Source organism: Macaca thibetana, chromosome 5 (assembly GCF_024542745.1).
Source record: "Macaca thibetana thibetana isolate TM-01 chromosome 5, ASM2454274v1, whole genome shotgun sequence".
Taxonomy (NCBI): Eukaryota; Metazoa; Chordata; class Mammalia; order Primates; family Cercopithecidae; genus Macaca; species Macaca thibetana.
This window is the reverse complement of record NC_065582.1, coordinates 116,093,942-116,238,120: the sequence shown is the minus strand read 5'-3', so window position 1 is coordinate 116,238,120 and position 144,179 is coordinate 116,093,942.

Sequence of the window (144,179 nt, the reverse complement as noted above, 5' to 3'; positions counted from 1 at the left end):
ATCCAGGCCATCACCAATCATTCTATACGACAAATGTTTCTTCTAACAACCCCACAATATCACCACTTACCGCAAGGTCTCCCTTCAGCTTAATCTCTCCCACTCTAGGTTCCCACAACACCCTTAATCCCGCTCGAAGCAGCCCTGAGAAACATCGCTCATTCTCTCTCCATACCAGCCCCCCAAAATTTTCCCCGCCCCAACACTTCAACACTATTTTGTTTTATTTCCTTATTAATGTAAGAAGGCAGGAATGTCAGGCCTCTGAGCCCAAGCCAAGCCATCGCATCCCCTGTGAATTGCACATCTACATCCCCTGTAACTTGCATGTATACGTCCAGATGGCCTGAAGTAACTGCGAATCACTAAAGAAGTGAAAATGCCCTGCCCCATCTTAACTGATGACATTCCACCACAAAAGAAGTGAAAATGGCCTGTCCTTGCCTTAAGTGATGACATTACCTTGTGAAAGTCCTTTTCCTGGCTCACCTTGGCTCAAAAAGTTCCCCCACTGAGCACCTTGTGACCCCCACTCCTGCCCACCAGAGAAAAACTCCCCTTTGACTGTAATTTTCCTTTACCTACCCAAATCCTATAAAATGGCCCTACCCTTATCTCCCTTCACTGACTCTCTTTTCGGCCTCAGCCCGCCTGCACCCAGGTGATTAAAAAGCTTTATTGCTCACACAAGGCCTGTTTGGTGGTCTCTTCACACAGACGCGCATGACACTGAAGACACAAAAAATCAAACGTAGGATGTCAGATGGGAAATGGCAAATGTGAGCTGTACAGACAGACAAATAAATTGGTTCATTATAAGTTACGTAAAAGAGTTTTTACTTTATCCTAGAGTCGATGAAAGCCCATAGAGTATTTCAAGCAAGTCAATGACCAATTAGATGCAACAAGGAGCAAAGAAAATCTGGAGTCAAGAACTCCCACCAAGATGTGCCTACAGTAATCTGGGTAGAGGAGGGTAACACTGCATCAGAGCACTGTCTTTGATAATTAGGAAAAATGGATAGATGCATTTCATATATGCTTAGGAAACAAACACAAGATTCTCATTTGAATGTGAAAGATGAAAAATGACAAAGGAATTGAGTAAGAAATTTCTGTTTTGAAATGCAAGTAGAGACATTGCCCTATATATTGTTGTCTCAGCAACCAGGTATGCATAATCAGAAAAATTACCCAGCTTATCTGACCATCAGTGAACTTATCAATGGGATAAAATAGAAACTATGATCTTCCATTTTTATAAATTTCTATGCTTTTTCCGTGCAATGAATGTGTATATTTATTATTCATTTTATCCAGACACTGCGATAAGTACTACTGGGAAGCAGATGAACATAACAAAAGCCTTACCTTTCAAAAGTTGTCATGTAAGTAACTAAATGTAAGACTTAGAATGAATTGCTGCACCAATCCAAACAATTTAACATGGGAGCACAGGAGAATAAATTTTCTCTAGTGTGAAATTTTTGGAAGGATTCCAAGAAGCAGTAGCATTAAAGATATATTATGAGTGAAAACTTGGGTTGAAAGGCAGCTTTTCCTCCTTAGGTGTATGTCCTTGAAAATTAGAATCTCAAAATTGTATTAGTACATATATCAAATAATTTTTCACTTTAATACAGTGATTCAAACTGTGGACGATTTTGCACTGATCTCCCTCACTCAATGCCTTCAGGGAACATTTGACAAGGTACAGGGGATACGCTCTTTGGCACATAAATAATTATCCGGTCTAAATGTTAAAAGTGCTGAGGTTAAAAAAACACTGCTGTAAAGTTACTGTAATGATGCTAAAATAAAATTTCAAATTTAGTAAAACAGCAGCACTCGGTTCATTCTACTCTCTCACTTTATCAAGTTCTTCCTATACAGTGCTGCAAATATTTTCTTCCAGCACTTTCATAATTGTTTTACTTTCTTTACTTTAGTAGACTAACAAATTAGTTCTGATATTTTAGCCTAACAGTTAAAACCTTTCAAACATAATATAATAACATTCATTTTCTCTTCCAATGTTTATAATTGCCCATATGGATTGATAGACAGCAAATAAGTAAACAGAGAGATAAGTTTGGTAAGTGGTTTTTGTTTGGTTAATATTCTCTGTGCTACTTCACACACATTGAAACATCATTTTAAATATCGCAGTTTTATACTCTATCTATATATAGTTTATTGAATCCAACAATTTACATTGTTCAATTATATATGATACTGAATATTTCTGGTAATCAAAGTGCTACTAGTGAAAAGTAAATAACATGTATGTTAAAAATTTAAAACTCCAGTTAGTTGACTTCATAATGAAATTATTTATTTATATGTTTTGCTCTCTTCATACTTACTGAATCCAGTTATTTTCCACTTAAATTGTTGTGTTTTTATTAACAATTTACCAGCTATGCTTATTGACAATATTTTTTATTAATTGTCCTTCAGGGAACTCATTTACTTCTGAAAGAACAGATGTTGCTCCATTAATAAAAGCCACTCTGAGCCTCACAGAAAATTAATGATGTTATGAGCCTTAAGAAATGAATTAGGTGAATGTATTTATGTTACTAGATCATTGTTTGTCAAAAAAATCCAAATTTATTTTATTTTGAAAAATAACTAACAAACTTTGATAGACTATGTTTAAATCACAAGCTTAAAATAAAAGTGGACAATTTAAGTCAAAATCATATATTTATATTTTCTTTCAATATATAGTTTTATCATTTTCAAACATTTTTATACCCTCACCTTTATGTGACTAACATAGATATTTTGCATTACCAGGAATGAGACTACATATTTATTTCTTTGTTTTATTCATTAATTCAAGCAACTACCAAGTTTGATTGGACCCCTTTAGTAAGGATCTATTTATTTTTAGTGTTCAAACACAAGAAATTTAATGTAACTTCTCCCAAATCTATAGACAAATATCGACTGTTTCATGAAATATACATTCTTAGGATTAGACAGCAAATAAACAAAATAAATGAGTATCTATCATAATATATTAGTGTATCAGTCAAAATAGGACAGGCCATATTGACACTGCTAGCCAAATTCCAAATGCCAGTGGCTTAATGCAACACCAGTTTGTTTCTGGTCATAGGTAGACATTCAGCTTGGCTCTTCTGAGGGGCGCTGCTCATTCTAGCCACTTACATAATCATTAGGAAATCATTTAGTATTTGCTTCCTCAATCACCACATCAAGGGGAAGACAGTGTTGAGAATTCTGCTTAGCTATTTAATATTAAAGTTTCTATGTAGGAGTGATATATATTAATTTAGTTCATATTTTGTTGATTTATGCTAGTATGTATAAGTTTAAATTCGATCAAAATGTAAAATCTTTTTCTGGGAAAATAATAGAATCACATTTTTAATAATTATAATGGCTATTGTAATCTGCCACTCTAGTCATCAAATATTTAATTAACTATTCTTTTCTGATACAAAATACACATATGATATTTTCAGAGAGACAACTCAAAGTCCTGTCCATTTTGGACACTGAGCCTTTAATCTGTGGTTCAGGATCTGTACATGAATCACATTTGTTTGCTTTTCTACTAGTCTTTAACCAGTGATAATACACAATACATTATTTCAAACTGTGGTTACCTTGGTTATATAGATCTATGGACTTAAAATACGAGTTGTCATAATGAAATAGTCAGTATTAATAAACATGGGCAAAATAACTGCAAAGAAAACTCTATTTCAGAAGAACAAAGAATAGAAGATACAAAACAAACATAGATTTCTAGTAATGGTAAAATTCGGTTTAATATATATTTTGAGGTCTCCTATCCTAGGAGTGGGGAATATTCTTTGGCACTGGTACTGCCTCTTGCTTATTGTACAGCATCACTCCTAGTTCTACCTTCAGAGTTGCTATCATTTTCCATTTGGTAACATCTGAAGTAGGGATTTGGGGATTTTCCAACTTGGGATACATGTACATTGCTTATCACAGTTTCTACATTAAAATCCAGCAAGCCCAAACTTATCTGTCTCAAAGAGTCATGAATGACTTTAATTCAGACAAGTGGTTGCAGTGGCAATGGAACTTCCTTAAAGTCTTAACAAATTTTTGTTTACTTGTTACCATTTACTTTCATAAGCTGTGTTTTTTTTGTTTGTTTTGCTTTTCTTTGTCAGTATCTTGTATTTTATCCTTAACTATTTCTTGGCACCTTGATATTATCAATTAGAAAGGTAATAAAGAAGAATATGATTTGCTGATTTGGGAAGTGGGTACGTTGTTATTTTAAGAGTCATTGTTCAGAAAAGGTCTCACTATTTGAAACACTATGTGAAGGAATAATTCTGTCAATATGAATAGCCAATTCAAGGGCATCGACCCAGGCAAGTGTTCAAGAATGAGAAAGAAGCCAGTTCAGTTAAGAGGTGCGAGCAAGAAGAAACTAGTCAGAGGTGAGTCAAATGAAAATAGGGGCCAGATTGTGCAGGGTTTTGTCAGTGATTATAAGAACTTTTAATTTTATTTAGAGTAAAATTAAAAATTAATACAGGTTTTGAACAGAGAGTATCTGGACCTAACTTTTGTTTGTTTATTTATTTATTTATTTATTTTCCCCCAGCTTTATTGAGGTATATTTAACCAAAAAAAGACGAATAAAAATATATATATATTTAATGTGTACAACATTATTTTTTATACATGTATGCATTTTGAACCGGTTACTACAGTCAAACTAATCGACATGTCTACCACCTCACACGGTTACCTTTTTCTGTGTGTGTGGTAAGAACATTTAAGGTCTACTCTTAGTAAATTTCGAGTGTATAATTCACTGTTATTAACTATAGCCACTATGCTCTACATTAGAATTTTGGGATTTATTCATCATGCTTAAGTAAAGCTTTATATTAAAACATCTCTTTGTTGAAATTGAGAACTTTATTGGGGAAAAGATGAGAAGTCACATATAGATTTTTGAAAGCAATTCCAACAATCTCTGTGACAGATGGTGATGATGGTTATGAGTGCTCATAGGTTGAAGATATTTTAAGATAAATTTAACAAGATTGGGTTGGATATAGAAAAGTCAAAATTAGGTAGGTTGAAGACAAATGCAACTTTTCTGTTTCTGTTGTTCTTGCTGCTTTTCTTTTTTTTTATTTGCTTGCTTTTTGTTTGTTACAAAAAAAAAAAAAAAAAATGGACTTTCAATTTACTGAAAATCAAAAGACAACAGCCAGAGAAAGTTTGGGAGGAAATATGAGAAGTTAATATATGGCTATATTATATTATTTGCTTATTAAAATATCAGGAGGAGTTGCTGTTTAAGCAATTGAATACATAATAATGGAGACTGGGTGATATCTGAGCAGGAGATATGACCTTGGGAGGCAAGAACTAAAGGTGTATTTAAACTTGTGAAACTGAACGAGACCTCCTCGGTAGTAATTTTAAACAGATTAGTCCAATTACCAAGTCCTGGGTCAGGCAGATTCTAACACACCTGGGAAAAAAAGAACATTTAGCTAAAGAGATTAAGGAGGATAATATAGTTATTGAAAAAGGAAGAAAAATATATTAAAGTCCTAAGATCCAAACGAACATTATTTATCAAAGAAGGAATCATCATGTATGCTAACAAAAAGCCATTGATTGTGGCTTGATTACTATTTTGGTTAAAGACTGAGGTATGATTATGAAATTTAGCATGCTAAAGGTTATTATTAAATATTCTTATTCCAAATTTTCCACTTGTTAACCTGATACCTCTGTAATAGTTAACAAATTATTTTTGATCATCTCAGTAGATGCAGAAAGAAGCATTTGATAAAAATTAATCATTCTGTCATGATACAACTTTCAAGCAAATTAGCTATAGAAATTTCACTTTGACACAATAAAGATCATCTGTAACAAGCTCAAAGTTGACTTCGTACTCAATAGTAAAAAGTTGAAAGCTTTTCCTCTAAGATAAATAACAAGACAATTATGCCCAATCTTGTCACTTCCATTAAATGTAGTACTGGAAGTTAGAAACGAAGAAATGAGGCAAGAAAAAGAATACAGAAAGTATCCAAAAAAGGAAAGGAAGAAGTAAAATTGTTTAATGATGTGATCTTACACATAGAAAACACTAAGCAATTCCATCAAAAATAAATTACTAGAACTGACAAATGAATTCTGTAAAGTTGCAGGACACAAAATCAATATATTAAAATCAGGAGAGATACATTAACAATAAACAATTTGAAAATAAATCATTTACAATAGCATATAAAAATAAAGTAGTTAGGAGTAAATTCAACCAAGGAAGTGAAAGACATATACTGAAACTATAAAACAATGATGAGAATAGGAACAGCTCCAGTCTCCAGCTCCCAGCACAAGCGACACAGAAGACAGGTGATTTCTGCATTATCAACTGAGGTACTGGGTTCATCTCACTGGGGAGTGCCGGACAATTGGTGCTGGTCAGCTACTGCAGCCCGACCAGCAAGAGCTGAAGCAGGGCGAGGCATCGCCTCACCTGGGAAGTGCAAGGGGGAAGGGAATCCCTTTTCCTAGCCAGGGGAACTGAGACACACAACACCTGGAAAATCGGGTAACTCCCACCCCAATACTGCGCTTTAAGCAAACGGGCACACCAGGAGATTATATCCCACACCGGCCGGGAGGGTCCCACGCCCACAGAGCCTTCCTCATTGCTAGCACAGTAGTCTGCAATCTAACCACAAGGCAGCAGTCAGGCTGGGGGAGGGGCGCCCCCCATTGCTGAGGCTTAAGTAGGTAAACAAAGCTTTGGGAAGATCGAACTGGGTGGAGCTCACAGCAGTTCAAGGAGACCTGCCAATCTCTGTAGACTCCACCTCTGGAGACAGGGTGCAGCTAAACAACAACAACAACAACAAAAAGTAGCAGAAACCTCTGCAGATGCAAGTGACTCTGTCTGACAGCTTTGAAGAGAGCGGTGGATCTCCCAACACGGAGGTTGAGATCTGAGAACGGACAGACTGCCTGCTCAAGTGGGTCCCTGACCCCTGAGTAGCCTGACTGGGAGACATCCTCCACTAGGGGCAGACTGACACCCCACACCTCACACGGTGGAGTACACCCCTGAGAGGAAGCTCCCAAAGCAAGAATCAGACAGGTACACTCGCTGATCAGCAGTATTCTATCTTCTGCAGCCTCTGCTGCTGACACCCAGGCAAACAGGGTCTGGAGTGGACCTCAAGCAACCTCCAACAGACCTACAGCTGAGGGTCCTGACTGTTAGAAGGAAAACTATCAAACAGGAAGGACACCCACATCAAAACCCCATCAGTACGTCACCATCATCAAAGACCAGAGGCAGATAAAACCACAAAGATGGGGAAAAAGCAGGGCAGAAAAGCTGGAAATTCAAAAAATAAGAGCGCATCTCCCCCGGCAAAGGAGCACAGCTCATCAGCAGCAACGGATCAAAGCTGGACAGAGAATGACTTTGACGAGATGAGAGAAGAAGGCTTCAGTCCATCAAACTTCTCAGAGCTAAAGGAGGAATTCCGTACCCAGCTCAAAGAAACTAAAAAGCTTGAAAAAAGAGTGGAAGAATTGATAACCAGAATAATTAATGCAGAGAAGGCCATAAACAAACGGGCAGGGATGAAAACCATGACACGAGAAATACGTGACAAATGCACAAGCTTCAGTAACCGAATCGATCAACTGGAAGAAAGAGTATCAGCGATTGAGCATCAAATGAATGAAATGAAGGGAGAAGGGAAACCTAAAGAAAAAAGAAGAAAAAGAAATGAACAAAGCCTGCAAGAAGTATGGGATTATGTAAAAAGACGTCTGATTGGGGTACCTGAAAGTGAGGGGGAAAATGGAACCAAGTTGGAAAACACTCTTCAGGATATCATCCAGGAGAACTTCCCCAACCTAGTAGGGCAGGCCAACATTTAAATTCAGGAAATACAGAGAACGCCACAAAGATACTCCTCGAGAAGAGCAACTCCAAGACACATAATTGCCAGATTCACCAAAGTTGAAATGAAGGAAAAAATCTTAAGGGTAGCCAGAGAGAAAGGTCGGGTTACCCACAAAGGGAAGCCCATCAGACTAACAGCAGATCTCTCAGCAGAAACTCTACAAGCCAGAAGAGAGTGGGGGCCAATATTCAACATTCTTAAAGAAAAGAATTTTACACCCAGAATTTCATATCCAGCCAAACTAAGTTTCATAAGTGAAGAAGAAATAAAATCCTTTACAGACAAGCAAATGCTTAGAGATTTTGTCACCACCAGGCCTGCCTTACAAGAGGCCCTGAGGGAAGCACTAAACATGGAAAGGAACAACCAGTACCAGCCATTGCAAAAACATGCCAAAAGGTAAAGACCATCGAGGCTAGGAAGAAACTGCATCAACTAACGAGCAAAATAACCAGTTAATATCATAATGGCAGGATCAAGTTCACACATAACAATATTAACCTTAAATGTAAATGGACTAAATGCTCCAATAAAAGACACAGACTGGCAAACTGGATAAAGAGTCAAGACCCATCATTCTGCTGTATTCAGGAGACCCATCTCACATGCAGAGACATACATAGGCTCAAAATAAAGGGATGGAAGAAGGTCTACCAAGCAAATGGAGAACATAAAAAAGCAGGGGTTGCAATACTAGTCTCTGATAAAACAGACTTTAAACCATCAAAGATCAAAAGAGATAAAGAAGGCCATTACATAATGGTAAAGGGATCAATTCAACAGGAAGAGCTAACTATCCTAAATATATATGCACCCAATACAGGAGCACCCAGATTCATAAAGCAAGTCCTTAGAGACTTACAAAGAGACTTAGACTCCCATACAATAATAATGGGAGACTTTAACGCCCCACTGTCAACATTAGACAGATCAACGAGACAGAAAGTTAACAAGGATATACAGGAATTGAACTCAGCTCTGCACCAAGTGGACCTAATAGACATCTACAGAACTCTCCACCCCAAATCAATAGAATATACATTCTTCTCAGCACCACATCACACTTATTCCAAAATTGATCACATAGATGGAAGTAAAGCACTCCTCAGCAAATGTAAAAGAACAGAAATTATAACAAACTGTCTCTCAGACCACAGTGCAATCAAACTAGAACTCAGAATTAAGAAACTCACTCAGAACCACTCAACTACATGGACACAGAACAACCTGCTCCTGAATGAATACTGGGTACATAATGAAGTGAAGGCCGAAATAAAGATGTTCTTTGAAACCAAAGAGAACAAAGAAACAACATAGCAGAATCTCTGGGACACATTTAAAGCAGTGTGTAGAGGGAAATTTATAGCACTAAATGCCCACAAGAGAAATTAGGAAAGATCTAAAACTGACACTCTAAAATCACAATTAAAAGAACTAGAGAAGCAAGAGCCAACACATTCAAAAGGTATCAGAAGGCAAGAAATACCTAAGATCAGAGCATAACTGAAGCAGATAGAAATACAAAAAACCCTCCAAAAAATCAATGAATCCAGGAGCTGGTTTTTTGAAAAGATCAACAAAATTGATAGAACTCTAGAAAGACTAATAAAGAAAAAAAAAAGAGAAGAATCAAATAGACACAATAAAAATTATAAAGGGGCTATCACCACCAATCCTAAAGAAATACAAACTACCATCAGAGAATACTATAAACACCTCTATGCAAATAAACTAGAAAATCTAGAAGAAATGGATAAATTCCTGGACACATACACCTTCCCAAGACTAAACAAGTAAGTAGTTGAATCCTTGAATAGATCAATAACAGGCTCTGAAATTGAGGCAATAATTAATAGCCTACCACCCCAAAAAAGTCTAGGACCAGATGGATTCACAACAAAATTCTACCAGAGGTACAAGGAGGAACTGGTACCATTCCTTCTGAAACGATTCCAATCAATAGAAAAAGAGGGAATCCTCCCTAACTCATTTTATAAGGCCAGCATCTTCCTGATACCAAAGCTGGGCAGAGATACAATTAAAAAAGGGAATCTCAGACCAATATCCCTGATAAATATTGATGCAAAAATCTGCAATAAAATACTGGCAAACCGAATCCAGCAGCACATCAAAAAGCTTATCCACCATGAACAAGTGGGCTTCATCCCTGGGATGCAAGACTGGTTCAACATACACAAATCAATACACGTAATCCAGCATATAAACAGAACCAAAGACAAAAACCACATGATTATCTCAATAGATGCAGAAAAGGCCTTTGACAATATTCAACAGCACTTCATGCTAAAAACTCTCAATAAATTACGTATTGATGGGACGTATCTCAAAATAAGAAGAGCTATTTATGACAAACCCACAGTCAATATCATACTAAATGGCAAAAACTGGAAGCATTTCCTTTGAAAACTGGCACAAGACAGGGATGCCCGCTCTCACCACTCTTATTCAACATAGTGTTGGAAGTTCTCGCCAGGGCAATCAGGCAGGAGAAAGAAACAAAAGGTATTCAATTAGGAAAAGAGGAGGACAAATTGTCCCTGTTTGCAGCTGACATTATTGTATATTTAGAAGACCCTAACGTCTCAGCCCAAAATCTCCTTAAACTGATAAGCAACTTCAGCAAAGTCTCAGGATACAAAATCAATGTGCAAAAATCACAAGCATTCTTATACACTAATAACAGACTAACAGAGAGCCAAATCATGAATGAACTCGCATTCACAATTGCTTCAAAGAGAATAAAATACCTAGAAATCCAACTTACAAGAGATGTAAAGGACCTCTTCAAGGAGAAGTATAAACCACTGCTCAACGAAATAAAAGAGGACACAAGCAAATGGAAGAACATTCCATGCTCATGGATAGGAAGAACCAATATCATGAAAAAGCCATACTGCTCAAGGTAATTTATAGATTCAATGCCATCCCCATCAAGCTACCAATGACTTTCTTCAAATAACTGGAAAAAAAGACTTTAAAGTTCATATGAAACCAAAAAAGAGCCCACATTGCCAAGACAATCCTAAGCCAAAAGAACAAACCTGGAGTCATCATGCTACCTGACTTCAAACTATACTACAAGGCTACAGTAACCAAAACAGCATGGTACTAGTACCAAAACAGAGATATAGACCAATGGAACAAAACAGAGCCCTCAGAAATAATACCACACATCTACAACTGTCTGATCTTTGATAAACCTGACAAAAAAAAGAAATGGGGAAAGGATTCCTTATTTAATAAATCATGCTGGGAAAATTGGCTAGCCATTGGTAGAAAGCTGAAACTGGATCCCTTCCTTACACCTTATACTAAAATTAATTCAAGATGGATTAAAAAACTTAAATGTTAGACCTAAAACCATAAAAACCCTAGAAGAAAACTTAGGCAATACCATTCAGGACATAGGCATGGGCAAGGACTTCATGTTTAAAACACTAAAAGCAATGGCAACAAAAGCCAAAATTGACAAATGGGATCTAAGTAAACTAAAGAGCTTCTGCACAGCAAAAGAAACTACCATGAGAGTGAACAGGCAACCTACAGAATGGGAGAAAGTTTTTGCAATCTACTCATCTTACAAAGGGATAATATCCAGAATCTACAAAGAACTTAAACAAATTTACCAGAAAAAATCAACCCCATCAAAAAGTGGGTCAAGGATATGAACAGACTCTTCTCAAAAGAAGACATTTATGCAACAAACAGAAACGTGAAAAAATGCTCATCATCACTGGCCATCAGAGAAATGCAAATCAAAACCACAGTAAGATACCATCTCACAGCAGTTAGAATAGCAATCATTAAAAAGTCAGGAAACAACAGGTGCTGGAGAGGATGTGGAGAAATAGGAACACTTTTACACTGTTGGTGGGATTATAAAGTAGTTCAACCATTATGGAAAACAGTATGGTGATTCCTCAAGGATCTAGAACTAGAAATACCATTTGACCCAGCCATCCCATTACTGGGTATATACCCAAAGGATTATAAATCATGCTGCTATAAAGACACATGCATACGTATGTTCATTGCAGCACTATTCACAATAGCAAAGACTTGGAATCAACCCAAATGTCCATCAGTGACAGACTGGATTAAGAAAATGTGGCACACATACACCATGGAATACTATGCAGCCATAAAAAAGGATGAGTTTGTGTCCTTTATAGGGACATGGATGCAGCTGGAAACCATCATTCTCAGCAAACTATCGCAAGAACAGAAAACCAAACACCACATGTTCTCACTCACAGGTGGGAACTGAACAATGAGATCACTTGGACTCGGGAAGGGGAACATCACACACCGGGGCCTGTCATGGGGAGGGGGGAGGGGGGAGGGATTGCATTGGGAGTTATACCTGATGTAAATGATGAGTTGATGGGTGCTGACGAGTTGATGGGTGCAGCACAGCAACATGGCACAAGTATACATATGTAACAAACCTGCACGTTATGCACATGTACCCTAGAATTTAAAGTATAATTTTTTTTAAAAAAGTGAGGAAAAAAAATGATGAAATAAAATGAATAAGTCACAAATACAAAGATATCCTGTGTTCATGGATTGGAAGAATTAATATTGTTAAAATGTCTGTATTGTCCAAAGCATTCTACAGATGCAATGCAATTTTTATGAAAATTCCAAAATATTTTCCACAGTAATAGATTAAAACAATTCAAAAATGTGTAAAATCACAAAAATTTCTGAATGGTCAAAGCAATCTTGACCAGAAAGAACAAAGCTGAAGGCATAATTCTCCCTAACTTACAAATATATTATTACAAAGCTGTTGTAGTCAAAGTAACATGGCACTGGCAAAAAAGCGGACACCATAACCAAGGAAACAGACTAGAAAGCCATGAAATAAACCCACACATTTACAATAAATCGATTTTCTACAAAGGTACCAAGAACATGCAATGAGTAAAATTTACAAAATTGTAACTTATTGTAATTGGTTCCAAAATTGGAATCCAAAATTTGGATCCAATTACAATACATTGTAAAGGATCCAAACTTACACCATGTATCAAACTTACACCATTTGGATCCTAACTTACACCATGTACAAAAATCAATTCAAAATTGATTCAAGATAGACTTCAGACCTCAAACTGTAAAACTGCAAGGAGAAAGCATGGGAAAACTCCACAACAGTGGTCTGAGCAATGATTTCTTGGATAGGACCCCAAAAGAAAACAAAAATAGACACACTGGATATTGCATCAAACCAACTTCTGCAAAGTAAGGAAATGTTTAACAGAGTAAAAAAACACTCATAGATTAGGAGAAAATATTTCTATACCATATAACTGATAAGAAGCAAGTGTCCAAAATACAGAAGGAACACAAACAACTAAATGGCAAGGAAACTAATAGCCTGGTTAAAAAATGGGCAAAAATCTAAACAGACATGTCTCAAAAGAAGCAATACAATTGGAGAACAGATATACGAAAAAAATCAACATCTTTAATCCTTAGGGAAATGCCGATTAAAACCTCAATAATATGTCATATCTGTTAGAATGGCAATGTATCAAATAAGACAGACGAGTATAAATGAGAATGTGGCGAAAAAGGAACACTGGTGCTCTGTCGGTGGATATATATATATACAACAGCCTTTAAAAGGATGAAAATTCAGTCATTTGTGACAACATGGATGAACCTGGAAGACATCGTGCTAAGTGAAATAAGCTAGGCACAGAAAGACAAATACTACACTATCTCATTTATATGAGGAATCTAAAAAAGTTGAACTCACAGGAGAGAGTAAAATGGTGGTTACCAGAGGCTGTGGGTCTGGGCATGGAGAATGAGGAGTTGCTGGCCAAAAGCTACAAAGTTTTAGTTAGGTAGAAAGAATAGGTTTTAGTGATCTATTGCATAGCATGTTTACCATAGTTAATAATAATGCATTGTATATTACAAAACTGCTAAAGGAGGCCACTTTAAATGGCGAAGTGCCATATATATTAATTATCTTGATTTAATCTTTCTACAGTGTATACATATACAAAACATTACATTGTACCCCATAAACATATAAAATTAATTAAAAATAAATAATAGGTAAATAAAATAACTCCTATAATTCCCTAACTCTTTGAATCATCATTTTTCTCTTTCATGTACCTTCCCTACATTCACACACTGTAAAATTTCTAACAAGTTAATAAGACTAATGATTGTCTCCACACCACTTTCCCATCACCATCCGTTTTGAGTAATTTTAAGCGAAACACAACTAAAGTTAATTTTCTTTTCACTCATGCCTTTTTCACTCTTCCTATTGTGTCCGAGGCCTTCTCCAAAATGTTGGCTTCCAAATACACTGAAATTGTTATCAACATCAATTATTGAATTCTTAAAAAGCAGCTCAAAATTAAGTGCTGAATCTCATGATGGACATAAGTATTAAAGCAAAATATTCAAATGGTATTCATGACACCTAACAGAAATTTATTTTTTTCTATTTTTTCATTTTAGTCTGTAATAATGTTTCATTTAAATAAAATTATCTATACACCATACAACATAAAGACCAGTAAAATCATATTTGTAAATACATCATAGAAATGCTTTCAATATGCATTTATATATACATATATGTGTGTGTATATCCATGTATATATAGTCATCATAACATTTAGTTTTCTCAATAATAAAATGTTTTCTTAGATATAAAACAAATTGATAATTAAAATATTATATATTGATATGTTACATGTATGTTTGATTGTTTGTTTAATGAATGATTCTTCCTATTCTAGAATGTAAGTGTTATGAGAGCAGGATATATCCCCTAGCTTATAAGAGTATCTGGTGTATACTACAAATTAATAAAATATCTTTGGAATAAATAATACATTTCAAATTTATTGAGTTATGCTTTGCAATACACTTGCTTTATATAATAATTATTTTTATTTCTTTGCAGGTTAGGTTTGATAACTACATGGTTAAGACTTTCTGCCTATCTGTTCATCAATCAATTTTATTTTCTTTTAAAATACATTAAATATATTAAAAAGTCAACCTAAATTGGCAACAACAAAACACAAAGTAACTGCGTAAATTATCTTGAGGACACACGTCTTATAAGACATTATATGAGAAAAAATGGTTCATAAAATTAGATGTGAAGTTTATACATACAGACACACATATATGTATATAAATACATACGCACAGACATACATACACACACATATATTCAATTTCTAAATAATGTCATAAAACAGTATATGAAAAGAGAAAAATAAATATAGGTTAATATATTTAATTTATACTATAAAGAGAATATTTAAAAGATTAACCATAACAAATCTTTAAAAATGTGTATGTTTTCAAAAGTGATAATAGAGTGTAATTCTCATAAATATCCTAATGAAAATCTTAATTTTCCTCTAAATTCCAAACTTGAGTTTATTTAATAATATTTGTGCTTTTCTTTTTTCTTCTAGTTATTCTTTCTTAATTGCTAACCTTCAGAACATTCTATCTGCATTTGCAATAACACACCATTGGCATCATGGCAAATATTACAAAGTAATGCTTTGCAATAAGATGAGTTAATTGTTTTATCAATTGATCTTCAAATACTGTTGTATTTAAACAGGACCTATTTAGCACTCCTTCCTTTGTACTAAGATTTTATACAGAGCTCTATGTGGTCTTGGATGCTGCCATAGCCCTCCTCTACTCATCTCTACCTGTGACTGATCCTAAATATTTCATAATAACTGATGGACAGTGTTTTATAAGAAGACATCACAAAAAATCACATTATATAGTTAATTTGTTTACTTTATATGTAAACATATATTTTATATGTATACCTTTCTTTATCACCCATATCATTTTCCTTTTATGTCTATACATCTAATTTGATATCATTATGTATTGTTGCCATAGTTTAGAATTTGTCATCCACATAGTTTCCTATTCTATCTACCTTTATCTGAATGCTCCTGTTGCTTTCATGCAGTCACTTGAACCCAATTTCTAATAATGATACTCCCTATAGAGCTCAATTAAATGTTAGTTTTGTTATTTCTCTGATTACCACATGCTTTCTGTAGTTCCAAAAGTAAAATACACATTTTAATATTTAATATTTAACTAGCTGGCACTTGTAGAACATTGTTCTTCATCCCCTGTAAGTATATGGCTTCTTTGAAATACAAACCATCACATTATATAACCAACTATATCCTACTTTAATTATATTCTAAACACTCATCATGCCTCCTGATTCACTAAATATTTTAGTATCTAGATCACTGATATTTTTCTTCTAAATCCATGTCATAAATATTATAGTGTCCAGGTCCACATAGTTAATTCACACAACATTGAGATTGTTTCACTTTCAATAATATTTTGGTATATTTACTCTTTGAATCTATATTGGTAGCAAAGAGCAATCAGACTGGATATTACTTGATAAGCTTCATTACTTGTACTAGCTAGATATCAGTTCTTCTCAAGGTCCTATTCTAGTTCTTGACATTGCTAGTAATTACATAATTTTCAAAATTGGGATGGCAAGCACCCCAAGGTGAGGACCAAATCCTGATTTTAAAGTTTACCTATTTTAATCTCTTAGTCCTAAATATTTGCAACCATAGCAGGACAAACTGCTCATTGCTTCTACTGCTCACTGCTTATCTTTAATATTCTAACTTGAATTATTTCAAGGGTTCAAGTTTCCAGCATTGTAGTAATTTCCCTGAAATAACCTCAATTCCTATAACACTTATCCTTTAATCATACTTGTTTGTGAAGACTCAAATTTTGCTGAAATATAACTTACTGCACTCAAATTAGATGAGTTAAAAGCAAAAAATGAAGTAAGATAAAACTAGCAAATGGAAGGCATTATGACTGCTTGAGGGGCTATAACATTTCATTTGATTAAGGAGCGACATTTGAAAATTACAAAGTGGTTAATTAACTTAGGAATCATAAATTCTTAAATATCCTAATAAAGAAGTTCAAGTTACATGAAACAAATCTGAAAAAAAAAAAGTAAGTAACTTCCATAGTATGGTTGGGGATTTCAACACTTCCCTCAGTTACTGAGAGAACAGGTAAAAAAAAAAAAAAAAAAGAAAAAAGAAAAAAAATGAGAACACAGAAGGCTTACACAATATTAGCAATGAGGTTAACATAATTAACATTTAGAAATACTATATCCAAAACCTTTGTTTATGTTTGAAATGCATATGGAATGTTGACCAAAATATGTCATATGTTAGGCCATAAATGCATCTACATTAATTTTAAATAACATAAATCATTCTAACTTATCTGACAAAGATGTAATTAAATTAGAAATCAATGACAGAAACTTATATGTAAAGTCCCCAGAACTGAATCTTAACAAACCACTATCAATAAGATATAAGCGCAAAGAAAAAAATTCACAAGAAAAAAAAGTTCTAAATAGCATGAAAATGAGAACCCAGCATAAGAAAACGTGGAAGATATAATCCCACGTTTAAGGCTTAGAGAAAATTTTATGTTTAAATGCATAGAAATGAAAAGTTGAAATCGAAGTTGAAAGCAACTATTCTATCTTAAATAGCTCGGAAAAATTTAAAAAAGGAGAGCATATTAAATCCAAAGTAAAAGAAGAAAGATGATGATAAAGGCAAGAGCAGAAATCAGTGAAATTCATACCAGATACATAACAGGAACAAATAAATCAACTTCCCACTATTTTATAAAATAGATCAAGAAATTAATAAATATCCAGAGAGATTTTATGTACAATCATTTTAAGAGTACAACATTTTGGCCTGGTGCTGTGGCTCACACCTGTAATCCCAGCACTTTGGGAGGCTGAGGTGGGCAGGTCACATTATGCCAGGAGTTTGTAAGCAACCTGACCAACATGGTGAAACCCCATCTCTACCAAAAATATAAAAATTACCTGGGCCTGGTGGCAGGTGCCTGTAATCCCAGCTACTCAGGAGGCTGGGGCAGGAGGATCACCTGAACCTAGAATGTAGTGGTTGCAGTGAGCAGTGATCACACCACTGCACTCCAGCCTGGGGGACAGAGCAAGACTCCGTCTCAGAAAAAAAAAAAAAAAAAAAAAAAAAAAAAAAAAAATTGAGTGTGCAACATCTTATGAGAGAAATTATACAACCATGCAGACAAAAATGGAAAAAAAAAGAAGGTTGTAAATTAAGAAAAAAACAGTCAGAAATTATTTAAACATTAACACTTAAGGGATTGGGGAAATTATAAGATAGACACAATTGATAGAAAAGCAGATACAGATATCAACTTTGCAAGCTAATGGGGACATTTGTTCTGAGCAGCAGTGGTTTAATGTTGGAAAGGAACATGATGCTTTTTTAATTTAAATTTTTATTCAACCAGGAAAAGAATGAGGCAGTTAAAACCCTCATTAGCTATTATTTAATGAGGTAGGCTGTGATGAAGAAAGATGTTATTATTTATAGCTATAGAAAATATAGTTACCAGGAAATATGCAGAAACTACCAGTCAAGGATAATTAGCAGTTAAAATTAATATATCTTTGAAATGTGTTGTTATTTCAAATCTCTGAAATACAAAGTTAAAGAAACATCAATAAAATTGAAAGAAACTAATTATAAAAGACACACATTTCTGGTACAGGGATGGAGGGATTTAAAAGGGCAGAAGGAAACTTCTGGTTGTGATGAACATATATCCCTATGTTCACTATCTGGATCATGATGATGGCTTCATGAGTGAATAAATATGTCAACACCTATTAAGTTGTACATAAAAAAAGAAACGCAAAGGATGACAACAATATAGTTTCTACATAGACCAAAGAAAAATTAAATATGTATAAAAATTTCACACCAATAAATTTGATAGACAAAATGGAAAAATTATTTTGAAAGTAAAGATTACCAAAGATGTCTAATAAATGAATGAAACATTTGATAACCCTATATCTTTTAAAAACAGGAAATATGTGATGACAAACAAAATTATTCACACAAAGAAAACTTCTTTGCATTATATAAAAGATAACTTTACTGGTGAATTCTAAGAAATATTGATAAAAAATAGCATTTCTATGAATAAGTCTCTTAGAAAGCATTTTATAAGATCACCTTTAACCAAGAAAATACATTAAAAAGTTTAAAAGGCTAAAAGCAATATTTTATGCATGAGCATAGACATAAAACATATTTATGAAAATATCTGAATGTATTGAATCAAGAAGCATATAAAACAAATATGCATTCTGATCAAAGGGGGGGTTATCTCAAGAGTTTAAAGTTGTTTAAAGTTTAAAAATAAAACAAATCTAGACATAGACTTTAAGCACTTCACAAAAATTAACTCAAAAGTCACCATAAACCTAAATGTTAAATTGAAAACAGTAAAACTCATAGCACACAGCATAGGAGTAAATGTAGGTGACTTTGGTTATGACAATGACTTCTTAGTTACATCATCAATGGCACAATTCATAAAAGCAAAAATCGATATGCTGAATTTCCTTAAAATTATAATTATTATTATTTTTTTTTTTGAGAAGGAGTTTCACTCTTGTTGCCTAGGCTGAAGTGCAATGGCACAATCTTGGCTCATTGCAACCTCCACCTCCTGGGTTCAAGCAATTCTCCTACTTCAGCCTCTCAAGTATCTGGGATTACACGCATAGGCCACCACGCCTGACTAATTTGATTTTCTTTTTCTTTTTTTTTTGTACTTAGTAGAGACCGGGTTTCACCATGTTAGTTAGGCTGGTCTCGAACTCCTGACCTCATGTGATTCACCCACCTCGGCCTCCCAAATTGCTGGGATTACAGGCGTGAGCCACTGCGCCCGGCCTAAAATTAAAAACTTTTGCTCCGCAAAAGATACTGTCAAGGAAATAAAAAGCAAAGCCACAGACAGTGAAAAATATATTTACCAAAGGCATCTACTAAAGGACTGTTATCCAAAATATACAAAGAGTACTTAAAACTCATCAATAAGAAAATGAACAAGTTAATTAATTTGGAAAAAAAGTTCTTCACAGACACCTTACCAAAGAAGATATACAGATAGAAAATAGGCGTATAAAAATATGTCTTTAGGGAAGTACAAATTAAAATAACAATGAGGTACCACTATGCACCTATTGGAATGGCCAGAATCCAAAGTACAGAAATCACTAAATGCTGCTGAGAAGGTAGAGCAACAGGCACTCTCATTCATGGATGAAAATAATGCAAAATATTAAGCAATTTTGAAAGACAGTTTGTTAATTTCTTGCAAAGTTAAACATCCTCTTACCATATAATCCAGCAATCATGTTTCTTAGCATTTAATCAAATGAGTTGAAAACTTACTTTCACATAAAAACCTGCATGTGAATATGTATAGCAGCTTTAATCATAAATACCCAAACATAATGCAACCAAGATATTCTCCAGAAAATGAATGGATAAATAAAATGCGATACATCTAGACAATGAAATATTACCCCACATTAAAAGGAAATGAGCTATCAAGCCATGAAAAGATGTGGAGGGAGCCGGGTGCGGTGGTTGTTCACGCCTGTAATCCCAGCACTTTCTGAGGCCGAGGCGGGCGGATCACGAGGTGAGGAGATTGAGACCATCCTGGCTAACACGGTGAAACTCCGTCTCCACTACAAAAACAAAAATTAGCCGGGCATAGTGGTGGGCACCTGTAGTCCAAGCTACTCACAAGGCTGAGCCTGAACCCGGGAGGCGGAGCTTGCAGTGAGCCGAGATCGCGCCACTGCACTCCAGCCTGGGCGACAGAGCGACACCCCGTCACAAAAATAAATAAATAAATAAATAAATAAATAAATAAATAAATAAATAAAGATGTGAAGGAACCTTAAATGTGTATTACCAAGTGAAAGAAGTTAATCTGAAAAGGCTACATACTATTAGATTTCAACTGTATGACATTCTGGAAAAAGGAAAACCTTGGAGATAGAAAAAAAAATTCAGGGGTTATTGGAGAGGGAGGAATAAATAGAGCACAGATAATTACAGAGCAGTGAAACTATTCTGTACAATACTCTAATGTGTCATACAGAATGGTGAATACACGCCATTATACACTTGTCAAACCCCATAAAATGTACACCATCAAGAATGAACTCTACTGTGAACTATGGACTTCACATAACAATGATATATTAATGTAGGTTTATCAATTCTAATAAATGTCTAATATGGGATGTTGATAGTGGGCAGGACGGCACGTGTGTAGGGACAGAAGGTATGTCAAAAATCCTTGCACTTTCTGCTCAAATTTTTTTGTGACTGTAAAACTGTCTAATAAAGAAAGTCGGCTGGGCACAATGATCCACTCCTGTAATCTCAGCATTTTGGGAAGACAAAGGGAGAGGATTAAATGAGCCCAGGAGTTTAAGACCTGCCTAGGCAACATAGTGAGACCCCCATCTCTACAAAAAACTAGAAAAATTAGCTAGGTATAATGGTGCATGCCTGTGGTCCCAGCTACTCAGAAGGTTGAGGCAGGAGGATTGCTTAAGCATAGGAATTTGAGTTAACAGTGAACTACGATAGTACCACTACACTCCAGCCAGGACGACAGAGCAAGATTCCATCTCTAAAATAAATAAATAAATAAATAAATAAATAAATAAATAAATAAATAAATATAAGTTATTATGTTAACAGTATCAACAAGAAAACCATGTCATTATCATAATGGATGCAGAAAATATTTAAATAAATTAAAGCCCTTAAAAGATTAAAATTTTTTACACACCATTAGTTGTAGGAAATATTTTTATTCTCATTAAGCTCTTTTCCAAAAAAAAAAAAGCCTACAGTTAGTAGAGAACTTAGGATTTAGATATTGAATTGTATAAATGTTCAGCATAGAAAATCACAAAGATGACCACTTTTATCATCTCTATTTAACTCATAGTGGAAACAAGAGTTGCTGGTTTGGGGAGACGGGCAAATGGGAATAAGAAAGTAAAAACTTATTCATTAGAACAGGAAATCAAAACTCTTCATATTAATAGAGGACTAAGATCTAAGAATTTGAGCTTGTTTTCCGAAAAAAAGTAATAAAACAGATCACTAGTTAGATTAACAAAGAAGAGAAGATTCAAATAAACACAATCAGATATGAAAAGGAAGATGTTACTACTGACCCCACAAAAATACTAACAACCGTCAGAGAACAGCATAAACACCTCTATCTACATAATCCAGAAAATCTAGAATAAATGGAAAAATTCCTGCACATATACTCCCTCCCAAGTTTAAATCAGGAAGAAATTTAATTGCTAAACAAACCAATAACAAGTTCTGAAATTCGGGCAGTAATATATGGCCTACAAACCCCAAAAAGTCCAGGACCAGATAGATTAACAGCTTAATTCTACCAGATGCATATGGAAGAGCTGGTAGCATTCCTACTGAAAGTAATCCAAAAAAATTGAGGAGGAATGCCCCACTAACTCATTACATGAGGTCAGCATCATCCTGATACCAGAACCTTGCAGTGACACAAGATAAAAATGTTGGCAAATCAAATCCAGCAGCACATCAAAAAGCTTATCCACCAGGATCAAGTAGGCTTCACCTCTGGGATGCAGGGTTTGTTCAACATATGCAAATCAATACATGCGATTCATCACATAAACAGAACTAAAGACAAAAAACATGATAATCTCAATAGATGCACAAAAGGCTTTTGATAAAATTCAACATTCCTTTATGTTAAAAACTCTCAATGAATTTGGGAATTCAGAAAAATACCTCAGAAAAATAAGTTCCATGTATGACAAACCCACTGCCAACATCATACTGAATGAGCAAAACTTAGAAGATTTCCCCTTCAAAACTGGCACAAGACAAAGATGCTCTCTCTCACTGCTCCTATTCAACATAGTATTGTAAGTCCTGACCAGGGCAATCAGGAACAAGAAAGAAAGAAAGGGCCTCCAATTAGGAAGAGAGGAAGTCAAACTATTTATTTATTTTCAGAAAACATTATTTTACATCTAGAAAACCCCATAATCTCAGTCCAAAAGGTTTTTTTAGCTGACAACTTCGGCAAAGTCTCAGGGTACGAAATTAATGTGCAAAAATCACTAGCATTTTTACACACTAACAACAGTCAAGCTGAGAGTGAAATCAGGAACATACTCCCATTCACAACTGCCACAAAAAGAACAAAATACCCAGGAATGCAGCTAACCAGGGAGGTGGAAGATCTCTACAAGGAGAACTACAAAACCCTGCTCAAAAAAATCAGAGATGACACACATAAAAATGGAAAAACTTTCCATGCTCATGGGTAGGAAGAATCAATATTGTTAAAATGGCTGTACTGCCAAAACAATTTATAGATTCAATGCTATTCTTGTTAAACTACCATTGACATTCTTAATAAAACTAGAAAAAATATTTTAAAATTCACTTGGAACCAAAATAGAGCCTGAATAGTCCAAGGTAATCCTAAGCAAAAAGAGCAAAGCTGGAGGCATTGTGCTACCCAGGTTCAATCTATACTATAGGGCTACAGTAACCAACACAACATGGTACTGGTATAAAAACAGATGTGTTGACCAATGGAACAGAATATAGAACCAAGAAATAAGGCTGAACACTACAACTATCTGTTCTTTCACAAATCTGACAAAACAAAGTAATGGGGAAAGAATCCTCTATTTAATGCATGTTGCTCAAATAAATGGCTAGCCATATGCAAAAGATTAGAACTGGACTCCTTCCTTGCGCTATATACAAAAATTAACTCAAGATGCATCAGATACTTAAATTGAAAACTAAAAACTATAAAAACCCTGGAAGACAGTCTAGGCAATACCATTCAAGACATAGGCACAGGCTCAGATTTTATCATGCAGATGCCAAAAACAATTGCAACAAAACCAAAAATTGACAATGGGATCTAACTAAACTTAAGAATTTCTGCACAGGAAAAGAAACTATCAACAGAGTAAGCAAAAATTCCACAGAATGTGGGAGAATTTGTGCAAGCTATGAGTCTGACCAAGGTCTAATATTCAGCATTTATTAGGAACTTACACAAATCTACAAGAAAAACAAACAGCCCATTTAAAAAATTTGCAGAGGACATGAACAGACACTTTTCAAGACATACATGCAGCAAAAACTCATGTGAAAAAAAAGTCAGTAGAAAAAACACCAATCATTAGAGAAATGCAAATCAAAACACAGTGACATACTACCTCAAACCAGTCAGAATGGCTATTAATAAAAAGTCAAAAAATAGCAGATGCTGGCAAGGTTGTGCAGAAAAGGGAATCCTTCTACACTGTTGGTTAGAGTGTAAATTAGTTCAATCATTGTGGAAGACAGTGATTGATTTGATTTCCTCAAAGACCTAAAGACAGAAATACCATTCGACCCAACAATCCCATCATTGGATACATATTCCCCAAAATATAAATAATTCTACCAAAAAGATACATCCATGAATATGTTCATTGCAGCACTATTCACAATAACAAATCCATGGTATCAGCCTAAATGCCCATCAATGATATACTAGACAAAGAAAATGTGGTACATATATACCATGAAATTCTATGCAGCCTTAAAAAATAATGATATCATGTCCTTTGCAGGGGCCTGTATAGAGCTGGACACCATTATCCTTAGCAAACTAATGTAAGATCAGAAAACCAAATACCACATATTCTCACTTATAAGTAGGAGCTAAATAATGAGAACACATGGACACATAGAGGGGAACAACACACACTGGGGCCTATCAGAGTGTGGAACATGGGAGGAGAAAGACAATCAGGAAAAATAACTAATAGACACTAGTTCTAATACCTGGGTGATGAAATAACCTGTACAACAAACTCCCATGAAACACATTTACCTATGTTACAAACTTTCACCCCTGAACTCAAAATAAAAGTTAAAGAAAAGTATAATCATGCCAGGATATGCTATTTGTCTAAGGAACAAAGTAAGGAATGTATACATATACCTTTAAATTTATGGAGAATATTTTGATAGATACACTAGTGCAATTCATTACGCAGTTTTTTTTTTTTTTTTAAATACATGATATTGAAAAGCCTGTGTGTCCATTTAGGAAAACATAAACTTAATCTTTACCTCACACTGAATGCAAAAATTAACTCAAAATGGATCTTAGACATAATACAAAAAGTTAAAACTATAAATCTTTTGAAATTATAGGAAAATATCTTTATGACATTGAGTAGACAAATATACACTTTATTGAACAAAATAAGCACAGATAATAAAAGAAAATAATGATAAATTGGACTTTACCAAAATTAAGGCATTCCTGCTCTTTGAAAACCCTATTCAAAAAATGAAAAGACAACCCACAGTTTAAACAAATAGGTTTAGAATGCATCTATGTGAAAAACGATTTTAGACTATGTAATAAGTATAGTCTTCTAATCAAAATATATTAGCAACAAATGAACATTTACAAAAATACACAAATATGCAATAAACATAATATTTTTATATGACTAACCTTCAGTAAAATTAAAAATAAAACTACAATTAGTGCTATTGCACATACACTAGAATGGCTGAAACGACTAAGACTGAAAGCTTTCACTATTAACTGGATATAACTCATCTGGAGCGCTCATACATTGTAAATGGAACTGTAAAACATTACAACCATCTTGGAAAATATTCTGTCAGTTCCTTATGAAGTTAAGCATATGTATCTATCATGTATTTTAGAAACTGCACTTTTAGAATTTTTGTAAGATAAATGTAAATGTAAGTCTATATAAATGTTGTATATAAATGTATATAACAACTTTATTAATAAGCCTCATATCTTGAAGCAACATGTATAGCCATTAAGATATGAATAGGGTAACAAATTGTGGTATAGTTGTATGATCAAATACTACTTTTTATTAAATAAAACCATCTACTTGAACATGTAACAAATTGGATAAATACCAAAAATATCACCCTTCGCAAAGGAAACCAGACACAAATGATACTTACATATAACACTGATGTAAACATATATATATATGTGTGTGTGTGTATATATATATATACCTGTTCTTTAGTTACAAACGGCAAATTGATGGTTCCCTGGATTACATTATGGAAGGTATGATTGACATGGAGAAATTTTTAAGATGATACAACTTATCTTAATCTTAAATGTATATCTTATATATATCTATATATATATCTTAAATATACAGGTATTTATACAGGTGAATTTCTATCATTACATTTATCTGGAAATAAAATTAAAATATTTCACGTTACTTATTTATTTATTTTAAATTATAGCTCAGTGTTTCAACATAGTATATTTTAAATAGAAAAAAAGTTTCAAAGAATGAACATTACAAAAGCTGCATTCCCACTATTTCACAGGAGCCACCTCAGCTAATAACATCTATATTCCTGGTGGAGAAGTCAATACCAAAATTTGATTTTATTAATTAAAAAAGAAGATAGACAAATTGAAAACCAGAGAAATTCCAAATAGTTACTTAGCAGTTACAGCATTTCATGCAATATTTTTAGAGGATATATACTAAAACTTTACCATTTTGTATTTTTAATAAGATTTTGTCCTCAAACAAAAATGTTATCTTTAATTTTGTGAGTTGTAATGAATTATAAATAAACATAGACGTTTCATTTTGCTCTTTTAGTCTAACAAACACACTAAGAAAGGGCTGAAATGTGTCCTTGGACTGTTTTCACTGTATTTCTTTTCCCAAGATATTACTCCCTACTTGTTAGTAAAAAAACACAAATTTTTGTAAAAGTGTTTCGAAGGTCATAGGAGGAAACAGGAAAATAATATCTATCTAAAAACTCATTTGGTCATTTTTATTTTGAAATATTTTATTTTTGAGATTTCCCTAAAGGTGTTGTTGTACCCTAAGTCTCCAGGTTTAGCAGCAAAGAATGAACAACAACAAATGAACAACAAATAGCCATTTATATTATTTACAATATTACTGTTATGGCTTTTATTTTGGTGATCTAATATTAGAGGAGCCCTGATATTTATTTTTTATGTTCCTATTCTTGGAAAGCATTTTAGTGGCATGGAAGATTGAGAGAAAACTCTAGGTAAGAAAAACCCATAGGGCACTATTTGCACAGTATTTCAACAACTGCACTGCATGGCCCTAGAGTCACTTGGAAGAGTTACAAAAGATATTAGAACCAAATGAATTGCAAAGACATGGATAGGGACAATTTACGGAAATATTGTTAACCTCAAGTGTAGAGACCTGACAGGCATATGATCAGAACATGTTGATATGTACAAATACAGACATAATCAGAAACCCACCAAATCCTGATGTTGGCACCACATTCCATGCCTTGATGAGAAAAAGAGGCTAAGAATACTGAACTTAGTTAAAGTCTGAACTTGCTAAATTGAAAACAAACAAAAAACACACAGAAATATTTGGATGCATATTTTTTACTAAGAACTGACTTATCATTTGTTTTCACCAATAGGATTGTAGACTTGTGTTTAAAATAATTTGTTATAGAAAATTTGCTACAGAAAATTTCTTATATACCAATGTTTTACATTCCAAGCATCTTACCCTCTACATTATTACTTAATAATGTTATATATTAAACAATATTATAATTGTTTCATTATTATAGTGATATTATTAGTGACATACACTTCAGTTAGCTAAGTAGTCCTAAAGGATGATTTGATCATGATGTTCTCCTGATTGCCAAACTCGAATCAATGGCTTTCATGTCTAATAGAAAAACACAAGTGGCCACTCAGCACACTCTAATTTTGCACCCTAAGACCTTCTTGCATGCACGTTTACCACTAACCTAACTTAGTGTTTTGGTTTTTTTTTGCTAAACCTGGAGTGGTCTGTACCATATATCTACTTATTCAAATTATCTCTGTTACTGAAGAACCATGCTAATGTTAATTTGTATCACCATGTGTTTATCACCCTGACCATACATGATTTGTAAAATTATAACCCATTTATGATTAATAATCATTCTAAATGTTTACCTCTCCTATGAACATTTGCAAATTCTACTCCATGCTTGTTATAATACAGAGGCCAATTACATAAACATTGTATTTATTTTAAAAAACAAAGAGAGATGCATATATAGTTGCATAATTTTATGTGTATACATCTGATAAACACATACATATACACATTTTGTACATATATATTTATATATGCATACATTAACATGGTGGTGTTTTCAACATAATATATTCCTAATAAACATTTATGAAACTAAATTTATATTACTTCTATTTTCTTTTATTTAAGGTAAACTCTGGACCATATCATATTGGCTTGAAGATAAGGTAAAGGAAGAACTTCATTTCTTATTACCATAGTATTTCTACTCATGAAAATGCATAGTTAGTTGTAATATTTATCACAACTTATAAATGCTTGAATATATTTATAAATAACATGGTGTAGGTTATATGCAAATATTTACTAAACTAAAAATAAGCAAATGAATAAAAAAAGAAATACACGCTGTAAAGTCTCTACACTCATTTTCTTCATGACAAATTAAGTAAGTAACCAATATTTCTGCAAACTAATAATTTAAAAACTTGTATGAACAACCACTAACATTCTCAAATTCAATTTCTTAAACACTGTGCATCATTTAGTAAATTAAATCTCTGCTGCATATAACTTCGTATTATAAAGAATACACCAATGAAAACACATACTAAGACAAATAAACTAACATGATGCATATCAGAATTTCAAATCAAGTAAAATCGAAATGCCTAATTCAATTAAGTAGCACTGAATAGAAAAAGGTATAACAAATTTTAAAGAGGCTAAGTACTTTGCTCTTCTTATGTGCATGTTCTATAACATTATTCTACAGGAAATGAAATTAAATAAAACATGGATTCATTACATAATAAGTTTGCTGTTAACTAAACCTAATAGTTAGAAATTTGATATTTTACAGCATTCTCTACGTATATTTATAACTTAGAAATCCCTCAAGGTAGCTCAAGAGCCAATGAAAAGCTTACAAATCACTATGAACATATTTTTTTCATTTTTAGTAAATTTCCCCAAGGGTATAAATGCTGCTTTGAAATTTGGGATTTTTAATCCTACGTTCACCTGGGGAGATATATATATATATCTTCTGAGTGTTGTGTGTGCATATCTATTCAGGAATTTGGATTTGGCAGGGGAAACTAATATTATAGGAAGTTGTTACTTCTTCCTTTTTTTTTTTTTTTTTCTGTGACATTATATTGTCAAGGTTTTGTTCAATCTTTTATCTTCAGTTTTTTTCAACCTTTAACTAAAGACAATTCCATGTATGTAAAATTCAACTTAATATTTTAGGAATCAATACCTTTGGAGCAATTAAGGTTATAGCCTTAGGCAACTACTTCTATGCCCCAAACAGAAAATGACCCATATGTTATCTACTTGAAAAGCAGCGGTGAAATTATCATTATTATCTGCTACCAAAATTTATTTTATCAAAATTTATGTACTATAAAAACAAGAGTAGAAGAACAGAACAAAAGTTAGATGCCAATTTGCTTAGTTATTGGAAACAGGTCCACCCAAATTTGGCCATAAACTGGCCCCAAAACTGGCTATAAACAAAATCTCTGCAGCACTGTGACATGATCGTGATGACCATGACTCCCACGCTGGAAGGTGTGGGTTTACCGGAAAGACAGCAAGGAATACCTGGCCCACCCAGGGCGGAAAACCACTTAAAGCCATTCTTCAACCACAAACAATACCACCAGCGATCTGTACCGTAAGGACATTCTCCTGCGGCAGATAACTAGCCAGAGCCCATCCCTTTATTTTGGCCCATCACTTTATTGCCCATAAGGAATACTTTGAGTTAATCTATAATCTATAGAAACAATGCTTATCACTGGTTTGCTGTCATTGAATACGTGGGTAAAACTCTGTTCAAGGATCTCAGCTCTGAAGGCTGTGAGACTCCTGATTTCCCACTCCACACCTCTATATTTCTGTGTGTGTGTTTTTAATTCCTCTAGCACAGCTGGGTTAGGGTCTCCCTGACTGAGCTGGTCTCAGCACTTAGCGTTTACTATTCTTTAAAAGTTTAACTGAGCAGCATTTAGAGACATATCATTTACTATTCTGACTATATATATGAAGCTAATAAACTATTACCAACCTTTAGGAATTATAAGAGATGCTTTTAGTAATTTAGGAGAGTCTCCAGGGTAGACAAGTAAATCCAGCAATAAATAAGAAAGTGTAAGATAAGTTCTGCAAATCCTATAAAACCCCTGAGCATAGTCACTGCAGGCTAAACATTCATCTAAAATAATTCATCCAACTGCCTGCTCAAATAGAGATGTGCTTCAGCTAGAGTGTCAAAATTCCATACATGTTATGAAATAAAGCAGTTTTTAAGCATCATATTTTTAAAAGTTCAATTAAGTTTAGAAATACAAATTTGTCTTATATCAATGAATTAGAATATGTTTTTCCACACAACTTGCAGGTAATATGCTAGATATTATATAGATCTATGTATTTATATATACTTATAATCATAGGTATATGTCCAGCAGTTGTAAATTAGTACAAGTTGCAATACAGAACAGTGTGGAGAGTCTTTTCAATATATTATGGTAAAATAACTTAATAGAAATATGAAAAAATAAATTGACTTTACCTGTATGCTGAATTGTAAATCAAAACCCTACTTCATTTGGGTTGGACACCTATATTAAAAAGGCAAAACTGTATGATTTCTAGTAAAAATTATAGAATATTTTTAAGATTATGTGAGGTGGAATGAAAAATTGTCAATAGAATACAAATATAATAAGCACAACAGAATCTATTTTACAACACAAAAATTAGGAATCATGTTTATCTCAAGACCTTCTTATGAAAGTGAGCACACAAGCCACAAAATTGCAGGAGGTATTTTTAATAATCATAACTGACAAAGGGATTGGATACATATATATATATGTACACAAACACACACTAATTATATTTAATATATATTAAATATAATGAGAAATATACTAAGACAAATAAACTATCATGCTGTGTACCAGAATTTCAAGTCAAGTAAAAATTAAATATCTAATCCAATTAACTACCACCGCATAGACAAAGGTACAACACATTTTAAAGAATGCAAGTAATTTGAGCTTCTTATGTGCATGTTGTATAACATTATTCTACAGGAAATAAAATTAAATAGAACATATATATATCCTATATCTAAATATGTAAATAAAAGAGTTAACTATGAAGTCTGGCATAAGTTCTTTGTGAAAGAAGAAAGGAAGAAGGCAATGATTAGGGAGGGGGTGGGTGGGTGCCATCTTAGATAGTTGGTATGGTCCTTTCCTTATTTGGATGGGGCTTACATGAAAGAACCTTTTGTGAAAATGAATTGGGCTTTGTACTTTTGTTTTGCAAAGTTTTCTGTATGTGTGCCATATTTCAAAACAAAAATCATTTAAAAATTTAAATTAACAATAACCAGCTATTCTTAAAAAATGCATTTGCCCACATAAGCGTTCTCATTAAATGTAATTTACTTACAATTTTCAAATGGGTATATATTTTTACATGTTAATAGTATTGCAACATAATGACCATATAAATAAAGCAGAAGTATCTTATGGAAACACCTCTGTCCCCATGCCATCCGCCACAACCCCCAAAACCATGAGGGATACCTCTCGTTCTTCCCCAAACAGTAATTACTGTTAATATATTGGTAAATATTTTGTGTTTATATAGCTATTTATGTCTTGTGTATGTGTTTGTATAAATGGCATAACACTATATACATTGTTTTGAATATTTCTTTTTAAAAATGAAGTGAATTAGATGCAGTGGCATTGGAAATGTGCTGCTAGAAAATCCTTTATGTCTACATGCTGTGGGAAGTATAGTTGACAGACAGCCTGTAGCTGCCGTCCCTTTAGTATCCTCTGCCTTAATCAGGAGAAAGCCATCTTCTATCTGGAATACTCTCAGCCAATGACAATCACAGCAGGGGTACAAGAACTGGACCATATCTGCCCAACATGGGTTAGATCTTAGAGGACACGTTTGTTCTAGTTCTGTCCTCAGCCTAGTTGAGATTTTTCCAAAACTGCACTATTGTTTGAGGTTCTTATTACCCAAACTTTCCCTTTTTCCTTCCACAATTGTCAGATCTGAATCAAAATTTGCAGACTCCTTCTGCCTAGTCCTGTTCCCTCCCATTTACCCTTTGTGGGCTCTTATTCAATAAAATTTTTGCATGTCTAATGCTCTCTTGGTATCTGCCTATTGAAAAACACAAACTTAATTATTTTAAAACTGATTATAGTAATATATAATATAAATATAATGCAGTTTTTATTGCTATTTTCCTATTAATTTTTATTTTAATCTTTAAATAGTCATTTTTATGAACAATGCTGCAAGGAAAAATTTTGCTCATGCCTAGTCTGTAGACAAGTGCATGCCTTTTTCTAAATGAACATAGAGAAGTAAAATTTCTAGGTCAAGAGTGCATACATTTTTAACTTTAATATATTTCTCCAAAAAGAAATCAATCATCATACCACAAATTAGGAGTACCTATTTCTTTATATACTACATCATCTCAATATTGAATATCTATCTATCTGTCTATCTCTAATACAGCTGTGGTTAAGACCTTGACCATTAATATAACCTCCAAAGGGGAAGTGTACAAAAAAACCTACGAAGAATTCTGAAAACAACCATGTTCAAAAAGATGAAGAAGTTCAAAAGAAGAAGAAAGAAAATCTATACAATTCATTAAATGCCAAAAGTAAAGAACTGAACAGGCCGGGCGCGGTGGCTCACGCCTGTAATCCCAGCACTTTGGGAGGCCGAGGCGGGCGGATCACAAGGTCAGGAGATGGAGACCACGGTGAAACCCCGTCTCTACTAAAAATACAAAAAATTAGCCGGGCGCAGTGGCGGGCGCCTGTAGTCCCAGCTACTCAGGAGGCTGAGGCAGGAGAATGGCGTAAACCCAGGAGGCGGAGCTTGCAGTGAGCCGAGATCGCGCCACTGCACTCCAGCCTGGGCGACAGAGCAAGACTCCGTCTCAAAAAAAAAAAAAAAAAAAAAAAAAAAAAAAAAAAAAAAAGAATCTACTCCAGAAAACAAAAAAAAAAAAAAAACAAAACAAAACAAAACAAAAAAAAGAACTGAACAAAAGTGTTAAATATTCTCAAATCTATTAAAATCTCATAATAAATGAAATAGAAGCACTGTTAGAAGAATTAAATTATTGTTGACTTTTGTGACAATTTCTAGTAGAGCAGCATCAGAATGTAGACTCTTTAGAATTCATTTTGTACAATCTTCCAGTCGTATCATCCATCTCTGCCACCACAACTGTGTGCCTTTTTGAGAGGACTGGTATAGTCAACAACACAGATGACTGGGATCATCTGGCTACATCATCATGTCTGTTTTATTAAATGTCTCTCACGGTGTCTTCTCTATGGTGTGGGACAAGGTGCCACAAAAAAAATCTTCACACTTTCTGTTGCCAATAGTAGGATTGTGGGGAAAAGAAAGAGAGCAGCCTGCTATTGTGTCTATATAGAAAGAAGTAGACATAAGAGACTCCATTTTGTTCTGTATTTGAGATGCTGTTAATCTGTGACCCTACCCCCAACCTTGTCCTTGCAAGAGACATGTGCTGTGGTAACTCAAGGTTTAATGGATTTTGGGCGTGCAGGGTGTGTCTTTGTTCCTAGAAAAGCTAGGTATTGTCCAAGGTTTATCCTCATGTGATAGGATGAAACAATGTTGCTAAAAGGTTTATCTCAAGGCACAGGATTTTCCTTTAAACTTACTCATGTCACAGAGATCCTTGTTCTTATGTCTTACTGCTAATTTCCTCCCTAAAAACGATCCTATTGTCCTGCCACTCCCTTATCTTTAAGATGGTAAAGATAATTATCTATAAATACTAAGGGAACTCAGAGGCCGGTGCCAGCGTGGGTCCTCTGTAAGCTGAGCACCGGTTCCCTGGGCCCCCGCTTTTCTTTCTCTACACTTTGTGTCTTATTTCTTTTCTCAAGTCTCTCGTTCCACCTAACGAGAAACACCCGCAGGTGTGGAGGGGCAGGCCACCCCTTCATAGGATGAGTCATTTATCTCCTCATTATCTTAAATCTTTCAATCTGTACTTTTTCAGATCTCTAGCCAGCCTGATTAGTCATTCGCTCCTGTCATGGATAGCTTTAATTCAGATAATTCCCTTTTCCACAAAATCTTAATGTCTATTTTCATGTCCATGACTCTGATAACAGGAAGAATTTCTTGTCTGGAATATTTTGTCTTCTGTAAGCAATTCAGAAGAAACCCTCTATGAGACCAGAGGTGTGAGTTGACTTTAAAGCATGAGTGCAACAATAGTAGGTGACATTGGGTTCAGTGCCACATTCTCATGTAAGACAAGCATTAAGGTACACATGATTTATTGAGAGTGTATCCCTAAGGGAAATTTCTTAAGGGATCAAACAATGATGTAGAAAAAGTGAGAGGGAAAAAAAAAAAAAAAAAAAAAAAAACAGAATGTTTTTCCAAACATCTAGCCATAGGGAGACAAAGAGGATGTCATGGACATGAAAATGTTGTAGATCATTTTTGAGATGCTGGATAAATTCCCTGATTACCAGACTGAATCCAATTGAGGCCAATTTTATGAAAGGGCACAGCTGTGAGCTCTTAATCACCAGTAATCGTAACAATTGGTAATAGATGTGGAAGCCTGGTTAAGGAAATCTGAGCAATTCTGCCATTTCTGGTAGAGCAGCATCAGAATGTAAAATGTTTAGAACCTCATTTTTATAATATTTGAGTTGTAGTATTCGTCTCTGCCACCATGACTGTGTGCCTTTTTGAGAGCATTGATTTATTCAGCAACATAGATGACTAGTTTTCATCTGGCTGAATCATCGTGTCTATTTTATTAAGTGCATTGGCCATAATGACCCCTGCACACTTATGGTTTTAGTATTTATAAAAGGTTCATGACCATATCATGCCACTTCTCTGAATTCACAATTTATATATGCACTTATATATAATTATAAGTGCCTACCTCATATCTCTTTACAGATACATCAATGACACCTCAAACCCATCATAATCAATATTGTGCTCTCAACTTCTCTTGATAGATGGTTTGGTGTTTTTTTTTTTTTTTTTTTTTTTTTTTTTTTTTAGCAAAAGGCACCTATATCTATCCAGCCATTCAAATTACAAATCTTGAAGCCAGGATTCAAATTACAAATCTTGAAGCCAGGTTTGATATCTCCCTCTCCCACCACATCTGTATCCAGGCCACAGTTGTATTAGATATTGTTGCATACCTGTCCATTGAACCATGGTTCTTACCATTCTTGTTCCTCTCTCAACCACCTACTGAAAGTGCTTGTGACTTTTCTTTGAGGTATTTCCCTAGTGCGCTCAGCTGACATAATAGGCATGTTGGAACTAATAGGAAATGAATAATTTTAAAGCAACATCAGTCAATAGTGGTTGGAATATGGAAGATTAATTTCCAAGCATCCTTAACTCTTGCATGGGACATTCATGAAAAATTCTCTTCATGGTCTTCTGAAGACCTCCAACAAAAATGAGATCCTAAGGCCCGCACTGGAAAACTTTTCATTAGTACACTGAAGACCTGGTTCCCATTTCTTTCATATATTGCTTTCTACCTCACTGACTAGTGCTTCCTTCAGCTACATCCAGAAAAGTACTTGAACTTACATCTGTGACTAAGAATCTACTCCAGAGGTTAGGCCGGGCGTGGTGGCTCAAGCCTGTAATCCCAGCACTTTGGGAGGCCGAGACGGGCGGATCACGAGGTCAGGAGATCGAGACCATCCTGGCTGACACGGTGAAACACTGTCTCTACTAAAAAATACAAAAAACTAGCCAGGCGAGGTGGCGGGCGCCTGTAGTCCCAGCTACTCGGGAGGCTGAGGCAGGAGAATGGCGTGAACCCGGGAGGCGGAGCTTGCAGTGAGCTGAGATCTGGCCACTGCACTCCAGCCCGGGCGACAGAGCGAGACTCCGTCTCAAAAAAAAAAAAAAAAAAAAAAAAAAAAAAAAAAAAAGAATCTACTCCAGAGGAAACCAAACTAATAAATTTAAAAGTCTTAAAATTGTATTCCCTCAATGCTTAATTTTTTTGTGGTTAATTTTATCTGCATGGCCATACCATAAGCCCAGTTTACCACTATTTCTCAGCTTGATCAACACTGCAGTAGCTTCCAAACTATTTTTTTCATCCTTCATTCTACATCTCTTTAAGCATCTTTCTTACTGTAAAGCCTGAGATTTCCAAAATGCAAATCGGTTTATATATTAAAATTATTTAATAAATTGCATGGCCAACATATTTTACATAGCATTCCTGTATATTGTTATTTAGCAGCTATTCTCACCCACATTCATGCACCACTCTGAATTGCAATGAATGATTCTAAACACTACATTTTCACGATTCATTAGCAATCGGGCATAACATATAAATTATATTCGGCCAGTGAGATGTGTTTTCATAAATCTCAAAGGAGATTTTAAGGTAAAATATGTTAATACAGCCGAATGTATAATGTTGACACACAAGTATGAAAGACAGTGTTTGTGGTGGCTGGACTAAGCGTTTTATATTTACACATGTGTTTAAGTTGAGGTGATGATACCAGCAGCAGAGGCAATAGCAAACTTCTGATCTTTGGAAAGCTGTTGTCAAGGTGATCTGTACAGCCATGTAGCAGTATATCTAACTCACACTCCTGTTGTGATTCCAAGAACACTGAAAGCTCTTAATTTACTGTGTTAACTGTCTTCCTGTTTGAGATACTTAGGATAGTTTTGTCTCAAACACTAAAATGTGATGATAAAAATAAGTCAGCATTTAGTTGGTTTGAATATAGTTTCTCAACTCCAATATCAACAAATCTCTTTATTTTTCCGGATTCTAGTCATCCTGAACTTATTATTATTGTTTGTCTTATCTGTTACGCCTCCTACAGATATAGTGTTACTTCTTTCTTGGACATCCACTTTGTCCTGAAACCATTTCAACAATGACTATTCTCCATTGTCATCAGAGAAAATCGGTTCTTCAGGGAAGCCTCTCTGCAGTCCTACTTCATTAAATCATTTATTAAATTATCTCATAAAACAAAGAATTTTTATAGAAATATATTTGATAATGTTCATTTTCAGTGTGATTATTTGAAGAATATATTACTCATTAAACCAAGTAATATGTTTCGTAGCTAAGAGTAACTCTACTGACTCTCACATTCCTTGTCCCTAGCCCACTGCCTAGTCAAGTGTAGAAATTCAAGAGTTTCTGATGAAGTCTCACTGTTGATGAGAGATTTAGAAAAGAGAGAAATCACAATAAATGAAATGAGATTTATGAAGAAGAGCCTAGAAATGAGATCCAAACCTTGAGCTGGCATTTTATGTTAAAGCACCTGTCCGTTAAAATAGAACACAAAAAGGAAAGGTAAACACAAACTTTTAAAATTGATTAACAGTATGTCAGAAATTAAAACACTCATATTCTCCATGAAGTAGAAGGCTAAGGAGTCTGTTGGCCTAACTGGAGTTGTAATTGGGAAGTGATTCAAATGGATGGAAACATACTGGAAACAGCTACATTCTTAATGGGAAAGAAAGTTGACCAGGGAAATGAAAGACCTAGGGGAATTTTAAAGACCTATTTCAGAACAGAAACAAAATATCTGTAGAAACACCATTCCACACATTTGAATGAACAAACAGTCACCTAGTTGCAATGAATAGGAACAATTTAATTGATCCAGGATCTAGATGTTAAAGTATGTCTGTGGTAGAATAATAATAGATCTCGAGATACATGAACATAAAATCAGAGTATAAAAAATTGAAGCTAAAATTTCAAAGTTTCTTAGAGTAAAAGAGACTTCACATTTTTTAATAGTTTCCCTTAAGCCTCAGTTACTTTGGCATGAATTGGGTCACTTGCTTTACACCGATCCATCTATTGTGACTGATTCATTCTAGACTCAGGGCCACTCCTGCTTAATTGAGGATAGGTTGTGATCCCATCACAAAAAGAAGATATTTTCTCACACAAATACCAGAGTTTATAGTATCAGATGAGAGGAAATTGAAAGCTGGTTGGTCTTTAGATATAATAAACCATGTTTTAAATTGATTTTACCTACATACTCTCAGGAACATAGCATAGACTCTGTCCTTGAATATAGCACTGAACAAAAAGGTAATGTGAAGTCAGAAGTTGAAAATCAGCAGGAGGTGATTACTTTTCGGAATACATAAAATAAGGTTAGTATTTGAGGCCAGGAGTGGTGGCTCACACCTATAATCCCAGCACTGTGGGAGACCGAGGCGGGTGGATCACTTGAGGCCAGGAGTTCAAACTCAGCCTGGCCAACATGACAAAACCCTGTCTCTACTAAAAATACAAATATCAGCCGAGCATGGTGGTGCATGCCTGTAATCCCAGATACTTGAACTTGAACAAATCACTTGAACCAGGGAAGTAGAGGTTGCAGTGAGCTGAGATTGCACCACTGCACTCCAGCCTGGATGACAGAGCGAGATGCTGTCTCAAATAAATAAATAAATAAATAAATAAATAAATAAATAGATAGATAGATAGATAAAGTTTAGGATTTGATTTATTCAATAAGTTTTTACTCCTCACCTATTGTGCTCCAGGAACTCTACATGGAATGAATTGAAGTATATGACAGATAAATATTTTCTGGTCACATGGGAATTAAATTTTAGTATGAGATTAAAAAATGACAAATAACATAATAAACAGGTAGATTTTATAGTAGTTTATAATGGTATGGTTGCTGTAGAAAAACAGTGATGGTTTATAAGGAATGGAGACTGCTTGTCCAGTGCCAAGTGGCATAGTACATTTTTAAGTAAGGTGCTCAGAGTATGCTTTATTGAAAAGAGACTCCTACTAATGGAAGGAGGTAGGGGAGGTCGCAATGTGAATGTCTGGGAGAAACCTCATTCTACTTAAAGAAGACAGCCAGTGAAAAGGTTCTGAGTTTGACTCTGTGCAGTGTTTTCACTAAATAGTAAACGATATGGTGTTTGTGACTGGAGCAGAGTGTTCAAGAAAGAATTGTGGATTAAAAAATATCAGTGAGTTAATGATACCAGGTCACTAGGACTTTATAAAGCAAGAAAGGACTTTGTTTTTACTCTGAGTAAAATAAAGAGACTTACAAGGTTTTGAAATTAGGAGTAATTTGATCTGACTGTGTTTTGAAATGATTCTTTAGCTGATGTTTTGAGAATAGATTATTAACAGGCTTACGAGTGACTTGGAATATGGTGACATTCATTTGTTTTAGTTCAAGAAAATAGTGTCATACCAGCCTTACCTGTTTCAATGAGTTGAGTTTCAGAAAACTTTCCAAGAGCAACTCTTGCTGTCATCAAAAGGCAGTGTCTAAGCCCATTGACTTTCTTCAGAAAAGTCCATCATTTTACAGGTACCTTTACAGTTACCTTGCTTACAATGACACTAGGGATACACTTGCCCCAAGAAATAAATGATTTATTGCTAAAGTGTCTTGTTACTATAAAAAGATTCAGTGCTTTTTTCTGATAAGATGTGTCTGGTTCCAGCTACACAGTGGGAGTCAAAAGCAGCTATCCATCTAAAGGCCCAGTTGATGGAGGGATCTTATCTACCAAGAGCTTATCTACCAAGGCAAATAAGCCTGCTTCATAGAAAGAAGGTCTTAGATGAGTAGATGATGTAGGACATTTAATCCTGTACCACCTGCAGCAAGTATAAAAATCCAGTGTTCTCTCATACGCAATGGCATAATAAGATGGAAATGGGTTTAGAGAGACAAAAGTTTTGTGGCTTGTTTCTTTTTTGTGTTTTAGCTTCAGTTTCTAATAATAAAAACAATGTAAAAAAAAAAAAAAGAAAATTGTTCTCTGATAAAATAGATTATTAAAACAAAGACAATGGAAAAAGATAGAAAAGATACTTAAATATAAAACTTCACTTATTATCACATCATCTTAATAAGCAAGCTATGGAAGCATATTGCTTTATTTTGTATTAGGCCATTTCTTGCATTGCTGTAGAGAAATACCTGAGGCTGGGCAATCTATAAAGAAAAGAGGTTTAATTGGCTCACAGTTCTGCAGGCTGTACAAGCATGGCACTAGCATCTGCATGACTTCTGAGAAGGTCTCAGGTAGCTTTTACTCATAGTAGAAGTTGAAATGGGATTAGACACATGACAGACTGAAAGCAGGAACAAGGGAGAGAGAGGGGATGGAGGTGCCACACTTTACAACAATACGATCTTGAGGAAACTCACTCACTATGGCATGGGCAGCACCAAAATATGAAGGATCTACCACCATGACTCAATCACCTCGCACCAGGCCCCAGCCCAACACTGGGGATTACATTTCAACATGAGATTTGGGCACAGACAAATACACAAACTACATCAATTATCTGGCAATATTTAGCATATGTGTCTTTATATATTTAAAATGCATTGTTACAATTCTGAGTCCTGATTTTTTTCATAGTTAATTGGTTATATGCACTTTATAGGTTGCTACATTATCTTTTACAATAGATTTTTAATAGCTATATGATATTCAACTAAGTAGGTATAACATAGTTGGACTTTTATTATTACTGGAAATAAAAAACTCTAAAAAGTCACAATTCAATAGCATTTTGCACATTAGTAAGTTATTAATAATTTATTATGAACACAATAAACCCAAACCCCCTCTCTTTCCATTCCTCATTTGTATATCTGGGTTTTAGTATAAAAATAGTAAAATCAATGTGGTAAAGGGTTGGCAATGGTTATTTTAATTAATTTAAATTATTTCAAATCAATGTCTATCTATCTTTCCCTAATAATACTCGTTGACTATTTTTCTCTAAGTAGTGAATATAATTGGCTTTTTGAAAATACATGAATAGATCTTGGATCAGTTTGGCTGTGGACAGTACATGTGTCAATCTTCAAGCCATTGTGTCAGCTCCAAGGCATTTCATTCTTTGTTTTTATAAATCAGTTTGTATCATATGCAAGTAGGAAGGCACAGCAAAATGTAGATTTGGACTCAAGAAAATTGGAAAAAATTAAAATTTGCTAAGACAGATGACTATTCATTAGCTTTGTGAAACAACTATGTCAGTCAACCAGTTCATAATAGTTTACATATTAACTCCAAATATGCATTGGTATATATATATATCAATGTATACAGAGGGCTTGGTTTAAAAATGGAAGAATTAAGTAAAGAGAAGTTTTGAAAAATGTTTGTAAAAAAATTAATTTTAGCAGTATTAAGAGAGAGATTTAACATAATTTGATCAAAAGACCAGATGTAGAGTAGGAAGCAAAGGGATTCTAGTGTGATAATTGTAATTATTTTCGTATTTTTTTATATTGAGTGTATACATAATATACACATGAATAATAAGTTATATTTCAAATTCTATAGGAAAAGGAATTTCCTTACCTTTAAACATTCCAGTGTTTTTTCAACTAATATTTATATAATTAGAATGTATGATATTTACTTCTTCCATTGCTTTTTATCAGTATTATTACTTTATCTAGTGATAGGCAATATTTAATAACTTACTAGTTACAGAGATTTTCAAATGGTCTGATCTTAGAAATTTCTAAATAAGTACACATTTAGTCGTCTTATGTTATTTATTGGGCAGCATGCATGTACAAGATGTTTTATTGTGTAATTCAATCAAATACCTATATTCAAATAGCTACCCTGGAAAATCTTCACATACTCTCATATATAAACACAAATGACACATAACTCTTGACGGATAGTTTAGAAGAGAGGAAAAATGAAAGGCACAGATAAGTATGATAAAATATATGTTATATAAAAATGTAAAGCATAGGATAGAAATAAAGATAAGTAAATTATTAGCTCAAACTTTCATAGTTTTAAGGGTGTTACAGTAAAAAATGCATAATAAATGTTTCTTGACCAATGAGCAGAAATATTTTGGATAAAAAACCAGGAAATAATGTTCAGACATATAATAGTATAATAGTTTGGTATAATATTTCAAAATGTATGTTCATGTACTTTATGCTCATATGTGGCAGGGTTTTTATCTATTGCAGTGCTTAGCTGAAAATAATGGAAGCAGATATTGATTAACTCAAATGGGAAGACATCTGATATCTCACAGAACCAATGAGGAGTCAAGAGAATCAGTTTCATAAACCAAGCCAGAAATAAGTACGAATACCAAAAAAAAAATTTAGCTAGTTATGGTATTACCTGGGGCACCACCGTAACTTGATATTTAATCCCCCATTGTACCTAGAATTCTGTTATTATTGCCATTGTTGAACTTTCCTGTTACTTTGCTTAATTTCTTTAAGATTCAGACAGTTGATAGCAACACTTGATTAACAAACTGTTGAACATAAATATCTATGGAAACAAGAAAGAAATTTTTGACACCTTTGGGGTGCCCAATGTGAAATAGGTAACCGACACAAAGAAAATGTCCTCTATGTGAAAGAGAGTAAGGATGAGTTTCAAACAGACATAATACTGGGTAGAAAGTTGTATGCTATTACACAAAAATTAGACTTTTGTTTTAGGCAATAAGAAGGCACGATTGCATCTTAGGCAGAATAATTCATCTTACCAGAATTGCATTTTAGAAATAACTTTAGTAACAATTTGGATGAACATACTGTAACTATGAGGGTCTATTGAAATAGAATTCAGGAGACTCATGATATCCCTGGAGACAGATAAGTGTCTTTATTAGCACAATGGTACTGGTGCTGGTGAGAATAAAAATAAAGAATGGATGTAACAGTTATTTTGAAAGCAGAATATGGAGAGCTTAGTAACCTACTGAATATGAGCGATAATGGAGAGAAATGAATGAGAGACAACGTACAGTTTCCTAAATTGGTTAATTGGATAGTTGTGATATTATTGAATGGCAATTAATTTAGTTTTGGACTTATCATATTTGAAATACATTGAACATTCAAGAATTTGAAAATATTAGTCCACAGTTTGGAACCGTAGTATTGACAATCTTTAACATAGGCAGCACTAAAACTCCAAATATACATGCAGAAAGATGAACTAGTAAAAAAAGGAAGAAAAAAAAAAGGTAAGTGTTTTAATGGAAGTCAAGGAAATAGGCTTCCAAGATTTAACAGGAAGGCAGCTGGGTTATATGATTTTGAAATCAAAGAGAAAAGGAAGTGAAAATATGTTAGAAGTTTAGATACTAGATAGTTACTGATATCCTTGACAGGGAGGTTTCTTTCAAATGGTAGAGAGAATTTCAAGGGTTAAATAATGAATTTGTGGTTTAAAAAATCTAGAACGTTTTGTTTAACAATATATTTTTAGAATAAAAAATAAATAAATCCTGGGCACCATAGTGAGACCCCCATCTCAACATAACAAACTGAAAAGAAATAGCTGGGCCTGTTGACTCTTGCTGGTAGTCCCAGCTACTGGGGGTAGGGAGGACAATGAGGTGGGAGGATCCCTTGAGACTGGGAGGTGGATGGTAACTTAAAAAATAGGTTGGTAAAAGGAAAGGATTATTTAAAACATAACTTACAAGGCAGTATTCTTATAATGTAGAAAATAGATTCACTATTTTAGTCCTAGTTTAGTCTAATATGATTTATTTCTTTTATTAAGTAGATGAATTTAATGTGATTTGAATTATGCACTGTTTAAGAATTTGTACATTTATTGCATACTTATTTAGGGTATGTTAATGTTATTGATTATAGCAATCTTAAATATTTATTTTTAACTACTTAATATATAATAACTTAGAAAATTATACTTATGGGATAGGTCCTGAATTTTATAAATGTTTGCTTAAAAAAGCACAATATAAATAAATCAATTCGTTTGAAAGGTAAAGGTTTGAAATAGACTAAGATTGAAACTGTCACAAGTGCCAAGAACATAAAATTTATTTTAGAATCATTGTAGGTATTAAACATTGTTTAATATGTTGAAAAATATATTTAAATAAAAAGGAGAGGTAAAAAAGATAAAACTAAGAGAAGATATTATATTTAACCTCTGTAAAGGACACTAGGAGACAAATATCTCGCTTTATTTTATCAATTTTTAGTTGATTCTGGAATCCTAATCAATAAGCTCGCAAAAAAAGAAAGTAATAGAAACTCTGCAATACAAAACGTATTTGCAATGCTCTGAAGAATAACTGAAATATTCGTAAAACAGTATGTCTTCAAATAACTTGGAGGTCCTCCCCAAAGTGTGGCAAATTGGTGTACAAGTTATGAGCTACCAGTGTCCCTGGGTACTGACTGCTTCAGCATTTGAGACACTGGCCCCTTAGGCTGGCTGCTTTTAGACTCGAGAAGTCTAGTTTAACCTAATATTTCTGCAAAACATTATACTTTGTGTGTATCATGATGTAAAAAGTTTGTGAATCATTGCTTTAATCACTAAAGTTTTTGATAAGTACTATCAGTTCAATACGTTTTTCCCCTGAAAACAAAGGAATGAAAATGAAATGTCAGCTACTTTACTATATTTTTTCTTACAATGAAACCATGCATGATCATGATGGCAAATGTATACAAACAATCATAGAACACAAAGAAAATCACCCATTACTCCTCAGTTTAAACGTATGTGTTGTAAACATTTTGAGACATTTTGTTCAAGAGGTGTGCGTGTATGTGTGTGTGTGTGTGCGTGTTTAAAAAATAAACATCTCTATATTTGTTGAATTAATTCATGCTTATGGTGAAAAGTTAAAATAAAGGTATAGAAAATTTGGAATTTAAATTTGGATTCTAAAGTTTGTATTATAATAGTACCAGTACTAAAGAGGGTGAAAACAGTGTACCATTGAAGGAAAAGGGTTTTGTGAAATGCCCATGAAATGGCGATTGTGTCGAAGCTTCATTCTTTTCAGGAGCAGCACAAACTGTATGGCTCAAAGAAAATCATTTAATTTAGGCTGCCATTTAAATAATAAAATTTATATAAAAAACTGTTATAGCAGGTATTCTTTTTTTGGCATTTTCCTTTTAATTATATCAGAGATACAGGTTACATCATTATAGAATCATAGTCTGCAAAACTGTACTATTAACTATTATATTCAGGAATAGTTTTTGAAAATTAACTTTCATCAGTGAATGTATTTATGTCCAGCAAAAGAATAGGTTTATTTCCATATGACTGTTGTTAGTCTAATATCTTTATTACATATACACATTTCAGGAGTTGTTTGTGTGCATAGGCATGTCTTCTAGTCTCTTGGGAAAATACTCAATGTAAGTTATTAGTTCCCGTGCCCTACTTGTATATATACTTTTCATTTTTCTGTCATCTAATGAATCCTCTGAAGATGGCATTTGGTTTGATATTAACGTATTTCATGGTATCTTAATTTTAGTAAATCTGATTGACATTTGGATTTTTTTATAATGGAAATAGCATTTTTATGTTTTTATAAAGGAAAATTAGGCATGTGTTTCATAAGATGATAGCAGGTGGATTATTCTTTCTTAAGAATTTTTGATTTTGCAACAGTTCAGGTTACAATATTACTCCAAATATATTGTTTCTTCTTTGTTTGTTAATTCTTTAAGTATGCAGAATTAAGTTGATTGAATTCTTCAGTTAATGATACACTATGTTCATGGGTTAATGTAAGACCCTTATTTGGCGTCATTTTTTATTAGTATTATTGTATTTCTCATCAATAATGTTATCAATATGAAGATAAGGCCGCTGTTATATATATGCTGTGACCTAGGCATACCTAATTAAGTGAATCAATAAACTCATACCACTCCAGAAGAAAGAGGTTAAATAACATCATATGATTTACTTTACGAGAAATAAGTTAAGTGTATATGACAAATCACTAAGGTACAGAAAAACTTTAATCAGTCTTATGCTACACAAAACTATAAAATAGATTATAAATAGATATGAAAAAATGTTACTGAGAATTAAATACTTATATGAAGCATTTTTATTTTTCATTTTACTGCCTTTTCCTTCTTAAATCCAGAATTCAAAATTGAATACACTAGGAATAAAGAAATTTTCTCCACATTACTGTGCCTTAAACTGATATTCCAACATAATCATACACACCCATACACACATGTTCATAGTTAAAAACTCTAAGATGAAAGGCTATACCAAAACTTTAATCTGTAAGTCTATTTGTGCACAAAAGTAAAGAGGAACATACACATGTGTGTATCAAAAATTCTTGCTGTATATATGCTTGGAGTGAGAGTGAGTGAGACATTTATATTAACACAAGCCAGACAGTGGGTGATGAGGAAAATAGATAAATCAATGAAGAATCCTAGATATCCAGCTTGATTAACTGAATAAATAATGTTTTCATGAAGAAAGACAAATTTCATGTTGTACTGGAAAATGGATTCTATTTTGGAATTAAGTTTGACCTGCACGTGAAACATTAATGGCACCCTGTAGGCAACTGGCTAAATTAATTAAAAGTTCAGGGAGAGATCTTGATTAGAGATAAATATTTGGAAATTACCTGCATGTAAATGTATTTAAAACCATGGACATAAATGACTCATTTAGTGAGAAGCATTATTTAAAGAAATAGGGGTACAATGGGTCAGTAATTTCAGAGAGTAGGAGTATAGATGGATAAATGTGTCTAATCTTATTCTCCCTGGATAGGAGAAAAACAAACATTTGATGCAATCATTACAACTAAGCAGTAGTATTGAATCTACCTGATAGAAATTTAAAATAAATTCAATACTTTAGGTTGGGTAATTAAAAAAAAAAAAAAAACACAAAAACAAAAAAACAAACAAAAAAAACCTACAGTTGATTAGATACAGAAGGGAGAAAATTGATATTTGAATTGAAACATTATTATTATTTTGTTAGATAAGTAAGATGAAATAACACAGAGAAAAGGACATTGATATTAAAGCTGATTGTAAAGAGGTGTTTAAAACTGTAATCATGTGATCTCAGATGAGCAACAACAGAAGTTAAAACATTGTGCAGGTCTATAGATTAGAATGTTAATGAGATTGAAGAATTTGTTGAGGGATATATTTGAATAAATGAGCCAGAGAAAGAGAAGTGGAGTTTAAATAGTGAGATGCTTGTTAACAGGACTAAATGTAGCATAGTTGCTAGTGTAGGATGTATCCGTGGAATTGGGTTACAAAGGTTCAATGCGTGTAAATGAGGGCTATGTGTTTGAGGAGAAAGAAAGATGCAAATGACCTATACTTCTGCTGTGAAAATAATTAAGAGGCAGAAATGAAAATTAATTTAAAAAATTAAATTTTATTCCATTCAGTTAAGTTGACCTGTATCTATTTAGTAACTGAAGCACCAAAAACTCAAAATAATTGTTTAATCCATTCTTCCTTTGGAATATATCCCATCTTCACCAAATTCTTTAGGCACTACCTACATAAAATCTGGATTCTAATCATTTATTGCCACTTCTACTGCTACTGCTTCCACCAGTGCCGTTCAGTAAATAATTCTTTCAGAAGCAATCGCACTTATATTTTCAAAATCCAACCAATAGATTTTTCTTCTTAAAACTTATCTGTATCCTACTCTGCATAGGAATCAAAGTAATTACAAAGGTCATTACCCCTTTCTTCATCTCCAGTTGCTCTCTCCCTAACCACCGCCACAGAAGACTGGCTCCTGGCTATTCCCAAATATCACCAGGCACATTCTTGCCTCATGAGATGTTAATTTGCTAATTTCTCATTCTGGTACTCTGAATTGCCTAAATCTGCTGGATTCATGCTCTCATGTCATTTCAGTATTCACTTAAATATCACCTTCTCAGTTAAATTTTGTCCACTTAACTTAAAACTGAAACATACAGTCTCTACTGCTATTCTTTTTCTCTGCTTTATTTTTCTTCAGAGCAATTAAACAGAATTAATAAATTCAATAATATTTTATTATATGTTAGTTCACTTACATATAATAAAGTTAACTGTTATATTAAAGTATTAATAGAATTAATAAATTAAATATTTTATTTTATACTCAAAATTAGTATAAAATAAAACATTATTTAATAAATTAATTATATTTACTATCTTTTTATCCACACTAGAATCTACGTTCAAGAAGGGAATTGCTTTTTAATTAAAATTTTAATATTTCCTTTACTACTTTTCACCAGAATTTAGAATGTCATCATAAAATTGGATTTCAATATGGATTTATTATATTAATGGATGGATAGTTTTATTGAGGAATACCAGATGTATGTAAGTTTAGCATACTTTCTAATAAGTATTGTATTTATATTTATTAATGACATTTGTTTTCATATCTTGAGCATTGAAAATAAAAATTGCCCAATACCTTAATTAATTAACAAGGGAGACATTTTTGTAAAAAAGTAATTATCTTTTCCCTTTGATTTTCATAAAATAGATAGATGGTGATAACTTGAACTACACTGGTTTTCAATTCTGACCTTAACATTTCAAAAAATATTTTTTAAAGCTTAGTTGTCTGAAAATATTCTGCTAAAATATTTGTATAGCTATGCAAATATCAACATGTCAAGCTTTAGAAGTCTTAAGTAAATCTAACAAGTGATGCCTACTTTTATCAGTTGTGATTTGGGTGTTTTAGTACACCATGAAATTACTCAAAGCAAATCGGAAGCCAATTTTATTCTGACAAATGAACTTTTTTCAATTAATATTTTGAGTAAATGATGTATGTCTCAGAAAATTCCCAAAATGCCATGAATGAATGCACATGCTCATGGCTTACATTCAGTTGGCATTTCTCTTGGAAACCACATCTTAATTTCATAATCAAGGTCTCCCACAGAAGATTCCTCTCACATTGGATACATGCCTGATTTATCTAGATGCAAGCCAACTAATTGCTGAGACAACAGATGGGTCTATTCAATCGATGTGCATATCTGCCAAATAAGGCTAAAAATGTCTCAAACTAAAATAAAATATCCCCCCAAATCAGTGCTTGATCAAATTGAGCATACAAATATATAGAATTTGTATTCTTATTTTCATCTTTCTCAATGATAGGAAATTAGAAAAAGAAAACTATCTGAGTTGGGATAAAATTCTGCAAAAATCCCACTATGATGAAGAATATTAAAGATCTACCTATTGAAAATAAATTAACCTAAGTCATCAATGCCAATAGTAATTAAATAACTGTCAGGCTAGCTAACAGTTGTTTTATGGTTTTGTTTGTAATTTAAACTCTTATGGAGGTATGATGGCCAATGAATAGATCATAGTGGTCCTAATAGTATCTGACTCTTAATAATGTTGTTGCTGCTTTTTATTTTTGGAGACTCTTAACATCTTATAAAAAACCTGGATAATATCTTATCAAAATGCTACCACTCTCCAATTTGTGTATTTGTTCATGAACTCTTAAGTGGGTAAAGAGGTCTGTGACATTCATTCAATTGTCCTTGAATCTCAATCAGGAACCATTAGTTATCCACTAGAGCCCCAAATTCACAAAGATGAATTCTGTGGTATATTCTTGGGGTTCAATCTTCATTTCTTGATGATGACCACAGTTAGTTTCAGTGGGGCAGTTCTCTAAATTTGTCCAGGCTTCTTCACATTAGCAGACTGGGTTTGTAATCAGGAAAGATCTAAAAAATCTAACAAACAACCTAAAAATCCCTAAAAACTCATCTATGTTTATTGTTGAATCATCAGGAGTCAGGTTTTAATACCTGTTATAATTTATGTCAATTATACATGGATAGCTATGAACTCTTTGCTCTATACCCCCTTTGCAAAAAAAAAAAAAAAAAAAAAAAAAAATGCTAATTTGTGTTAATTTCTGTGCAATCAGAATCAACACCTCATAGTGCTACACGGAACATGGATTCATTACAATCCATAAACATATTCAGAGTTATCTGCTTACTACTGGCTAAGTATTTATAATATATGCGTTATGGCTTATATGGATTGTCGAAAACAAACACAAATAACTACTTAATTGTTATTATAAGTCATACCAGTATTTGATGATGAATAATAACTGCAAATATTTGTACTTTTTACAAATATAATATTTTACAGTTTTCTGTTTGTCACTGCCTATTGTTTTTATTTGTTATTGGCCACCCTTAAAAAGGTAAATTGTTGAATAACTATGACACAATAGTTTATTTCCTATTCATATTTCTGCTTATTCATAAATTTTACTAGAGGAAAACCTTATTGCTTCATAAAAACAGAAAATAAATGAGATACTAAGAAAATAATGTGTTTACAACAGATTTTAAATTAAAAAATGTTTTATACAAAGTAAGTATAATTGAACTATATGAATTCTTCAGTTACTGACAGAGATACAGTTACATTCTTGCCCATGTTTCTTAATTTAAGGGAACAGTGATTTACTTTAATTGGAATCTATTTCTTCAATGTTTCTTTGTTGGTGTATCAAGAATCATAGCAGGTATGACTGTAGATGCATAATGGGAAAAACTCTTTCTAATAGACTCCAGTCTTAATGCTGAATTAAATAATTGCAAATACTTTCTTTCTTTTTATTATTATTATTATACTTTAAGTTCTAGGGTACAAGATTTGTTACATATGTATACATGTGCCATGTTGGTGTGCTACACCCATTAACTGGTCATTTACATTAGGCATATCTGCTAATGCTATCCCTCCCCCATTCCCCCTCCCCACAATAGGCTCTCGTGTGTGATCTTCCCCTTCCTGTGTCCAAATGTTCTCATTGTTCAATTCCCACCTATGAGTGAGAACATGCGGTGTTTGGTTTTCTGTTCTTGCGATAGTTTGCTGAGAATAATGGTTTCCAGCTGCATCCATGTCCCTACAAAGGACACGAACTCATCCTTTTTTATGGCTGCATAGTATTCCATGGTGTACATGTGTCACATTTTCTTAATCCAGTCTGTCACTGATGGACATTTGGGTTGATTTCAAGTCTGCTATTGTGAATAGTGTTGCAATAAACATACGTGTTCATGTGTCTTTATAGCAGCATGATTTATAATCCTTTGGGTATATACCCAGTAATGGGATGTCTGGGTCAAATGGTATTTCTAGTTCTAGATCCTTGAGGAATCGCCACACTCTTTTCCACAATGGTTGAACTAGTTTACAGTCCCACCAACAGTGTAAAAGTGTTCCTATTTCTCCACATCCTCTCCAGCACCTGTTGTTTCCTGATTTTTTAATGATTGCCATTCTAACTGGTGTGAGATGGTATCTCATGGTGGTTTACATAAACTATATGTGTAATTTTTTTTTTTTTTTTAATTTCCCTACCCTCTCACTACTGCCATCAGGTATATATAATCTTTTATCAAGACTGGTCGGCATTTTGATGTATTGTAAAAAAACACTTTCAATAATTTTATGGATATTAAAAATAGTTTTGAATTTTTATTTTCAGATAAATGGCAATGCTTAGAAGACTTGCTCCTTGGATCCTAGGTACACTCTTTCAGAGCTATGATAACAACAACAATAATAATAGCTAAAATTTGTTCAGCACTTCGTGTGTGTCAGGAACTGTGCTAAATACTACTGATATATGAGAAGTTAATATTTGTAGGTATGAAGTGAGGTTTTTGCCAAACAGCTACCTTATTTTAATCATCCAGAATTCTAGGGGAAGAATAATGCACTAAAAATCAGATAAGGTATTTTTGCATTTCAAAAACTTACTTTTGTGTTTTGTTATTTCAGGTTTGTTGCTGTTGTTCTTAATCTACTGTAGAAGGGCACAGGACATTAATTTTTTGCCTTTAGCAACAGGTTATGAAGAGTGGATGTAAAGAAAACATCTCATTTTTCCTTCAAATTAGATATATTAAAGGGATTAAGGGAAGAAGAACTAACAAACACATTGAGTGAGTGTAAGAAAGAACTCCACTTTTGGCCGGGCGCGGTGGCTCAACCCTGTAATCCCAGCACTTTGGGAGGCCGAGGCGGGCGGATCACAAGGTCAGGAGATCGAGACCACAGTGAAACCCCGTCTCTACTAAAAATACAAAAAAAAATTAGCCGGGCGCGGTGGCGGGCGCCTGTAGTCCTAGCTACTCGGGAGGCTGAGGCAGGAGAATGGCGTGAACCCGGGAGGCGGAGCTTGCAGTGAGCCGAGATCGCGCCACTGCACTCCAGCCTGGGCAACAGCGTGAGACTCCGTCTCAAAAAAAAAAAAAAAAAAAAAAAAAAAAAAAGAACTCCACTTTAAAGTAAAATATTTTGCAATTTGAGTTTTCTTTCTTCCTTTAAAGTTACAGTCTTCAGCTAAGCCTCAAGTGCCTCCATAACACAATATCTAGAGTTTACATTTTTTATTTATCCTCAATTTCTTCCATTTTTTTGTAGTTGTGGTGGTGATACAAGAACCTCAGTTTGAATTTCATTTTTGTTCTAGATTCATCATGAAATGTATGAAAGTTGACTTTAATGGGAAATTCTCATCTGAGACCATATGGAAAGAAATACACTGCAGATTTTCACCCTGGTTATAAATGCAGTATCTCCTGTTTGACTCTAGATGGCCTTCATGTGTCCACTCTTGTCTAAGGAAAATAGAGCCTAGGACCTGGGTGATTTATACCATATGCCTTGTGGAAGTTTGTAATATAGCCATAAAAATCTTTATTAATTTTAAATATTACCTATATATTTATTTCTATGAAATAAACCCACAAATATTTTAAATACTTTAATTAAACTTATAGGCTAGAAAGAATGAAAGGTGGAGATGAGGAAAAAAAAAACAACAATCCCATTAACAACTAGTGAACTCTTTCAGTTTGTCTGTAAAAATCACATGGAAATACAGGACTGTGTCATGAAACAATTTTGTTAGATACATTCATGAGTTATTTATACTTATGTGGATATGACTTATGAAATAGAAATCATGAAATATTAAATGAATGATTTAAAAGTATTAATATTAAGTTCTTTCTATTATTATCAGTAAGTATAAACATGAACATGTTTGAGATACTTTCTAGCATATATTAAAATATGCTAGAATGATTAAGAACATAGGCTTTGGAATAAAGCATTTCTAGATTAAAATGTGCATCTCAAACTCTGTTCAATTTCTAGCCTTTGTAAACCACATTTACTTCTTAAAAAAGCCTAAGTTTCTTGTTGAAGGCTACTATATAATTTTTTTTTAATTAATTTATTATTATTATACTTTAAGTTGTAGGGTACATGTGCATAACATGCAGGTTTGTTACATATGTATACTTGTGCCTTGTTGGTGTGCTGCACCCATCAACTCGTCATTTACATCAGGTATAACTCCCAATGCAATCCCTCCCCCCTATATAATTTTTTTAAATTAGCAAAAGCTAGTTTAAACTTAGAGTTTCAATACATGGTTGTTATGTTATCATTTAATAAGAGGTGAGACAAATTATGCATAAAAATATTAAAATTAAAATTTGAACTACCATATGATCCAATCATCCCACTTCTGTGTATAAAGCTAAAAAAAAAAATCAAGGTATCAAAGAGATATCTGCACCTCCATGTTTATTACAATATTATTCACAATAACCAAGAATGGAAACAACCTAGGCATCTGCCCATAGATAAACTGAGAATGAAAATGTGTATATATACATAATAAGATAATTTTTATCCATAGAAATAAAAAAAACGTCATTTGTGGTAACATGCATGATCCCGGAGGACATCATGCTAAGTGAAATAAGCCAGATGTAAAAAGACAAATACAGTGTGATATCACTTATGTGTAGGATCTAAAAATGTTAAACTCATAGAAACAGAGAGTAGAACAATGATTGTCAGAAACTGGGGCATGAGGAAAATGGGGAGATGATGGTCAAAGGGTGTAAACTTACAGTTGTAAGATGTCTACATTTTGGAGATCTAGTGGACAAATGGTCACAATCATAATACTGTATTATTTACTTGAAATTTACTAAGAAGGTAGATCTTGTCTTCTTACAACACACACGTGCAAAGAGTAATTGCAATGTTGAATATGTTGGTTATTTCAATTGTAATAATAGTTATACCAAGCATAAGTATATAAAATCATCCTGTTGTACATCTTGAGTATATACAATTTTTGTCAATTACACCTTAATATAACCAGATCTAAACAAAAGGATGTCAAAGAGTCACAAGCTTTTAGGATAAACTAACTTTTAAAAATAAAAATAAATAGAATTTGTCTAAGTTTATTAGAATATCTGCAATTGTGAAATTTAAGAGAGAGGGTAACAAGAAATAAGTCTGCATAAACAAAAATAATTCAATGCATTTGAAGGACATAAAAGTCCTGAGTAAGTTAAGAGTGATCCACAGGTATAGGATAGTGCCTGCTTCGTGGTACACTTTTTCTAAATCTTGAAATGCAGCAATAAATAAAAGTTATATTCTAATGAAGACAGCCAGGAACAAAAAGTGAACAAATAAACACATTTGAAGTCACAGAAACTACAAGTAGTAAGTATAGAGGTGCAATTAGAAAAAGGGTTATGGGGAATAATATTATTTTACATTGATTAGGCAGAAAAGATAGTGTCATAAGTTGGTATTTAAGGAAACACTGGAAAAAGTGAGGGGACTGTCCACATGTTGGTGAGGAAAAAATATTTCCACTAAAGTAAATTGATTGGTCATTTTGAGGAAATGCAAGAAAACGAAACCAACTAAAGCAGTGTTAACAAATGGAAGTGTGATGAAAGACAAAAAATCATTGTTAGCATACAAATGGGGTATTAATTATGGCCAATTAGGCCATGGCAAATCTCTGCATGAGATGAAAAGCCATAACATGTCTTGAGTGGAAGAACTGTATACTTTTACTTAGGTTTTCAATATATCTTAATGGCTGCTTATTGAGATGGGCTTATGTAGAGCACATGGAAGCAGACAGAGCCATTCTAAGCCTCTTGTGGTCTACGGATATGGTGACCTAAATTAGAGTTTGATAAGAAAGGGATAAAAACAATCATAAGGTTATAACTGTATTTAAAAGTAGAACATTGAAGATTTTCTGAATATTTTGAGATGTGAAAACAAGAGAAAAAGATGAATGCATTTATTTGGTCTAAACAAGTGAAATTATAAAGTTATCATTATTTGATATGAAAAAGATGGATAGCAGAGGAAATTTGATAATACTAGTGGGAGAAAATAGAATTTGGTTTGTAATAAGTTAAATGTATAGACATTCAAGTGAATAAGCAAAGTTAAGAGTTGTATATGAACATCTGAGTCTCAGGAAAGAAGATGAGGCTAGAAATAAAAAGATTAAAATCTTTATGTGTATACAACATATAAAGCTATTAGAACAATGTATTTTCAAACCTTTTGGTTACCAATTGCAAAACTTGAAGTTAGTATAGAAGCATGATCATGTTAAAATGTAATAGAAAACATAAGTTAGGGAAGGCTGGGTTTGAATAAAAATATATAAATAGAATAAAAGTACATCCATATTTTGTGAAACTACTTTCAGGCTGGAATAATATATGTTATATATTTTATACTATGGGTCATTAAAAAAATATATTGAAAGTCAATGTCTGGTCTCAGAAAGCTGTAGGAGAATTCTCTGAGAATGCTGTGTAATGATGAAACAGAGAATGGTAAGTTAACCCACTGCAGCTAAGAAATAGGATTTCAGGCTGCTAAACTCAGAGGTAAATGTGGATCAGAATAGAAAGACAAATCTGGGACCGCTGGAGGGAAGAACTATACATACTGGGGCAGGAGTGGGAGTGAGGAGGAGTAGGAGACTATCCTGGACTACAGCAAAGAAACAAGTAGAGTTGTCCTGAAACACAATGTGAACTATTGATCCCTGTAATGATAAAGGAGGAGAAAGTTATTCTAAGCCTTTCATAGTCATAGACAGGGACTGAAAGGATTGTTGGTTAGAGTGTTGAAAATATGGTTTAAAATAAAAATGAAAAGAAATATTTTAAAAATTTGACTTTTAGGGAGAAAAAAATGATATATTTGAAATAAAATAGTTCTGGCAAAAGGTAGATTACACAGTGAAATATTTAATTAATTCTGCTATTCTGTCTCTTCTAAGTGTTTCCAGCAATCTGACCAGTAGCAATTTTGGAAAATATACAACTATTGAAGATATATCAACTACAGTTGGATATGTACCTAAATAATCATCAAAATACAGAGTAGAAATATGAAAAAAGGCAGAGTAGAAATATGAGAAAGGCTTTAAGACACCTGCAGGATAGAATGAGATACTCTCTGGATATCAGAAGGAGGAAATGGGGGAAAAAGTAAGAAAGAAATTATTTAAAGAGATAATTGTTGTGGAATTTTTTAGCACTCATAAAGCAAGAGTTCACTAATTTTGGAAGTGCAGAGTATTCTAAACAAAATCAGTATAAAGAAATCCATGCCCAGAAATGTTTAATGAAACTAAGGAACACTGATAACAAAGACAAAAATCTTAAAGGTAACCAATGGAAAAGGAGGGGTTGCATATATTTAAAAAAAAAAAAAAAAAAAAAAAAAAAAAAAAAAAAAAAAAAAGAAAGAAAGAATAACAGATCTTCCAACAAAAATAATGGAAAACAGAAAAACAGTAGAGAATAACTATAAATTTTGAGAGAAAGAGTTGTCAGCACATATGAACAAAACTATCATTTAGGAGCAAATTTAAGTCTCAACATTTATAGATAAAAATCGAGAACATTTATACCAAAGTCTTCTTCCCTAAAGTGAAGTCTAAAAGAGGGACTTTGGGAAGTAATAAATATTTACAAAGTCTTGCTGGGATATAATGAAAAATATTTTAAAAAATCAAATAGAAGTATCCAAACATTTTATAAAATAATAAAATAAAAATTATTATGTGATTAGGCAATCTTGAAAGATTTGACATCAATCATACAAGTTGTCTTCTAGGCTTGCTCCCTGAGGAGTTCATCCTCCTGGTTTGGGATTAAAGAGAATTGATGGTGGTCAAATTTAGGAATAATAACAGCTATTGTTTACTGAAACCCTGGGGTGCCAGTGATTGTTGAAGTTATTAAGAATTTAATTGTAATTCTTATGATAAAAATTGGTAAGTTTAAATCTATTAATCAGAAATGTAGAGCATAGTGAGCTTGAGAAGACTCTGAGTGCTTAAAGGGATCTATATATGCAAATAAAGGGCAGAATTATCTGACTACTAGAATAGAACTTAATTGTAAAATTTCAGAAATTCTGAAAGGGCTGTTAGGGCTGGTTTTTTTTTTTTTTTTTTTTTTTTTTTTTTTCCAGCCCATATATTTCAAGCAATATATATAATGGACACTGGTTTAGATGATTGGTCAAGAGCCTAGAAGTACCATTAGAAGATGAGACATTGGGAAGTCTCAGAGAGAAGTATGTGGAGAGATTCAGATATATACACATAAAGTGTGAGCATCTTCATATTCCGCCAAGAACACCAACTCCTTCAGTGGCAATATCAAACTGTGTTGACAGAATAACTCAGTGAATAGAAGTTAGTCTAACTGAAACTTTAGTCAACACTCTGCTTTTGTAATAGGTTGATTATTATAGAAAACAAGTTTATTAAAAATGATGATTGCCCTTGAGCCCGAAAATAAGAGTTCTCTTTCACCAAGCTAGATCTAGCTATTGTTGCTGCTGAATGTCCAACTGGTAACCAGCGGAGACCTAAGAGGCCAACCAGCCACTTGATGACAAGTTGACTACATAAGACCTTTGCTAACATTGAAAGAAAAATATTTTACTCTGCTCAGAATTGACACACATGTTGGGAATATGTTTTCCTTTGGGACTGTAATATCACAGTGAGTAACACTATTCAAGGGTTCAGAGAATGCCCGATCTGCTGACATGAATCCTACATGACTTTGCTTCAGATTAACTGTGCTGTATTACAGAAATGGTGATTCAGCAGTGTACTCATGATCACAGATCTACTGTTCTTTACCAAAGATGCTTAAACAAATAGCCTTTTAAAGTACAACTGAGTTATCGTTTTGTAGATGGCAATTCAACGTCATCGATAGAAACATAATGGGGAAGAGGAGGAATGTGCTTGAGACCTAAGTAACCAAATGGAATGACTCTTTTTACTCTTATGTGTAGTTGCAACTGAAAATGGACAAGTGCAGCAATCACAGCCTGATAAGGGCATGGGAGCCAGGTCTCAGAACCCTCAACAGTGCAGGTCTGGTTCACACTACAAGGTCAACCTCTAGACAAGAAGTGCTGCTTTCCCAGATGGAGAAGAGTCTAAAATTTGGGATGGAGGAAAAGTGTCAGTTGTCCTAACTAATGGTAGCAGTGGTCTGCAACCAACAACAGCAGTGAAATATTTAATTAGATCTGCTATCCTGTCTCTTCTAAGCATTTCCAGCAATCTAACCAACAACAATTTTGGAAAATATGCATCTAGATGGATTATGAATATGAAGAATAAGTTCAGTTAAACAGATCTTAGTGTATGCACTCAGTTATTTATCTTGATTTTCTTTACTGTCAGTTGTACCTACCTACAAGGTACTAATAATGATACCTTCTAATGATTCTCTTTCTTTTGCTGCACACTTCTCTTAGCACTGTTCTAGGTTAAAAGGGCCAGCTCCCTTGAGTTTATGCTATCACATCTCCAAAGAGGCAACAGGCAGACTTTGACAAACTGTTATGAAGTTACAAAATGTTAGTTTCCTTGGATTAAAAAGTGGGATTAGGCTATACATAGTGTCTCACGCCTGTAATCCCAGCACTTTGGAAGGTCAAAGTGGGTGGGTTACCTGAAGTCTGGAATTCAAGACCAGCCTGGCCAACGTGGTGAAACCCTGTCTTCCCCCTCTCTCCCGCAAAAAAAATACAAAAATTAGCTAGGCATGGTGGTAGGTGCCTGTAGTCCCACCTATTCAGGAGGGTGAGGCAGGAGAATTGCTTGAACCCAGGAAACGGAGGTGGCAGTGAGCCAAGATTGCACCACTACACTTTAGCCTGGGCAATGGAATGAAACTCCATCTCAAAGAAAAAAAAAAAAAAGAAAGAAAGAAAGAAAGTGAGATCGACTTAGAGATATAAATTCCAGAGTGCTCCAAGGTATCAGACACTTGCTAGAAGGCCACCTTTGTTTAGTCTTTTTCTAAGGTTCTATTCTGCTTCTCTCATTTATTTTTATGGCAAGCATTCATTCAAATAATAAACAAAACAAAAACAGAAGCAAAACTCCTTTTATAACAGTTTCTAGAAAACTCAGATTAAGATGTGCTTTTCTCTAAAACTTGCTATAGGATGCACATTTCAAATACAAAGACATAAACAAAGAGATACAGAAATCAGAGAAATGATCCAAAGGGAGAGATGAAAACGCTAGTTTTTCTGTACTCGAAGTATGTGGAGAATCAATGGAGATTTTGGAAAAAGTGGCAAAGATAATAAAGGTGACACTGAAACAGATTCAAAGTCTCTGTCATAGTAGTTTGACTTACTATTACAAAATACCATGGATTGAAGAGTTTATAAAAAACAGAAACGTATTTCTCATAGAAATGGAGGCTGAAAGTCTGAGATTAGAGGGCCAACGTGGTCAAATTCTGGTGAGAGCTTTCTTCTGTGTTGCAGACTGTTCTCTTCTCATTTTATCCTCACTAGGTGGAAAGGGAACAAGCTAGCCCGCTGGGGTCCCTTGTAGGAGAGCACTAATCCCATTCATGAGGGTTCCATCTTAATTTCAACATATGAATTTCAGGGGAATATCAACTTTCAGACCATTGCAGACTTCAAATTAGACCTTTATAGTTTATCTTTTCATATTTAAAATTTCATCTTTAAGGGCTGAAACTGACAATTCTTGATGCATTTGAATGTACCAGTAAAAAGTAGCAGTAAATCCCAAATTGAAAGTGTACTAAATATGCATAAAGGTAATCACATTTTTGAAAAATGTGGTTACTGATTAACTTCAGGAAAAATCAAAAGTCATGTAGGTATGAAAAATTATATATAATATGTAATAGCATAGGAAAATGTAACAGTCAAACCTTTGTGTTATAAACTGTTTACCTTTAAATTCATTTAGTAAAAAACTCCATTTTTAATCTGGAAATGTAATCATTTTATGTTTTTAAAAATTATTTCACACATTTTTAATGGAATTCTATATAGATGATTATAATTCCTCTCTTTGAAAATAATCTTCACTGGTTCTGGGTTCTAGTGATAAAAGTAAATTTTTACTGATAAATTAGTACTGATAAAAGTAACCTTTTACAGTTTTTAAGTAAAATAGTACCTAGGTTTATATTTTTTTCATTATCTTAGAATTTGATGTGCTTTATGTATCTAACAGTATGTTTCTTAACTCTTTTATTATATAAAAAAAAAACACTGTGATAATATTATTCTCTCCTGGAAATTTTTCTGTGTTAATGTCGGTCTTTCTCCAAATATCTTCCAAATATCTGTACTCTTTCTTCATAATTTTCATCTCTGTTTCTCTGCATTGCATTTTGTTTAATTTCTTCAGGTCTGTTATCTTCTGCACTACTTTTCTCCTTCAACAGTGGCAAATTGGCTGCTTAAACTCACTAATTTTAATTTTAAATATTATCATTATTTGCAAATTATCATCTGAACTTGAGAGTTTTGGGACTTTGTTATCATTTTTAAATATGTCTGATCATTTTAAATGGTATTATGATAACTAAAATTTTAATTTCTTTTAAATATCAACTATAGTGATATAATAGTCTATAATGTAAGATTTTTGATTTTGAAGTCTTAAATTCTGATATTATTTTGTACAAATTTTTGTCTACTGTTAAGAAAATTTGTAAGATGTTTTGTGATTCTTAACAAATATTTCATTAGAAATAGTCATTAAATTCTCAATTTAGAATATTTTAATCTTACAGAGATTGGCTTGTGTCCTTGCTATATGTCTAAAGCAGTTAAAATAGAGTAGACACTTCAAAAGAAGACATACACACAGAAAACAAGCATATGAAAAAAATGCTTAACACCAATAATAATTAGATAAATGCAAATAAAAACCACAATGAGATACTATCTAACAAGGATCAGAATAGGTATTATTAAAAAGTCAAAAAAATAACAAATACTGGTGAGGTTGCAGAGAAAAGGCAACACATACACATCTAGTCAGGATGTAAATTATGTCAGCCACTGTGGACGGCAGTTTAGAGAATCCTAGAAAACCTTTAAATGAATTACCATTCAACCTAGCAACCTCATTATTGGGTATATACCCTAAAGAAAATAAATCATTATGCTATAAAGACACATGCATGTGTATGTTCATCACAGCAATATTCAGAATAGTAAAGACATGGAATCAACCTAAATGTTCGTCAACAGTAGACTGGATAAAAAAAATGAGGTACGTATACATCATGGAATACTAGGCAGTCATAAAAAAAAAGATCATGTCCATCACAGCAACATGGATAAAACTGGAGGACATTATCCTAAGCAAACTAACGCAGTAGTAGAAAACCAAATACCGTATGTTCTCACTTATAAGTGAGAGCTAAATATTGAGTACACACGGACACAAAGAAAGGAACAACAGATGCGAGGGCCTACTTAATGGGGGAGGGGGGTGGAAGGATGAGGATCTAAAAACTACCTATCAGATATTATGATAATTACCTGGATGATGAAATGTTCTGTACACTAAGCCCTAAAACATACAAATTACCTGTCTAACATACAAATTAACTGTCTAACAAACCTGCACATGTACCACTAAACTTAAAATAAAAACAAAATAGAGCAGTATAATTTACATTTGTGTGTGTGTGTGTGTGTGTGTGTGTTTGCAGAGAATGTGAGTATGAACTCAGGTCCCAAATCCAAGTGAAACCCAGCTGATGGCTACAAAGTCACAGGGACATGTTTTTCTCCATTTATTCAGATCAAATTTGATCCAAACAAATATTCTTATTTTTTACTCTGTTGGGCAGTATTTTTATTATAGTTTTGTTATTCAGTTTATTCAATTTCTCTTAGCATGATGCCCAATCTGTGGGTGTCATGTGGAATATGGTCATCTCAACCAACTCACCATTTGGCAAAAGCTTTGCTTATGGATTCCTGTGTGTTGTTTGGATAAAGTTTTAATGTAGACTAAAACCAACATTCTCCCTATATATTTGCACTTGCTTCTTTCTTGCTTTCTGAAGATTTATTTTAATTCTTGCAAAATTAGCTTGAACTTGTTCATTATTAAAATATAGATTCAACAAGAATTTTAATGGGTTTTGTAACAGAAGAATTTCAACTTATTTATTAAAATATCAGAAAATTTGGCTATCAATGTAAATTTTGTTAAAGTTTTATAAGAGATAGAGATAATTTATATTATTAATTATCTTTTAACATTGTCTTTCCATTCTGTCATATAGTTCCCTTTTAACTGACGTGCCTCACTCTGAATTCCATCTTGGCAGTTTCTATTTATCTTCAGACTGACCTTTCCACAGACTTTTCAAACTCAGTATTTTCTTATGCAGGAAAATCTCTTTCTCAACTTCTTTCTCACGTTTGTATGACTTCTTCAAATTCATGCTCCATTTCTCACTTTCAAAAATAATGAGGAATCCGATATGGGAAAAATTAAAGAAAGCAAATATATCCAGCCAAGAAAGAAACAAACAAAAATGTTGAAAATAAATTTAAAAGTTTTAAATATTGAATTACATACAATAAATTCATAGCTATAAATCTCTAAAATTTGCACTATTGATACTTTGTCCTAATCTCTAGAATCAACTTGTGATATTTTAAAAGCCACTTTAAATATTACTAAGAGTTACACTAAATAAAAAAAAAATACTTAAAATATTGTTTTGGCAATATTTAGATTTATCTTTTATTTCCTTTTTTTTTTTTTTTTTTGGTCAGGGAGTAATAATTGTAATTTTCTATGTAGCTTTGGACATATTTTGTGTTTTTTAGTTTTTTTTTTCTTAATTGTTTCTTTCACTGCTACATTGCAAACACCTCATCCTTCTTTTATTTCTTTTCTTTTATTTTTTTATTTATTTTTTATTTTTTGAGTTGGAGTCGCCCAGGTTGGAGTGCAGTGGCACGATCTTGGCTCACTTCAACCTCTTCCTTCTGGTTTCAAGCAATTCTTCTGCCTCACCCTCCTGAGTAGCTGGGACCATAGGCACGCACCACCACGCTCGGCTATGTTTTGTATTTTTAGTAGAGACGGAGTTTCACCATGTTGACCAGACTGGTCTCAAACTCCTGACCTCGTAATCTGCCTGCCTTGGCCTCTCAAAGTGCTGGGATTACAGGCATGAGCCACTGCCCAGTCCCTTAGTTTATTTCTAAAGATTCAATCTCAATCCTCCCTTGGATTTTATTTTTTTCCATTAACTGCTTTCCATTTGAATGGCTTTCTATCAACTTGTATATGCCTGATATCTATCAATAAACTAAGTTTCAGTCTACTATGGTTTCATTTGTTATGAATTGTCTGACCACCTATTATAAGTTATGTTTTCATTATTGCCAGTCTTTTTCATGTCTCTCTATTCTGTTCACATCACTTACCAGAATAGAATAGTGCCTGTCACATAGTAGATGCTAAGTAAATATGTTTAATAAAATAAAGATACAGAGCAGTATCTTCCAAGCTTTTATGACACTTTTGAAAGAGAGCTATTGATTTTTGTAAAATCTCTTCCCCCAAAATACTTTTAAAACTATCACCTGAATAGTTTTGTGGGTAGCGTATGACACTGATAGATTTTTTAAAACCAGGAAGAATAGCATTCTCCAGTGACTATCTAACTGTGGATAATAAATCTTTACATAGAATTCATTTCTATTGTCAAAACCTGGAAGATTAACTGCAGTTAAGAAGTAGAGAGAACAAAAGTAATCAAATGAGAAAGAGCTACTACTTGTTTTATAGGCTTTTGGACTTTACAGAGGATATAAAAAATTGAGTAAGGCACAATCTAAGAACAGAGTTAAAAGTCAGAAGTGTCATTGATTGATTTCTGAAGACTATGCACATCAGTTCAAAGAACCAGACTAAGTTAAAGTTGTCTTTCTACAGTTCATAAAGTTACCTAAATATTGTGAATCGGAATTCATTAACACAGTTGCACAAATATTTTTAGAAGAACATTCTTTGTTCTTTTTCAGACTTCATCATTTCTTAGTCACTAATACTGTAAATATAAGCAATCTGGTATTTTGTGTTATCTATACATGTACAGAAACAACAAAAAGGCTGCATTTTCTAATTTCTTACATAACGTGTAACAAGTAAATATAACCACGGATTTCAATATTTATTTTTGAACTATAATTAAATAAAAATGTGTCTGTATCTCATTCATTAAGATTAAATTTCCTTCCACAAGGTATTTGAAAATCTGTCGCTTTTGCGAGATTATTTTACATATATATTTACAAAATCAGAATTTAAAGGTAAAAATCAAATTGCTTTTGTTTATTTAATTCTTATGAATCCCAACTCATGGGTCATGCAATTTGCTCTTTTTCAATAACTAAAAAATGTGAAATGTGAAAGTTTTAATTCAATACTTTAATATAGTAAATGTGGGCCATTTTGTATAAATTACTTGTTTTTCAAATGCAGTTTTCTGTTTTTGTATTACTTATGCAGAAAACAAAACCCAAGCCAGTACAGAGATACATCTAGAACACTGTTATATAGTTAATAAGGTCACCACAAATGGTAGAACTCCCACTATAAGTCTGGCATTTTTATTTTCCTCTCTTTTACCTTCTGTCTTCCTTTATTTCACCATTTCTCGTCAGTTGGACTCGATACTGAAGTAAAAACTGCCACAGGTAGAAAGAAATGTTTACAGATTGGTTCCTGTATTTTAGAGGCATGTATACAAATCATGGCGAAGACAAGAAAAATGTCATAAAAAATATATTTTAAATCATGCAGATAAAGAAAATAAAAGTGTCTACATTATTGTTAGAAAACCCTTTAGTGAAAAGAATATGAGCGATATTCTTGCTTCTGGAAGGCTATCCGCAAGAACCCCTGGGAAAAAGGTATAAATGTTAGAAAAGAGTGGCTTTGGCCGGGTGCAGTGACGCCTGTAATCTCAGCACTCTGGGAGGCTGTGGCGGATGGATTACTAGAGATCAGGAGTTCAAGCCCAGAATGCACAACATGGTGAAATCCCCTTCTCTACTAAAGATACAAAAATTAGTTGGGCATGGTGGTGTGAGCCTGGGAGGAGACTGAGGCAGGAGAATCGCTTGAACCTAGGAAGCAGAAGTGTCAGTGAGCCGAGATTGCACCATTGCACTCCAGCCCAGGCAAAAAGAATGAAACTTCGTCCCCCCAAAAAAAAAACAAAACAAAACAAAACAAAAAAAAACAGTGGCTTTTCACAGACAAAAACTTGTCCCCCAGGAGACATTCGGCTATGTCTATAGACATGTTTGGTTGTCACAGCTGAGGTAGGTATTCTTAGAATTTAGTATGTAGAAGCCAAGAGTTAAGCATCGTGCGTGCATAGGGTAGCCTCCTGCAACAAAGAATTTTCCAACTTCAATGGTAAATAGTATCAAGATTGAGAAAATGTATTCTAGAAAATTTAAGTAGAACTATATTCCACAAATGTTATCATTTCTTCATGAATTTCACCACTATAGGAGCATTCTTATTGTTGCAATTTGGGAATTTGAAGAAAAGTAAATAGATATAATGTTAATGTGTAATTTAGAACTCAATAAATAAAACTAATTAAAATTATAATATCTTGTTTGCAGTATTTAATAGTTATGCTAATCACCTTTTTAACATTCACACTGTAATTGTTTTCACTATTCTTACAACATGAATTCAGTTTACACCTAGATCATACAGTATATATATTAAAAATGTGGACAGTTCTTTGCTTTGCTCATCAGCATGCCTGTGATTCTCTACTGGACTTCCTTTGTATTTTCTTCTCCATGGTTCCTGCCTTTGATCTGTGAGAGAGCCTTGCTTGCTCATTATCCTCAATACCCGAGTGTGAAGTTTTTGTTTGAGTGTAAGCTTCCTTATTGACCAGTTTCCTTAGACTACTTTCTGCTGATGCATGGTGGCCAACAAGTGTTGCTTTAGGGACTGGGAAAAAGGCTTTCACAGAATGGGTTTTTTTGTTTGTTTGTTTGTTTTCTTTGATAATAGCATTGTCTCAAAAAACAGTAAGTTTGAAGTCCGTTTTCCTAATACACTTGCAAGTGGAACTAATCGTACCCACAGATCCCTTCTTGAGTACATCTGTCTTCTGACTCTGGTTTATTTACTGCTGTGTCTGATCCATCCATTTATTTTTCATTTAAATTGTGGCAACCTTAAGGCTATAAAAATTGTAAGATTGGATGTTAATCCGAAATGAAAGTTTTGCTATTTGGCTGGACCCCACTATCTAACCAAGACTATTTAATAGAAAGTTATTTAAGGAGATTCTTACTCAAAACATTTTATTGTCTTAATCTGGAAACTAATTTCATTGACTGCTTCACTCTGTTAATTTAGATTACAGACGTAGCAAAAATGTTTGCTGTTGGGAGAACTCTATTTTTCTTTTTCTTTCTTTTCTTTTTTTTTCCTCCTGCCTCAGCCTCCCGAGTAGCTGGGACTACAGGTGCCCGCCACTATGCCCGGCTAATTTTTGTTTTTGTAGTAGAGACAGGATTTCACCATGTTGGCCAGGACAGTCTCGATCTCCTGACCTCGTGATCCGCTCGCCTCGGCCTCCCAAATTTCTGGGATTACAGGTGTGAACCACCGTGCCCGGCCGGAGAACTCTATTTTTCAATTATTTCTTGTGTGCTTGTTTCTCTTCACTAGTCAATCTATTTCAGTAGGTACTTGCTAAAAATGAAAAAATCAAAACACACATATGTGCATCAATAATTTGAATCTTTCTACCATTTGCTTTGGAATTATAGACTTGGTAGATATATGATATGTCTTTCAAGTTGTCATATGATTTGCAATAGAATAACAGGAGAGAAGCCTGGAATTTTTTTTTTTTTTTTTTTTTTTTTTTTTTTTTTTTTTTTGCTTGCTATAGCTTGAATGCAAAATCATGCCATTTTGTTTAGTTTACTTTGTGACAGCACACTACTTCTAAGTATAAATTAATATATTTTAAAGGTATATGCTACATTTATTTAACAATGAGATTCCCAAATCAAGTGGCTCAAACAAAACTGTAGCTTATTTATCTATATCCTAGCAGTCCAGTAATAGTACAAGGTCAAAGGCAGAGAGCTTGCTCTAGTCTGCAAAGTCAAATGGGTTTAGGTGCCCTTCTTTGTAGCTTCCATCTTATTACTTGGTCATCTCTAGACTTTGCCTGTCATCCACACTGCTACACCTGCCCAAATCACATCCTCTGTCACATGACAAGGTGCAAAGTTAGAAAATGGAAGTCAAGCAATTATTTAAACATAAAGCAAAAATTCACAGTTTGTATATATCCCTTCTATACATATCTGATTGTAAAAATCCTAGTCACATAGATGTAGTTAACTGAGGGAAGTGAAAAAGGATTCAAAAAAGGCCATACCACTAGCTAAATCTTGAAGGTGGTATTGTATAGAGAAAGGTAGAGGAATTGAATAATGGTAGATAAGCAGTAATCTCTGCTAAAATATATTTCTACAGAACTTTAAAGGGGAGGGAAGGCCATTGAGAGGTTTGATGTGTAATCACTGGTTTGTAGCCAGGTTCATTATATATAGTGATGTAACAAAAGCAAGTTGCCAACTGATGCTAATGTGATTATATTTTAGTAAAATGAGCAAACAAAATAATTTTGTTCCATGGAAAGGTAAATATCAGACTCAATAATATTGGCAAAGGAGACACTCAGTGAAATAAGGAGGTGAAGGATGGAAAGACATGATTAGTTTGGCTTTTATACATTTTTTACTACATTGTTTCATGTGATGGCATAATACTTTATAACAGTTTTAATGTCAAAAATAACAAACCAAAAAGGTTCCTAGAGCATCTTACTAGAAACTATTTTGAATTTGTAAAATTTTGTCATTAGATGTCATTATTCCAATAATTGACTATGCTTTTCTTATTTCACCAAATAATTTATCAGTACCTGTTATATTCAAGGAGGCTATAGAAAAGGATGAGGATGCAACCATAATTAATTTAGAAATTATTCTTGACTTTATGAAACTTACACTTCAGTGGTATATATAGAGAGATAACGAAGAATTTAAATGTAGGGCGATCCATTCTCTGATAAGTCAAGTACTGCAGCATACGCTATGAGAGCTCTTGAAAGAGTAACCTAACTGAAATTTGAGGGACAGAAGATGTACCCCAGTGATGTAGCACTGAGGTGAAAGCCAAAAGATCTATAAGAATTATCTAAGGGGGGCTGAGCAAGGTGACTCACGCCTGTAATCTCAACACTTTGGGAGGCCGAGGCAGGCAGATCAGCTAAGATTAGGAGTTCAAGATCAGCCCGGCCAACATGGTGAAACCCTATCTCTACTAAAAATATAAAAATTAGCCTTGCATGGTGGCAAATGACTGTAATCCCCCCTATTTGTGAGGCTGAGGCAGGAGAATCGCTTGAACCTGGGAGGCAGAGGTTGCAGTGAGTCGAGATGGAGGCACTGCACTCCAGCCTGGGTGACAAGCATGAGACTTCATCTCCAAAAAAAAAAAAAAAAAAAAAAAAAATTATCCAAATAGCAGGATGAGAAATACCACTGAGTCCAGGTTTTTAAAAATAAAAAAAAATCTAAGAGTTTTCTATAAGAAGATATATTATTTTTTAATTTGGTTACAAAGGCAATTTTAAAAGTTTACAAAGCAATTCTGGAGAGATGGCTTTCCAAATGTGCATTGCTGCCTTGTTCTCTTAAATTCCCTTGAAAAAAGACATACAGAGTTATGGAGGCTATGTAGTGTAGAGGAAGAACCAGAGAGTATGCATATGAGATTTTAAGTTCTTTGGAAATCTCCAGAAGAAAATAACTATAAATGTGAACACTGATAGACAAGCAGCAAATATAACATTTTTCAATTTCTTGAAGACGAGGGCATTTGAAGGTGGATTTCAAGGCCTGAGATGACCAAGACTGTAAATCGAAGTGTGTAACCTGAACGTGTCTTCTTCTTCCCACCTGTTATTTGAAATCTTTGGAAGACTTAAAAAATTCTCTTATTCCACTATAATAGGGACTATACTAGTGGACTATAACATGTTTTTTATTGTTTGCAAAAGAGGGACAGCTTCTCTTCTACTTATACTCCAAGAGTTTGGAGACCTGAGAGGCCTCTAGAGCTAACAGCTTTAGCAAATGGGCTGAAATATGTCCTTTTCCCGCCTCTTTTTCATTTCTTAATTGGTTAACCAAATGGAAAAGTCCAGTGTTTTCAACCACAGCAGATTGTCTACACAGAGAGACTGCTGCTGTTCTACTACATAGATGCCACGGGAAGATACAATACAATTACAGGGAGGCAAAATAAATTACAGACTGTTTCAGGACACTCAATAGTGATAAAAAAGAAAATAAATATTTCATTGTTTAAACAGGACAGATAGCACCTTGAGACATAATGAAAATAGCGATCTTCTTGAAATATAGTTTTTTTAATGACAAATGATAGTGTGATCTGTAGAGAAGATTCAATCGTAAAAAGCTCTCCCATGTCCATATTTTTTAAATAAGCAATTGAAAATAATAGTAGAAATATGTAAAAAAAAAAAACTACTGATAACCAAATGATTATATATGATAATTAATCATAGTAAAGACCATCAGAAAACTCTGAAAACACCACACTAAATGATAAACTGTTTAAATTGAAGAAGAAAGAATGCTGACTACCTCAAATCTCTTTAATATTAGTTTAGAAGCTTTGGCTATTGCGATAAAAAATTAAAGTAAAATGATATAAAAATCAGTATAATTAAATGTGTTATCCATGAAACTCAATAGATGCTATAAAATGTCATGTTATAAATAATAATTATATACACACGTCTGGGTATTGTACCACCTACGTTCTTCTAAAACACTGAAAAGAATTTAAAACAAAACTAATGATAAAAGCCAACACTGGAAAACAGAAATGTAGAGGGGAAATTAGCAGATAAATTATTTCAACACATTTGGAAGTACAAAGCTAATTGTAGAGTTATAACCATTGTCACAAAGTAGTCTGAAAAAGACCAAGTTGCGTATCAATAGTAAGAGATAGATGATGAAAGTTTTAAGAGGTGATATTTTAGAAAATATTAGGGATCCCTGGCAGAGCAGAAGGTCATAATAACAGGCAAGGGAGAAAATGAAAAAATAGTCTTAAAATTTATATTGCAAAAAAATGCATATATGTACAGAAGATCATTTTTCCAAAAACAGAACACAATGAAGAAAAAAATAGCTTAAAATGCTCAGTAAGAATCAAAGCTTATTCTTTGGAAAATTAAATTTGAGACTGTTGAGAAAATCACTTTTCCTCCCTAAAAGGAAACAAAATAAAACAATAATTTGCCACTTCCCAGGCAGGAGATATAATTTTTTCTAGAGAAATTGAAGCTGCCAAATTTTCTGTTTAGAGGGTTGCCTAATGGCCACCTTGAATAATGTCTTTTCAATGACAATGACTGAATTCTAGATGTTTTTTAAAGTACTTGGTGTATTCTTAAAATAATTTTTTATTTGCATTTCAAATGTATGCAGGAAGCCTTGTCTTAAATGTAAGGGAACTACTGCTATGGTTTGAATGTTGTCCCCTCCTAAACTCATGTTGAAATTTAATTGTCATCATAACCGTATTAACAGCTGAATCTTTTATAAGGTGACTAAGTCATGAGAGTTCTTCCCTTGTGGCTGAATCAACATCATTATCGTGAGAGATGGCTAGTTACTCTAGAAGTGGGTTTCTGAGAAAAAGGTAAGTTTGACCCCTGTTGTGTCTCTGTCTCGTGTACTCACTTCTGCCTTCTACTCTTCTGCCATGGGATGACTCTCATCAGATGCGGGTGCCACGCTCTTGTTAAATAAATTTCTGCTCATTATAAACTACCTAGTCTCACTTGTTCTGTCAAGGAAGCACAAAACAAACTAGGATAGAAAATGGGTACTGATAATGGTGTTGTTGCCATAACAAACACTTGGAAATGTGGTATTGCAGCAGAAAAATGGAGCAAGACAACCACAAAATGTCAAAACAGACTAAAAAGATTAATGCAAAAACAGGAAAACATTAGAAAACATTATCACAGGGAAGTTTGGCTAAATATTATGCAAAAAATAACGTATATGCTTTGACTTTCAGAAGTGCAACCTGTAGGATTATATTTTAATTTACTTTCTAAAGTATTGAGAGCTACCCAGCTTTAGCAGGCATCACTCTTGTACTTGAACTTTTTTATATGCCCTAAAGCTATTTCCAAAGCGGCTGGAGTCAAACCAGCTACAAAATAAAAATGTCATAACAACACAGATTATATTAATACTATTTAAAATTCCAAGTGATGGAGTAGGATAGTATAAGCACCATGTTTTACATGTATCATACAAAAGACAGAACAGTATACCATTTTAACAAAATGTAGTTGCTTCAATTCTGAATCACTAAAAAAATAAACTTTTAGTGAATTTTCTTGGCTTAAATGACCGGAACAGGCCAATTAAAATTCTGGTTAAGTTTTTCAGAGTCTAATACATGAATCAATAGTCATGTAAAATGTGATATACAATGAGATGTAATATTACGGATTGTAAATGAAAACCATCCTTTAAACGAAAACAGAAACAAAATTTAATGAACACTCGGTTGACATGCTTTAGTGAACAGATATGTGCTCACTTATTTTAGTCATTTACTTTCAGATTAAATTGCAGAAAGAGCCAATTTAATTTATACTAGACAATTTAATGTTTAATAAGACATTAATATTAAATAATTTTTGAAGATTTTGAATTGGTAAGATTGTTCTGTGTCAAGCTTTTTTTTCAAGAATAATTTTCTAAGTTACTTAATTTCAAAATAAATGCATAACAGCCTTAGCTTTTTATCCCGCATTGCAGGAGATTGTGCATATTTGAGAATTATATGCTCAAAATGAAATTATTTAATGTAACAGGTTATAGAAGTAAAATAAAAAATCACATGATTTAAAAAGAATTCAAAGTATGAATTATTAGCAAAAATGTTTAAAACTCTCAAAGTTCATTTAGACTTGTTTATTCCTTTATACTTGGCAAAAAAGTAAAGTAGCATGCTATATTTAATTTCCAAATAGTAATAGGCTTTTTAGCTCATTAATTTTTTAAAATGTAATTTTATATTTACTGCAAAATGACCACCTATGGAGAACAAAGCAAAACTAAATATATATGCTCTTCAAATTATGACGAGGTCACATTCTGATAAACTTATCCAAGTTGAATATATCATAAGTCAAGACTCCTTTTTAAGCATACTACATTTTAAAATACAATCGTTTTATCTACACATAACCCCATTGTAAGTCGATGAATGTATTGAATGTATATTGCTTTTGCATCATCATTAAAAAAATGTTAGGTCAAACCATCATAAATCAGAGATTATTTGTGTGTGGCAGCTATACTCAAAGGAAGAAGGGAAGATGTGAAGATATTCTACAAAGATACTCAAATGAGTGTTTCAAGAAAAAACCTGCTTAAAACATTGTTTGGTAGTATTTTTATGTAGTTATACTATTTTGTAATAATTATTTGAAAGGGATAAAATGTACTTTTAAAAAACTTTCTATATTTTAAATCCAGAGAAGTGAGACAAAAAATATTAGCCATCTAGCTTCTTCTTTTTGTCTTAGCCAGTCAGTCACTCAGCCTGCCATCATCTTTCACTATTCTTTGATTCCAAACATGTTGGTCCTTCAATTAAAATGTCCTTTTTCCATTATCCACACTGACCTTTTACATATTCTCCAATAGCTATTCAGGTATCACTCACCTCCTCTGTTAAATCCTCCAGGCTTCTCCTGAGATGTACAGATGCCATCAGACATTTATAACCACAATCTCCTCCTAGATCTTCAGATTCCTGGTGGCAGAAGATGAGTTTTATTTAATCTTTTTAAAAGCCAGAAGCCCCCAGTGCTTAGCAGAAGAAATGACACATAAATATTCATTTTTCCTTTTTAAATGTAATCATGCCTGCAATTCACATGTGAGAAAATAGCATATATCACCTTAAATTATTGCTTATTTCTTTATGAGCTATTTAAATCTTCATTGCTATGTCAGAGAGTGGTAAGTACTAATGGAGAGAAGAAATAAATTTAGTTGAGTGAAGTGGAGAATGATGAGAGGGCATTTTCTAGAGCACGATCAATAGACACTTGACTGAGAGACACAACTGATAAAATATTTGAACAGGTACTTGAGGGAAGTTAGGAGAAGAGCTATACTGGCATCTTTGGAAAGAGCATTCCAAGGAGAGAGAACAATAAATAAAAAGCCAGAGGGCACACAGATACAAAAACTAGCCCATTCTTAGAAAGTCCAGGAGGCCATTGTCTGTGGAGCAGAGCCCAGGGATGGGTGAGGATATGAAGAAAAGATGATTAGGTCAGAAATACAGTAGAAGATGCCATTATTGGTGGCCTTATTGAACATAATAGACTTTTATTTTTATTATAGTAAATATGAGAAGGATCTACAAGTTTTGAGGAGTAACAGGAATCTGATATGCATTCAAAGGAACAATATGATTACTTTGTGAAAAATATAAATATAAGGGCAGATAGTTGGAGGTGAGTTAGGAGAGAGTTGAATAATTTTGTTATGAGACGGTGGTGGCTTGGACCCATGTGGGAGAGGAAGGGAGATTAGAAGTGACAAGACACCAAATGTATTTCAATGGTGGTGACAATAGGATTTAGGATCTATATTGATTTTCTAAGGCTGCTATACCACACACTGGATGATGTAAGCAAAAGAAATTATTCTCTCACAGTTCTGGAGGCTAGAAGTCCAAAATCAAGATGCTGGTAAGGTTGATTCCTTCTGAAGGCTTGAGAATAGGCTCTGTTCCAGGCCTCTCTCTTTGGCTTATAGATGACCATCTTCTTGTGTCTGTTCACATTGTCTTCATATGGTATTCACATGTCTGTTTTTAAATTTTCTCTTTTCATAAGGACTCCAATCATATTGGATTAAGGCCTAATCTAATGATCTCATTTTAAGTGATTTCCTCTATAAAGACCTTGTCTTTTAATAAAGTCACATCTGAGGTTCTGGGAATTATGATTTCAACATATGAATTTTGAGGGTATTCAATTTATACCATAACACGGTACATGAGAAAAGGGAGAGTTTGACCTTTGCAAACAGAGAAATAGAGCAGCTGGTTATCTTGAATACTCTTTAGCGTATCCATTCATTCAATATTCAACAAATAATTAACTTTTTTTTGATGTTTGAACGTCAGTCTTAGGACAGTGAACAAGATACCCGAACACGTGAACCACATATATTCAACATTATAATGGAACATTCCTTACGTACACAATTATTCACTCCTGAAAGACTTTCAATTCCCCTAGTACTTCAGTAAAAATACTTCCTAAATTCTTGAAGAGAAGTAACAGGTAAGATCAGCATTTCTCTTCTTGGATGGTAACAACAGATTTTACTTGTAAGTTTTGGCAGGTAAGTTGCTTCTTTGAAATGTTTCCTCTCTATGAAATGCGGAAGATATATTGACCTCATAAGATCATAGAATTAAATAAAATATCAAATACCAAAGATAGTCCAGTGCATAATCATTCAAAAAATGTGAAAATGTAGAAATCTTGATGCTGGACATCATCACAGACATCTGATCTTAATACTAAATGATTAGCATGTTTCCAATTGATCTGAGATTGAGTTATGTCTGTATTCATGAAGAAAATATTTAATAGAGAAAGTCACCTCTCATCTTGGAGGTACTCATAGCTGATAAAAAGGGTCAAAGAAAAAAAATATTTTTTGTATCCTTAAAGCCTGACACAAAGACAGAACACACTTTCATTATTACACACAAAATTGCTTGTAGGAGAGGCGTTGGTGTCTCATCCATGTCCATATCCCTTCCCTGTGCCTCGCTGAGGACTAATGCAAAGCAACTGCTCAAAATTATTTGCAAATTAAGCATTCAGAACACTGACAGTACAGTAAAATATGAAAAGCAGGATCTAATTGAATAACACATTTGTTTTTCACTGGCAAAGAATCTTATGAAAATTCAGAGACAGGAGAAAAGGCTGTGCTAGAATCAGGATAGGAGGCTTGTGAGATGCATGGAATGCTGAGATATTCCCTTATTCATGTAGCAAACACTGAGTAATGCATGAGGCTGCACCCAACTCAGAATGTAAAGGTAAGTAATATTGGATTCTTAATTGTTTCACATATTCTGATTGCAGAGACAGTATACAGTAATAATAAACAGCACTTATGACCCCTCAATATGTGACAGGCATTGTTCTAAGTTATTGGCATAGATTAATTATTTTAATCCTCACAATAATGCTATGAGAGATGGAGGCACTAAGAACTTAGGAAGTGTGCCAATGTCACATAGCTAGTAAATGGTGGAGCTGAGATTTGAATTCCAAGCAGTCAAGCTCTGAAGACTGTACTTTAAACCACCATGCCTTTTTGTAAAGCTAGTTCTCTTGCAGTTTAGTAGGTAAAATGATAGATTCATAAATAAACATATATATTTAATAAAAAGGATAGAAGTGATGATAATGCCTTATACCAGGTAGGATAGCAATTATAAAAAAAAAGTTAACAAACTATAAGGAGAACGTGGAGAAAAGAAAACATTTGTACACCATCTACAAAAATGAAAATTGGTGCAGCCATTATGGAAAACAGTCTGCAGATTCCTCAACAAATTAAAAATTGAATTACTATATGATCCAGCAATCTCACCTCTGTATATATAACCAAATTTAATGTCACAAAGTATGTCATTGAGTAGTGATATGTGGCCATCAAAGAAGCTGAATCAGTAAATATTTAAGTAAAATATGTCTCTGAATATGAACATTTTAATGAATACATTGACCAGTTTATTTTCCTATTAACATATGCACAAGATTAATAGATAATTATATATATATATATATATATATATATAGAGAGAGAGAGAGAGAGAGAGAGAGAGAGCCTATTTTCCTAAAGTATAAAATAGAATGTTTAAGTGATGGCAAAGTTATACATTATAGTTAACTGTAAGCTCTTTTTATCACTCTTAGTAATATATGAACTAATGGTATGTCTTATATTTAATGATGTCTTAAATTTAATAAAACTGGGTAAGTAATATGTCAGATAATAATAATAATGTGCTATGAACAAAAGTAAAATTAGGCAAAGCAGGTTTTAGAAGAGCAGATGATGGGGATTACTATTTTATCCAAGTCATGTAAAAACACCTCTGCTAGTATGTGCTTTGAGCTGTGGATTATTTTAGGTAGATAGAGCAACAACATTTGGGGCAGGAATGTGAATGGCCAGGTGATGCAAGAAATAAACCTTTGCAGAGAGTAATTACAGGGGAATGTTGTAACAGATGAAATTTAAGAATTAGTGGGTATGCAAATATATATACATATATGTATACACACACATATATACATATACACATACATACACATATATGTAAGGCTTCTTTTCTAAAGTATCAAATAGAATGTTTAAGTGATGACATACTGTATATACAAATTAGAATTGAAAGACTTTGCTGATAAATGAATGTAGAATATATAAGAAATAGAGGAAATCAGTATGAACCCAAGGTTTTGGCAAGAAATTAGACTAAGATTTTGCCCTAAAAATTAGACCAAGATAAGTTGAAGAAATTAGGAAGATTTCATGAAGGACATAGTCGGAGATGGTATATCAAGAGTACAGTTTTTCCTTTATTTAATTATAAGCACTTTCTTAAGAAGAAATTGATTTCTCAAAATGTATCATTTTTTATATATATATGTATAATTATATATATATATATAATTTGTGGACTAGACACTCAAGATTCAAATCGTTAGTTGTAATAAACACAAAGACACAGACAAACACACATACATGGCACAGAACTTCAGGTCAAATATTAGATGTCATGATCTACATTTGGACGAACATACAATTGTCAAGTTATTAATTTAGGTGAGAGTATCTCATTCACGCATTTTAAAATCACTGCTTCTCAGAATCTCACAGTTTTCTGGAATGCTAACTGCACCAGATGGTCTTACAACTTGGCTGCACAGTGAGATAATATGTTCAAAAGACAGGTTGGCATAATGTGTGAGAACAGAATGCAAGACAAAGCGAAATGCTGGCCTCTTACACACAATCAAGTTCTCTGGGGGAAAGAAATGCACAGAATGATAAGCTTTCATCTCTGCTTATGGCATATTTTTCTTTCCAGTTACTCAGTGTGGGTAAAATCAGCCAATCTTCTAAACGCAAATGAGTCACTTAATTTCCCTTTTCACATGACAAAAAGCTACTTACTAAGATACCTTGCACTGGGATTCCATTTTAAAGATCAACTGATTGATATGTGACTGTACTGATAGAACTTAGAACTAACCTTATATGTGACAATTTCCCTTCAGTATGCTAAAAAATGAAGTCAAAAATTACTAGGACATTTCATTAGAGTGTATATATATATGTGTGTGTGTATATATATATGTATATGTGAGTGTGAGTGTCTGTGTGTGTGTGTGTATCTCAGCAAATTCTTTTATATAAATTTTAGGACGGGAATTTTAACAACTTTTAAATTATGCATGTAATTATATTTGAAAATATAGGTGTGGCATGACCACTAATTATAAGTTAATTAGATGGTTTTTTTTCTTCCCAGAATTTTTTGGTTTTGCCCCTAGAGACTATTATCAGAACACCCATGAGGTTAATAAAGCCAGTACCTGGCATGGTGCCTGTAGCAAATAAGGCTTAAATTTCTGAAGCTGAGCTTATTGAGTAGAATTCAATATAGCACTAAAATTACTGAATGTCCGTTAACTTTTTGTCCTAAAAATTAATAATATTTTTAGGCAACATCTTATTTAATATTAAATACACATATGTGTTAAATATTGGAATAATATAAAATTTTCATTAGAGATTTTTAAGCAATTCAATGGCTTTTATTGTATATATTTGAGATATACAACATGTTTTGATATGCATATAATAGTTAAGTGATTACAATCCACAAAATTAAGTTATCCATCACCTCACATACTTACCTTTAAAAAAATTATGGTAAGATCACCTATAATCTCTACTTCAGCAAAATTTCAGAATATAATATAATATTATTAACTATAGTCCTTATGCTATACATCTTTAGACTTATCCTAATATAACTGCAATTTTGTATGCTATGACTTACATCTCCTCATTTCTCCCCATCCCTCCACTGATGATCACCTTTTTACTTCGTTTGTATGTATTGAGCTTTGTTCAGATTTTACATATAAATGCAAATTTGCAGCATTTTTCTTTCTGTGTGTGGCTTACTTCACTTAACATAATGTCTTCTAGATTCATCTGTGATATCAAAGATTGTGTGTGTGTGTGTGTGTGTGTGTGTGTGTGTATACATACACTAAAGTCTAAAGTTTATTCATCCATTTACCCATCAATGGGCACCTAGGTTGATTCTACATCTTGTCTATTTTTTTTTTCTTTGAAATGGAACCTCTCTCTGTCATCCAGGCTGGAATGCAGTGGCGTGGTCTCAGCTCACTGAAACCTCAGTCTCCCAGGTTCAAGTGATTCTCCTGCCTCAGCCTCCCAAGTAGCTGGGAACACAGGCATGCACCACCACCTCCAGCTAATTTTGGTAGTTTTAGTATTGACAAGGTTTTGTCATGTTGGCCAGGCTGGTCTTGAGCTCCTGACCTGAGGTGATCCACCCTTCTTGGCCTCCCAAAGTGCTGGTATTACAATCATGAGCCACCACACTTGTCTATTGTAAATAAAGCTATAATGAACATGGGACCATGGATATCTCTGAGGTGCTGATTCAATTCCTATTGGTATATACCTAGAAAAGAGATTGCTGAATCATATGTAACACTGTTTCAACTTTCCCCAAAATCTCTATATTGCTTTCCATAATGGCTATAACAATTTAGATTCCCACAGTGTACAAGTGTTCCTTTTTCTCCACAACCTGGACAACACTTGTTATCTTTTTGTTAATAGCCATCCTAACAGGTGAGAGATGACATCTCATTGTGGCTTTGATTTTCATTTTCCTGATGACTAGTGATGTTGCGAACCTTTCTATAAACCTGTTGACAATTTTTACACCTTTTTTGAAGAACTGTTTGCTCAGGCCTTTTGCCTATTTTTTAATTGTCTGTCTGATTTTTTGTTTTGTTTTTATTTGCTTTTTAGTTGTATGAGTTCCTCATATATATGGAAATTAACTCCTTATCAGACATATAGTTTGAAAATATTTTTTCCAGTCCATTATCTTTTCATTTTTGTTGATTATTTTTTTCTTAAAGTAAAATTTTTATCCATTTGCAAATGACATGATCCTATATGTAGAAAAACCTAAAGACTTAATGAATAGCTGTTAAACTAATGAATGAATTCAGTAAAGTTACTCAATAAAAGATTAACATAAGAAATTAGTTATATTTCTTAACACCAAAACAATTTATGTGAAAAAGAAATCAAGAAAAAAAAAGCCATTTATGATAGCATAAAAAAGGATAAAATACCTGGGAATAAATTTAATCAATGAGATAAAAGATTTAGTGAATACTGTAAGACATAAATAAAAGAAATTGAAAAAGTCACAAATAAATAAGAAAATACCTCATGTTCATGAATTAAATGAATTAGTATTGTTAAAATGTTCATATCACCCAAAATGATATATAAATTCAGCAAAATCCCTATCAAAATTCCAATTGCATTTTTCACAAAAATATTTAATAAAATCTCAAAATTTGTATGAAACTACCGAAGATTCCAATAGCTAAAGGAATCTTGAAAGAAAGAAAGAAAGAAAGAAAGAAAGAAAGAAAGAAAGAAAGAAAGAAAGAAAGAAAGAAAGAAAGAGAAAGAAAGAAAAAGAGAACAGAGCTGGAGGCATCATACTTTCTGATTTCAAATTATCTTACATAGTTATAGTAATCAAAACATTATGATGCTCACATAAAAATAGAAACATAGATTAATGGAATATAATAGAAAACCCAGAAACAAGCCTATGCATATACAGTCAACTAATTCTTGAACAAGGCACCAAGAAAACACAATGAAAAAAATGATAATATTTTCAATAAATCACATTTTTAAAAAACTGAGTATTCATTTGCAAAAGACTAAAGTTAGATTCCTATCTTTTGCTACAGGCAAAAATCATCCAAAATGGAAACAAAATGTAATCACAAGATCTGAATCTATAAAAATTCTAACAGAAAACATAGGCAAAAAACTCCTTGAAATTGGCCTTAGCAATGATATTTTGGATATCACATTCAAAGTTCAGAAACAAAAGCAAAAATAGATAAGTGAAATACCATTAAACTAAAAATCATCTAACATTTACCTGCAGTTTTGCCTTAGATTTATTTTTTCTTAATAAAATAAATTTCATTTTGAGTGTATAATTGTTATTTTAACAATTTTATAAGTAAACTAACGATCAAACATAAGTTTTTTACACCTTCATGTAAGAGTCCTGTTTCTCCATGAGGATGACGCATTCTCTTTAAAAGTTTTTAAATGAGTGCATGTTTCTCAAAAAAACAAACAAACAAAAAAAAAAAACAAAAACAAGAACAGACTTACATTTCTGGAAGACAACGTAGACATTCCTTTTCCTATTCCTGTCGCTAAGTGCAACCCCAAACCTTGGACCTTATACAGAAAACAGACATAATATTTTGAAAGGTGAAAGGCAGAGGGAAGTGAACTATGGACCCCAGACCTCAAGACTTGAGGAGCACCATGATTGTGAATTTCCTGGAATTTCTTTTTGGCTCATATAACAGAGACTGTTTTCTAAGGAAACCAGTAACGTAGATGGAGTGATAGACTTATTGATCCAGGGAACAGAACAGAGAACTTATAAATAGATTCACACAAAAATGCCTAACTTATGTTTGACAAATGTTTAAAAGCAACTCAACGGAGGGAAATAATCACCCACCTTTTCAAAAAAGAAATTAGATATTCATATGTTAAAATTTTCACTTCAATCTAAATCTTGTTCCTTATACAAAAATTCATTCAAAAGTTATAATGAGAGACTTTAATTTAGAAGGTAGAACTATAAAACTTCCAGGAAAAATCTTTAGGATATAGGGCAAGGAAAATAGTACTTACATTTGATACCAAAACACAGCTCATAAAAGGGAAAACTGGTAAGTAAATTTTGTGAAAATATAACACTTTTGTTATATTTTTATTCTGTAATAGACCCTTATGAGGTAGAAAGTAAAAGCTACAGGGTGAGAGGAAATATTAACAAATCACATATTTGACAACATTTTAAAATCTAGAACATAAAACAAGCTCTCAAAACTCAGTAGTAAAGACAAATATACAAACAAATCTAGTTAGAAAATGAATAAAAGACATAAAGTGACACTTCTTGAGGACATATAGATGGTAAATAAATAATGTATGAAAATATCTTCAATATCATTAAACATTAGAGAAATGCAAATTAAACCATGATGATACATCCCAGCAGACTCATTCAAAAATACAATTTAAAATGACACTAAATGCTGGCAAGAATTGGAAGAATCTGTATTACTTTTAAATTGCTGGTGGAATTTAAAATGGTACAACCACTCTAGCACAATTTTGAAGCATCTTACAAACTAAACAGGGAAATACCATATAATCCAGAAATCACACTCTAATGACACATCCATGTATACTAGAATTTGTCTCTGAGAAATAAAAATGTATGCTCACAAAGACACCTGTGTATGAATGTCTATATAGCAACTGTATTCATCATAGCCTAAAACTAGAATTCTAGGTATCTATCGAAAGGTAAAGGATGGTTAAAACTGGTGCACCCAATACTTCAGCAATACAAACACATTGACATGCAATAATCTAGAGGAATCTCCAAGACATTATGTTAAGTGAGACAAATCCCACCTGACAAGTTTGAATACTGTATCATTTCATTTATATAAAATTGTTGAAATGACTTATTTTTGCAAAATATTGATTCTGAGTTCAATTTTTTGTGGAAATCTCAAATATTGATTAATGCAGAAGAAATTTTTAGAGTTTAAAGTTTCTGGTGTCAATTATAGAGTCACCATTATAACTGAATCAAAATATGATTTAGGCAAGTATTGCTTAGATATCAATTCAAATATCAATACATTCATAGACATAAGCATAAGTTTTTATGCAATTAAGATGACCACAGGTAAGGACAGATTTTATTAGGCATCATATGTACAACTATACCATTAAAAAAAAGTTCAATGGATTCTGTAAATGGACTATTTGAAACTCCTATTGGTACCTTTTTAAAACTTATACTTGAAAACCAAACCTGGATTTTCTTTTCATGAATCTTTAAGTTCAAAGCAGATAATGTGCAAAATATATTCATTTCTTAAGCATGTTCACAAAAATAAATTTTACTTGGTCGAATTTTAATTTTATTTTGGAAATGAAAAAGCAGGAATAAAATATTCCACATAGATAAAATTGTTTTAATTTATAATTAATTTTGAAAGTATTGGTTCATTTTTACTGTTTCCCCAAATAAAACTCATTAAAATTACAAAAAAAAAAATACATTCATGCTATATAAGCATGTTCATGTGTCTCTGGCCTATGCTTGTGCATTTTTGTGTGTCACTGTGAGCATTGTAAGTGAATGAGTTGTGTGTGTGTGCACGTGTGTATGTGTGTAAGAAAGATAAAGAATATGAAGATGCACAAAGCTTTCCCTTAACTCTCTTCATTTTGACTGGGAATAAAGGATAATATCTATTTTAACTGCACAACTCATCATCACAGTAGGGGATCGTGCTTCTAATTTCAGGAGTAAAGGAAATATGATGAGAAATTACACATGAAAATGTGGTCTTTTAGACTTTCCTTTTGAAATTTTTACTTTCACTTAAAAATATCTCTCCTTTGGCTAAAGTAGTAAAACAGGAGGGAATGTTGTCTCCATCTACTTGAGAGGAGATGTTTTGTTATTTAGAAAAAGACAAAATCAAAAATGTGCAAGCATTATAGGTCCTCTTCTATTATTGGCATAAGATGGCTTCCAGTGGTTCATCTCAGCTCTGCAGAAGAGAAAACTAGAAAAGGTTATAGGGCTATACTAGATCATTGATGGTCAGGATAGCCTTTATTCCACATACTATCCTGAAAATCAGAAAGAACCCTAGGACTTTACTTAACTAGAGTCTCTTGTTAGTGAGCGACTAGATTAGACTGGCCACTAATAAGCAGTACCTGAACAATTAATAAAAAGCAAAAACAAAGAAGAAGAAATTACTTTCTGGTGGCAGGCAGACCTGTGGGTGTAGGGTACATATGCATTTTGTAATGGATTGGGAGAGGTCCTGTGTCTCACCCATTTTGAAGACATAAGCAGCTGAGATTTCTATAAACTAACCCCAAAGTTAGTAGAAGAAAATAAATAGCTACAATCAGAGCAATACTGAATGAAATTGAGACACCCAAATCCACACAAAGGATCAACAAACCACAAAGTTGCTTCTTTGACAAGACAAACATTATGAATAGAAAGCTAGCCAGGGCCGGGCGCAGTGGCTCAAGCCTGTAATCCCAGCACTTTGGGAGGCCGAGATGGGTGGATCACGAGGTCAGGAGATCGAGACCATCCTGGCTAACATGGTGAAACACCATCTCTACTAAAAAATACAAAAAACTAGCCGGGCCAGGTGGCGGGCGCCTGTAGTCCCAGCTACTCGGGAGGCTGAGGCAGGAGAATGGCGGGAACTCGGGAGGCGGAGCTTGCAGTGAGCTGAGATCCAGCCACTGCACCCCAACCTGGGCGACAGAGCAAGACTACGTCTCAAAAAAAAAAAAAAAAAAAAAAAAAAAAAGAAAGCTAGCCAGATTAACAAAAACAAGAGAGATTCAAGATCCAAATAAACACAATCAGAAATGGCAAGGGGACACATTTCAACTGATCCCGCAGAGATACAAGAGATCCTCATAGACCATTATGATCACCTCTATGCACACGAACTAGAAAATCTAGAGGAAATGGACAAATTCCTGGAAACACTCAACTTCCAAAGATTGCATCAGGAAAAACTTGAAACCCTGAACACACCATTACTGAGTTCTGAATCAAGAATAAAAAGCCTACCAACCAAAAAAAAAAAAAAAAAAAAAAAATCTGTGGAACAGATGGATTTCACAGCCAAATTCTACCAAACACACAAAGAAGAGCTAATACTAATTCTATTGAAAGCGTTCCAAAAAGAGAGAGAGAGGGACTTCCCTCTAACTTATTCTTCAAAGCCAGCATCACCCTGATACCAAAATCTGGCAAAGACACAACAACAAAGGAGGGAAAACTACAGTCCAATATTCCTGATAAACATAGATACAAAATCTTCAACAAAATACTAGGAAATAGAATCCAGCAACACATCACAAAGTTAATTCACCATGATCAAGTAGGCTTTATTCCTGGGATGCTAGGTTTGCTTAACATATGAAAATCCATAAATGTAATTCACCATATAAAAAGAATTAAAAGCGAAAAAACAAACAAACAAACAAACAAACAAAAAAAACTCAATAGATGCAGGAAAGGCTTTCAATAATATCTAACATCCTTTCTTGATTAAAAAAAAAAAAAAAAAAGCCCTCAATAAACTAGATACTGAAGGGACATACCTCAAAATAATGAAATACAACTATGACAAACCCACGCCAGACATACCGAGTGGGGAAGAGCTGGAGACACTCTCTTTAAGTAAAGGTGAAAACAAGACAAGGCAACATGCCCACTCTCATGACTCCTATTCAACATAGTCGTCTCAGCAAGAGCAATCAGTCAAGAGAAAGAAATAAAAGACACCCAAATAGAAAAAAAGGTGGAGTCAAATTATCCCTCTTCACTAACAATATGATTCTATACTTAGAAAACCCAAGAGACACTGCCAAACGGCTTCTAGAACTGATAAATTATTCTCAGTAAAGTTTCAGGTTACAATATCAGTGTACAAAAATCAGTAGCCTTTCTACATACCAATAATATTCAAGTTGAGAGTCTAATTAAAAACACAATCCCATTTACAGTAGTCACACACACACATATGCAAAATTTACCTTGGAATGCATGTAATCAAGAAAGAGAAAGAACTCTACAAGGAGAACGACAAAACACTGCTAAAATAAATCATCAATTTGCATAGACACAATACTTTCCCATTTGTTTCTCTAGAGAAATAAATATCACAGTACCCTGTGTTTGATTAACTACCACCTCTTGCACTTCTATTTACTTTCTTTTTATCTGTCACTTCCTTTTCCTTTATCATCTTGTCTCCCACTTATTCTTCCATCAATTCTTGTTTGCAAGCTTTTGTTTTTCCTTTGTCTTACTTTTAGCTCATTAAAATTAACCAGGAGGATTCTGTGTCACATAACATACATGCTATATTTTTAGTACCAACTGTTGTGCATCTCTAAATATTTTTGTGCATCACTACAAATCAAAATCTTTTAAAATATTAATACAAGACAAAATGCACTTGGAAAAAGAAAAAAGACATGATTAATTAATTTTAAGAGTTTTGAAGAAAAATATGATACAACAAAAAACACATTTGGTTTTCCCTTTTGTTATCTACTCTTCTCCTCAAATGAAACTTAAAACATTGGTGGCTCTTGGGGTAATTTTTATTCTCTATTATTTAATATTAAATTTACAATAAAAGTTTTGTATTGTATACTTCTCAATGTATTACATTGATGAAGGTGTCATATAGCTTGGTTGTAATCTAAATGTGAGATATAAAATCCTAAAATTTCCAGAAGATACTATAGTATTATGTCTTTATGATTTTAGAACAGGCAAAGATTTCTTCAATAGATGACATAAAATGGTTGGTGATTATTAAAATGAATAAATTCTATTAATCAAAATTCCCCAGTAAGAGAAAAATATCAATTTGCTGAGTGATTGTGATATATTCATTATTATAACTAATGAAGTATTTAAAATATATCCTATATATCAATAAGAAATTGAAAGAGTCACAATTTAAAAATACACAAAGGCTTAAACAGGAAAATTACAAAAAAGGATACTTCACTATGTAAAAGCATTTAAGTTTTCAATTTTAATCTAAATTATAACAAAATCACATTTGCACAACTAGCCTAAAACAGAAGTTACTAAAAAAAACTGATCGCCTTCATTATCACTGAAGATAAAAATATCCTATGTATAATTCAGTGATTTTGCATCTTGGTATATATTCAACAGAAGTGTTTGAGTGTATTTATTTAAAAAAGTAAAAAATATTAATGTATTATTTACAATAGTCAAAGACTTTTTAAAAAGCTAAAGAATTATTAATAGTAGATGGGTAAATAACTTGTTGTATATTCATGAGATAAGATTCTACCTAACAATGACAATGAACTTGGGATTGTTTTATGTAACTAAGTGGAAAAATCTTACGTCTATAATATTGAGCAATGATGCCAAACAAAGTAATACCTGCTATCTGATTCTATTTATATGATGTTTACAAGTCAGCAAAAATAATCTGTGATATCTGATGTCAGAGTAATGTTTATTTTTGCAAAGAAGAAAAGGATTTTGGGGAGCAGAGTACTGTAATATTTTGTAGATCTTGGTAGTGATTATATTAGTTATATATTTATATGTGTACTAAATATTTAACATTATCAAATATATTAATCTTTATTTATAATTATAATATATCTGTTTTCCTTCTATAATTTGTCTAGAAATGATCGACATTTTTGCTGAAGCTAAATATTTCATGTTACTATGATAAAATAAATATAGTGAATTAAAAAATCTAAAAGTATCTCCTTCTGCATAATATTTATGCATTTTCAACATTCATGATAAATCAGTTTCTCCAATTACATACTTTATACTGGAAATGCAAAGCTGTCATATCCTAAGTTATATTTTCTTCAATATTGTGATCATCACAGATTCATTCTTTACATTAAAATATGACTAATACTGATTAATCACCAAGTCAAATATTTCCCACCTCAGTGTTATTCAGAATTAAGTAGTCTCAACTGGCCACACTGACAGCTCACTTAAGTTCATAAATAGTGGTGACAAAAAGGAATGAGTTATCAGCCAACACAGAGAGAATACAGTCTCTAAGATCTTTGGGTAAACTTGCTAAAAACCTTGACTAGGCCTCATTCTGTAAGGTGATGTATTTATCAAAAGTAAGATAGCTGTGAACCCTTTAAAAAAATCTTTACTGCAATCCCAGCACTTTGGGAGGCTGAAGCGGGCAGATGACGAGGTCAGGAGATCGAGACCATTCTGGCTAACACAGTAAAACCCCGTCTCTCTAAAAATAGTGGCAAGTGCCTGTAGTCCCAGCTACTCGGGAGACTGAGGCAGGAGAATGGAGTGAACCCGAGAGGTGGAGCTTACAGTGAGCCAAGATCGCGCCACTGCACTCCAGCCTGGGCAACAGAGTGAGACTCTGTATCAAAATAAATAAATAAATAAATAAATAAATAAATAATAATAATTTAGCATTTACTTACTGACTAGTACATGATCATTGAACAAACTTAGAATTTAAGGTCATGAGGCACAGCTTATTGGAGAACAAAAATTAGAAATACAATAACTTTCTACCTGTCTGTTTAAAACCAGGAAGCACTTAAAACCTAAACAGCTGCTTCTGAAAACCATGTTCCTTATACATACTGGTGTATATATGTATATATAGAAATAAATATATGTATTTATATAAATATTTATATAAATACATATATTTATATCTAATATATAATTATATATTAGATATAAAATATAAATTTTATATATATAAATTTTACATGTAATATATTTTATAATTATTATTATGTATATATAATATATAATATATACAAAATATACATTTTATATATAAAAATATAAATTATATATAAATTAAATATATAAATTATATTTATATAAATACATACATATATTTTAACAAAATAGTTCAATATGAGAAAATAGGGCTATTATGAAGCACTATATAAAGAACTAGGCTTCTTTGCAAAGAAATACTCTTGGTGTCTGTATCTCATTTTATTCCAAAAACAATGAGTAAAATTTGGTGTGGGGGGAGACCAGTGTTTTTTTTTTAGTTGCTTTGACATTTTCAAACTTTACGATAAGATAGTAACCTAAGTTGAGACACTATATCATTTTCTCAAATGGCTATATATATTTTAATGCCTAAATATTTAGAGTATAGAACTGTTTGACAATTAACATCATAACAAATATTGTATCCACATCTCTCTTCAAATTATAATACTTTGCTAGATTTAAAATTAGATTTTTAGGCTAAACTGAAAGCCACACAAAAATTAATTCTTTAATTTTAATATGCACGTTATCAAATTTTTAAGAAGCCTCCTCATAGTCTTTTTCAAATGTTATATATTCTAGAATTAGTTTCAAAAAGTGTTATTATAACTAAGTAACAAATCATATTATATCATATTACATAGATATAATATATTGAATCATATATATTTATATATAACTTTTTGTAAATGTTACTTTAACAAAATGCCTCTCACATCTAGACAGGTAAGTAATTATTGATTTCATTGGAGAATGGTAAAAATAATAATTTATTGACATCAAACGAGCTCTTCATTTTTAAATCTCAGTGTATTGGGATGTAAAACTTTTCGGCCGGGCGTGGTGGCTCTCGCCTGCAATCCCAGCACCTTGGGAGGCTGAGGTGGGTGGATCACCTGAGGTCAGGAGTTTGAGACCAGCCTGGCCAACCTGGTGAAACCCCGTCTCTACTAAAAATAGGAAAATCAGCTGGTCGTAGTGGCGGGCTCCTGTAATTCCAACTTCTCCGGAGACTGAGACCGGAGAATCACTTGAACACGGGAGGCGGAGCTTGCAGTGAGCCAAGATCTCGCCATTGCACTCCAGCCTGGGTGACAGAGCGAGACTCCATCTCAAAAAACAAAACAAAACAAAACAAAAAAACCCAAACAACAACAACAACAAAAACTTTTCAATGGCTTTTCAAAACATTTTATGACAGCTGCTGTCTGAGACTATTTTTAAAAATGTATTTTATGTAGCAAATAGCCATGGAAAATAAAGATTAAGATAGTATAGAGGCAAATTACATTTCTAATCAGGAAAATAAAGTTAATGTCTCCCTTAGGGACAAGGTTTTGGCAGGTATGTTAGCAGTTTCTTTATAAGATCGGGGTTGCCTAAGCTTAGAGTTCCTCAGCCAAACTGTGTGTACAAATCCCCACGGACTAATCTGCATTTCCAACATGGAACTTACGGGAGAAGGGGAACAACACAATCCTTTAACTCATGTTACTGCTGTATAATACATAATAGAATCCTTAGTCTTTGACAGAAGTTTCCTGTGTATTCTTCCAGCACCTATGAAACTGTAGTAGGCTACCTTGCAAGTAGAATAAAGTTGCATATTCTTCAAATTTTTGATACAGTACTGTTGTATTTTATGTAGAAATAATATTCACTAAGTTATGAGGTTGTTTTGTGATTTGATATTAGGTTGGAATTAAAACAACTTTGTAAAGTACTCTATAAAATAGATGCATCATTTATTGATAAAATGTTATAAAATGTAAATGATTAAATTTATTAAAATAATAAAGTATGTTTATAATTTACATTAAAGATGATAACAGTATAATTTATTTATTATGTATAGTTATTAAAAAGAGTATGCCCTAACTTTGGTATCAGATTAAAGTCATTTTTCTAATATCTTCTCTTTTACAAAATTATTAGAACTGACTTTTGAGGGACACACTTGTAACTTAGATCAAGGCAATAGTCTTATATAACATTATACATTTTGTTGCTACTGCTGCTCAAATTTATCTAACTTTATATTGTCACTTAGTCACAAGACTCAAACTAAAAGGATACGTATTATACTTCTCAGCCACATACTAAAATGTTGAATATTTTAAAACATCATTTAAAACAGAAAACTGTATGTTCTAAAATGTATAGTGTTTCTCTGCTATTTTGGAATAAAAATGTGTTTTACTTCCTCAATAGAAACATAGTATTTATCATATCCACAATTCTAGGAATGATATTTGAATTGATAATTGTATCTATCTCTATTTTTCCTGTTCCATAATTATATTATACAAACTGGAGCTCAATTTCATTGTTTACAATATTTTTTGTAAGAAGGCATTAAATATCATCTCCATAATATAAACAAGAGACATCACCAAAACTCTCATCTCTGAATGACATTATTTAAAATGTCATTTATGACAAAACCATTTTACATATGAATAAAATACTTGTATAAGAATGTTGGTTATAATGTATAAAGACTACTATTATTTTAAATTCATACAATTATGAACTATCTGAGGTTTACAATTCATCTAACAATGTAAGCAATTAAATGTGAGCCAGTAACTTGCTGCTTGATAAATGTAAGTCAATTTGACCTGCTAAAGGCTGTAAACCTGGAGAGTAGTAGCGAAATAAGAACATTAGGGTTATTTGATTTAAATGCAATAAAGTTTTCTTTCTTTTAAATCTGTGTTTATTCATAATACCTTATTTATATGAAGAGAATAAAATACATCGACAAAGTATTGTTCTATTATTAAATAATTTTGCTGTTCCTTTGTCTTCACATCATGGAGATAGAGTAAAATAATTAGATGGACTACTTACAAAATTGTCTAGGAAAAGCCTATTATGTTTAGGCTTTCTTTTTTTTTTTTTTTTTTTTTTTTTCTTTTTGTTTGTTTGTTTGTTTTGTTTTGATTTTTTGAGATACAGCCTGGCTCTGTTGCCCAGGCTGGAGTGCAGTGGCACGATCTCGGCTCACTGCAACCTCCACCTCCTGAGTTCAAGTGATTCTCATGCTTCAGCCTCCCAAGTAGCTGGAATTACAGGCGCATGCCACCATGCACAGCTAATTTTTGTATTTTTAGTAGAGACGGAGCTTCACCACGTTGGCCAGCCTGGTTTTGAACTCTTAACCACAAATGATCGGACTGCCTTGGGCTCCCAAAGATGATAGAAATGAGCCACTGCACCCAGCCTTTTTTGTCCTTAATAGAATATGGCAGAATGTTGACACTGTCACATCAGTCTCAGAACCTTAGTCACTGAAAGATAGTCTTTGTTTTAAAAGAGCATTCTTTTGCAATTGTGTATTTTGCTGCTGATTTTATATATTTGATTGAGATATGAGCTAGCCAGAGGATCATAATTTCTCTCATTTGGATCTTAAATAATTTTCACAGTACATATTTAAATTATACAATTAAAGAACATTTTGTTTGTCTATCATTTGCTGTGGTGTTTAAGATTGTGTATTTCCCACATTTTTCTCAATACCTTATTTTGCACTTCAAATTGACTCTGTGAAATTAAATCAAGGGGATACTTACATTTTATAATATCTATTGCTGTGTGATATTTAGATGTCAAATAATAATGATAATAGGCACTGTGACTTTTGGACATTGTGAACTGCTTTAGCAAAAAGAAAAACTACTTCACTATTACATCTCTTAAGTATTTAAGGAAATTTAGAATTTTTTTGTATCTCAATTTTCTTGTTTAATTTGGGGGAACATAGGTTAGTTAAAATTGAGTAAATAAAAAAAGTTTAAAAATTAAAACAACACTTTAATCTTCTATGATTTATAAATATACCAAGAAACTTGTCATGTAAGTACATAAAATTAATTGAAAATAGCAGACATTTGACCTAATGAAAAGCTACATTCATCATACTCTATTGATACAGATAGAAACATATAGATGAATAAATACAGATATTTAAATATATAATGTGTTTGCATGTGTGTGTATTACACACTAGGTTCAACTGGGTGTGTTATAATGTGCAGGAAATTTGATGGAGGTGCTAGTGCTTCAAATTGTTATTCCTTCAGTTTTTTTTTTAAATTAAATTTAAATTAAATTAAATTTTACTCTACACATGTGCAGAATGTGCAGGTTTGTTACATAGATATACATGTACCATGGTGGTTTGCTGTACCCATCAACTTCCCATCTAGGTTTTAAGCCCCACATGTATTTGTTATTTGTCCTAATACTCTTCCTCTCCTTGCCTCCCACCCTCCTGACAGACCCAGGTGTGTGATGTTTCCCTCCCTGTGTCCATGTGTTCTCATTTTTCACCTCCTACTTATGAGTGAAAACATGCAGTGTTTGGTTTTCTGTTCATGTATTAGTTTGCCAAGAATAATGGTTTCCAGCTTCATCCATGTCCCTGAAAAGGACATGAACTTATTCTTTTATATGGCTGCATAATATTCTCTGGTGTATATGTGTCATATTTTCTTTATCCAGTCTGTCATTGATGGGCATTTGGGTTGGTTCCAAGTCTTGGCTATTGTAAATAGTGCTGCAATAAACATACGTGTGCATATGTCTGTATAGGAGAATGATTTATAATCCTTTGGGTATATACCAGTAATGGGATTACTGGGTCAAGTGGTATTTCTGGTTTTAGATCCTTGAGGAATGACTGCACTGTTTTGCACAATGGTTGAACTAATTTACACCCCCATCAACAGTGTAAAAACTTTCCTATTTCTCCACATCTTCACCAGCATCTATTGTTTCCTGACTTTCTAATAATTGTCATTCTAACTGGCATGAGAGGGTATCTCATTGTGGTTTTGATTTGCATTTCTCTATTGACCAGTAAAGATGAGCTTTTTTTCATATGTTTCTTGGCTGCATAAATGTCTTCTTTTGATAAGTGTCTGTTCATATCCTTTACTCACTTTTTAATGGGGTAGTTTGCTTTTTCTTGTAAATTTGATTAAGTTCTTTGTAGATTCTGGATATTAGACCTTTGTCAGATGGACAGATTGCAAAAATTTTCTCCCATTCTGTAGGTTGCCTGTTCACTCTGATGATAGTTACTTTTCCTGTGCAGAAGCTCTTTAGTTTAATGAGATCCCATTTGTCAATTTTGGCTCTCTTTGCAAATGCTTTTTGTGTTTTAGTCATGAAGCTTTTGCCCATGCCTATGTCCTGAATGACATTGCTTAGATTTTCTTCGAGATTTTTTTATGGTTTTAGGTTTTATGTTTAAGTCTTTAATCCATCTTGAGTTAATTTTTGTATAAGGTGTAAGGAAAGGGTCCAGTTTCAGTTTTCTGCATATGGCTAGACAGTTTTCCCAGAACCATTTATTAAATAAGGAATCCTTTCTCCATTGCTTTTTTGTCAGGTTTTTCAAAGATCAGATCAGTGTAGATGTATGGTGTTATTTCTGAGGCCCCTGTTCTGTTCCATTGGTCTATATATCTGTTTTGGTACCATGCTGTTTTGATTACTGTAGCCTTGTAATATAGTTTGAAGTCAAGTTGTGTGATGCCTCTAGCTTATTCTTTCAGTTTTTATGTTGTCCATGATATCATTACAATCCCTAGGTGGATGATAAATGTACACAGAAAATTTATAAAACTTACATGTTTATTATTGATTACAGAAAAAATATATAAATTCAATAATTATTTTTTAAGCATGCATACTGGCATATTTTGGTCAATGTTGGAAATATGGTTTATTTAAAATTTTACAAGGAATTACCAACAGTAAACTACCTACGTTTATGCTATATTCATATTCATATATATGAAGCAAGAATATTCCAACTCAAAAAAATTGTCAGCAGCACTTATTTACTGTCTATTTCCTACACAAGTTCAACATTCACCAAGTCCATGATTTTGCATATTTCCCATTTTCAACACCAGCTGGAAGCCAGAGAGTTTCAAGCATGTCAGTCTGTGATATGGGAATGAGCAAGGTAAAGCTGGTTTGTATTCCCAGTTCCTGGTAGTGGCAGCTGTATCAAATACTTCTTCCAATACCTCCTGTGAAGCAAAGGAGTTTATTGTCCGTAGCGATTTGTTTTAAACTCATTCTATTTTATCAGAGAGTTAAAGAAAAAAAAAGAGATTAGTTGCCTCTGGCAGTATTTACAACATAAATGTGTTAAAATGAATACCCTGCTTCCTACCTGTGTGCATAATACTGGATACAGTTATGGAAAATGTGTTGATATCAAGCAGAGGCCTACAAAATACATCTAAGATTATTTTAATCAAATATTAATAAATTTTCTTCATTTAAAAGTAATCTATTCAGATCAAATGTTCTACCACAAAACATGATAAAATAAGCATAAAGTAAGACTTTCACTGACAAATAGGTCAAGTAGTCACTCTAGGGATGTTGAAGGTGAAATAAAGCAAATGTGGCTACAACAGGAGTTAGGGGGAGAAAGTGGAGAAGAGAAAGAGAAGAATAATTTGTAATGAGCTCATCATGCAAAAACAAATTGCAGTGTATTTGTGGTTATCATAACAAAAAAGGGAAACCTTTGAATGATTCCAGTGACATAATTAGATTAATTTTTGGAAATATAGATTTTGGCTTCTGATAACAGAAGTTACTAGAATAAGGTCAGAGTGCTAGGAAATCTATTGCAAAATTATCTATCTATCGTATACTGTATAAATGTGTGTGGGGTGTTATAAATATGAAATAACAGGTAGGCAAATGGATAGAATATAGTTATGGATATTAACTTATTGTTCTAGATTGACAGGATGAAATACAAAGATTATCTAAACAAATGCAGTTCATTCCATGTTATTACATGAACTGGAAATATAGATAAGAAAGAGGTCGTGTTGGCCTTTAGATGCCTGCTAGAATGTCAGGAAATAGTCTTCTAGGAGATAGGGATTTAGTGATTATTTTATGTGTGAGCATAAAATGCTAGATTTTATGTTTTAAAAAGATTAATAGATTTGAAGCAACATTTGAAGCAAAGAAACCAGTATGAAGGCGACTGACAAGGTTTGAGTGAGAGATGACACAGGCTAAGATAATAATGAGTATGGAGGTATCCTAAGGTATATCTAATTGAAACTGAGAAACAAAAATAATGCAATTTCTCCTGAAGCTAACTAGGGAATGTTTTAGCTACAGAAAAGTTTTATATTTGTAACATTGTAAATGCATAACACTTTATGATACATTTGTAAGATTTTAAGTGCACAACTCTTCAAAACCCAGATTTTAAGATTGGTATGCAATTACAATACAAAAATAAAGTATATATTTTCACAGAACTAATAGGTTACAAAACTTATGCTTCAGATGTGCAAAATATATTTTTAAATGCATAACTTACAGAATTAATACTAGGATGTAATATCTGAGAGGAAATGCAGGAATGATATGAAGCTCACTTATTTTTCCCCAGAACAGACATAAATTGCACTTGCCCTTTTATTGATGCAGACACTGATAAAGGCAAATCGTATTAGCAGGACTAGTGATTTGGAGTGTCTGAAACTAACAGATGCAGAATGTACTGAGCAATTCTCCATGTGATGACTAAAAATTCAGTAAAGTAATATGCCTGTCACATTTAAAAGAAGGCAGTATTTAAGATAAACAGATTTACATGCGTATCTGTAATATTTTTCTTCTCTTAAAGAAGGACTGGAGCCACAGAATCTTCACATTAAAGTAAATACATTTCAGTGAAAATTCACACTATGACCATAAACCAAACTTTTGACCTACATGCCAACTTGTGTAGCTTTTGGAAAGTCTATGGTGCTTAAATAGGCAAAATATAATTAGAATGCTGAAAAATATCCAATTTAATTAGCCAAAAAATTTGGAACTGCTAACTTCAATTAGGTTTTTCAATATAATTTTATCTGATATGAAAAGTTCTGGGAATCACACTTTAACTGGAACATAAAACAAAGTTTAAAGTTTTTCTAAACTGATGAAAGTGCAGAATGTGGTCATATAATAAAGCTGAGAAAAACTTCACTTTTTTTTTTGCAAATAAGAGATTTTGTAGTTGTTTTCAAATATACAAATATTAGCCACTTGGCTAAGATATTCAATTTACTCTCTATCAATTTAAAGTACTAGTATTAAATGGAAAGTTTCAGGATGACTTTAGTTAAAAATAAGCAAAAAGTTTCAAAATCTCAGTGATATCCAAGTATGGAGCTATTATCAGCAAGAGACTGAATTTCAACCACGTAATGATTATGATTATTAAAAGAACCAATCTACTCTTTTATTTTTTTTTTACCTTCTTTTATTTAATTAATTTATTATTATTATACTTTAAGTTGTAGGGTACATGTGCATAACGTGCAGGTTTGTTACATATGTATACTTGTGCCATGTTGGTGTGCTGCACCCATCAACTCATCATTTACATCAGGTATAACTCCCAATGCAATCCCTCCCCCCTCCCCCCTCCCCATGATAGGCCCCTGTGTGTGATGTTCCCCTTCCTGAGTCCAAGTGATCTTATTGTTCAGTTCCCACCTATGAGTGAGAACATGCGGTGTTTGGTTTTCTGTTCTTGTGATAGTTTGCTAAGAATGATGGTTTCCAGCTGCATCCATGTCCCTACAAAGGACACAAACTCATCCTTTTTTATGGCTGCATAGTATTCCATGGTGTATATGTGCCACATTTTCTTAATCCAATCTGTCACTGATGGACATTTGGGTTGATTCCAAGTCTTTGCTATTGTGAATAGTGCTGCAATAAACATACGTGTGCATGTGTCTTTATAGCAGCATAATTTATAATCCTTTGGGTATATCCCCAGTAATGGGATGGCTGGGTCATATGGTACATCTAGTTCTAGATCCTTGAGGAATCGCCATACTGTTTTCCATAATGGTTGAACTAGTTTACAATCCCACCAACAGTGTAAAAGTGTTCCTATTTCTCCACATCCTCTCCAGCACCGTTGTTTCCTGACTTTTTAATGATCGCCATTCTAACTGGTGTGAGATGGTATCTCATTGTGGTTTTGATTTGCATTTCTCTGATGGCCAGTGATGATGAGCATTTTTTCATGTGTCTGTTGGCTGTATGAATGTCTTCTTTTGAGAAATGTCTGTTCATATCCTTTGCCCACTTTTTGATGGGGTTGTTTGTTTTTTTCTTGTAAATTTGTTTGAGTTCTTTGTAGGTTCTGGATATTAGCCCTTTGTCAGATGAGTAGATTGCAAAAATGTTCTCCCATTCTGTAGGTTGCCTGTTCACTCTGATGGTAGTGTCTTTTGCTGTGCAGAAGCTCTTTAATTTAATGAGATCCCATTTGTCAATTTTGGCTTTTGTTGCCATTGCTTTTGGTGTTTTAGACATGAAGTCTTTGCCCATGCCTATGTCCTGAATGGTACTACCTAGGTTTTCCTCTAGGATTTTTATGGTATTAGGTCTAACATTTAAGTCTCTAATCCATCTTGAATTAATTTTCGTATAAGGAGTAAGGAAAGGATCCAGTTTCAGCTTTCTACTTATGGCTAGCCAATTTTCCCAGCACCATTTATTCAATAGGGAATCCTTTCACCATTTCTTGTTTCTCTCAGGTTTGTCAAAGATCAGATGGCTGTAGATGTGTGGTATTATTTCTGAGGACTCTGTTCTGTTCCATTGGTCTATATCTCTGTTTTGGTACCAGTACCATGCTGTTTTGGTTACTGTAGCCTTGTAGTATAGTTTGAAGTCAGGTAGCGTGATGCCTCCAGCTTTGTTCTTTTGACTTAGGATTGTCTTGGAGATGCGGGCTCTTTTTTGGTTCCATATGAACTTTAAAGCAGTTTTTTTCCAATTCTGTGAAGAAACTCATTGGTAGCTTGATGGGGATGGCATTGAATCTATAAATTACCTTGGGCAGTATGGCCATTTTCACAATATTGATTCTTCCTATCCATGAGCATGGTATGTTCTTCCATTTGTTTGTGTCCTCTTTTATTTCACTGAGCAGTGGTTTGTAGTTCTCCTTGAAGAGGTCCTTTACATCCCTTGTCAGTTGGATTCCTAGGTGTTTTATTCTCTTTGAAGCAATTGTGAATGGAAGTTCATTCCTGATTTGGCTCTCTGTTTGTCTGTTACTGGTGTATAAGAATGCTTGTGATTTTTGCACATTAATTTTGTATCCTGAGACTTTGCTGAAGTTGCTTATCAGCTTAAGGAGATTTTGGGCTGAGACAATGGGGTTTTCTAAATATACAATCATGTCATCTGCAAACAGGGACAGTTTGACTTCTTCTTTTCCTAACTGAATACCCTTGATTTCTTTCTCTTGCCTGATTGCCCTAGCCAGAACTTCCAACACTTTGTTGAATAGGAGTGGTGAGAGAGGGCATCCCTGTCTTGTGCCAGTTTTCAAAGGGAATTTTTCCAGTTTTTGCCCATTCAGTATGATATTGGCTGTGGGTTTGTCATAAATAGCTCTTATTATTTTGAGGTATGTTCCATCAATACCGAATTTATTGAGCGTTTTTAGCATGAAGGGCTGTTGAATTTTGTCAAAAGCCTTTTCTGCATCTATTGAGATAATCATGTGGTTCTTGTCTTTGGTTCTGTTTATATGCTGGATTATGTTTATTGATTTGCGAATGTTGAACCAGCCTTGCATCCCAGGGATGAAGCCCACTTGATCATGGTGGATAAGCTTTTTGATGTGTTGCTGAATCCGGTTTGCCAGTATTTTATTGAGGATTTTTGCATCGATGTTCATCAGGGATATTGGTCTAAAATTCTCTTTTTTTGTTGTGTCTCTGCCAGGCTTTGGTATCAGGATGATGTTGGCCTCATAAAATGAGTTAGGGAGGATTCCCTCTTTTTCTATTGATTGGAATAGTTTCAGAAGGAATGGGACCAACTCCTCCTTGTACCTCTGGTAGAATTCAGCTGTGAATCCATCTGGTCCTGGACTTTTTTTGGTTGGTAGGCTATTAATTATTGCCTCAATTTCAGAGCCTGCTATTGGTCTATTCAGGGATTCAACTTCTTCCTGGTTTAGTCTTGGAAGAGTGTAAGTGTCCAGGAAATTATCCATTTCTTCTAGATTTTCCAGTTTATTTGCCTAGAGGTGTTTATAGTATTCTCTGATGGTAGTTTGTATTTCTGTGGGGTCGGTGGTGATATCCCCTTTATCATTTTTAATTGCGTCGATTTGATTCTTCTCTCTTTTCTTCTTTATTAGTCTTGCTAGTGGTCTGTCAATTTTGTTGATCTTTTCAAAAAACCAACTCCTGGATTCATTGATTTTTTGGAGAGTTTTTTGTGTCTCTATCTCCTTCAGTTCTGCTCTGATCTTAGTTATTTCTAGCCTTCTGCTAGCTTTCGAATGTGTTTGCTCTTGCTTCTCTAGTTCTTTTAATTGCGATGTTAGAGTGTCAATTTTAGATCTTTCCTGCTTTCTCTTGTGGGCGTTTAGTGCTATAAATTTCCCTCTACACACTGCTTTAAATGTGTCCCAGAGATTCTGGTATGTTGTATCTTTGTTCTCATTGGTTTCAAAGAACATCTTTATTTCTGCCTTCATTTCGTTATGTACCCAGTAGAAATTCAGGAGCAGGTTGTTCAGTTTCCATGTAGTTGAGCGGTTTTGATTGAGTTTCTTAGTCCTGAGTTCTAGTTTGATTGCACTGTGGTCTGAGAGACAGTTTGTTATACTTTCTGTTCTTGTACATTTGCTGAGGAGTGCTTTACTTCCAATTACGTGGTCGATTTTGGAGTAAGTACGATGTGGTGCTGAGAAGAATGTATATTCTGTTGATTTGGGGTGGAGAGTTCTATAGATGTCTATTAGGTCTGCTTGCTGCAGAGATGAGTTCAATTCCTGGATATCCTTGTTAACTTTCTGTCTCGTTGATCTGTCTAATGTTGACAGTGGAGTGTTGAAGTCTCCCATTATTATTGTATGGGAGTCTAAGTCTCTTTGTAAGTCTCTAAGGACTTGCTTTATGAATCTGGGTGCTCCTGTATTGGGTGCATATATATTTAGGATAGTTAGCTCTTCCTGTTGAATTGATCCCTTTACCATTATGTAATGGCCTTCTTTGTCTCTTTTGATCTTTGATGGTTTAAAGTCTGTTTTATCAGAGACTAGTATTGCAACCCCCGCTTTTTTTTGTTCTCCGTTTGCTTGGTAAATCTTCCTCCATCCCTTTATTTTGAGCCTATGTATGTCTCTGCGTGTGAGATGGGTCTCCTGAATACAGCAGACTGATGGGTCTTGACTCTTTATCCAGTTTGCCAGTCTGTGTCTTTTAATTGGAGCATTTAGTCCATTTACATTTAAGGTTAAGATTGTTATGTGTGAACTTGATCCTGCCATTATGATATTAAGTGGTTATTTTGCTCGTTAGTTGATGCAGTTTCTTCCTAGCCTCGATGGTCTTTACATTTTGGCATGTTTTTGCAATGGCTGGTACCGGTTGTTCCTTTCCATTTTTAGTGCTTCCTTCAGGGTCTCTTGTAAGGCAGGCCTAGTGGTGACAAAATCTCTAAGCATTTGCTTATCTGTAAAGGATTTTATTTCTCCTTCACTTATGAAACTTAGTTTGGCTGGATATGAAATTCTGGGTTTAAAATTCTTTTCTTTAAGAATGTTGAATATTGGCCCCCACTCTCTTCTGGCTTGGAGAGTTTCTGCCGAGAGATCTGCTGTTAGTCTGATGGGCTTCCCTTTGTGGGTAACCCGACCTTTCTCTCTGGCTGCCCTTAAGATTTTTTCCTTCATTTCAACTTTGGTGAATCTGGCAATTATGTGTCGTGGAGTTGCTCTTCTCGAGGAGTATCTTTGTGGCATTCTCTGTATTTCCTGGATTTGAATGTTGGCCTGCCCTACTAGGTTGGGGAAGTTCTCCTGGATGATATCCTGAAGAGTGTTTTCCAACTTGGTTCCATTTTCCCCCTCACTTTCAGGCACCCCAATCAGACGTAGATTTGGTCTTTTTACCTAATCCCATACTTCTTGCAGGCTTTGTTCATTTCTTTTTCTTCTTTTTTCTTTTGGTTTCTCTTCTCTCTTCATTTCATTCATTTGATCCTCAATCGCAGATACTCTTTCTTCCAGTTGATCGAGTCGGTTACTGAAGCTTGTGCATTTGTCACGTATTTCTCGTGTCATGGTTTTCATCTCTTTCATTTCGTTTATGACCTTCTCTGCATTAATTACTCTAGCCATCAATTCTTCCACTTTTTTTTCAAGATTTTTAGTTTCTTTGCACTGGGTACGTAATTCCTCCTTTAGCTCTGAGAAATTTGATGGACTGAAGCCTTCTTCTCTCATCTCGTCAAAGTCATTCTCCGTCCAGCTTTGATCTGTTGCTGGCGATGAGCTGCGCTCCTTTGCCGGGGGAGATGCGCTCTTATTTTTTGAATTTCCAGCTTTTCTGCCCTGCTTTTTCCCCATCTTTGTGGTTTTATCTGCCTCTGGTCTTTGATGATGGTGACGTACTGATGGGGTTTTGGTGTAGGTGTCCTTCCTGTTTGATAGTTTTCCTTCTAACAGTCAGGACCCTCAGCTGTAGGTCTGTTGGAGATTGCTTGAGGTCCACTCCAGACCCTGTTTGCCTGGGTATCAGCAGCAGAGGCTGCAGAAGATAGAATATTTCTGAACAGCGAGTGTACCTGTCTGATTCTTGCTTTGGAAGCTTCCTCTCAGGGGTGTACTCCTCCCTGTGAGGTGTGGGGTGTCAGACTGCCCCTAGTGGGGGATGTCTCCCAGTTAGGCTCTTCAGGAGTCAGGGACCTACTTGAGCAGGGAGTCTGTCCCTTCTCAGATCTCAACCTCCGTGTTGGGAGATCCACTGCTCTCTTCAAAGCTGTCAGACAGAGTCGTTTGCATCTGCAGAGGTTTCGGCTGTGTTTGTTATTGCCCTGTCCCCAGAGGTGGAGTCTACAGAGACAGGCAGGTTTCCTTGAGCTGCTGTGAGCTCCACCCACTTCGAGCTTCCCAGCAGCTTTGTTTACCTACTTAAGCCTCAGCAATGGCGGGTGCCCCTCCCCCAGCCTCGCTGCTGCCTTGCCGGTAGATCACAGACTGCTGTGCTAGCAATGAGGGAGGCTCCGTGGGTGTGGGACCCTCCCGGCCAGGTGTGGGATATGATCTCCTGGTGTGCCTGTTTGCTTAAAGCGCAGTATTGGGGTGGGAGTTACCCGATTTTCCAGGTGTTGTGTGTCTCAGTTCCCCTGGCTAGGAAAAGGGATTCCCTTCCCCCTTGCGCTTCCCAGGTGAGGCAATGCCTCGCCCTGCTTCAGCTCTCGCTGGTCGGGCTGCAGCAGCTGACCAGCACCGATCGTCCGGCACTCCCCAGTGAGATGAACCCAGTACCTCAGTTGAAAATGCAGAAATCACCGGTCTTCTGTGTCGCTCGCGCTGGGAGTTGGAGACTGGAGCTGTTCCTATTCGGCCATCTTGCTCCGCCCCCCCCAATCTACTCTTTTTTAATCACTTCATTCAAATAAGTGGAAGACCATGTGTCTGAAAACATAGGCTTGAATTTTTAATTACCCCTGGATAATGCAATTGTGAAAAATATGGGATATTTTTATCAGGTAAAAGACTGAGTCTAGAAATTTCCTTACTTTCAGGAATAATTATTTTACTTTGGGTGTCTAGAAATCAATTTGTATTTGGCAATAGAACTACTACTGACTTCCTGGATTTGATGCAATACATTTCAAATAAAGGGCATAGGGATACTTCTGGTTACCGAAGTTTTGACAATGAATGCAATGTTTATAAAAAGTATTAGAGAGTTTATTCTCAAATATGGTTAATCTTATTAGGAAGCTAAAAATCAAATATGGTTTCCCTCTCTTAAGCATTTTTTGTTGTTTAGAGGACTGCAGCTCATTTGTGAATGAGACGAGGGCAGTGCTGGGCTAAAACCCCTCAATTATACTTCTCTTTATTTCATTTATACTGACCAGAGATCTTTAACATTAACTCTAATCATGAACATTTTTATGTCTTTGCATTTTAAGTAATACTATGTTTCTTTTCTATACAGAAAAACAAAACAACTAGGTATACAAAGGCACACAGATTTTATATATTTTTTTTTCTGTAATAATATACTGCAATTTGTAAAATAAACTTTTTTGTTAACGGCATTCAATGTTCCTGTTACAGGGTGTGTGCCTAACAAACAATTATGGAATATATAAATATTGTATAGTACACATTGTCTCATGGTAGTTTTTGTGAAAATTGTTGAATTTAATGACATTTATGTAAGGTATTAAAAAACTTACTGTAACCAATAAAATTTAGTCCAAAAATTATTAAACTCATAAAACATTTATAAGATTTAAAGATTAATAAAAATGAAATTCTGTGATGTGGGATATTATCAGAAATGACTCTTTGAAAGATCATCAAATCTTTTCTAATTGTATTTATTTTAATGTAATTATTATAAATGATAAAATAAAATAAATTATAATATACAACCGAACTATGGTTTTGTTTCAGCTTTATAAATGTAAAAATTAGATTTTGTTTTTATAAAAAAGGACTCATTTGAAAAGTTCACATAAATAAACATGTATTTATGTATATATAGCATTTGAACTGCCCAAATGTGGGTACAACTTACACATTTATCAGCTACATGTTTTAATAAACTCAATTTTGGGTCAAAGATTCACTGACATCACTTTGTGAAGGAAAATATTTCACTAATGAAAGATATTACCTACTGTAATCTTTTATAAGGGTCTTTTGAATCTCTTCACTATTAGGTGAAGAATAGTGAGAAAATACACACACATGAAATGCTTAAAGCAAAGCATGTCATGAGGTAGCCATCTACAAAATAAAGTCAATTAGTTTTTAAATTGTCAATTAGTATTTTAAATAAATTAGACTTTTAAATAAAGTCAATTAGTGTTTTAAAAATAAAGTCAATTAGTTTTTAAATGCTTGCCTCTTGTGTACTTTTAATAACATTATTGTTCCTTGATTAAAAAATATATTTTTAAATAGATTTTAATTTTTAGAGCAGTTTTAAGATCATGTCAAAATTGAGTAGAAGAAAGTATGGAATTCTCACATACCCCCTTCCTCCACATAAGCACAGCCTTCTAATATCTTGCACCAAAATGGTATTTGTTACAGTCAATGAGCCTATATTGACATGTTACTATCACTCAAATAACACAGTATACTAGAGTTCACTCATGGTAGAAAGCATGCTGTGAGTTTTAACCAAAATAGAAGTGAATATATCCACCATTATACTTTCATACAGAAGAGATTCACTGCCCTAAAAATCCTTTGTAATCTGCGTATTCATCCCTTCCTCCCTTCAACTCCTGAAAATCACTGATCTTTTTTATTGTCTCCAGGGTTTTACCTCACACAAATTTTCATATACTTGAAATCATAGGTTATGCAGACTTTCAAGATTGGCTTTTTCACTTAGTTACGTCTTTTTTCACTTAGTAATATGCATTTAAGTTTTTTGTATGTATTTTCTTTACTTTATAGCTACTATATTGTTATTGCTGAATAATATTCTGTTTTGTGGTTATATACTAATTTGAACATTCACCTATTGAAAGACATTTTGATTACTTTCAAGTGTTAGTAATTATGAATAAAACTGCTATAAACATCTTTGTGCAGGTTTGTTGTGGCCATCAGTTTTAAATAACTTTGGGTAACTTCCAAGGTTCACAATTGGTGGATCATATGCTAAGAGTATGTTTAGATTGGTAGAAACTGTCAATCTTTATTTCAAACTGGCTGTATAGTTTTGCACTCTCACCAGCAATGAATGAGAGTTCTTGTTACTCCATCCCTTTGCCAACATTTTTCCTTATTATTATTACAGATTTTGGCCTTTCTAATGTGTGTAGTGGTACCTCATTATTGTTTTAATTTTCATTTCCCTGAGACTCCGATGTGGTACAGCTTTCTTATGCTTACTTGGAATCTAAATATTTTCTATAGTGAGATATCAATTAAGTTCATAGGCCCCCCCTTTTTTTTAAATCTGGTTCTTAAATTTTCCTATTATTTAGTTGTAAGAAATCATTGCATATATTATATAATAGACTTTTATCAGATGTGTGTTTTGCAAATATTTTCTCTCAGTCTGGCTTGTCTTCTCATACTGTTGATAGACTTAAGTTCTAAATCTTCTCTTTCTTAACTTGGGGGATTAATATGGTTCAGTAATAATGTGTTACCCAGTGCGCTGATTAATGTTTTTCTTTTCATAGAAAGAGTTGAGGAAGACTAAATGAAAATAGGTAACAAACTAAAGGCCAAGATGTCTGTGTACTATAAAGTTCAAGGGGTAATATTTACATAAACTCTTATTTTAGAGGTCTGTGGTATGCTACACAGATCCCTGAACCTGTGTAGTATAGTTTCACATAAATCAATCCTCTACCTGTTTCATGAATTCTACTATAAAATGCCTTGCCTACATAATGTGAGAGATTAAGTTTTCAATATAATAGCTATTGTAGTAACCATGTGAACATATTTGATCTTCAATTTTAAAAGAGATTAGGGAGGAAGTTAAAATGTAAACATTGTGGTAAATTCTATAATCGAATAAAAAACAGACAAATAGAGGGAAAAAATGTCTAGAATACCATAAAAGTAAATAAAAATTTTGGGAGAAGCATACAAAGATGAAATAAATAATGTACATATCACAAAGTACAACATAGACGTGCAAAACATATTGATATATGAAGCCTGGAAAATGACTGTGAGCTTAAAACTTTGAAGACAATTATTTAGAATTTATAGCCCAGCCTTTAATAGTGATAGTGTCAAAATAAAACTTTGAAGTATCTTTTATGCTTGGTGAATATGATAAAAAATACCAATTTTGAAATAAATTTATGACTATGCAGCATTTCTGATATATCTTCCCATTTAATGTTTCCTTGGATTCAATGTTATTTTAAAAACTCTCAACTAAAGGCCCATAAATTGATAAAAATGTCAAATGTTTTTCTGAACAAACATTTCTAAAAAGAAAATTTATATTTTGGATACAATCATTTACTTTTCAAAGTTATATTGTTATTTTGCATAAATAGTGTAAATCTTAATCCTCTTGAGTATCTGTTGCCTTCCATGCTCACTTTGGTTTTACTTATGTCTATTTCTAAAATATATTATTATAAAATCAAGTTTATAGTTTGATTTTGTAATAATCTAAATATTAAAGCTTTAGATTGCCCTAATACAATGTATTTTTATGAGTAATTAACAAAGTGAAAATATTTTAAAATGAATTAAGCTTTTATTTAATAACTGTAAACCAAAAAAGAAAGTGAATTGCTTAAATATATATTTTATTCTTTCCCCAAATAAGATCTACTTGTCCGAGTATTGTGATGTGAGGACAATTTAGTTAACAAGGCAATATTGAAATTCTTTTCTTTTTTTTAATAATGTACATTTTATGCAATTCCAAGTGAAACATTTAATCAAAACCTGGCTGATGATTTTTGGTAGAAGGTCAAAGAACAGGAATTAAGTTTCCTAAAACAGGGTGCCTTTTAAAAGTTCTATGACCTTAAGCTATTATTCACGATATATTAAGAAATGAAAATTCTATGATGTCATCTAATCTATTGAAATTATTTTTTATGTTTGACCATGTTATCAAATTTTGAGTAGCATATAGGTACTAAGTGGGGGGTGTGTGTGTGTGTATATATATATTTATATTTATATATATACACTAAATATATATATATTTATATATATATATACACACTTATATATATACTAAGTGGTGTATATGTATATAAAATATATATATATATATATATTTTTTTTTTGAGACGGAATTTCACTCTGGTTGCCTAGGCTGGAGTTCAGTGGTGCAATCTCGGCTCACTGCAACCTCCGCCTCCTGGGTTCAAGCAATTCTCCTGCCTTAACCTCCTGAGTAGCTGAGATTGCAGGCACTTGCCACCATGCCTGGCTAATTTTTTGTTTAGTAGAGACAGGGTTTCGCCAGGTTGGCCAGGCTGGTCTCGAACTCCTGACCTCAGGGTATCTCCCACCTTGGCCTCCCAAAGAGCTGGGATTACAGGCGTGAGCCACCACACCCGGTCAATGGTAATTTTTAATTTGTTCTGTTGTGTACTTCTTTCTAAGTAAAGTTTATGCCAGTATACTTAGAACATGGGCAGTCAGCTGGCATACACAGACATTAAAAAGTTAAACCTTACTGACAAAACAGTTTTGCTTCATTAAATATGAATGATAAAATTATTTTATTAATAATTTTATGATTATAAGGTCTTAACGTCAGTAATAAGGTAAAGGCTTTTTACAAGGTTTCCCACTATTTCTCCAATATATTTATTTTATTTTCACCTGCTAGGTGAAAATAAAAAACGTGACTACAATGGATGCATAGTAGAGGAAGATGCAAGGAAAGGGAGATTTCTTGTGTAATGATACAGTTGTTCTTTCTTCATTTATTTGATTCTGAAGTAATAAGCTTTTCTTTATTGGTAATTTATACATTGGTCTAAATACTGTTCCATTGTACTGTCCCTCTGCCCTTTGCTTGGTGGAACATTGTTAGATAATGGGCAAAATAGTTTAGTGGTTTAGACTGAAATATGGACTCTAGATCCAGTGTCCTGAGTATACATGCCAGCTCTGTGACTTGTCACTGAATTTTTGGGCAATGAACCACTTTGTGCCTCAGTTTCATCAGAATGATACATTTTTCATAAGACTCTTGTAAGGATTAAATATGCCCATCCCAGCCAGAGTAGGTGTTATATTATCTGTTTGCAATCATCATCACACCATCATCATGTCATCATCATCATCATTATCATCATATTAATTTCACGCATCCTAAGATATTAAAAAAAGAAAATAAAAAAATGAAAAAAATACTTGATAACAATCAAACACACTGGAACATAATTTGAGTAATGGTACTATGCCATGATTAGAACACATATACCTAACAGAAGTTATACAATCTTTCAAAACTTTTTTGAGGTAAATCTTATATGCCATAATGTTACACATCTTGAGTGAATAATTTGATAAAGTTTGATTATGCATAAAGTTTTAAAACTACCATCACAATCAAGTTGCGGAACATCCCATTATGTTGAAGTGTTCCTTCATTCCCTTTGTGTCATTCTTCAACCAGCCCAAGCAACAATGGTCAAGAAATAATTCCATATAAATTTGATTATAACATGTGTAGTATTGTGTCATTCTTCTCTTTCCTAGTATAATAATTTATAGATTCATATTTTTGTTACAATATATTCATTATGAGTACTAAAAAGTTTCCAGTTATATGCATAAACCATTTTTTGTTTACCATTCTTGAGTTGATCAACATTAGGCTTTACAGTTTGGAGCTATTCTTTTCCTAGTATCTGTAAGGATATGTATTCATTTAATTGGGTGGATATATAGAAATAAAATGTCCAGATTATATTGTAGGGTGTGTTTAACCTTGTGAAAATTTGACAAACTGTTTTCCACTGTGTCTCCAATATTTTGCATTTATCCAGCAATGAATAAGAGTGTTTAGTTGATTAAATCCTTACCAATCATTTGAAATAGCAGTTCTATTTGAATTCTGATATATGTGTTTCAATATATCATTGTGGATATACATATATGTCATTTTCTATTGACCAGTAAGATCCAAATTTCAAGTACTTATTTTCCTTTAGATATTCTCTTTAGTGAGGTATTTGTTCAAATATTTTACTAGTTCTGTTTGCAGTTTGTGCTCTCTATCATTTTACACTTTCAACAATAATAATATTCTCAGTATGATAGCTTACAAAAGGTCTTAAGAACGGTAATGTCCTCCAATTTGTTCTTCAACATTTTCTTGTGTATGCTTTTCTCCTTATATTTCCATACAAATTTTTAAAAGTCTGTTTATAACAAAAAATGCTGAGATTTTATTGCAATGCTTTGAATCTATTATCTTTCAAGAAAAAAATAACTGCTGTATAATATTGAGTGTTTCATAACATGAGCATATCAATACTTCCATTTGTTTTGTTCTATGTTGATTTAAGTTAATAACGTATCTTTAGTTGTACAATAAGGCACACCAAAATGTACTGTCTTAAAATTATCACAATATATTTAGCCTATGTGTCAGAGACGTGTAGTCTTGACTGGGTTTACTCAGGCATTTGGGGTCAGCTAGTAAAAGATCTGTGGACCTGTTGACCTAGAATGGCCTCACCCGGATGTCATGTCTTTGATATACCTTTTCTTATGTTCCAGCACACTAACTCAAGCTTCTTCACATGGCATTTTCAGTCCAAGAGATACAGCAGATGTGTGCAAAAACTATTAATCACTATGTTTAGAAGAAACACTGTCACGTATAGTTCATCGAATTATCAAAATAAGGCCATTCCTGTTTGAAGAAGGAAGGAAGTAGATGCTACCTCTTGATGACAGAAGATGTAAATTACATTGCAAAGGACATGGATTTAAAGAAGGAAATAGTTACGACTACTTTTCCAACTGTATACTACACTTTATAATGTTAGAATTTTTAGTACTTTAAGATCATCTTTCCTCTTTTCATCTTTCAGGTAATTGTCATCTATTTTATTTCTACATTTATTTAACCCTAAAAGGCTTTACAATGATTGTTTAGAATCATCAACATTCATGTAGTTCATAGAAGTTTTATTTTAGTTGCTCTGTGTTTATTTCTATGCTCTCTTTGTTTTATTTTGTTTGCTTTCCATTTTGTTTACAAATTTATTTTAGAATATTGTTAGTACAAATCTAAAATGAAGACCTCTCTCACTTATGTTAAGCCTAAGAAATCTTTTGCCTTCATTTTTAATGTTAGTTTAACAGGATAAAAGTTGTAATTATTTTCCCTTATAATTTAAAATTCTCAATATTTTTTAAATTAATTTACTTCTGTCGACAAGTCAGATTCAATTCTTTTTCTTTTTTTTTTAAGAATTTTTAAATAAAATCACAGTAATGTGTTGCTTAACAATGGGGACATGTACTGATAAATGTGTCCTTCAGTGATTGTGTGTTGTGGGAACATCATAGAGTGCACTTACACAAACTTAGATGGTAGAGTCTACTATACAACTAGGTTACATGGGATAACTTCTTGCTCCTAGGCTGCAAATCTGTATTACATGTCACTGTACTCAATACTGTAGGCAATTGTAACACAGAAGTAAATATTTATGTATCTAAACATAGAAAAGGCACAGTAAATATACAGTATTCTAATCTTACGGGAATACTGTAGTATATGTGGTCTGTTGCTAACTGAAACATCCTGTGGTTCAAGACTGTATTAAAAATTTGGATTAAATGGGATGTGGATAATTACAGTATTAAGAAATCAATCATTCATAAAGTCACTTATTCTGAGTTACTGTCAACAGAGAAATTTGTGTATTAACTACTTAATAATAAAAAAATTATAAATATAAAAAATTCAAGTCAATTTTATTGAGGTATAATTTACATATTAAGATGCACTCGTTTTACATGTACATTTGAAAACTTTTCACTTATTTACATCTTTAAGCAATATAATTGTGAGATTATCAATATAGGGAATTTTTACATCATCCTCAAATGTTACCTCTGTCCTTACTCTGAATTAATTTTACATTCATCCCTGCTCCTAGGCATCCATTGATGTGCTGTCACAATATAATTGTCTTTTTCATATTTTAATATAATTGAAGTAATATATTGTATACTCTTTTATGTCTAGTTTATTTCACACAGCATAGAAATGTTGAAATACATTTATGTGCTACCTGTTTCATAGGTTGTTTACTATTGCTGAGTAGTATTCAATTTTATGGGTATACTACGATTTTTTTATTCATTCCCCTGTTAGTGGTCATTTTAATTATTTTTAGATTTTGGTTAATTTAAGTAAAGCTACAGTACTAGGACATTTGGCATACATATTTTTATGTAGAAATATGTTTTTATTTCTCTTACATAATATTTAAGAGCGGAAGTGCTGAGTGTTGTGGTACAGGTGTGTTTAACTTTATAAGACATTTGTGTTAAATTGGGTCAAATTATTTGTCTGCCTTTATAGAGAAAACCTTATGGGGTCTCTTCTTAAGTTTGTTAATATAGTGAAATACAATAATTGAATGTCAAATGATAAATATTCAACCCCTTGGCCCATGATGTATTGTCCTTTTTATACATTGCGGTGATAGAGAGAAATTCTCTCCAACTGATTAGGGGGTGGGACAAAGAGGGAAATAACTGCGAGCTTTTCCTGGGAACACAGGGAATTCTCCCTGATCACCCTCAAGTACATCAGGTCTGAGTATCTAAGAGTCTTCGAAAGGGTCAGTGCATAATTGGACATTAGGTGCCCTTAAGTGGTGAACTGGCTGTAATGATCACAGCCAGGGAATGCAACAGTCAGTTCCCTTGAAATTTTTTGAAAGCCCTTTGAAGAAGGCTGGGTAGAAACAAAGAGAGGCTGTGAAGATCAGAAAAAAATAACAAATTATTCATTGAGAAGACTCATCAACAAACATCCATAAGCATAAAGAACATTCAGGAAAATATGACCTCACCAAATAAAGACTAAATAAGGCCCTAGTGAGTGACACTGGAGTGATGTAGATGTGCGACCTCTCAAGAAATTTTAAAATAGAAATCTTGAAGGTAAAAAATATGATTCATGAACTGAAAAATGCATCAGTGTCTCAACTGCACAATTAATCAAGAGAAAGGAAGTGCCAGTGAGCTCTAACACAGGTTATTTTAAAATATGCAGTCAGAGGAGAGGAAAAAAAAGAAAAGAATAAAAAAAATGAACAATGGGTGATTGAGAAAATAGACTCAGCTGGTCAAATATAAGTCCTTGTTGTTAAAGTTGGGGCAGAGAGATAGGAATAGAAAGTTTATTCAAAGAAACAATAACAGAGAACTATTTAATCCTAGAGAAATCATTAATATCAAGCTACAAATAGCTAAAAAATCCCAGAGCAAATTCAACTCAAATAAGACAACTCAAAAGCATATAATATATTAAACTTACAGGGGTCAATGACAAAAAGAGTGTTCTAAAAGCAGCATAGAGAAGAAGAAAAGAACATTTAAAGGAGCTCTGATACATCTGACAACAGACTTCGCAGCAGAAACTTTACAGGCCAGAAGGGAATGGGATAACACATTCAAAGTGCTGATGAAAAATAAATAAATAAATAAATAAATAAAAATAAAAATAACTTCTAAAAGCTTTACTGTAACAAGAAAAACTATCTTTCAACATAAGTAAAGATTTTCCCAAACAAACAAAAGCTGAGCAAATTTATCACCATCAGGTCTCTCTTATAAGAAATGCTAAAGGGAGTTCTTCAGTCCGAAAAGATAAAAGATGCTTACATAAAGCAAGACGCTATCTTCATCATCATTATCTGTAAAACTCACTGGTCAGAGTAAGTACACAAATTTAGAATACTCTGATGTTGCAATGATAAAGCACAATTACTTTAGCCTGGTACTTCAGTATTTTTAGTATGAAGACTAAAAGACAACACCATAAAAATAATAATAACTATAGCAATTTCTTAAGAGATAGATATAAAAGATATAAATTTATACACCAAAATTCAAAATACAAAGGATATGGAATTAAAGTGTAAAGTGTTATAGTTTAGTTTTTTCTTTGTTTGTTTCTCTTAATTGTGATCAAAATTAACTTATCAGCAGTTTCCAATAACTTGTTATAACTACAGCATTTTTCTTTGGAAACCTGATGGTAACTACAAAGGAAAAAACTTATGATAGATCCACTAAAAATAAAAAGCAAGAAATTAAAACATACTACCAGAGAAAGTATCTTGACTATAACAGAAGAGAGTAATAAAGGAAGAGATAAGTTACCAAGTAACCAGAAAACAAGTGTCAGACGTTGTTTTTACTATTGTTCCTTTGAAGTCTTCACTGTTTGAAATATTTTCTTTTTCTTTTAAAGTTGTATAACTGATTTTACCAGTTGTAGCTTTATTTTATTTTATTTTATTTTATTTTATTTTATTTTATTTATTTATTTATTTATTTATTTATTTATTTATTTTCAGACGGAGTCTCTCTCTGTCGCCCAGGCTGGAGTGCAGTGGCACGATCTCTGCTCACTGCAAGCTCCGCCACCTCCCAGGTTAACGCCATTCTCCTGCCTCAGCCTCCCTAGAAGCTGGGACTACAGGCACCCGCCACCACGCCTGGCTGTTTTTTTTTTTTTTTTTTTTTGTATTTTCAGTAGAGACGGGGTTTCACCGTGTTCTCCAGGATGGTCTCGATCTCCTGACCTTGTGATCCTCCCGCCTTGGCCTCCCAAAGTGCTGGGATTACAGGCGTGAGCCACCGTGCCCGGCCAGCTTTCTTTTATTTTTTAAAATATCACTAGAAACTGTTTCCATCATAATACCTTCTATCACTTTAATGTCCCATTTTTATTTGTTTTACCTCTGACACTCCAATTAAATGTTTTAGTTATTTTCATTTTATTACACATGTATTTCATTTACTTTCTTTTTCACCTCTTTTGTGTTTCATATTATAATTTTTTGTTAAAAATTTTCCAGTTCATTAATCCTTTCTTTTGCTATATCTTATCTGCTGTTAAAAATGTCCAATGTATTTTTTAATTCTGATGTTTTGTTTTGTATTATTATGTTTTAAAAAATAGATTATATTTATTTTGTGATTTCTTCCATTTTTAATCTCAATTCTATTTCTTTCTATTTTATAACCTATTTCCTTAATATTGTTATTTATAACTCCAATCTTGATTATCTCTATGTTTGTTTCAATTGCTTCTTTTACACTAGATTGTGCCATATTTTAATGTCTGTTTGCATAACATAATATTTGTGTCAAATACTGAATATTACATATACAAGTTTAAAAGTCACCAAAAAACTTTATTTTTCCTTAAAAGAGTTTATTATTTTATTTATTAACTAAACTGGGAGAACGATTATCATAAACCAATAAAAAAGTAAGCAGAGTTCAAGCTGAGTGATATATTTGATAAGGCTTTATCTTTAGTTCTGTCCTAAAGCACATTATTACAGTGACGCTATTGTAAGCCTGATGTATCCCCTGTCCCATACCGATGTCTCCCTGACAGCACTGAACTCAAAATTTTCTTTCTTCAGCAGTAAGATATAAGAAACACTTTATATTGCTCTTCAGAGGATTTTGGTTTAGATTTCCAGATTCTCGCTCTAGGCCTCTCTAGAATCTGGTAAATATTTGCTGCTTTAAAATTCTTCAGTCATTAATATTCTCAGCCCCTACAGTTTTTATTGCTTCAATAGCTTTATGATGCTATTTGCTCTAATAATTTCATATTATATGTCACTTAGCTATTATTTTGTTTTCTTAGTGGCGTATACTGTAGCCAGTAAGCTACTATCTTCTATACAAATAAAATGATCTCATAGGTAATATCCAATAGTTGGTTGATAGAGTTCAACCGATAAGATCTCTTTTTCTTATTATTCTTAATATTATTATTATTATTATCCTTTTTGACATATGTTTTCTTCCATCTTCATGGTGAGTTTCAAGAGGAATAAATAAGCTCATTAGGCTCAGAACATCATCTGTAACAATCTTCTATAATGTTTAAGATTTAATTAAGAAAGTATAATTAATGAACAAGGTCACATTAAAGTAATGCTTCTGTTTAAAACCTTACTCTTACTTGAGTGTTGAAAATTCCTAATGTAACTCACTCATCTAGCAGGAAATATTACATTAATCAAGTTTGTAATAATGGATGCTTAAAGATAAATACTGATCAATAACATGGGTTTTGAAATAAGTTTTGATTGCAATGTCTTCTGAGGTCTGTTTCTGTGATTTAGTTAAAGCTAAGAGAAAAACCATTTTAGCCAACATCAGTCCTCTTGTCTTTGTAATATCGTCTGCATTTAGTATTAAAATTATTGATTATCAAAGCCAAACCAATTTTTTTAAAGTTATGATTGGAACTTAAGGAAGACTGTCAAGCCAACAAAAATGTCTTTGTTAGCACACAACATGCCTATCTTTTGATGATTCGTGTATTTCTAATTAATTTTAATGTTTATATAAAATAAATATAAAATATCTGCAACCCTTTAATAGCTATTACAATACATAAAAATATAATAGTTAAGTTTAGCTGGAAAAATGGATAAAGTCTAGACACGTGTGTGGCAGTGAGTTTTAAGTTATTTCACATTCATAAAATAACTAAACATTATTTTTCATAAATAAATGAAAACTTTCATATATTTGTCATTAAAAATTTCACTTTTTCATAAATGAAAGTTTAGTCAAATATATTTTTAATGTTTATTACTTATAAACGGAAAAGTGAGTGACTTACTACAACTTATCAAAAATGTTGCCCAAATCAGCTAAAAACATAATGTCAATTAGGAAACAGAAGACTATTTTGAAATTAAGTAATTAAATGAGTGTTTACTTACAAAAGGATAATTTATAGTACAGAATAAAGAGAACACAGATAATAAATAGTGCACTAACTTTAATCTGGTAACAACTAAGCTGTCTCTGTTTTTTACCCTGATTGAACACAGGAAGGGAGAAGTTCCCAAAATCTGCATGTAGGGAGAATGTCAAGTAGAGCAGGATGCTTTGGAGGAGAGGTGATACTCTCTCAAGGGACAGAGTTCAGCTCAGGTTGTCAAAGGGAAGTAACAAGAAGGTTAAAAGTAACAACCTCACTCTTTCTGACACCATTACAAAAGACTACATACTGCCAAACTGGTCAGTTAGCTAGAGTATGAGAACTTATTGATTTAAACCATGGAAATCAGTTTCCCAGTATGTATGGAGCAGTATGGAGAATGATGGAGTGTAGATCTGAAGAGGCAAACATAAGATATAAGAAAACAAATAAAAATAGTTCAAATCACCACAAAATGAGATATGGCATATCAACATTTTGCTTATTAAAATTTTATCACCATATCATATACTACATTAAAATGTTTGTCACGAAAACCAAAAGAAATACAATTCTTCTGATAAAATAATGAAAAATATGTGATGTCAGCAGAATGGCCGACTAAAGGGGCCTAGCACTTGTCCCCCTCTTAAAAAGACCAAGGCAATGAACAAACAACTAAAATTTGCCTGGAATATGTGAGGCACAGCACTAGAGTGAAGCAGTGAAGTGACAAGGTTCTTGCAGAGCACGAAGACGCAGGATAACAACATAGAGATGAGAGCTAGGCACTGGGTCTCTGCTGCCTTGTCTCTCCCAGTGAAATTATCTCAGAACGAAGATAAACTTCCTATTATAGGTAGAATGTAAGCAGAAGACCCACCAGTCACCACTGCAAATGCAGGCATCTGCAGTCCTTACTACAGGAAAGTACCAAGTATTTGCAAAGTCCTGGTCTAGTTTAGGAAACTGTCTGGGATTCATGTGGCTGCATTGCCACATGATTAGGAGCAAAAGTTGTGCACTATCCACCCCCTTCATCACTCAAGATGCTGAAACATGATACCATCTTAAAACCAGAGCCACTGCTGGAATGTGCTCTGCTCTGGGGAAAAGTAGCTACTTTGCATCTCACCCTTGGGGCTCTTTCATTATTCCACTAAGCCAACACAAAGCCCTGCTGCTCCAAGCCTCAGCCCTGGGTCCTGGGTTGTAACTTCAGCCTCATACATCAGGGAGGCAAACTATGTGCCAGCTAAACCAATGTGTACTCCTGACAAGAGAAGCCCTGAGCAAACCTGCTTGTGAGCCAGGCAAGCAGCTGCATACTACTGCTACTGGTGAGAAACAGCCCAGCACACCAGCCTCTGGTGGTCATTTCTTAGGGCCAGTCAAGCAGTTGTACTCCTGTGCCCCCACCAAGACATTCGGATGGATTTGCCCCCAATAAAAATGCCTGTAATCCAGCCAAGCAGCAGAGGGCTCATATCTGACCTGAGAATCAGTTCAGTGAATCTGCCTTCAGTAAACACCCCTAGAGACATCTCAAGCAGCTGCTAGCCCAGTTTCTAGTCTGAGAAACAACCCAGCAGAAACAGGAAACAAGAAAAAGAAAAGAAACATGATGCCTCCAAAGGAACAAAATAATTATCTGATAACAAGTCACCAAAAAAGAAAATATACAAAATGCCAGAATATAAGTTGAGAATAATAATTTAAGAAAATACAGACAGGCAATTCAACTAAATCAGTAAAATAATTCATTATCTGAATGACAAATTTAGCAAAGAGATAGATATTCAAAAAAAGAACTACATAGAAATGTTGAAGTTTAATAATTTTATGAATGAAGTTAAAAAAAATCATCAAGAGAGTCAGCAACTATCTAGAGAAAGCAGAAGAAAGAATTTTTGAATTTGAAGGCTGGTCTTTTGAAATAGCTCAGTCAGATAAAAAAAGCAAAACCAAAATAAAACAAAAAATAATAAAGAATGAAGAAAGACTACAGAACTTATGGAACACCACTAAGTAAATAATGTTTGTAATTTGAGAGTTTCAGAAGGAAAACAAAACAAAACAAAAGAGTCAAATCACATGTAAGGAAATCCTTATTAGACTGATAGCAGGTTTCTCAGTAGAAACCTTGCAATTCAGGAGAGAATGGAACATTGTATTCCGTATAGAAAATAGAAAAAACGAAGCAGAGAAACAGACAATAACAACAAAAACAAAAAGAACAAAAAGCTTCTGCCAACTAAGAATAGTATGCACAGAAAAGCTATTCAGAAATAAATGAATGACACCAATTATTTTCCACAAAAACAAAGACTAAAATAGTTAATCACCAGTAGATTGGCCTTAGAAGTAATGCCTAAGGGAGTCATGCAACTGGAAGAAAGAGATGATAACCAGCACCATGAAAATATGAGAAATTATAAAAATTCACTGGCAGAGCAGTTAGAAAGATAAAGGAATCAAACTTTATCACTATAGAAAACCACAAAACAGCTAAACGAAACAATAAGAGAGGAAGAAAAGAATAAAGGAAATATAAAGCAGCCAAAAAGCAATTAATACAATGACAGGAGTTAGTCCTTACCTATCAATATAACTTTGAATATAAATAAATAAAATCCACTAATTAAAAGGTATAGATTGGCCAAATTGATAAAAATGCAGGACCCCACTTTATTTTGTCAATAAGAAACTCACTTCACATAGAAAGGCACACACAGACTGAAAGTGAAGGTATGAAAATAAACATTCCATGCAAATGGAAAACAAAAATGAGCAGGAATAGCTATACTTATGTTCAGATAAAACAGACAATATGATCATCTCAATATATTCAGAAACAACACTTGACAAAATTCAACATCACTTCACAATAAACAGTTTCAACAAACTAGATATAGCAGAAACATACCACAACACAATAATGGCCATATTTGACAAACCCACAGCTAACGTCATACTAAGCAGGAAAAAAAATGGAAGTTTTATTATATGAACTGAAACAGGACCACAATGCTCAGTTTCACAACTCTTACTCAACATAGTACTTAAAGTTCTAGCTAGAACAATCGGACAAGAGGAAGAAAAGAGCATTCAAGTAGAAATTAAGGAGGTCTATTTGTCTGTATTTGCAGACAACATGGTCACACATGTACAAAAACCTAAAGACTTCACCAAAAAACACTTAGAACTGATACATTCATTAAAGTTGCAGAATACAAAATAAAGATTAAAACATTGGTAGCATGTTTATGTATTTACAATGAACTAGCTAAAACTGCTTCTAAACATTGAACACTATTGGTGGTAATATCAATTAATACAATAATTGTGGAAAAAATGTATGACGTTTCCTCAAACGCCTACAAAAAAAAATCCTACCATATGTTCTAGAAATTATACTACTGGGCATAAAATCAAAGAACAAAATGGAAATGAGTACAGTGAAAAAAAACACCTGCTCTCCCATGCTTAATGTAGCAATATTGAAAATAGCCAAGGTAAGGCTAAGTGTCCATCAACAGCTAAATGTATAAAGAAAATATGGCATATATAAAAACTAGAATATTATTTATCCATAAAAGTGAATGAAATCCTGTCATTCATGGCAACATGGACAAGCCTAGAGGACATTATGTTAAGCAAAATAAGTCAGAAACAAGACAAAAAAATATCACATATTATCACTAACATGGAAGTGGAAAAAGTTGATCTCATAGAAGTAGAGAGTAAAATAGTCATTACTAGAGGTTTGGAAGGGTAGTAATAGGGAGTGTTAGGGAGAAGTTGGTTAAAGAATACAGTATTACAGGAGGAATCAATATTACATAGGAGGAATCACTTTTGGTGTTCTACAGTAATATAGAATGACTATAGTTAACAATAATTTATTATGTATTTTCAAATAGAACAAAAGATTGTAAATGTCCCCAAGACAAAGAAATAATAAATGCTTGAGGTGATAAACTTATTTACTTATATTTGACTACTTCACATTATATGTATACAAATATTGCTATGTACCTCACAAATATTTATAATTTTTCTATGCCAATTAATAATAATAATTTCTAAAAGATGTGCAAGACTACGTAAGACCTCAAGAAAAGGATAGAAACTGAGAAGAGGGCCAAGTACAATGTCTTGGTAGTTGAATGAAGAAAGTATTTCAAGAAGGAGGAAAATATCAACTGATCACATAGTACTGAAAGTTTACATAGAGAAAAAGTAGACCATGGAATTTGGCAAAATAAAGACTGAAAGCAACCTCAAAGAAAAAGAATGAAAAAGGAAATATGAGGAAAAGAAACACCTTTAACCAGCTACCTTATTAAAATCTATTAAAATTGGCCATGGATTATGTGCTTGTTTTAATTCATATATGATGCCTATGTTGAAAATTAGTTCCTAATATTGAAGTTTAATATACTCCTAATCATAAAAATAAATTTAATTAAACATAAGCCATAAGTAATTTGAAGTGCATAAACTTTTCATATTTAAAATTAATCTGGAGTGGGTAATTAGATTTATCTGATAAAATGTTTGATTTGATTACATCATCCATTCTCAATTTTACACATTTCTTTATAAAAGTTGATAGTTATTAGCAACTCTTGACATGCTGAGAAGATGTAGACTTTATTCCAGTGGCAATCTTTCTAAATTTCGTGATCAAAGGCTTTCTCCATTTTTTCTTTACTTTTTAAGAAGACAACTTTGGGAGGCCGAGACTGGCGGATCACAAGGTCAGGAGATCGAGACCATCCTGGCTAATCCGGTGAAACCCCGTCTCTACTAAAAAATACAAAAAACTAGCCGGGCGAGGTGGCGGGTGCCTGTAGTCCCAGCTACTTGGGAGGCTGAGGCAGGAGAATGACGTAAACCCGGGAGGCGGAGCTTGCAGTGAGCTGAGATCCGGCCACTGCACTCCAGCCTGGGCGACAGAGTGAGACTCTGTCTCAAAAAAAAAAAAAAAAAAAAAAAAGGAGACAGACATACTTTTTCTGTTAAAGTTGAAGTAATATGAATAAATCTTAACATGCCTTGTGGAACATTGTCTTAATCAAAGCAATAAAAAGGTGAAAGTTATATTTATTTAAAGTGCTTCCAATCTCTCAACGACTTAAAAAAAAAAAATTACAAATCAAATCACCCAGAATGTATCAAGTGTTTAAATACTCTTTCCTCTACTAATTTCTCAAAACTAATTTTTTGTACACAGTCTCATTTCTTAACCTCTTCCCTTTTAAGGACCATCCTTCAATTTTCTTGGAGAACTCATCCAATTTAAGAGTTTACATTATCCCTTTCCATATATCAAAACATATGGCTTTTTGCTTCCCCTGTGGAAATTCTTCCTGGGAATCCTATCTCTACCCCAAATTTGGGAAAAAGTAAATGTATTTTGCAAGTGGGGTTGAAATAAATCTTGGAAGCCTGAGGAAGGAATGTGGTAGACAGAAGAATTCATTGTTAAAAAGTTTATATCCTAGTCCTTGGAACCTGTGAAAATGTTAACTTACATGGCAAAGGAAACTTTGTATATGTGATCAAGTTAAAGATCATGAAATATAAAATTTTCATGGATTATTTGGATGATACAATGTAATCGCATGGGTCCTTATAAGAGGAAGCCTGGAACATCAGAATCAAAAAAGGAGATATTTTGACAGAAGCAGAGATCAGAGAGAAACTGAAATCTGAAGATATTATGTGCTGGTTTTGAAAATGTAAGAGGCCATAAGCCAAGAAATACAGGTTGCCTTTAACAACTAAAAAAGGCAAAGAAATGGATTCTCTCTGCAACCTAGTATCTCCAGAAGGACTGTAACCCTGACAACAAATTGACTTCAGGATTTGACCTCCAGAACTATAATACAATAATACTTTTGTATTGTCATAGCCATTAAATTTCTGGTAATTTGTTATAGCAACATTATGAGACTATTACAGTGATATAACATATGTAAGTTTACAATCATGTAATTATGAATTTCTCATTAAATAATTAAGTAAACCACTATTTAATTTGCTACTGCAACGTAAGCACATACTAACACCTTCCAAAAGCAAGTTAACTCTATCCATTAATTTATATACTCATATATTAGTAAAAACTAACACCAGACAATTTGCTTCAGTCTAATAATACACAATGGGAGATGAGCTTTTATCTGATCGTTGACTCTAGCAAAGCAGAAAAATATTATGTTAAACACATGTTAACTTCCTTGGTTCACATGTAAACAAAAATACATTTTAGGAATCACTTGATGATTATTATTTTTTTGTGCATTTAAAATTCTGTAGCACTTATTGGTGACATTTATTTGTTTAGGATATAAAGATTATACCACCAATGTGACATTTTAATTGTGTATTTTTGTATAGCAGCTTTAGTATAAAACAATAATTCTATTTTAAATAAAGCAATATAAGCATTTAGAAACAAAGAAAACCAAAGGTCAAGATATATTAAAAATTTTTTGATTAACTTTTAAAATAAAATACCAACATTCACATCAGTTGGCAAATTGACCAGAGTGTTTTAATAGCAATATCTAATGTTGAAAATGTTTGAGGAACATAGTTACATTCCTTTACTCATATTTCTGTTTAAAATAATTGATAAAGTTTTTCTAGTAAGCAATTTAAATATATTTATAAAGGCCTCTTAAATAGTTTTTATTTTTAGTTTTAATGACTTAGCTGAATTATTTAAAATATGCAAAAATATTGATGTAAAACATCCTAATTACAATTTTATTAAAACAGTAATTGGAAGATAGTCAAAATAGCATTAGTTAAACCGGACATAAAATATTCATAACAGATATTTTTTACTTGTAAAATCTAAGTTCTTGAAAAATAAATAATGATAGGAAAATAATATGTCACAGAAATGTATAAAGTTTAAAATATGACTAATATTAAATACACTTCAAACCATTTAACATTTCATATCAATTAACATTAAGCTAATATTAATAGCTAACTTTTATTATAATATTAAATTAACATTAATTATAACTAACATTTAATATGAGGGGACTTCAAAAAGTCCATGGAAAATAAAATTAAAAGATAAAAATAAAAAAAAAAACCTTTATTTCTCAACATATACTTCATCAAGTTTAAGTTACTCTTGTACCATAACGATAGCAGCCATTTAGTTCATCCCTAAATAATTGAGGTCTCAGGAATTTAAATATATCAGTGCGGCCGGGCGCGGTGGCTCAAGCCTGTAATCCCAGCACTTTGGGAGGCCGAGACGGGCGGATCACGAGGTCAGGAGATCGAGACCATCCTGGGTAACACAGTGAAACCCCGTCTCTACTAAAAATACAAAAACTTAGCCTGGCGAGGTGGCAGGCGCCTGTAGTCCCAGCTACTCGGGAGGCTGAGGCAGGAAAATGGCGTGAACCCGGGAGGCGGAGCTTGCAGTGAGCTGAGATCTGGCCACTGCACTCCAGCCTGGGTGACAGAGCGAGACTCCGTCTCAAAAAAAAAATAAATAAAATAAAAAATAAATAAATAAATAAATGAATACATAAATATATCAGTGCAATTTTTTTTACCTTATTAATTAAAATGTTGCCTTTTACTGATATTTTTAAGACTCTGAAAAAAAAGAAGTTAGGAGGAGTCAAATTAGGACTCTAAGGTGTATGCATAATGGTTTCTCACCAAAACTGTCACAAAATTGCTCTCATTTGAAGAGAGGTATAAGCCGAAGCACAGCTGTGGTGGAAAAGAACTCTCTGGTGAAGCTTTCCTGGGCAATTTTCTGTTAAAACTTTGACTAACGATTCAAAACACACTCATAATAAGTAGCTGTTATTGTTATTTAGCCCTACAGAAAGTCAGCAAGCAAAGAGCCTTAAACATTCCAAAAAACTGTGGTCATGATCTTGCCTCTTGACTTGTTATCTTTTGCTTTGACAGGATCAAATCCACCCTGTTGGCAGCCATTGCTTTCTTTGTGCTTTGCCTTCACAATCACACTGGCAAAGCTATGTTCCATCTCTTGTTAAAATCATTCAAATAAATACTTCTGGATCTTGACCACACTTGTTTAAAATTTCCATTGAAAGCTCTTTTATCTGTGGCTGGTTTGAGGACGGTTTTGGCACCCTTCAGCTGGAAGGTTTGGTCAACTTTAATTCTTCAATCAGAATTCTGTAAGCTGGACCAATTGAGATGTTTACAGCTTTTGGCTATTGTTTCTGCTATTTATTATCATTCCTCTTCAATTAGGGCACAAACAAGATACATTTATTTCCTTGCAAATTGATGCAGATGGTCTGCCACTGTGGGCTTCATCTTCAGCATCATCTTGTCCCTTCTTAAAATGAGTTATCCATTTGTAAACTAATAATTTATTTGGGGGATTTTATTAATAAACTTTTTATAAAACATCAGTGATTTTACTGTTATTCTACCCAATCTTCATATAAATTTCATATTTGTTCTTGTTTTAATTTTAGCAGAATTCATGTCGACCTGACAGGAGTTCTTTTCAAGCTGCTGTCTTATCATTCTTAGTGTCTCAATCTAGATTCAGTTCAGACATATTTTAATAAATTAGTATGAACTTGGTACAAGAAAATGTTGAAATCCATCCACAGATTTGTTTTTCATAATAAACACCTTGCATGAACTTTGTGAATTTTCTTTGTATTATAAATTATTATTTAATTTACATAGATACAATTAATGTAATAACTGTACTGAACTAGAGCTATAGTCTTAGACCTTAGGCCAACCTAATAATCACTTTCTAATAGTCACCAAGGGACCTTCTTGGAAGCTCTAATTTGGAAGCTCTAAAGAATCAGTCACTCTTCTTGGAAGCGACTAGTTTATTTTCAGTCGGTGTTAATATGCTCTCCCTTTTTTGACAGGTTACCAAAAAGTAGCAACCTGTAGTACCATACGAGAAAGATTAACTAAAATGAGATTTATTATTCTTACTTATTCAAGTGTTTAATTACCACAGATCAAGAAATTTTTTTTCCACAGAAAGTTATGATGTAGTTTGGATGTTTGTCCCTACCAAATCTCTTGTTAAAATACAGTCCTCAATGTTGAAAGTGGTGCCTGGTGGAAGGTGATTAGATCAGAGGGGCAGATCCTTCACTAATGGCTTAGCACCATCCTCTTGGTGATAAGTGAGTTCTAACTCAATTAGTTCACAATAGATCTGGTTGTTTAAATGAGTCTGAGACATCTCCTTTCTCTCTCTTGCTCTCTCATTCACCTTCTGGGGTTCATGTTGTTCATGCTTCACCTTCTGTCATGAGTAAAATTTCCCTGAGGTCTCAGCAGAAGCTGAGCAGATGCTGGCACTATGCTTCCTATATAGTCTGCAGAACCATAAGCCAATTAAACCTCTTTTCTTTTAAATTACCCAGCCACAGGTATTTCTTTATTGTAATGCAAAAATAGAGTAAGATAGGCTACTTGCCTTGCGCTTTCTGATTGCATCATACAGCCTATATGTGATCACTCAGGAAATCAGATACATTCCTTCTCCTTGTGGGATTTTATCTCTGTGAAAGTGTGCATCCATGACAAATAAATATATGCAAGATTTCTGCTTCTCTTATATTATATATTTAGCAAGTGATATATGTATACATGTTTGAATTTATTAGCATCTATCTGCCCTTAAAAAGGACTTAAAGTTTCTCAATAGTTACCATAACTCTTCTCACACAACAGTCAGTGAATACACAATTTAGACATTCTTCTGAGTTTTGGATAGGGATTTTAAATTTAATATATTTAGTATTGAATCTTCTTACCCACCACCTCTCTTCACGTAATATGTAAGGCCTTTTCTTAATTGTTTATCAGGTTCATCCTTTGACCCTAGTGTTTTATGCTAAATTTATCAGTCCTGCCAAAATACTTGTAATTTCTTAAGTGAGCTATGGTGTCTTGTTCATAGCCTTTGTAAATGTTGTTACTGTACCAGCAATTCATTCTTCCACCAATTATTAAGAAACTATTAGGTGTCCTGTTTTTTGGTAGGTAATGAGAAGACTAACTCCTATATGTGTCAATAAGACTTTTTTATTCTTTCAAAATGTAGCTTAATTGTTAACTCCACCAGAAAAATAATTTCTTCTACTACTGTTCTTACCAATTTGTTTGTTTGTTTTGTTTCTCTGAACTCCCACATATCCATATCCTGGGAATATCTCTACCACAATAGTTATCATATTGTTTTGTAATATTTGTTGTTTGTTCTTCTTCAATTTGAATAAATTTTTACAATTAAATCTATTTCTCCACCCAGGTCTAATTCTTGAGCTTATTAAATAAAATTAATCTTGAGATTCATTCACACAATTAAACAATCATAAAATCAAGGCATTAAAAACAAATAATGTAAATGCAACATTTTGGAAGTGCATATTGATTACTTTTATATGATCATTTTATATTTTCAAAAAATTTTATCTCTACTTTTTTTAATTAAATCACTACATTTTACCAATGTACTCAGTCCTTTCACATAGGTACTCCCGCAGATTGAGGATGTACCTTGACAATTTGTTTTAAATTAAGATCTCAACTTTGTTTGCATGTTTGTTTGTTTTCGTGCCCATATATGATATATTTAATTATTTCTGGCGTGTCAGTGTCATGGTCATGACTTTGGCCATGGAATTTCTCTATCATTAATTCAAAGCCATAATAAAATATTATAAATGAATTTTTAGATAACCAATTTTAAAACCTTAATGATGCCATTTTAAATAATGTCACTTATGTATAATGCATGGTTTAATAGCTCTGTAGTGGACAGAGATATAGGAAAAAAACTGTGTATGGCTGTGCTGTTATCTATATTATATTATAAAAAGATCCTTTCCTGACTAATAAATGGAAAATTACATTTTAGTAGCAGTACATGCCAATCTAATGTACTTTCAAAGTATCCCTTCATGACCACAAAATTGAGGGAAACAGCATATTTTAAAACTTGGCTCATGATGGCAGCTCTTCACTAAAAGCTAATTATTCTGGAATATTCTGGTACTAAAATGAATCACAACTGCTCCTCATCCACTGGAGTCTCATGAAACACTTTCAAGGCAGAAATGCAGTTTAGTTGAAATAATCAAAGGAATAAATGCTCCCCCTGAACCCAGTTTAACAAATATCGTGGTTGCCATCATGCTTATGATGCTGCTTTGCTCTGTAAATTTTCTCTTAAAATTTGCAGAGTGTTTGGAATCAAACATGGTTGGTTTTATTAAACTAGAAATGCAACATTAAAGATTTCAAATGAATTTATACCACAGCATTGTTTTTCAATGATGCTCAAAAAAATTATCACAAATTATCAGGTCAACAATATTAACTTATTATTTCTTATATTTTATGTTTCATTTTTATCTTTTGTACTGCTTGAGAGTCATACTGAAGTGCCCATGTTGATTACACCACTGTTTAATTGTAGTTAGATTTTGTTGCTTCCTAGAAGCTTTACAAATATTTTTTTTTTCAGAATTATCGATTGGTAGGGATGACTTTTTATATAATTATATTTTTTATTTTAATGTATTCAAATATATTTAAAAGCAAATAATGTTCCAAGTTTTCTTTCTTTTTTTAAACTCATCATTTTTCGTGACACATTTTTTAGGGAAATTACATGTTAGGAACGTATACTGATGTATATTGACATCCTGTTTAGGTGCTCTATATGCATTATTCCAATCTACCCTTAAAATCAGTACAGTAGATATTGGGTTGTAAGTTTGTATGAAAAACATGACATTTAAAATCTTGACGTTACACTATGATAGGAGAAAACAAAGTAAAGATCTAAACCCAACTTTGAGTACTTGATCATCTCAATAAATGCATTTGGAACATTTAGAATTGTTATTAGTGACATTATTTTGAAAGCCCCCTTCTTAAGAATAGAAAGCAAAAGTTGTGTTCCCTAGACTGAATTTGACATTCTTATTATTTTTTTCAGTAACTTCAATTAGATGCCTTCAGCAAAATAAGAAATCTCATTATGTTTTACATTTCAAGCTTTTCTTGAAAAGGCAATGTGTGGCAATACAAGGCAACAACAGAGTCATTACCTCTGACAATATATATGGTCTGCAATTTCCCCATTCCAGCAAGCACTTGTTCACCTCACTTATTTCCCTCCATGTGTCTTGTAAGCATCTCCTTGTGTTAACATCCATTGCTTCTTCCAGAAATCATTCACCTTATATCCACCAGATGGCAGGTTATGCTTACTTAGGTATGTAGAAAAAGGGAGATAAATTGGATAAAGTTTATGACTTTAAAATTTAAATACAAAATTGAATAACTCAATTTGGCTGCATTTCGGCATTATTCTCATATTCCATGTTTTGTTATACAGTGTTGGAAGACAATCAATTCTAATTTTGTTTCCATTGTGGTCATAAACTGAAACTATTTGGAAAAACCAGACAGAAATTTAAAAAAGAAGAAGAAGAAAGAAGAAAGAAGGAAGAAGAAGAAGAAGAAGAAGAAGAAGAAGAAGAAGAAGAGTAGTAGTAGTAGTAGTAGTAGGAGGAGGAGGAGGAGGAGAAGAAGAAGAAGAAGAAGAAGAAGAAGAAGAAGAAGAAGAAGAAGAAGAAGAAGAAGAAGAAGAAGAGTAGAAGAAGAAGAGGAGAGGAAGAGTAGAAGAAGAAGAAGAGGAAGAGTAGAAGAAGAAGAAGAAGAAGAAGAAGAAGAAGAAGAAGAAGAAGAAGAAGAAGAAGAAGAAGAAGAAGAAGAAGAAGAAGAAGAAGAAGAAGAAGAAGAAGAAGAAGAAGAAAGCATAAAGGAAATAGAGACAGAAGAGAAGCAAGAAAGAGAGACAGACATAGAGAGAAGATAGCTTGAAAATGCTTTCATATTTATAGTTCTCTCAAAGGCTACAACACTTCTTTTTCTGTTGCTTGATGATTTGGGACAATGAACCACAAGTTATTTATTTATTTATTTATTTATTTTTTAAATTTATTAACAAATAAAAACATTGACAAGCATAGGAAAATATGGGGCTGGCATATGTAGTTATTAGGGGTCCAAAGTTGAAGGCTGTTTAAACTATAGTGACCTCACCATTGCATCAGTATTGTAAGTTCAGTTAATCAATTATATTTTATACATTAATACTATATTCAGTAACTGAAATGAAGTAGAGAATCATTGTCAACTATGAATTAAAAGTCTGATTACTAAATAATACATTAATGAGCATAATGGCTAATTCTGATTACTGTTTTTAAGGAACTTTTCTTGGTATGTTCTATGTTTTGATTAATTGACTCTTTATAAAATTATGCATGATTAATTATATTATTTTCTCCACTTTAAGTTGAGAAAATTAAATACAAAGATGTTAAGTAGAAACCAGGGATAAGTCCACAGGTTTCTAAGGTAGGAAATAGCAGAGCTGGCTTAATACTCTGTAGCTCAAGAGCTCCTGATTCTAATTATTATTCTGCTACTTATTCTGAATCACTTCATCTTCAAAATGAACTACATTTCTTAATGGATAGAAATAAAGACTGAAATTAGCATCCACCAAAATCGTAATGTTGATACTCTATGGTTTGTGGGACTATAAATTACTTTATTTGTGCCTGTGTGTGCCTGTGTGTGTGTATGTGTCTGTTTGAGATTTTCAAAATTTGTAAAATAAATTGTTATTTTGGGAGTTAAAATATTGAAGCATAAGTTATCAAAACAGGTTTACTGAAAATGTTATTACAGTTATAACAGCTTATTATATCATGATATCTGTTAAATATAAACATGACTGAAAGAAATTATCAAATCTTTAAAATAGTCTTGTAGTATGCTGTATTTGGAAAGGAAGTAAGATTTTTATTAATATTGGCATGTCCCATAAATGTTTATTCAATATGTAAATAAGTAAATAATAATTAAATAATTAAAGGCACTTTAGTGTTTCATTATTATTTGTAAACACAAAGAGAAAAGAAACAGAAAGAAAACTGACATCACTAACAATTTAATTAATATATTATGTAGCACATATAGTATAATTGTATTTTCTATAATTTTATATTTATTTAAAAGTATAACTCTAGTTTTGATGACTGATAACATCAGATGTTGAGATAAATAAAAATAGCCTCTGCTCTTATTTATTTATCTGAAAACTAGTACGTTTGATATAGATTGCATGTTGTCCCTCCCCTAATCTCATGTCAAAATGTAATCTCCAATGCTGCAGATGGGGCCTGGGTGGGAGGTCATTGGATCATGGGGGAAGAATTCTCATGAATGGTTTAGTATCATCCCCTGGTACTGTCCTCATGATCGTGAGTTCTCTGAAATCTGTTTATTTTAAAGTATGTGCCCCCACTCCTTCCCATCACTCTCTTGCTTCTACTCTGGCCATGTGAAATGCCTGCTTTCCCTTCAGTCTTCTGCCATGATTGTAAGTTTCCCAAGGCTGCTCCAAAAGCTGACGAGACACCAGCATTATGTTTCTTTTATAGCCTGCAGAACTAGGAGCCAGTTAAACCTTTACCCAGTGTCAGGTATGCCTTTATCACAATGCAAGAACAGCCTAACATAGAAAATTGGTACCATGGAATGGGTCATTGTTATAAAGATACCTGAAAATGTGGAAGCAGCTCTGAAAGTCAGTATCAAGAAGAGATTGGAAGAGTGTGAAGGGCCCAGATAAGACAGGAAGATGAAGTAATGTTTGAAACTTCCTAGAGACAGGTTAAATTATTGTGACCAAAATGATGATAATGATAGGAACAGTAAAATCTAGTCTGATGAAGTCTCAGATGAAAATGAGGAATGTATTGGGAACTGGAACAAATGTCACATGTATAATACCTTAGCCAAGAGCTTGGATGGACTGTGTCCATGCCATAGGGCTATGTGGAAATTTTCACTTGAGAGTGATAATTTAGAGTATCTGGCAGAAGAAATTTTTAAGCTGCAAAACATTCGAGATGTGGCTTGGCAGCTTCTAACAACCTACACATATAAGGGAGAAAACAAATTACTTAAAGCTGGAGTTTATATTTAAAAGGGAAGCAGAACATAAAAGTTGAACAATTTGCTGGCTGGTTATGTGGTTAAATAAAAAAAAAGAATTCAACAGGGCTGTTGAACAACTTGCTAAAGAAATTTGCATAAAAATAAGAAGACAAGTGTTAATAGCTGAGACAATGTGAAAACTGCCTTAAAGGTTGTTTTCAGAGATTTAAGAGGCAGCTCCTCTCATCACAGATCCTGAGGCCTATGAGGACACAATGGTCTCCTGGGCTGGGCCCAAGTTCCTGCTGCCCAGTGCAGTCTGGGATCATGGCTCTCTGCATCCCTACCTTCCAGCTTCAGCTGTGGCTCAAAGGGCCCAGGCACAGCTTGAAGCACAGCTCCAGACGGTGGAAACCATAAGCCTTGGCAGCTTCTACAAGGTGTGGTGCTAAGTCTGTATGTGCACAGAGTGCAAGAATGAATGAATCTTGGCAGCCTCCGCGTAGATTTGAGAGGATGCATCAAAAAGCCTGGGTGTCCAGGCAGAAACCTGTTTCAGGGGTGGAGTCCTCAAGGAAACCTCCGCTAGGGCAGTGTATAAGAAAAACATAGGGTTAGAGCCCCCATACAGAGTCTCCACTGGTGCACTGCCTGGTGGAGCTGTGAGAAGAGGGCCACTGTCCTCCAGATCCATTAATGGTAGATAGATACACTAGCAGCTTGCACTTTTAGTGTGGAAAAGCCACAGACACTCAAGAACATTTAAGAGCAGCCTCCAGGGTGGAATCCTTCAAAGCCACAGGGACAGAGGTGCAAAAGCCTTAGGAGCCCACCCCTTGAAGCAGTGTGCCCTGGATGTGGAACATGGAGTCAAAGGAGATTATTTTGGAGCCTTAAGATTGCATGGGTGCCCTGATAGTTTTCTGAATTGCATGGGAGCCTGTGAAACTAGGCCGCATAAAACTTAGAAACTAGGCCTCATAAAAAAAGAACTTAAAAAAATTAACACCAGGTGGCTCTGGATAGGGTCCCACCCTGCCTCGATAGGGTCCCACCCTGATAGGGTCCCACCCTGCCAATTCCGGGAAACAACCTCATGGGGTCCCACCCTGCCAATTCCGGGGGTCCCACCCTGCCTCGAAGTTCCCGGAATCAACAACTCCAGGAAAAAAAAAAAACCTCATAAGGTCCTGCTCTAACCAATTAGAACAAGACACCTTGCTCAGGCCATAGACAGACCCAATTACCACGCGCCTAAAGCTTTGTTTGAATTTCGCGCCCTAAGCTGTGTTTGAACTTGTGTTTGCCTATATAAACAGCCTGTAACAAGCAGTCGGGGTCCCAGGGCCAACTTAGAGCTTGGGACCCTAGCGCACTAGTAATAAATAACTCTCTGCTGTGAATCTCGTGTCGGTGATCCTTCGCGGCGACCCCTGCCCAGGAGGGAATCGACAGTTTGGTTCCAACATTTGGTGCGTTGGCCGGGAAGTGGGGTCGTCCGAGGACCCCCGACCCATCCGGCGGAGATCCATCTGGCCCGGGCCATGGACTGCTGACTGAACGGACCTACCAGGTACTTTCGTTTTGTTCTCTCTGTCTTGCCGGCTAACTCTGAACTCTGGGGAGTACTCCTTCTGAATTAAGTGGGGAAGGGGGACAGACGTGTCCGGCACCTTCCCACTTACGGCCCGGGGGATGCCCTGGCGGTAGTCTGGGAGAAGGCTGACGACTCAGTCAGCCTCCTTAAATCTGTAGGCAGGTCACCCCTGCCGTCTGAGTATTTTATGATCTTGTGGCGCCACTCTCTGGCCGCGCGGCTTCTCCTTACTTGTCTGGTCTTTGTTTTTGTTACTTTCGTTTTGTCCTTGTTATACGTGGACGAAATAAGACAGATGTTGACGACTCCTTTGTCTCTGACCCTGACTCACTTCCCTGACGTTCAGGCTCGAGCCCACAACCTCTCCATAGAAGTCCGTAAGGGACGATGGCGAAAATTCTGCTCGTCCGAGTGGCCTACCCTCCATGTTGGGTGGCCCCGGGATGGAACATTTGACCTCCCAATTATCTTACAGGTTAAAGCAACAGTGATGGATCCTGGGCCACACGGACACCCAGACCAGGTGGCCTACATAATTACTTGGGAGGATCTGGTCCGAAACCCTCCCTCTTGGGTGAAACCCTTCCTCCATTCCCCTTCCCCACCCCAGTCTACCCTTCTTGCCTTAGAAGCCCCCCCAAAAAAAAATATCGGAAACCGGACCCACATAAGCCAGTCCTCCCAGATGAACCCCAGAGGGATCTCCTCCTTCTTGACCCCCTGCCTCCTCCACCTCAAAACCCCCTTCTGAGACCTCCACCTTATGCTTCACCCTTGCCCCCTGTCTTGTCCCCAGCTCTTTCCTCTACCGCCTCGGCCCCTATCCTTTCTCCAACTTCTCCCTCGGCCCCTCCCTCCACCCCGTCTCCTTCGCCAGCCCCGCCCAAACTCACCCCTCGGACGCTGCCACCGACACCTCCTCGTCTCCGCTTGCGGTGAACTGAGGACCCAGATGGCCCTTCCGCTTGGCAATCCTCCCTTTTTCCCCTCCGTACCGTCAATCGCACGGTCCAGTACTGGCCCTTCTCTGCCTCTGACCTCTACAACTAGAAAACCCATAACCCTTCCTTTTCCCAAGACCCCCAGGCCCTAACCTCGTTAATAAAATCCATTCTCCTCACTCACCAGCCCACTTGGGATGATTGCCAGCAACTCTTGCAGGTCCTCCTAACCACTGAAGAAAGGCAGCAAGTCCTCCTGGAGGCCCGGAAAAATGTGACAGGACCAGGAGGCCTCCCAACCCAACTTCCCAATAAAATAGACGAGGGATTTCCCCTCACCCGCCCAGACTGGGACTATAAAACGGCACCAGGTAGGGAGAGTCTCCGAATCTATCGCCAGGCTCTGTTGGCGGGTCTCAAAGGGGCAGGAAAGCGCCCCACAAATTTGGCCAAGGTAAGGACCATAACTCAGGAAAGGGATGAAAGCCCGGCAGCCTTCATGGAAAGGCTTCTGGAAGGGTTCCAAATGTATACCCCATTAGACCCAGAGGCCCTAGAACATAAGGCTACCGTAGCTATGGCATTCATAGACCAAGCTGCACTAGATATCAAAGGAAAACTCCAAAGACTAGATGGAATCCAAACCTATGGATTACAGGAATTGGTTAAGGAGGCAAAAAAAAAAGTGTATAATAAGAGAGAAACCCCTGAGGAAAGGGAAGCCAGGTTAGCGAAGGAACAGATGGAGCAAGAGGATCGTAAGGACCGAGTGAGGGATAAGCATTTAACAAAAATCCTGGCGGCAGTTGTGAGAGAAAAAGGACCAGGGAGAGAGGGAGAGAAGCGGAGGTGGCCGGCTGGCCCCCGTGTCTTCGCATCATGGCAGCCACCGCTATGCTGGTCAAGGACTCTGCTAAGTTAACCCTTGGGCAGCCACTAACTGTTATTACCCCACATGCTCTAGAGGCCATAGTGCGGCAGCCCCCGGACCGGTGGATAACCAACGCACGCCTAACCCACTACCAGGCCCTCCTACTGGACACGGACAGCGTCCAGTTTGGCCCTCCAGTCACCCTAAATCCTGCTACGCTGCTGCCGGTACCAGAAGACCAACCAAGCCCACACGATTGTCGGCAAGTACTGGCTGAGACCCATGGAACACGGGAAGACCTTAAAGACCAAGAACTCCCAGACGCGGATCACACCTGGTACACAGACGGCAGCAGTTACCTTGACTCAGGTACCCGGAGGGCGGGAGCGGCGGTAGTAGATGGCCACAACACCATTTAAGCACAATCACTACCTCCTGGCACGTCTGCACAGAAGGCTGAGTTAATAGCACTAACCAAGGCCCTAGAGCTGTCCAAGGGAAAGAAAGCTAACATTTATACTGATAGCCGGTATGCCTTTGCAACGGCTCATATTCATGGAAGTATCTATGAAAGAAGAGGTCTCCTAACCTCAGAAGGAAAGGAAATCAAGAACAAAGTTGAAATAATTGCCTTATTAAAAGCCCTTTTTCTTCCTCAAGAAGTGGCTATAATTCACTGCTCTGGGCATCAAAAAGGACAAGATCCAGTCGCAGTAAGAAAGAGACAGGCCGACCAAGTGGCCAGGCAAGCCGCCATGGCGGAAGTACTAACCCTAGCCACAGAACCTGACGAAACCAGCCACATAACTATTAAACATACTTAAACCCCGGGAGACCAGGAAGAAGCAAAAGCCATAGGGGCTATAGAGAACAAAGACACTAAAAACTGAGAAAAAGGAGGAAAAATAGTCCTTCCCCAAAAGGAGGCCCTGGCAAAGATCCAGCAGATGCATGCCTGGACACACTTGAGTAATCGAAAAGCTAAAATTACTGATTGAAAAACTGACTTTCTAATCCCAAAGGCAAGTACCCTCGTAGAACAAGTGACATCTGCCTGTAAGGTCTGTCAGCAGGTAAACGCTGGGGCTACCTAAGTGCCAGAAAGGAAACGAACTCGTGGTAATCGCCCAGGAGTCTATTGGGAAATAGACTTCACTGAAGTAAAACCTCACTATGCTGGATATAAGTACTTACTAGTGTTTATAGATATCTTTTCAGGATGGGTAGAAGCCTACCCCACCTGGCAAGAAATGGCACACATAGTAGCCAAGAAAATTCTGGAAGAAATCTTTCCTAGATTCAGACTTCCCAAGGTAATTAGGTCAGATAACGGGCCGGCCTCCGTTTCTCAGGTAAGTCAGGGGCTCGCCAGGATATTGGGAATTAATTGGAAATTACATTGTGCCTATAGACCCCAGAGCTCAGGAGAGGTAAAAAGAATGAATAGAACAATAAAAGAGACCCTTACTAAATTGACCTTAGAGACTGGTTTAAAAGATTGGAGACGCCTCCTATCCTTAGCTCTGTTAAGGGCCCGAAATACGCCTAACCGTTTTAGGCTCACTCCATATGAAATCCTCTACGGAGGACCTCCCCCTTTGTCAACCTTGCTTAATTCCTTCTCCCCCTCCGATCCTAAAACTGACCTACAGGCTCGGCTAAAAGGACTCCAAGCAGTACAGGCCCAAATCTGGGCCCCCTTGGCAGAACTGTACCAACCAGGACATCCACAGACCAGTCACCCCTTCCAGGTGGGAGACTCTGTCTACGTTAGACGGCACCGCACTCAAGGACTAGAGCCTCGGTGGAAAGGACCCTACATTGTTCTCCTGACCACGCCCACAGCCATAAAGGTTGACAGAATCTCCACTTGGATCCACGCATCCCACGCCAAGGCTGCTCCAGAGACGTCCGGACCAACACCACTTGAGACATGGAAACTCCGACGCTCCGCGGACCCGCTCAAGATAAGACTCTCTCATATCTAACTCCTTGCTTATTGTTTGCCCTTCTTCCCTGCGCCGTCTCTAGTGTAGTTTTTGACGCTAACCCCCACCGGCCATTTAGCCTGACCTGACAGATAATTAATTTTAATAATCAAGAGGTCTTAAATAAGACCTCCGAGAATGCTCCTATAAAGACTTGGTTTCCAGACCTCTATTTCAACCTAAAAAAAAAAAAAAAAATAGCAGGAAAGATAAAAAACACAGGCCCCCGGTTTACTGGTCCCACAGGAGTCCTATTAAGGACTCCTCAGGATGGACAAGAATGGAAAGGACAGGCTAGAAAGGTGTCCATCAGCCAGAACAGGTTTTATGCCTATCCCGGATTCAGGACAGGACAAATAAGAAAAACTTGTGAAAATCTGACTCACTTGTATTGCAAAAGCTGGTCCTGTGTGACTACTAATAATGGAAAGTAAAAATAAGCCACAAAACCTTGGTATATAACCATGTCCTTTGTCCAGCCCTGTACCACAACCCGATATTCGGAAAATTGCAACCTGGTTCGCATCAAGTTTGAAGATGCGGCAAAATCTGATAACAGATAGATAACAACAAGGTTAATATAAGGTCTCTATTTATACCAGCACAACCCGCCTAAAATTCCCCTCCAAATCAGACTATTAGTCAATCCAGACACTGCCCCTGTTGCAGTAAGGCCAAACCAGGTTTTATTAAAAGCTAAGAAGCCCCCGGTTTCCTTATCGGAGAAGCCCCAACTAAAAGCTCCTCAAAGCACCTCCCCGCCCTTAATCTCCCTCACCCTCGCCGACATGTTAAAAATTAAGGTAGCGGCTAGAGTTGAGACCGGGACAGCAGCCCTAGTGCATGGTAACCATCATCTGCAACAACTTAGAGTAGCCATAGATAAAGACCTTAGAGCCATAGAACAATCTATCACAAAACTTGAAGAGTCCTTGACTTCTCTGTCTGAAGTTGTATTACAAAACCGACAAGGACTAGAAATTGTCTTTCTGAAAGAGGGCGGGCTCTGTGCAGCCCTAAAAGAGCAATGTTGTTTTTATGCAGATCATTCAGGAATAGTTAAAGATTCTATGGCAAAACTAAGAAAAAGATTAGACAAGAGAAAAAAAGAGAGAAAATCTCAACAAAGTTAGTTTAAAAATTGGTACAACCAATCCCCTTGGCTTAGCACCCTAATCTCCACCATCTTAGGACCCCTCATCCTGCTCACGCTCATCCTGACTTTCGGGCCATGCATACTCAACCGCTTACTCACCCTTATTAAAAATAGATTAAACATAGTACATGCTATGGTTCTGTCCCAACAATACCAGACCCTCAGGACTGAAGAAGAGGCTCAAGATTGAGCCTCTGACACAAAAAGAGGAGGGAATGAAACTAGGCCGCATAAAACTTAGAAACTAGGCCTCATAAAAAAAGAACTTAAAAAAATTAACACCAGGTGGCTCTGGATAGGGTCCCACCCTGCCTCGATAGGGTCCCACCCTGATAGGGTCCCACCCTTCCAATTCCGGGAAACAACCTCATGGGGTCCCACCCTGCCAATTCCGGGGGTCCCACCCTGCCTCGAAGTTCCCGGAATCAACAACTCCAGGAAAAAAAAAACCTCATAAGGTCCTGCTCTAACCAATTAGAACAAGACACCTTGCTCAGGCCATAGACAGACCCAATTACCACGCGCCTAAAGCTTTGTTTGAATTTCGCGCCCTAAGCTGTGTTTGAACTTGTGTTTGCCTATATAAACAGCCTGTAACAAGCAGTCGGGGTCCCAGGGCCAACTTAGAGCTTAAGACCCTAGCGCATCAGTAATAAATAACTCTCTGCTGTGAATCTCGTGTCGGTGATCCTTCGCGGCGACCCCTGCCCAGGAGGGAATCGACAGTTCGGTTCCAACACCTGTACCTCCTTTCTTTTGGTCATTTTCTCTTATTTGGAATACGGATGTTTACCCAGTACCTATATACCCCTTGTATCTTGGAACTTTTTCTTTTTCTTTTCTCCTTTTTTTTTTTTTTTTTTTTTAACAGGCTCATGGGTGGAAGAGACATGTGATTTGGGAGGGGTCAGGGAAGGAATGATATACTTAGGACAACATCCCTGCCCAAATCTGATGTCAAAATGTATTCCCCAATGTTAGAGTTAGGGTCTGGTGAGAAGTAATTGAATCATGAGGGCAGATTTCACATGAATGTTTTAGTATCATCCTCTTGGTGCTGTCATCACGATAGTGAATGTGTTCTCTGAGATTTGGTCAATTTAATGTGTATAGCACCTCTTACACCACTCTCTTGCTCCTGCTCTGACCATGTAAAGTGCCTGCTTCCCCTTTGCCCTTTGCTATGATTGTAAGTTTTCTGAGGCTTTTTCACTAGCCAAGCCCATGCTACCATCATGCTTCCTGTAACAGCCTGCACAACCATGAGTCAATTAGCTTCTTTCTTTTTAAATTATGCAATCTCAGGTATTTCTTTATAGCAATGCAAGAATGGCCTAACATAAATTTGGAAAGAATATTGAACTAATAGTCTAAGGTTTATATTGATATTCAATTGTTTTGAAAATTTACACCAATACTTCTGAATCTCAGTTTAATTATCCTCATTGCATTGCATTAAATGTGATACTGCTTGCAAGTCAAATCCTTCTCTAAGCTCTAGATTACAATTAAAGTATAAATTGCATTACTGCCGTAATAAAACTGTTTTCATAAAAAGTTAAATTGACCAGCTTTGATTTATCTTTCTTGCTCTTAAAGAGAGATGGAGATTAGGCATAATCGTATCTTATATTGTTCTAGGCTAATTACATTTACTATTTTTCAAAGAGCAGATATTGTTCAACTGCTATTTTAGCTAAGTTTAATTTTTGTATTAAAAATATATACATATTGAGATTACTTGGACACAGGAAGGGGAACATCACACACCAGGGCCTATTGTGGGGAGGTGGGAGGGAGGAGGGATAGCATTAGGAGATATACCTAATGTAAATGACAAGTTAATGGGTGCAGCACACCAACATGGCACATGCGTACATATGTAACAAACCTGCATGTTGTGCACATGTACCCTAGAACTTAAAGTATAATAATAATAATACATAAATAAACAAAAAATAAAATAAAAATATATACATATATATGAACGGACTAATTTTCTTTCTCCTACCTTGCTTGTCATTAAATCAGATTTATTACATTCAAATCCACAGTTTGCATAATTGATCCTCTTGTATTCCTACATTTAACAAAGAAAATATATCTTTCAGAGTTTTACAACAGTTAAATGTTTATGAACACACTCCGTTGTCTTAATAATACTTGATTATTTCAATCATGCACATCATAGATTATGAAAATGTCTAAAGCAATTGAAGTCATAATTTAAATAAAATACTATTTTTGCTCTAAAATATTGTTTAAATAAAATTGTATTAAAATAGGCTCACAAATTTACTCTGGAATCAAGGCTTGTGAGATAGAAACATTGTTCAGTCAGTTATTTTTCCATTTAGAAATAACTGAGCTCTTTATATTTTAGTTTTTCTGTTAATTATACATGCAATATGTAGATCATGCTTATATGACAGTAATAATTTTAATAATTCTTAGAAACATAATTCATGCTACTAATCCTAGCTTTTGTGCTATTTAAAACATTTAATTTACTTTTCTTTTTGGGGTACTTCTGCCAGGCTGAGTCAATTTATCTAAATTAAATTTAATACACTTGTAATATTCACACCTTTAAAATTCATATTAGTATGATGTACTCAAATTTCTTCTACTTGGAGAAATTACAGATTTAATCTTGTAAATTTAAACTTGAAATTGATATCAAGGTGCCCAGTCATATTTGAGACAGCCCATTTGAGAAATGTAATAAATAATTTATAGCTATTAATGTATCAGAAACATTGTGGTTCACTGAACAAAGTACAAAATTGGTGAAATGAAAAAGAAGATCTACATCTTTATTCTTTAAGCACATGATAAGCAACAGAAATGAATTTTCTCAAACATTTCAGCTTCTTTTTGTTCTTCTAGTGACATGTAGAATATTTCGTGAGACAGAGAGCTGGTTTACATTTACTATTGAAGAGTAAACTTCTTCAACTTTATTATTTAATCCACCACAGGTCATTAAATAGGCTCTAAATTATCGATGATTTCTTGAATTACTATAAAAGGCATATCTATCGAGGCCTCTTATTTAAAAATAAAATTTATTTTAAAAAATTACCAAGAACTGTAATGGGATTTATTTACCTGCTATTTTAACATTAGAAACCTCATTACATTAAAACCTTAAAAAGGTTTCATTACTAAATAGTTTTCCCTAATTTATTTATCACATCATAAAAGAAATGCCAACATATTTATATGTTACTTAATGTAAAAGAGAGACATCTGAAGAAATGGAAGTACCTTTTTTAAAAACAAAAGCTAAATTTTATTAACTGATTATGTATCTTGGGGCTCTTTGAAGTTGTTCATCTCGATTGTAAAGTCATATGAGTCTCATAACTTTATGGAATAGTTACTGTTATTATATTTATTTTACAGAAGATAAAACTGAGATTAGAAGCATTAGGTAAATTGCACAGCTAGTAATTATCAGGGCAATAATACACATGAAAGCATTATAATTCCAGAATCTTTGGTTTTAGGTACAATGCTTCCTTGCAAAATCCCTTTAAATTATTGAAAACAAATGCTCTGAATAATGGATAGGAATGATGTACTAAATCCCACTCCCAAGTACAAATCTCTGAAATCCTCCAATACTGAAGAAAAAATAAAAGAAAAAACACTTAAAGCATGGGATTGGGTAGTAGAACACTGGAAAGCAAAAGTTGTTAGGGCAATGGTGGATCTAAAAATTATATTTCAGACCCAGACTCACTTGGGCAAGGGGCACATTCACAGTTTTTGACACTGAGGTGGAATTCAGAATAAACCAATTGATGCAAACCAGAGTCATGAAAGCCTACTATATTAGTTTCCTAGGTACGTCATTAAAAGTACCACAAAGAGGGTAGCTTAAAATGGTAGAAATTTATCATGTCACAGTTATGGACATTAGAAGTTCAAAATAAAGCTGACATTAGGTCAATCCTCTTTCTGAAGGCTCTAAACATTTGTTTTTTGCCTCTTCCTATCTTGTGGTAGTTGCCAGTAGTCCTTATTGCTCCTTGGCATGTAGACACATCACTCCAATCTCTGCCTCCTTGGACACATGGCATTCTCCGTGTATGTTGTTTCTCTATATTTCTTTCTAATGAGAACACCAGTCATTGGATTTAGGGGCTTACCCTAATCTAATATAACCTCATTTTAGGACCCTATTTTCCAACTAGGTCATAGTCACAAGTACTAGAAGTAAGGATTTATGCATATCTTCTTGGGAGATGCAATTCGACACACAACACCTACCACTTTTCTATAATGTACAGTATATATATGGAGAAAATTGGATTTTGTATTAAAGCGGAGTAAATGAATATATATCACTGAAGACACTGAATATTTATAAGACCTATAGCTATAGTGAATATAAGACAAATATTATAGTTAATTTGTTATTTGGAGAGTATAATTTAATTAAACTATAATAATATAGAAATATTCATTAATAATTCATTAATTCATTATAATATGTATATTATTATACATATATAATTAATTATATGTGTATATAATAATATACTAATATAATATAATATATAATATACAATAGTATTAATTCATTATATGTATTATGCATACATATTATACATAAATATTATGTATATTAAATATTATGTATACATAAATATTATGTATTTATGACAATCATGCATAAACTATTCCAACTTATTGCTCAGTAGGTGGGTTTTTCTAGAGAATAAATCATTCAATTTGGATAGTACTACAAATTCTTAATTCTCTATTTGGATAGTACTACAAATTGAAAGTAATTATTAACAATACTTGGAATATTAGTAAATTCAGCCAGTAAACACTAAAATAACTATTTACAAAGCTTGGGATATTAGCAAATTTGTCTGGTAAATTCATTCTTATGTTAAACAAAGAATTATTTAATGTCTCATCTACTTTCTTTAAACATTCCCATCCCCGCCTTATGTCAGATAATAATATTCTCTCAAGAATCATCATTATAGACTCTTTCTTCAAATACCTGGTAATCCTTGGTTACCTAATCACACTTAAGAGTAAAGCACTGAAAAACTGATTATAAATTCTAGATTCTGAGAGGCACTTGGTTGTATGTTAGACTTTACTGTTTTTTGACCAGGTCTAGTCATTTCATTGGAGAAATTCTTAATGTTAGTATTTATAGGTCTTTATTTTGAGCTGGTTAGTTACTTCAGGAAAGAAGCTTTCAATCTCCATCCTGAGGAAGCAGCAGCCATCAAAAATCCAGGTAGCATTCTCAGTGTTAAATGTAGTCGGAGGACTCATTGGAAATAAACCTTTAGTTAATTCTTCAGTTTTCAATATGGGACCCTAACCATCAGCTAGGCAGATATTGCCTGAATCTAAGAGGTCTCTTATGCACGCTTCCAGACAATATATTTACTATCTTCTTCCAGGAGGAGGAAAGGGTGTCACCTCCAGTTGTGGTAATGGATCTATATTTAAATTCTTCGTTTATAAGGACTTTTAACAAATCTGCACCCAAACTCTCATCTTCAGAAAGACCTAGTATTTTTAATCCTCAGTACTCTGGTACAGATTGACTTGCCTCTTGGCTTCTAGATCTGCAGATTGTAAGCTGTCAGCTTATTCTTGCCTGCTATTTTGTGCCTCTATACATCATTCAGAGATCTTTCTTTCTGATATCTTTCCTTTACTAACCTCTTTGTGTTTGCACATTCATGTTTTTCTCTCTGTGATACCATTTCTTTATTGTTCAGAATACTCTGTCTGTGAACACAAATATTCATTCAAATATTGTAACTAATTTTTGTGGATAAAGTAAAAATATAAAATAGTGTTCATTGACAGTCCAAATTTAGTTTAGATTAATTGTAAAACCACCAATAATATAAATAGGTAGATTAGGTTTTAGAAGGAAATACATCATCTAACGCTGCTGTAATTTGCTGATATAATTTTCTACAACTCGCTTTTTCATCTTCCTGGAACATATTTCCCCAGATGTTTATAAGATCTATTTTTTCAGTTCTTTTAGATTTCTAATTGAAGTCACCTAATGAATGAGAACTTACCTGACCACCCTATATAAAATAGACACCTTCACCCAACAGAAACAAACCAGCCTTATTTTCCAACATCGTACTTGTTCTTCAGGGTATACTGCCTATTTACATGATTCTTGTTTTTTTCATCACTGATATATAAACATCATGAAATGGATTTTAGTTTAGTTTTGTTTTTCCTTGATGTAACCCCAGTAATTGGAAGGTTGCAGCTCTGCTAAATCCACGGTAAACATGAGATGACTCAATAAGTAAATCATACCATCTTATGAATTTAAGTTGATGTTTGGGATACCAGGACCTAGGAGGCCTTACAGAAAAATAATACTCTTTTATTGTAGGCAGTTAAAAAAATAATAAAGTGTCAACATTTGTGTTATTTTTATGCTCCAATATCTATAATTGTCAAATTTTTTAGTGTAATAAATAGAAATGAGACTTTCTCATTCATTTCTAATGAAATGATTTTTTTCTTCTTTTAAAATAATTAATTTGATATCCATTTTGGATTAAAATGTTATAAGAGTTGTACAAATGTTCTAGCTCAGTCAGTAAAAATAATTGTCTAAAATGGTATGTAAACTAATTTACAACCAAGGTTTTAAT